The following is a 144,179-nucleotide window of genomic DNA, read 5'->3' on the forward strand; positions in this document are numbered from 1 at the left end:
GTTCACAAGGTTGTGGACATTGCACTTTAGTAATGTTATTATACCTCGTAAAGTGTGTATGGGGTATTGTTCAGTATGTGCAAACCTAAAGAGTGTGTGTAAAGGGGCAAAGACAGTGACAGAGAAGGAGCTAAATAAGAAATTGTTACAAGATCACCGAGACGCCCAAGCATTAGAGCGAAAAAGAGCTATGCACCATAGGGAAAAGTCGATAAACAATCCAACTAAGTACATGTGTTTAATGATAGATGGAATGGACCAAAAGAATACGTGTCTACCTCATCTTAAACGTCTTCCTAAAGATGTCAACGACGATTGTCTCGTGCAGACGCAATTGGTGGGCTTTTTAGCCTATAATGGAAGTGTGAAGCCTCATGTCTTCGTCACCTACCCAAATCTCCACAATGACCCTAATTTAATAGTCACTGTGATTCAAAAAGTATTGATGTCTTGGGGGCAGTCTTTGCCGCTTTATATATTCAACTAGACAATATTGCTCGGGAAAACAAAAATTCTAGGGTGTTTGGTTATCTAAGTATGTTGGTGAACCAAGGAAAGTTTAGGAAAGTGAAAGTTAACTTTCTATTGGTTGGTCACACACATGACCATATCGATCAGATGTTCAATAACTTCTCTAGGCAGTTATCACGATATGATGATTTTACGTTACCTAAGTTGTTCGACATCATTCGTGATGCATATACACCACGCCCAATCGTGGAACACTTGAAGGAAATATATGATTTCAAGAGATACATATTAGATGGTGGTGAGTGAAATGCCAAAGTGTTAGCGCCCTTAAATAATATAAGTTTCAACCACGTATTCTTAATAAATAAAAATGATCATAGTGGTTGTACATTATTATATGCAAAGCAGTATTCATCCTCCCCCCAATGGGAGCCTGAAGGCGGGTGTCAGTTTCTACTTCATATGCCTTCCACTTTTGTTTATGCTACAAGACAAATGCCGATTGAGACTAAGAAAGTTGTCACCAATGTACTAGTTGATAATCCAAAGGATGTTTGGATGCAAGCATTGCAAGACAAATGCAAGCACATTGACAATGCGAAGAAGTATGTTGGGGAACAAGACACATCATGGTGGGATGTGTTCTTTAAAGATCAAGAAAAAATTGTTGACAATTGTGTCCTTGGTACTTGGACCGTGCAAATACCCTTCACCTGGAATATACAACAATGTCATAATTCTCAAACTTCTCCTCTTGCACCTAATGCGATTAATGATAGCTTGCTCCATCCACCACAAAGGGACATATATGTTGGACCCAGGCTGACAAAAACAACGGAAGCAAGGTGGCAAGGGAACTTGCAAGAATTGAAGGTGGGTATGTTAATTGCTACACCTGCTGATGATAATGAGCTGGGACATCAATTTTGGATTGGTAAGGTTTTAGATGTGGTGACACATGAGAACCAAAGCCAAATCCAGTCTATAAAGGTGCATTGGTACAACACTAAAAGCAAAAATGCCTTTACCAGCAAGTATGATTTAGAGATGATGGAATGTCCACGGTCAAGGGGGAATAGAAAGAGGAAAAGAAATATTCGTAGCATTTCATGCCTAGACATTGGTGACGTAGATATTATTGTTTACGACTTCACACTAACAAAAGTTGAACGTCTCAGGAAGTCTACAATATATATTATCAAGGAGAAATTACCTATTCTACAAGGGGTCTCATGTCGAAGGTGAGGTTTTCCAACGACATTTTGAGAACATGTGATACTGGTATCATTACGTTTTGTGAATAGAGTATATAAACCCCAAAATTTGAGGGAATATTCCTTATCCTTCCATTTTTGCGCGATCCTTCCACTTCTGAACGCGAACGTGTTTACCACGTATTGTACACTACTAGAACTCTTTTAGCTTAAGTTCTATGTTTACTTTATTTTATTTTAGTTATGATGACTGGATAAATACTCATTTTGTTGTAAACCAATTGTCTCATGGGCCAAATTTAGCCTTAGAAGACGTTAATATATCTTTCTTTCTCTCTCTCTCTCTCTCCATGACTTGTACTAGTGCTCCTAAACCTAGTACTACAACATTTGGTACTCTTAGAATATTAAATATTAGAAATAATAGACATGAATTAAATAACAAATTTATCATAATTAAATGAAACGAGAATAAATAATGTAACAACGTATTCTTGTCTCTCTTGTTCAAAGTGACGGTCACAACACATTCATGTGAGATTTGCTCACAAGCAACATTCTCACTACAAATTTCCTTATGATCTCTTCTAGCTATAAAATGTAACCAGGATCATAATGTAGTCTCTCTTTTATCATCAAATTAAGTTACATATATACAATTGTTATACTTTGTTCGATAGTACTTTAAATTCCTACATGGTATCAGAGCATTATTACCCTAGGAATCTAAGCACAACCATCAAGAAGATCGATCTGGAAGATCTATGAAGATGGATTCCAGCACAAGGTCACAAACAAAACAACGTTGATGATAAGAAAGTACACCATGGAGAACACAATGACAAGAATGATATAGAATGTGGAAATTAGGGATGAGCCTAATCCTTGAAAGAGCACAATTAATCGACATTGCAAAAGAATTAACGATTTAGATGGATGCATGCAATTGGTATCCATTTAACAGATGAGCAAATAGCTTTAGTAAAAGAAGTATAAATATCAAAAGAAATATGGGATACAATGAGGGAACTCCACAAACCCTCAAACAGAGATCAACACTTTGAGACACCTTGTCACATTGATAATTCATGAGAAACTGCCTTCGAGCAAGCATTATCAATAGGTAATAAAATTGATGAAGATATGAAATTTTATTTAATATCGGGTGCCTTACCATATTCATGGGTCACTTCTGTCACCACACATGGAAATGATGACACTTTAAACATCGAGAACATGTTCCTAAAACTGAAAATACAAAAGATCCAAAGAATAAAGGGTAACATGAAACACAACGATTGATCAATGACAATGAGCACGATAATAAGATTTCAAATTTCCAACTTCTCAAAGCCAGTACTTCAAAAGCAATATGACCAAAGAAACAAAGGTAAAAGTTCAATGCCTAAGCACATTCTACATCAATATCTAATGAAGGTGAAGACACATCCTTCATACAAGCATTCATGTCAAAAGTACAAACAAACAAAATTTAATTGAAAGGTCAAAACAAACATATTTGAGCACGTCATCATCTTATTAGAGACTTGGTCGAAGCAAAGGAGATGTCACTCCAATACACTTCAACCACAACCATGTGGGCTGATTTTGTCACTAAACCTATACCCAACACAAGCGTTGGATATGTTATTCCAAGATATGACTCAAATATGAGAAACCAAACAAATAGGTTCTTGCATTAAAGGGGGTGTTACAATAGTAAATATTAGAAATATCAAATGTATCATAAATAAGTAAAATGAGAATAAATAATGTAATAACCTATTCTTGTGCCTCTTGTTCAGAATGACGGTTACAACCCATTCATGTGAGATTTTCTCACAATGAACATTCCCACTACAAACTTCCTTATGATCTCTTCTACCTATAAAATGTAACACCTACCATGATCATAATGTTATATCAATTTTATACAATTTCTATACGTGGTTAGATAGTACGTTAAATTCATAGAAATACAATTCAATGCACATAGACATCATCATACCTATAAGTATTACTTTAGCGGCCCATGGTACTTCTACAAATTCAGCTTCAATTGTAGATGAGAGTGTTAAGAATTCTCGTATTTGTATTGCCATGAGTGTTACGGGCATGACCATATAATATCCCGTGGTGAGAATTTACTATAGTATTCTATACATGTGGATAAGTGTGAGGGTTAAACAAGAGTGTAAAGAAGGGGAGGATTACTTTTAATCCTCGGGATTGAGGCAACCTATTAGGCCAAGTGTGAACTTGCCTCGGGGCCTTGGGTCTCGCTATAAATATGAGGCCTAACTACCCTCATTTCATCATCTCTTGACTACGTCGAGACTCTATTTTGTGGTGGGTCAACTCTTGTAGCGAGTGCGCCAACACCAGGTATGACTCGACGCCACAATGATGGTATGGGATGCTGCATATGCTTACATTAGATCAATACTATAACAATTGGTATCAGAGCTTATGTTTCTAATGTTTCTTTTGTTGGTTTTTGTTGTCTTCTTGATGGATGGCGTCATGAATCCGTGAACATTATGCTTACATTATGCTTCACCTGGACTTGAACCCAAGACTGTGTCATGAACACATGACCATTATGGTGTCACCCGGACTTAAACCTCAAATCTTGTAATCCATAGTTGAAAACCTCAACCATTAAGATAGCTTATTGTCATATGAGAAAATAAAAGCTACTTTCTATATTACATTGATTATTGTAAAAACTCTAGATCATTCTAGAATGTCCTAGAACATTCTAGGTCTAGAACATTCTAGAACATTATAGATATCTCTAAGCTATTCTATAGGAACCTATAAATAAGGGCATGCATGTATCCTCAAATCAATTCAAATCAACACCAGTCTTTAGCTCCAAGCCCACCTTGTATCCAACTCATCCTTGTAATCATTCTATTCTAATAAACCCACTCTTCTCTTATCAATCCATTCTCCTCTCTTCTATTCTCTTATACCTTCCTTCAATCATTCAATCTCTTACTTTGTTCTGACCAAGGTCGTTAGGTACGTTAGGTATGGTATGGATACCATACGTATATAATATATTAATACCCGTACAGTACCTCCCAATTTAAAAATACGTTTTCTTAATATGTTAAATACTTATAAAATACATATTTTACGTATAGTATGTTAAATACTTCTAGAATTTGAAAACTATTTACCTTTCTAAAAAATATCTATAATATTGTAAAAAACATCTATGTTTACACAATTTTGTGATGTACAATACAGTTCTACGTCCTAAAATGCATATAAGACATTTGAACATTTCACATCCTAAAATACTTGTAGTAATATGGATGTCGACATTCCCTTATTCTATAAATTAGTGTAAGTGTGTATCACGATGTTCTACTTCAAATTGTAATTATTTACAATTATGCCTTCATAGATTGAGGAATCGTCTATGATTATCACACTTAGAGTTAGGACAGGTTTATGTCTTCTTTTCTCTCTTCTTCTTCTTCTTCTTCTTCTTCTTCTTCTTCTTCTTCTTCTTCTTCATCATCATCATCATCTTCATCTTCTTCATCGTCATCTCTTCTATTGTTCTTTCTTCGTTCCTTTGGCTTCTTTTTCACTAAAAAAAAAATTCTTTTGCTTTTTGTTGGTGTTTTACTTACATTTTCTTTATAAATACATATTATACCTATTTTTTTATAAATACGTTAAATACCATATATGTACATGATATTTGACTGAACAAAATTGAGGTATAGTACGTACTATACAAATGATGAGGTACTATACGTATTTAAACGTTAAATACGGATATGTAAACAACCACGGTTCTGACAGTTTGATTCAAATTTTTCTCCTTTACCCTCTTGCACAAACACTAGTAAGTACCCATGGCTACTAACAACCCACAAGAATACCTCGCCCTTGTTGCAGAAATGGAGAATCTCAAAAGCAAGTTTGCATCACTAGAGCTAGAGAATCAACGATTTCTTGAATATTTACATAAGGTTTCTGTAGAGAAGCAACAAATACACAACGAGTCGACAATAGTAGCTTTACAACAACTAAAAGTCGACTGTCAAGGAGTTCTTAAGGAGTCCAAAATCAGCCTCCCAACTAAATTCGATGGTTCGAGAGCACATTTTCGGGGTTTTATAAATCAAGTGTGGTTGGTAATTCAGATGCATCCCACGCGTTATCCAATGGATTCATCTTGGGTCGGGTTAGTGGGAACTTTATTGATTGGCACGACATTGTCATGGTTTTCTCCATTGCTAGAAGCAAATTTTCCCGTACTCAACAACTTTGAAGAATTTATCAAAGAGTTTAAGGCTTGCGTCGGAGACACAGATAGTGTAAGAACGGCAATCAACAAGATTCACACACTGCGGCAAGGGGATCAACCAACATCAACGTATGCAACCAATTTTCATCTCATTGCAAGTGATATTCCTTGGGACAAACAAGCCCGAATGGCGCAGTTTCGTTCGGGCCTCCATGAAGATGTAAAAGATTTACTTCTTACCTTCGTTGAGGATCCAAAATCCCTTACAGTAGTTATTAGCCGAGCTGTACGGTGTGATAATCGGCTTTTTGAGCGTCGGTCTGAGCGACAACAGCAACAAACAAGATCAAGATTTACGCCAACTTATGCATCAATGACGGAACAATCTCCAAGGCAACAATATAGCCCCGTCCCAACTCCACGGCAAGTACGTAGCCCAACACCAATGGAGATTGATATGACCCGGCGACAAGGACCTCTATCGAATGAAGAGAAACAACATCGTCGAGCAAATTGACTATGCTTATATTGTGGAGGTCCAGGACATATTGCCATTTACTAGCCCAAGACGTCAGGTACATCACATTAACTATGATAATAGAAATGAGTCTAGCATTGTTGAAACTGTGCCAACTAGTGTTTCTAGTAATCCAACTCTATCCAATAAGTTTGAGGTCCTAAGCCAATTAGAGGAGGAGTCAAACGAATAAGTCCGCCCAAAATCGGAGCCGTTTGGTTGGATAGTCCTAGATTTGTACAGCCTAGTGTGGGTTCCATCTCTTCCAAGCATGTTAGTAGAGTTTTCTCAACGCAAGTACAAGTTAGGACACCAAGTTGTCAACTTCATGACCCAGCTCTCTTAGATACCGGAGCCAATTCTTGTTTCATGGATAGAGATTTTGCCCGAAAACATCAAATACCCTTGCATAAACTTCCTTGCCCAATTTCCGTAGTAGTGATTGATGGTCGTCCCATAGCTTCTGGAAAGATATTCGAGGAGTTTGAGCCGATACACATACTCTTAGGTGATTTAGGATGTGTAGTTTCCTTTAATATAATTCGTAGCCCTGAGCATCCAATAGTCCTTGATTTGCCATGGTTCGAGCTACACAACCCAATAATTGATTGGAGACGATGAGAAAGTAGGTGCCCTTCAAAAGGAAACATAGTAGTCAAGGGTCGAACCCAGGATCCTCCCCTTGAAAAACATAGTGTTACCAATTCACGTTCTACCAAACATGTTGTTCCTCTTCATCAGATTTTAACCATCACCCTACAACAATTATGCCAAGAAGGAGCAAAAGAAGATTTATTCTTATTTGCCATATCAGTTGAACCTTCTAGTGACACTCAAGGGAAGTCTGAGGGCTACATCCCTAAAAAGTATGAAGAATATGCTAATGTCTTCGACAAAGTCAAAGTTAGTGTACTTCCAAAGCATCGGCCATACGATTGTCCCCTTGATCTACAGCCAGGAAAAGAGCCACCATGGGGTCTGATCTAGAATCTGTCACCAACGGAGCTTGAGGTTCTTCGAGCATACATTGACAAGAATCTTGCAAGTGGATTTATTCGACATTCAAAGTCTCTAGTTGGTGCTCCTATCTTTTTCGTGACGAGTCACTTTGTTTGGTCGTGGATTATCGTGGATTAAATAAAGTCACAATAAGAAATAGGTATGCTCTACCTTTAATTTCCAGTCTTTTAGAGTGCATTGGTGGGGCAAAGCATTTTACCAAGATTGATCTAAGGGGTGAATATGATCTTGTTCGTATTCGATCGAGAGACGAGTGGAAGACTGCATTTCACACTTGGTATGGCCATTTTGAGTATACAGTCATGCCTTTTGGACTCACAAATGCTCTCGTCGTGTTTCAACATATGGCAAATGACATTTTATGAGATTTTCTAGATATCTTTCTCATTATCTATTTAGATGATCTATTGATTTATTCTAGAATACAGGAGGAGCATGATATGCATGTGCGGAAGGTACCATAACGCTTAAGAGAGTATGGTCTTTATGCCAAACTAGAGAAGTGCAGTTTTGATTGCAAAGAAGTTGAGTTCTTGGGTTATACCATTTCATCCAAAAGTATCTTCATGGATCCAGTGAAAGTTCAAACAATATTGGAATGACATACTCCAAGTTCCGTCCGCGATGTCTAGTGTTTCCTTGGATTTTCCAACTTCTACCGCAAATTCATATGGAATTATTTGAAGATTGTATTGCCACTCACTCAACTCACCAAGAAAAATCCAACATTTGTTTGGACTCCTGAAGCAAACAAAGCCTTTACTCAGTTGAAAGAGGCATTCACATCAGCTCCTGTCTTAGTTCATGTTGATCCAAAAAAGCCATTTATCATTGAGGTAGACGCATCCAACTTTGCATTGGGGAGCATCCTATCACAGCCAGGTGAAGATGGGGAAATGCATCCAGTCGCATTTCACTGAAGAAAATTTAATGTTGCGGAGATCAACTACGAGGTGCATGACAAAGAGTTACTAGTTGTGGTCGACTCTTTTGTGCAATGATGACATTTCTTGGAAGGTTCACTTCATCAAATCATCATTTATAGTGACCACAAAAATCTTACATATTTTCAGACGGCTCGAGTGCTAAATAGGTGACAAGCTCGGTGGGCGCAATTTTTAACTCGTTTTGATTTCAAGATCATTTTCCGCCCATGGAAACAACAAGGGCAAGTAGAAGCTCTATCTCGACGCTCATATTTGGCACTTCACCCTGGACATCCAGCTTTCGACAATCAAAGGCAAGTTCTCCTTGGTCCAGCAAAACTACAAGCAACCACAGTTTGTGCCACGCCACTGGATTCAAGTCTTCTTAATACTATTCGACAACAACTTCACTCTGATGATTTTGCTAAGGTTGCTCTACCTAATAAGAAATAGGTATGCTCTACCTTTAATTTCCAGTCTTTTAGAGCGCATTGGTGGGGCAAAGCATTTTACCAAGATTGATCTAAGGGGTGAATATAATCTTGTTCGTATTCGACCGGGAAACGAGTGGAAGACTGCATTTCACACTCGATATGGCCATTTCAAGTATACAATCATGCCTTTTGGGCTCACAAATGCTCCCGCCGTGTTTCAACATATGGCAAATGACATTTTCTGAGATTTTCTAGATATCTTTCTCATCATCTATTTAGATTATCTATTGATTTATTCTAGAACACAGGAGGAGCATGATATACATGTGCGAAAGGTACTCCAACACTTAAGAGAGTATGGTCTTTATGCCAAACTAGAGAAGTGCAGTTTTGATTGCAAAGAAGTTGAGTTCTTGGGTTATACCATTTCATCCAAAAGTATCTTCATGGATCCAGCGAAAGTTCAAACAATATTGGAATGGCATACTCCAAGTTCTGTCCGCGATGTCTAGTGTTTCCTTGGATTTTCCAACTTCTACCGCAAATTCATATGGAATTATTTGAAGATTGTGTTGCCACTCACTCAACTCACCAAGAGAAATCCAGCATTTGTTTGGACTCCTAAAGCAGACAAAGCCTTTACTCAGTTGAAAGAGGCATTCACATCAGCTCTTGTCTTAGTTCATGTTGATCCAAAAAAGCCATTTATCATTGAGGCAGACGCATCCAACTTTGCATTGGGGAGCATCCTATCACAGCCAGGTGAAGATGGGCAAATGCATCCAGTCGCGTTTCACTGAAAAAAATTTAATGTTGCGGAGATCAACTACGAGGTGCATGACAAAGAGTTACTAGCTTTGGTCGACTCTTTTGTGCAATGATGACATTTCTTGGAAGGTTCACTTCACCAAATCATCATTTATAGTGACCACAAAAATCTTACATATTTTTAGACGGCCCGAGTGCTAAATAGGTGACAAGCTCGGTGGGCGCAATTTTTAACTCATTTTGATTTCAAGATCATTTTTCGCCCAGGGAAACAACAAGGGCAAGCTGAAGCTCTATCTCGACGCTCATATTTGGCACTTCTCCTTGGACATCCAACTTTCGACAATCAAAGGCAAGTTCTCCTTGGTCCAGCAAAACTACAAGCAACCACGGTTTGTGCCACGCCATTAGATTCAAGTCTTCTTGATACTATTCGACAACAACTTCTCTCTGATGATTTTGCTAAGGATGTCTTCGCCCACCTTGGTCCAAATCATGCATTTTGCTCCACATTGACAGGGACATCTCGATGCTATAAGGAGTTCAAGTGGCAAGATAACTTACTTTTCTACAAGAATCTCCTTTATGTCCCTGATGGATCACCACGCCTTCGAGTGTTGGAGCACTGTCATGATGCCCATATGGCCGAACACTTTGTTATTGCTAAGACCATGGAGCTAGTGAAGCGATCATTTTGGTGGCCTCATTTACAACAATTTGTTGAAGATTACGTTTGCACATGTGACACATGTTGTCGAGCTAAAATGCCTAGGCATCATCCTTATGGGTTGTTACAACCATTGCCAACTCCAAGCAAGCCATGGTAGTCAATTTCTATAGATTTCATTACAGATCTGCCAGCTTCACAGGGTTTTGATGCTATTTTAACCGTAGTGGAAAGTGAAAATACAAAACGACACCAAAATGAGAGGGAAAAATGTATATTTATTACATGCCCATAAGGGGTTTATATAATACATCCAATGTAACAGTTACGTGACCGTTATAAATAAGACCGTTACGCATTCTTGTACACATGCACATAATTGTGCATGTGTCCATACACATACACATCCTCACACACTCATTTACTTTACACATACACATCAACCACATCATTACACCTACCCTTATGTCTCCCCGTATATTCTTACGGGTAACACATGGCACGCCTGTGGGACAGTGCATTGCACGATGAACCCACTCGCCATGGCAACTCTTCTCGACTAGAACTCCATCGGTCGTCTTCACGGTCGGAAATCCCTCGACCAGATCACTGCTCTACGATTGATAACTTCGATCGGAGCTTTGCTTGACTCGAACCCTCTCGTTCGGTCAGCACAAGTCACGATTGGATCATACACCAATCGGCTAGTTCAATGTGGCATGGGTCGTGAAATCGTGTTGTGCATTTGTGTATTCTTTCTTTCATCATGTGAGTTGTGTTTTTGAAATTTCATGATTTGTACCACTTATTTTTTGAAATTCTGGTTTTTACCCTCATGTTTTTTTTATTTTCTGCCCTTGAGTTTTTGAAATTTTCTCTTCTGCACTCGAGCTTCTGAAATTCGACGGTATGCCCTCGAATTATTGAAATTTTACTCTCTGCCCTTACGTTTCTGAAATTTTGTGGAATGCCCTTGAGCTTGTGAAATTCTCCTCCGCTGCCAGGTTCTTGAAATTCGGTTGCGTGCCTCGTATTATTGTAATTTTTATCCAGCCCTCAAGCTTTTCTTTTACTTCTTTGTCTTTTTCTTCCTTTCTGTTTTCTTCTCTGTCTCTGACTTCTTCCTGCATTCTTCTCCTTCCTTTGTCCCGTTTCTTCTTCACCTTCATCCGTTTCTCCTTCTTTAGCCATGGCAGAGCTCGGTGGAGCTCTCTCTCTACTCTGTCTTGGTATATGTCTGTGTCTATGTCAGTCTACGTCGTTTCTGTTCGTCGGTCGTCGGTCGTGCCTGTCCGTTGGCCATTTGTCGATCGTCATCGTCGCCGACTGTCCGACGACCATCTCTCAGTTCGGCCGGTTGAGTCGTCAGTGGTCGTGTCTGTTCGGCCAGTGTCTTTTTGGTCGTCTGGCCTGTTGGTTGTCTCTCTTGGCTGGCTGTTTGCCCATACTCTCGGCCGCAAGTCTCGGCCATATTCTCGTTTGTGCGTCTCGACCGTGCTCTTGGTCGCATGTCTCGGCCACGCGTCTCGGCCGTCGTTTCTCGGCCATCACTTGGCCGTACTCTCGGGCGCGCGTCTCGGCCGTACTCTCGCTCGTGCCTCTTGGCCCTACTCTAGGCCGTGCATCTCGGCCTTCCTCTCGACCGCACTCTCGACCGCACATCTCGGCCATGTGTCTCAGTCATCTTCTTGACCGCGCGTCTCGGCCGTAGTCTCGGCCACGCATCTCAGTCGTCTTCTCGACCGCGCTTCTTCGTCGTACTCTCGACCATGCATCTCGGCCACGAGTACGACCATGCATCTCGGCCACGCATCTCGGTCGTGCTCTCGGCCACGCCTCTCGACCGTCTACTGCTGCTATCTGGGCTTGTCCATTCGGCCATTGTTCGATCACTATCTGACTACTGTTTAGCCACCGCTATCTGGCTACTATCCGGCCGTTATCCGGTCGTCACTCGGATGCTTGTAGCGGCTTCAACTCTTGCATCTTGCCATTATGCTTCCTGAACTTCTTCTATGACAAATCAAACTTTGAAGGTCCACTAATAGTGCAAACCATACTTCGCCTTAACTGTATCTATGCTGATGGAGAGGGTAGTGGCATTGTATTCATTGATTTGATGGGATCAGCAGTGAGTATCTCCCTAAAACGTATCTTCCTTTCTTTCCCTTGAAATTTGCTTCGTCTTCATCGAGAAGGATCATATTCACCACAAACAACAGAGTCATATTCATGTGTACTCGTAATTCCATCTATGCTTCGAGAAAGACATGCTCCCATTTCTATTCCACTTTTGGATGATCAGATCAGGCTGTGGAAGATTAATGTAGGACAAACCCCTCACGGAGAAATCGTAACTTATATTCCCACCATAGCCAAAAAATTTGAGAGTTTGAAGCTATGGTGGCTTCAAGTTCAAGCGCTAGTACTCCTTAATGGCAACTTCAAACTATTAGATGATCGAATCGATGTCGAAGCAAACAACGGCAAACAACGGCTCCTTGGAATGTAGACAAGTAAACTTCCTTCTAGTCCCACCTTATGCCTGAAGAGAAACATCATGCAGGACAACAGAGACATGGTGCAGAGATCTGCGATACATACTAGTGGCGATGGTGAAGCCTGACTTCTGCCTCTCTCTGTTCTCCTTGATGCACAAAGACACACAACTGATTACAGACACAACTAGGAACACTATCGTAAGGAAGAGAAGGAAAAGAAGATGAAATGGAAGAGGAAGATGAAGCATTAGTATTAGAACTTTTATCGTCCGTAAAGAGGCCAATTTTGACCTATGGGACTAGAGTATACATGTGTTCTTGATATGTCTCCTTCCTAGAAGGGGTATTCATACGTTGAAGCACAAAGTCTCTATGTGTTAGTAAAGCATACACATATGAGCTCAACCTTCTAGGTGGTGTCTTAAGTATGACACTTAAGTTATCACTCCCTCATACGTCAGCATATCTTGAACGAATTGCACTATATGTCGAGCATGTGAAGAGCAAGTGACATTCATCCTCTACCATGCCTTCTTTGCATACTTTACATGTCTTCAAATTCGTTACATTTTGATACCATGATACAACTTCAATACCTAACTTGTGAGATCGAGTGCAAAGTAGTGTAAGGGCTCTACGAGCATTACTACTCATATTGGTAATGAGATAAGGTTGGATACGATCAATAAACATTCTTGCTTTATATTGAGACCAACATTCAGGGTTGACATTTGCAATGTAGTATTCTAGCTTTTTCCTCTTAACATCCTCCCACTTCATCCTTAATGATTCCACCAACCTTTCCTCAATCATTACATATTGCATAACATTGCTCGAAAGCTCTAAAAGATCATCCACGCCCCATTTTCTAAACCATTTCCTTATGTCAACAACCCAACAGGATGAGAGAATCTTACTTTTATGATTCTTTTGTAGCTTACATCCAACATTCCAAGCAAGATGTGGTAATCGATGATTCGGCATATTGTTGACTTTTGTAATGTATTTATATACTCTTTGGAGTGCCAATAGTTCTACGGGTCGAACACTCGTTTCCAAGAGCATAACCTGGTAAGAGGTAGTGTATTTAACTCCTAATTGCCTCCTTAAAAACATCTTTTGAATTTTCTCAATCTCGTTCCATGCATTAAGAGAGATGGTGCCACCCCATACGTCTACTCCATAAAGCAATACTTGAGTTACCATGGCATTGAACAACATTAGTTTTACTTCCCATCCATAAGTATCACTTTGGTTGCATTGGTTCTCCAAAAGGTAATATGATTTCCAACTGGCTTGGAGTCTAGAATCAAAGCATGCACTCCATTTATTTGTGGTGGCTACATCAATACCAAGATATTTATGTCATGGACACACCAAGCACGGATGGTGAGGCTATGACGGAGCGATGATGCGAGGAACAAGAGCATAAAGATAGAGATGAAGATCAAGGAGAGAGGATGGATATTGTAATAACATATGTAAACCAAGAGGTTATGGGTTCGATTCCTGGTTCGCCAAGATGAATGTCATGAAGACATACATCTTGGCTTATCATGACATTCATCTTGAGTGGCATGCATACCTGTTGCACGCATGTGATACAATAGAGCATGTAGGTAGTAGGTACACATGCATGTGCCAAGTGTTAATAATACAAGGGAGAAATTATACACATGATGCTAGCTAAAACCTACAATGAGGAAATATATACATGATTATATGTTAGATGTGTGGTTAGCACATAACACTCGATTACAACATGGTTACATTCTCTATGGGTGCTGGGAGTTCGACGCCTCTGCTTCGTGGGTAGCCCATGCGCTGCCAGCAGAGGCTTTTCCTTCTGCGTTTCTCTGGGTTCACTGTTTTCCGTCCGTGTGCGAGAGTAGGGTCCCCGTGTCGAGCCTATCGCCGCCTTGCCGGTTGTAACCGTCGGAGTTTGTTCACCTTCCAACTAGAAGCATCACCCGTCTCCGTCATCGCCTTTGCTTCTAGAGTTACCATCGTCACCATACCATCATCAACATCGCTTCATTTCCTATCTTCCTCGCCAGTCATGGACATATCAATCTAGTATTTTCGTTTCGCCCAATCTTGTCTCCATGATCTTCATATCTATCTTTATGCTCTTGTGTCATTCCATCATCGCTCCGTCGTAGTCTCATCATCTGTGCTCCGTCTTAGTCCGCATTGGGTGTGTCCGTGACAGTTTGTTCACCTTCCAACTAGAAGCATCACCCGTCTCCGTCATCGCCTTTGCTTCTAGAGTTACCATCGTCACCATACCATCATCAACATCGCTTCATTTCCTATCTTCCTCGCCAGTCATGGACATATCAATCTAGTATTTTCGTTTCGCCCAATCTTGTCTCCATGATCTTCATATCTATCTTTATGCTCTTGTGTCATTCCATCATCGCTCCGTCGTAGTCTCATCATCTGTGCTCCGTCTTAGTCCGCATTGGGTGTGTCCGTGACAATTTAAAGCTTTGAACGAATTGCATATGTTCACCTTTATATGTGAGCATAGGGTAATGATGAGGTTGGATCGTTTGCACTACCATCATTTTTGTTTTCTCTACATTCACTGCTAGTCCACTACTATGGCAAAATTCTTCTAATACCCCAAGTAAATGTTGCATATTATCAACATCATATGAGAAGAGTACCACATCATCTACATATAGAAGCAATAAGATAACATGTTGCATCAAATTGGGGCCATTCAATCCTTCTTCTCTTGCAACCTTATTCACCACTTCTTCTAATTTATCAATACATAAGCCAAAGAGTGTGGGTGATAATGGACATCCTTGCTTGACCCCCATGTTACTTAAGAAGTACTTTGAGAATCCACTATCCATTTTTAGTTGGCATTTAACTTGTTCATATAGGCGTGCAACCGCAACTCGGTACGCTAATGGCATGTCAATGTCTACCATTCTATTCCAAAGCTCACTTCGTGGTATAGTATAAAAAGCTTTCTTGAAATCAACAAAACAACAATAAAGTGTTTTTCCTTATAGTCGACTCTCTTCCATGATTACTCTTAATGTGACCAAATGATCCACGGTGGACTGTTTTGGTCTAAATCTGGCTTGCCCATGTGCTTATCTTTTGTTCCATAATAGTGCTATATATAATTTAGCAATAGTTGAGCTCACCATTATTGTACGATAATTTGATACTTGATTCCTATCTCCGGCTTTAAATATTGGTTTAATCCAATTCATAAGCCAATCATTTGGAAATCCTTGTTTTATAGCTTGCTCTAAAATTGTCATTATCCAATGACGAGTGTGTGGCATTGTCCATTTTAAAAGCTCACTTGAGACGTAGGTTGAATCTGTTGCTTTCCCACTTGTCATCTTCTTTATTCCCTTATTGATATCATCAATATCAATACATGTAGTGCATGGAGTTTCAATTTTCTCAACCATAGGAGCCACGCCTTCATGCATATATAAGCTTTGTACATAGTCTAGCATCTCTTCATTTGTAAAGTGACCTTTCACATCTTCTTTCTTACCCTTGAGTTGTCCCCATGCTAATGTTGGTTTGAGCTTAAACAAGTTTTTCTTTTTCATCTCTTGCATTTGGAAATATCTTCTTTTCTTTCTCCTCACTACTTTCTAGTATATGTGCCATGCAACAATCTTTTCATTTCCCCCTTCTATGGACTTGAACCATTTGAGATATATCTTACATTCATCGTCGAACCAAGAATTACATGGAAAACTACACACCTTATGCCCACCCACATGTCTCTTAAAGCATTGATATCCAACCTTAAGGATTACCTTCAAATATTGCCAATTTTCTTTAACATCGTTGCTTAGAGAAAAATTTAACAAATGGTTCTCCACTTCCTGTGCATACATCTTAGCTTTTTCGTAGCAAGGTCGGATGATACATCTCTTTTCGTCTTTCACTCTACGGCATCTAATGGAATGTGGAATTGCAAGCTCTAAGTACAATGGCTTGTGGTCTGAGTCCGGAGATAGAGAACCAACTTTAAACACATTCACCAATGATAGATCACATGCCAACATTGATGCATAATCAACCACACTTCCTCCACCGGAGCATGGTAAACATGTGAGCACATTTGTCAATGGGAATGCCTTTATACCATCAAGTTTGTGCAATTTAGCATATGTATCAAAAGTTTTCCATAATCTAACATGACACAATCCTCTAAGTCATGCACTACACAATGTTCTACTACATTTTCTTCAAATGTCACCACATTTTGGAAATTTCCAACTCTTGCATTGAAGTCTCCCATAATTAAAACTTTACCAAGCTTCTCAAATGAAAGTATATCATGGCATAATTCTGTAAAAGGATCATCACAATCTAACCCAAACCTACTATACTAGTTTGAGTCTTTGTGAGGAATGTAACATGCAACTATATACAACTTCTCTTTCCCCAAATTAACCTCTATCCATATGTATCTCTTATAGTCATCATATTTGCCTACTTTGATAGAATTATCTAAGCTCTCATGGCAGATACATGCTATCCCGGCACGCCCAATATTCCCTTTGGAGTGAGGCCATATCGATTTTATGAGGGATTAAAGCTTCGTCCTCCCATGAATCGTGTTTTGCCAAACCCTTAGCCTTGCTTAGCTTTGCATTATTGTAGGTTCTCCTGGAAAACATATCTTGCTTGAAGTAGATCCATCACCATATTGAAGTTCTCTATCTAGATGAAGGCAGAAATGAGGCATTATATTGTGGTCGAAATTGAATCTCCTCTAATGGAACACCCACCATTCCTTCACCTACACCAACATACACACACACACACAACACAAACACGAACACAAGTATGTGGAGAGAGAGAGACACTTCTTCTCAAGGGAGCTCGCACATGGAGAGAGATATACTTCCTCTCAAGGGAGGGCCGTCCCATCCGGCGTGCCAAAAGTGTTGTCGGGGTGGGGGGTCAAGCCTAGAATGGCTTCAACCCCCTCTCAAGGGGGTTACGATAGGGAGAGAGCTAGAGAGAGAGACAAATAGGAAATGACACAAATGTGAGAGGGAAAAATGTATATTCATTACATGCCCATAAGGGGTTTATATAATACATCCAATGTAACAGTTACATGACCGTTATAAATAAGACCGTTCCGCATTCTTGAACACATTGCCCCATATCTTTTCCACCATGAGATAGGTTTACATTTTGCAATGTGTGATTTTGATAGTTCATTGCTAAATCGGCCCACGCCATTCCTATACATGTCAAATTGATCTTGCAAGATTTCACATTCATCTATAGAATATACCTTTTGAATATATGCAAGCCATCCATCCGTCATCTCTGCATTCATAACTATTGGTTGATCTTGGGCTTCCATAAAGTATGCAAAATATGAATTGGCTTTTTGAACCACGACCAACGACAATCAAAACATTCCAAAACCTCTTTATATCTGCATTAACATTTGAATTTGAATCAAAACTCGAATACAATGGATGCATAATCGAAATTACAATCATAATTGAAGGCAAAGTAGAGTTATATTGCACAATGGACTTCACCTTGACAACATCTGGCCTTTTGGAGTCACTCCAATCCTCCCAATAGTTACTAACCACAGTTTGTTCAAGGGCTCTCCAAACTCTTGCCAGCCTCTCAAGGACAATAAGAATGTAGCCAAATCGAGTGGCACTTGGCCTAAGGAGCACAAGAGATGAATAGTTACTTAAAAGTTTTCGTGCATTCCTTTTCTTGGTGAATAGTCTACCCACACAATTTGCTCTCTTGTGCTATCGACGAACCCAACTCAACTTCCCAATATCCTCTAGCAATACATCTAAACAATGTGATGCACGAGTCCATACAAGGCTTGGGAATTCAGTCTCTAGAATGTGACCCATGCTAACACAATTTGATGCATTATCAGTGACAATTTGCACCACATTTTCTACTTTTACTTCCTTTATCACAGTTGACAGCATTTCAGCCAACCATGGACATTGAACCCTTGTAGAAACAATACTATAATCAATAGTGTTAAGGTACATAGTGCCATAACAACATGAGACCAAAATATTCACAAGTGCTCACTTGCTAGTGTCAATCCATCCATTTGAAAGTATGGTAAATCCATATTTTGGCCAAAGGGCTTTCACATTTTTCACTTTGTGTTGTACATTCAAATGCTCTTTCTTTAAATATTTAACTCTTAAATCATTGTAGGTAATACCACTATACTTTTCCCTAGTATCAGAGAAAGCTAACAACATGTTCCTCCAACATGAAATTTTCAAAAGATTAAAAGATAGATTACCTTCCACAATGCATCTAACCAACATTGTGTTTGCATGGTCTTTCTAAGTTGATCAACATAGTCGCACTTGATCCTCATCGTACTTTGAGTGAGGCTTTTTCTTCTTGAACCTTCTATAACTTCAATATCAATAGGAATTTGGTCTGTTGAATCCTTCTTAGATGAGGCACATATGCTATCAATTGAAGGTTGTGATTGGAATATTGAATCAACCATTGAATCCACCATGCCTTCTTGAAGCTCAATTTGTTTTTCCACGACTGAATCTACTTCTTTAATGCATTTTAGCTTTTTGCGAGTCAATTCACTTGCTTGTTTTATTGCTATAGCATCTTGATATGCCTCTAGAGTTACTTGCACACACTTGTCTATACCTTCACCTTTAATTCCAACAAGGTGAGCAACTAAACGTTTTAGTGTCCCAGACCCATGAAAACCACATAATCTACAATCCCAATAATAGTTCCTAGATGAGTTCCCAACTTGTTTGTTCAAACAATATTGATCCCATAAGGGAGATTCCTTGTGTGGCATAGTTGATTGAGGATGAGAAGTTCTAGAGACTCAAAGTTGTCTTTTTTGTTGTCCTAAATTCATGAATCCACAATGTTAAATGTGTGAATAAGGAAATCATGTGATGTAACAATGAAGGAAGAAATTGTTTGAATGATAGGCATAAGCAAATGGCAAATCTGAATGGAAGATAGTTTGCCTACGCAAATGGCATTCCATCCCCATCAAGAGGAAAAAATTGTTATTCATTAGAAATGAATTATAAAACAACACATAATCACGGAACTTTTACCTGTGATGCCAACGTGCTCCTGTATGAAGACACTATTCTTTGATAAGTCACCACAAGCTATCAATGTCTCTATCTGCCACAACATTGTTGTATTAATGAAGGGATAGACACACATATACCCAAACCACATTATACTATAGTCTATTATGCATATAAGTTGATGGAATCTGTGTTTTGATGAATTGAATGGGAAAAAGTCCAAGATACTTGTTCCAAAATCTCAAGAGTGACTGCGACAATTTAATGAGATATCATGACTAGGAAATAGATGTAAAGAGTGTCACAATTGTATGCATCAGGAATCATACATGCATACAATACAATACAAACACACACATACATACATACATACATATATACATACATACATACATACATACATACATACATACATACATACATACATACAATACAATACAATACATACATATATGTATGTATATGTATGTATATGTGCATATATAATGTATGTGGTACAAAATTTGCTCACTTATTCTCTTCCTTTCTTTTTTGTGTGGCCAAAGGAAGGCACAAGATAAAGAATGAGATAATGGCTTGCTGCTAAGAGCTGAGATTTAGCTCTTCCCCATCCCTCCGCTCTACCCCTCTCCATCTCACACAGAAGACATTCTCCAATGATGAGGTATTCCTTATCTCCCTCTTCTTTCTTCTCCAAATGGGGAGGCCTTTTAATGGTTGGTTATGATTGCATTAATCAGCCATTAAAAGGCCTAGATTAAGCTTGATTTGATGTGTATTCCATGACAATATGAATCATGATCAAGAATTAAAAATGTATCTATTGTATATAGTCTATGATTAGACAATCAAATTAACCCTAAAATATGAAACTACCTTTAATATGTTCTATAATTTTATGATCAAAATTGCCTTAAATAAAGCTCTAGTTTCAAATTTTATGAAATTCTGGTCAAATTAGGCCAAAAATAAAACTTTGGTTTATGCTCTCTCTGTGTGTACTTGATCAATTAACACTAAAATTTGAAAGCTTGAGTTTATTGTGTTATGTGATGATATTAGGCCTAAACGAAATATTTACTACTCCTAGATGCATGAAACCAAAGCTAAATTTTGAATGGTTAATATTTATTAGAGGTAGAAATTGAACTCCATTTTGTCTCTAGAGGTGGACCCATGTCCAGCCGCATGGCTTATTCCTCCCCCTAACTTATCATCACATTTCATCAATGTCAGAGCTCAACCATCTATTGTTTCTGGCCTGAAGAAAAGCATTTGTCCCAACCCTCAAAAGTTATCAAGGATAACAGCAAATCTAGTAATAAAAAAGCCAATCGATTTTTGTCGAAGATGCACGCCTCACTCATTCGTAGGATTTCTGATCTCACCAAACAACGTCAACTCAATACGGTAAAGTTATGCTTTAAAGGAAGTAATTGTTCATTAACGCGTGTTAAATTATCTAAAATTTGTTGGAATCATTCTCACTAATATGGTATGAATTAGGCTAGGATTCAGTATGCTTCACACACTGATACAACTTGTCATAATTACATAATTACACAAACTAAATAATTGTAATTCATCATAAATATAGTAGATATTGATAGTCTGTGTAACATCAAGATGATGGTAAATCACCAATTTAGCGAAATTTTCACCACTAAAAATTTCTCATAGAAATGAAGAAACACCTCAAAAGAATTTATGCTCACTGAGAGTTGATCCTATATAATACTATAATGATTAGCTTCAACTTGAAGCTAATCATGATGATATTTTACCATAGATAGGCTTTGAGCGGGGGGGAGCAAACTTCCTTACAAGAGGCAGTCAATCAACAGCCTAGAAGGTCAACTAGAGAACGAAAACCATCTATAAGGTATCCTCGTTTATATTATGTCTTTATCTCTGATGAGTTGGAGCATGAAAGTTATTATGATGTTTTAAACCATAAGGATAAGGATGATTAGATAAAAGCCATGCATGATGAAATGAACTTGTTAAAAAAAAAAAATACCTTAGATTTAGTTGAACTTCCCAAGGGAAGAAAAATCTTGAAAAATAAATGGTAACCTTGTAGAACATAAGGTTTGTTTAGTTGTAAAAGGTTTCGGCCAAAAGAAAGGTATTGATTTTGATAAAAACATATCACGAGTTGTGAAAATGAGTTCTATTTGAGTTGTTTTAGGTTTGGTAGCCACTTTAAATCTTGAGATTGAGCAACTTGATGTAAAGACTACTTTCTTGCATGTAGACTTGAAAGAAGAGATCTACATGGAACAATCGGAGGGGTTCAAAGAGAAAGGAAAGGAGCATATGGTATGTAAGCTAAGAAAAAGTCTTTACGGCCTAAAACAAGAACCAAGACAATGGTATAAAAGGTTTGATTCATTTATGGTGAGTCAAAACTACACCAAGACTAATGGAGATCATTGTGTGTATGTTAGGCACTTTTCTAAAGGTTATTTTATAATTCTCTTATTGTATGTTCATGATATGATAATTCAAGGACAAGATGTAGACAATATCCACAAGTTAAAGGTTGATCTATCTAAGTCCTTTGACATGAAAGATCTAGGCCATGCTAAACATATTTTAGGCATGAAAATTACTCACAATAGGGAATGTGGAAAGTTGTGGCTTTCTCAAGAAAAATACATAGAATGAGTATTTTTGTTTTTCTAAAAAAACACTACTTCACATTAGTTAGCAAACGAAGTACATCAAAGTTCAACCATATTCAGCAAAACTCACACTTCTCCACACAAAACTAAACATAATCCTCACCCCGTCATTTTCAACAAAAGTATCCCCTCGACCGGATATGGATAACAGGTATTAGAGAGGTTTAATATGGATAATGCAAAACCGGTAAGTACCCCACTTGCTAACCATTTTAAATTATGTAGAAAAGATTGTCCACGTACCGAGCAAGAGAAAGAAGAGATGTCTTCAATTCGTTACTCTTCAGCGATTGGCTCGTTGATGTATATTATGGTTAGCACAAGGCCAGATATTGGTCATGTTGTTAGTGTTGTAAGTAGATATCTCTCCAATACGGGTAAGTCTCATTGGAATGTCGTAAAATGGATCTTTCGATATTTAAGAGGTACATTGAAATTATGCTTATGTTTCGGAGATTCTAAACAAACTCTTGAAGGTTTTTTAGATGCGGATATAGCAGGGGATCTTGATGGGAGAAAATCTACTTTGACTTACTTATTTACATTTGCAAGGGGAGCCGTATCATGGCAATCTAAGTTGTAAAAGTGTGTTGCTTTGTCTACAACAGAAGCGGAATATACTGCAACCACTAAAGCTACCAAAGAGATGTTATGATTGAAAAGGTTTGTTTCATATTTGGGTTTAAGTAAACTAACTTATGTGATCTTCTGTGACAGTCAAAGTGCAATAGATTTGAGCAAGAGCTCGATGTACCATTCGCACACGAAACATATTGATGTAAGGTATCATTGGTTGCACTCGACAATTGAAGATCAACTTCTACAACTCAAGAAAATTCACACGGATGAGAATGTTGTTGACATGTTGATGAAGGTAGTCTCAAAAGAAAAGCTTGAGCTATGTGTCAAGCTTGCTGGAATGAACACAAACTAAGTGGCTCAATGGAATCTTCTCATATGTGGCTAGAGAGGGATATTGTTAGGTTTTCTATCCACATTTTTCGAGTGTAAATGGGCCTAGGACACCCAAAAACTTGTATGTTAAATTATAGTGTGAAAAGGGGTCAAACTAAGATGGAGTTACACATCTATACTCACTTTTTGAGAGTGAGTTAAGAAGAAGAAAACAAGCATTTTTTTGCAAGACGAAAAACAGATTTTTGAGACCTCATACTCTCAGTCTTGGCTTGCTCCTTCAGCGATCTTGAGTACACCGTTAAACGCCAATGTCTCATACATCACCGCCTCCATTATCAACCATGTGTTGTGAGTTTTTTGTGATTGTTTTGGCTCCTTTAGTTGTTGAGGAAATCTCATATTCCTTTCTTTCTCATAGTACTGTAACTTTTTTAGAGTAGAACTTTGGTCTATAAGATTTACATTGATAGTGAATTATTTCTGGACTAGGTCCTATGGTTTTTACCTCTTTGAGGTTTTTCCACATTAAAAATTTGTGTTGTATTTTGCATTGTGTTTGTTGTGTATCATTCTTGTTTCCTTTGAATAATCTCACATAAGTGATTAACTGCTATTAAGTTTTCGATCATTCTTATTATACTACTAGCTCCAAGCCCAACAATGGCAGCTAGGCGGCCATCGTCACCTTGGCCTCTATGGCCAACTCCCTGGGCTCAATATGCAGGGCATGTCCATCACTCGCATCGACTTCCCGCCCAATGGCGGACTCAACCCTCCCCACGTTTGCACGCATGCCATGGAGGTGCTCTTCCTAGCACAAGGCACACTCAATCTGAAGTGGACGCGCTCACTGCCAGCGTGAAGAAGGTCAACGTATCTTGAACATACAATAGCAAGCGGCACATGCATGAAGCTCATCATCTCTGTACCATCCATCTATCCACTCATTGTTAAATCGATTCAATGATAGATTTTGGGCATCAATAAATAATCACATGCATCATTGGGCCACCTTTGTAATCCTCCTTCATAAATGGTCAAATTAGTCATTCCAATCTATCTTTCTCGTTTTTTTGTGAAAACAAACAATTATAGTAAAAATGAGTGTAAAAAACACTCCAATTCCACGGTAAATAGTTCTGCCCCAAATGTTGTGTCACCAAGCGAACCATTTGTACTACTATTATCACACCTGTACACCCTCTTGTAAGTATACATATATGTACTAGAAGATGCCCTAATTTTAGCATTATCACCATTCGAGAGCACTCTTCGCATGATTCTTGGAGTGGAGTGTATGAATAAAGTATATAACAGATTTTGTATAAACATTGGGTGTTGATTCAACAAATGTGTAGTGGTACAACAAGTATGTCAATTCCATTCTAGTAGTCTTTCTTTCTAATGAGATACAATGTCTCTTCTTCAATCAAGTCTATAGTTATTTAATTCTTTTATTATTGTAATATTATTGTTTATTTCAACATTATGTCGTTTTTATGCATCCCACATACCAAGGCAACATGACACCGGGGCTATAAATTGAAGCCAGAAGCCAAATTGTACCTTCATTAGGATGGCGTGGGTTCAGCACAAAGTGAATTATTCTTTCGCCTTTTACTAAAGAATAACGTGTGCTCCTCCTACCTCAAACGCCCTCACCCTAATTTTTGGTAGGGAGGCTCTCAATAGAGCTTCCCACTATCAGATGTTAAGTAAACAAATTAAAATCCCTACCATTGCCACCTCTTTGCACTTGAGCCATTCTCACTTCAAGTAAGTGGTGTGCTTGTCCAAACCTTGTGAATCTTGGTAACGAACCACACAACAGTTTATATAGGTATAATTTATAAACATTGGCTTGCTTTGACTATTTTCTTGTTAGTTTGCCTCAATAGGGGTTCTTTTCCCTTCTTAAACTTTCATTAACACTTTTCCTTCTCTTGTTAGATTGCTTGCTATCCATATTACAATGATGGCTCAATGGAAACTTCACATCGACTTATGGTCAACAACACAACCACAATGAATTGCTAGTCATCAAAATGTATCCATATTTTAGCCAACATCTTTGTCCAATTGATAAGACAAACCAAATGATAAGGCAAGCTTGTAATATTGAAGTGATGAAAGAGAAACCAAAAGGGAAGAGAGGTCTAACAAAGTTCTATGCATAGTTTATTTGAAGCATTTTTTTTAGATTCTCCAAATGGAAACGCATGGATGTCTCTATATGGACATAGATGGATGTAGATTGCAAACATGATTTTGTCTAATGGTCCCAAAAGAAAAGTGTCATATTTTTCAAATGTTGTTTCTATACAAAGCCATGATATGTATTTTGAGCTTTAGTTTGATTGCTTTAGTTTTAAAAACTTTGATATTGACACTTGAAACATCCTTCATTGGTATGCATGATGTATGATCTCCACGTGATGGTATTGATACCTCAATTGTTTTCCATAATGTATGATAACAATAATTCAGTTTTAAATGAAAGTTATAGGCCACTTAGGCTTTACTAATTCTTGCTTTACATGAAGTTTTTCATCCTTCATTAACTTATATTGTATATAGACCAATGCCATGGGCGTTGTTTTGGTTAAGGGGTTCACAAGTAAATAATTGAAGAGTTTGCTCTTGATGTATTTGGTAGATGAAAACACATCATTGTCTTGTGTACATGATGTTCTCATTGTTTTTGTGAAAGAACTCTCGATTGGTTATTTTTTAACTCATTCTCTTGTGAGCTCTTTTTAATTGGCCTCAACACATGAAATTTATGGACTCAATTCGCTAATGTGTCATACATCAATGTTACTTATTAGGGGCATGGATATCAACCATGGGTGTAGTGTCGTATGCCCCCTCACATGCCACCAGTGATTCCATTACATATACACAATGCACTAATAGTTCTACATCTCACAAAATTACAAATGATGTACTTTGTCATTGTAACACCCTCAAGTTCACATCAAAGGATAATATGAAGAAAACAAATTGCCTTGTAAGCCAATGGTTTGTGTTATCATAGTAAGTAATCATCAAGATATGTCATCTCGTTGTAAGGTGACAATCCTTGTTGCAAAATGGAGTGTGCTTGAAGACAAAAACATTTAGTGATATAACTACAATTGCTTACTTTGTTTGAGTATCTACATATGTTTGTGCCATCCAAATTGGATCAACAAATTAATAAAATCAAAAACCTAGTAGCATCACCTCACATTCCTCAGAAAACTAAGAATATATTGTATCATCCATTGTCTTATCCTAGTAAACATATCTTGATAATTCGATTGCATTATGCATGAGCACATACTGAATGACTTGTTTAATCCATGGCTTTATCCATATACTACTAAACTACTTGTTTAATCCTTATGTCATAATATATAAAAGTTGCTAATTGAGATTTAGATGAATCCTCATTGTTTCATCAAGGATTGTTCTATAGATTTTACAATCTCACTCCTTAAAGACAATTCATCAATCAAATTTATTTTTGACACTTGTGGTACATGAAAACCAAATTGCCTTGTCGATTTAATTTTGAGATTTGGATGAATCCTCATTATTTCATCAAGGATTGTTCTACACATTCTACAATCTCCCTCCTTAAAGACAATCAATTTTATTTTTGAGACTTGTGGTACATGAAACCAAATTGTCTTGTCGTCATAAGCCAACAATCTGTGTTTTCATGGTAAGGAATCATCAAAATACGTCTTGTCATTATAAGTTGCCGATTCTATAAATGAATCATATACAAACTTTGCAAGATTTATTTTTAAGTTTGGGATGAATCCTCATCTCCAATCAATTTACATATCCATTATTTTAATAAACATTGTAATATATAAGTACAATTTATATATATATATATATATATCCATTTACATTCCTTAAAATGTAATATTATTCCTAAGAATGTTTTCTTCAAAACTAGGAAAGCAACAGTTTGGCATTCTTCTTTTACATTATTTAAAGCAGGAAGCTCTATTGAGAGCCTCCCTACCAAAAATTAGGGTTAAGGCGTTTGAGTTAGGAGGAACACACAGTATTCTTTAGTAAAAGGCGAAAGAATAGTTTGCTTTGCGCTCAACCCACGCCATCCCAATGAAGAGAGTTTGTCTCAAATGTCTTCAATTTATAGTTGCTGGAGTGAATTTGCCTTTCTATGTGGGATGTATAACACAACTTCAATTATTGCCTTCTTTCTTTATTCTCCATGACTGATTCTATTATTCCTTTCAATGCAAAAATCATGATCCTTTTCAACATTTTACTATTGGTTTTTATTATATTCGTTTTTGCCATTTGTATCCAAATTCATATTTGCAAGCTCTCATTCCCTAGAAAACAACAAATCAACAACATCAAAAATCTCACATTGCCCAATCCATGACTTTATCCACAGACTACTAAATTACCTAGTTTAATCCATCATACGTTATTTCATATACAGAATCTAATTTTGAGATTGGGATAAATCCCCATTCAATTTAAATATCTATGATTTCACTAAGCATTGTTCTATGCATTCCACTATCTCACTCCTTTAAAAGAAATATAATAGCTAATATCAATTGCTTCAAATCAAATCATCTAGTAGTAGTTCAATGTTCATGATATACTTCTTTTATTTTATTTTATGATGGGAAGCTTTGATGAGAGCCTCCCTCCCAAAAATTAGGGTTAGGGCGTTTATGGATGGAAGAGCACACGGTATTCTTTAGTAAAAGGCGAAAGAATAGTTCGCTTTGTGCTCAACCCACGCCATCCCAATGAAGTCAACCACTATCAAATATCTTGATTTATAGCTCTTGGAGCGACATTGCCTTTCTATGTGGGATGTATACCACAACTTCAATTACTGCCTTGTTATTTTATTCTTCATGATCCGATTGTATTATCTCTTTCACTACAAAATCATGATCCGATTGTATTATCTCTTTTACGGAATAACCACATGTGTAGGGATTTTTTTACTGCGGGAAACATTGCATCTCTTATGGTAATTCATGTAACGTGGAGGCTTGAATTATGTGCTCAATGTCACAACATGCACATAATCTACGTACCATCCATCCATCCACCGATTTCGTAATATATACTATGGTCGCCATTTGAATGAATAATTACATGTGTCGTGGTTTTACTTAGATTCAATAAAACCAAGGGCCCTCATGCATGTTCCATACTTATTATTGTACTTTATGATATGTGCACACATTCATAGAGCAATCCATACAAACACAGTTTGTTATTCTGTGTCTTCAAAGGTCAAATCTCACCTATGGAACCGAAAGTGAATAATTCTGGGGAAGTGTATTTCGAACCAATTGAATAGATAGCGTGTCATGATGTTCACGAATTTTACATGTCAATGTTGCAATTGGGCTTGTACTCCGTGATTGTTATACAAAGGGGAATGTGTGTTGGAAGCGAGCAAGATTGATAATGTGCATTCGATAACATGAAAATCAAATGTGATTGAAAGGAGCACATTGTATCGAAGTGTGATACTCTTGAGTCGTGCACTTGGTTCATGTGAAAAAATGCATAGTTGATGATTCTCCTAGCCTATGCCTACAAGAAGAATCGTGCGCTGGCCATCGCGGTCCTGAACAAGCAGAATCTAGGGGTCTCTCAGCTTGTTGTGGCCCTCTTTGTTGCTAACCCACCACTGCCTGGCATATTGCTTCAGAATACGTTCAGCATCGGCTAGTCTGAAGTGGATGCCCTGACCGCCAGCGTGAAGAAGGCTACCGTAACTTGAATACCTATACTCTAGTATGAACGTACAATATAGCAAATAAACCTCATCATCCTTATACCATCGACCTTTGTAGCTATCCATCTGTCCGCTGGAATGAATTCGATTTAATAATATATATATATATATATATATATATATATTGTGCTCACAATAATCACTTCGTAATCTTCCGTTATAAATAGTCAAATTAGTCATTATGTGATGGGAATATGGAGCGGAATCGGGATGATTAAAATTTCAAACACAATTAACACTTGATAAACAATAGATGAAACCACAAGACGAAAATGAGAGAGTACACTGAGATTTAATGTGGAAAACCCAAAATCGGGAAAAACCACGAGAACCTTAGGTTCCGAAACAAATTCACTATTTTTTGAGTATACAAGGTGTTGACATCCTCTAGAGCTTACTCTAGAGATATGCACATATATTTCAAGGCTACCGCCTTGGATACAATATTCACCCTACCAGATAGGATAAACAACTGAAAAAAAAACCAAAAACACAGAACAAATAAACCTGTTGCAAGTGGACAGAAGAGTTGTTGTGACTCTTTTGGGTAGTCCAAATAGCACCTCGCTAGATCTCCGGCTTTACACTTGCAACAAGTTTTCGTTCTCCATCACCCTGTTCTCGAGCTCTCACACTTGTTTATGTTTTCTTGCAGAAGCTTTGTTGTGTTTTTCTCACACACCTCTTCTTCTCGAATCTCTATTTTTCCAGCCTTAGTTTTGTTCACTCCTGTGCAGTTTTTCTCTGTAACGCGCTCTGTTTTCTCTGTCTTTCTCTCAATTTTTCCCTGTATGCATTTTTCTGTCTATGGCTTCTTTTTATTAGCCTTTTTGGAGTAAGGTCTCCTCTTTTCATATCTGCATTCACACAGACATACAAAAACACACACACACACACACAAGAAGAAGAAAGGACACATAAAAAACGTACATATATATATATATATATTAATAAACATATAACCTTTTCCTTTCTTTAGCTCTAAGTCGATTCGACATCCAGCCGAATCAACGCTCAGCCTGAATTGACGCCCAGCCGATTCAACACTCAACCCAAATTAGTACCCAACCGATTCGACACTAAGTTGGTAGCTGGCTCTCAGCCAACTCCATGTCATGGGCTCCACTTGAGTGGATAGACCCAACATTATGTATGTTCTCTCTCTCTCTCTCTCTCTCTCTCTCTCTCTCTCTCTCTCTCTCTCTCTGTGTTGAAAATAAACAAAGTACATATGGTGACGGGAACCCAACGTTCCTTATGCGCAATGCTCGGCCACAACCGAGCTTAGAATGATACACAGAAAACGGGAAATAAAACGCGACACAAAGAAGGAGAGAATATGCAGGAGGTTTACGTGGAAAACCCCAAACTAGGGGAAAAACCACGGCAGCCCACAGGCTGCAAACTGTCACTATGTAGGAATATACAACAGTGAGTTCACTGAGGCACCGACCTCGTGCTCACAAATATTCGCCACAAGCGGTGGTTACAACAGAGGCAACGACCTCTTTCTCTCTCTCTCTCTCTCTCTCTCTCTCTCTCTCTCTCTCTCTCTCTCTCTCTGTACAGTTACGCACACCAATCTCGTGCAAAACAGAAAATGACAACCACACCAACAAAAGTTTGCCCTAAGTCATATTTATACTAATATGACTTTTTGGCTATTTACAAATATATCCTCGATGGGCTCTCAGAAACATATTTACGAATATGTCTCTTCCTCCGGTTCTCACCGGGTCTGCGTCATCCGGCTCTCCGTAGCCGGGTGCTCCTCATCCGGTTCTCACCGAGCCTGTATCATTCGGCTCTCCGTAGCCGGGTACTCCTCTTCCGGTTCTCACCGGGCCTGTATCATCCGGCTCTCCATAGCCGGGTACTCCTCATCTGGTTCATACCGGGTCTGCGCCATCTGGCTCTCCGTAGCCGGGTTCTCCTCTTCCGGTTCTCACCGGGCCTGTATCATCCGGCTCTCCGTAGCCGGGTACTCCTCATCCGGTTCATACCGGGTCTGCGCCATCCGGCTCTCCGTAGCCGGGTACTCCTTTTCCGGTTCTCACCGGGCTTGTATCATCCGGCTCTCCGTAGCCGGGTACTCCTCATCCGGATTCGGCCTCGGCCGAGTTTGTTCGTCGGCACTGTTCTTCTCCCTTCCCATCCGGAGGGACCTGTCTCCCAACATATGGTAACAAGTGTATGCCAAAAACACTACAATGACTAGTATATATAGGAACATGGATTCATATATATATGGAAAGTTGGGCTACTATATATATAGACATAGTGGAATTAGTTGGCTATGTATGTGTGATAAATCACTAAGAGTTAAAATAGTGAGAAAAGTGTGTGAAGGGATATATATAGTGAACCCTAGAGAGAAAGGGGATATTATTGAGAGGGTGAGCACGCGAGAGAGTGGAATCGTTCCAACATGAAGGACTCAAACTTCTATACCATGGAAGTTTGAAACATGGATTCCACAAAACACAAGCCGATTTCGGCTCTTCAACTCTTCGGTGGATTTCGGCTAGTCGTGTCACAGTTTGGCCTTTCGGCCGATTTTCCCGTAAGGAGGGACAATCTTACATAACAAACTCCCCCTTCACTCTTGTAGAGGGAGAGTCAACCAAACCAGTCCTTCGCCGGCATGCAACAAGTTTTTCCATAGATAAGACTTTGGTAAGCATGTCTGATCCATTTTCATCAGTATGTATCTTCGCTAGGATGAACTCATTCTCTTCCACACTCTCACGCAACCAATGATACCTTCTTTGAATGTGCTTCATACAAGAGTGATAGGAAGAATTCTTAACAAGATGGATAGCACTTTGATTATCACAATGAAGTAAGAACTTTTCTTGCTTCATTCGTAGTTCGCTTAAAAAATCTTTGCCTTATCCTTCTTAGTTTTTAGACATTGTCCTAAATTTAACTTACAATTCACCAACAATGGAGATCCAATAGATTTTGCATTGTACATGTTAAATCTTTGCAAAAATTTCGTCACATATTTCTCTTCTGACAACCATAGCATGTTTTTAGTCCTGTCCTAGACTATATGCATTCCCAAAATCTGTTTTGCCAGTCCTAAGTTTTTCATGGCAAAGGCTTTGCTCAAAGCTTTCTTCAAGCTTGCAATCTTTTTAATATTTTGTCCAACAACCAACATATCATCCGCATACAACAAAAGAATCAGAAAATCACCTTCATCATATCTCTTCACAAATACACAATGATTGTCTTGTGTTTTGTGGAATCCATGTTCCAACATGAAGGACTCAAACTTCTTATACCATTGTTGAGGAGCTTGTTTCAGTCCATACAAGCTCTTCCTCAACCTACATACAATATTTTCTTTTCCTTTCACCTCAAAGCCCTCCGGCTGCTACATATAGATTTCCTCTTCCAACTCACCGTGCAAGAATGGTGTTTTAACATCCAACTATTAAATTTCTAGATTCACACTGGTAGCCATACTCAAAATAGTCCGGGTGGAGGTCATCTTCACTACTGGAGCAAAAATAGTCCGTTGTCGCTGCCTCTCGCCAACAGAACATCGCTATTACTGACGATCGCCGCCTCCCAACCAACAAAACATCGTTGTTGCTGACGATTGCCGCCTCCCACACAACACCGCCACCGATGCCGCCTTTTGCTACCAACACAACAACATTGATGATGATAATCGTCGACAAAAGAATGTTGATGTCGTTGCTATCACCGCCAACAATCAATAGAAAAAAGCCGCCAATATCATCGCCGCCTCTCACTTTGATGAAGTCCCCGATGTTGTCGATCGTTATGTGGTAATCCCTCGCCCTTTTATTCACACTAATCAGCCCCTTGCACCTCCTCCGATCTCTCATGCACATCAACCCCTTGCATACATTTATCACTCTCTTTATCAAATTTCTCGACCTCTAATCAACATGCACTTGAAAGCCCTTGAACCCATCAAATCATTCCGCCATTTAATCTTGAATCACCCAACATCACATGTGATTTTTCAATCAACTCAAAATCACAATCCTCACAAGACTATCCAAACCCATATGATAATGACTCACCACGTCGTCGTACGAGCTCCTTGTCTGATATCTATAAGGAACTCGACCAATTCATGGCACACTTTGTGGACCTCGATATGGACGCTCTCATAGTTGAAGAAGAGTCGGATACCACAAATGAATTGATTATTAACGTTAGAGAAGCATTGCCTGGTACCGATGGCCCTAAATGGAGAGCAACCATGGAAGAAGAGATGACAACCTTATTAAAGAACAAAATTTAGAGCCTTGTCGATCCACCACCTGATCGACAAATTGTTAGTTGTAAGTGGGTTCTTCGGAAGAAGACCAACGCTAATGGAAATATTATAAGCTCATCTCGTAGCTCGTGGTTTTTCGCAAATACATGGATTCAACTTCAAATATACATTTAGCCCTATATTGCGAAGTATCACATTTCGCATATTTGTCTCCCTCGCGGTCGAACTTGATTTGGAACTCCATCACTTAGATGTTCAAACCACTTTCCTTCACGGAGAACTTGAAGAAGAGATCTATATGCAACAACCACCACATTTTGAAGATTCAACTCGACCAAATGATGTATGTTACCTACATCGATCCTTATACGGTTTGCGACAATCTCCACGAGTTTGTGTATCTACAACTTGCGAAGAAGGAACTTCAACAAGCTTTTCCAATAACTGACCTTGGTCCGATGAAGTATTTCCTTGGAATGAAATTACAAAGAGATCGTGCCAAAGGAACCATTTCTCTTTTCCAAACTCAATACATTGAAAGTGTATTAAAACGTTTTGACATGCTACATTGCAAGCCTATCTCTACACCCATGTCAACTCCATGCAAATTATCAATCGAAGATGCTCCAATAACTATTAAAGAATGAGATGAAATGCTCAATGTTCCTTACAAGCAAATTCTTGGATGTATACGCGACCTTGTTAGTTGTACACGTCCCGATTTATGTTTCACCACTAGAATTCTTTCAAGATTTATGCAAGATCCCGGATTGAAACATTGGCAAGCTTTAAAACAACTAATACGTTACTTAAAACGAACAAAAGATATGGTGTTAACTTACTCTAGATCACAATCAGAGTCTGTCAACATGAATCTTGAAGGATGGACCAATCCATCACAATTGTCTGGTTGGATGGATTCAGATTGGGGAGGGGATATTGATGGTCGTAAGTCAACAAGTGGCTTCGTATATTGTCTCACCAGAGCCGCTATAGCATGGAGGTGTAAGAAGTAAACAACAGTCGCTCTATCTTCAATGGAAGTTGAATATGTAGTTGTCGCACTCGCTGCTAAAGAAGGAATATGGATTCATTCTATACTTGAAGAACTTAACTTGTTTAAGACTTCAAAGCTAATCCTTCATTGTGATAATCAATCATGTGTAAAGTTAGCTTGTAATCAGAAAATGAGTGATAATATTCGACATGTCTCTTTCAAGCATCATTTTCTACGAGACTTAATCTAAGAGAAGAAGCTAGATTTGAAGTATGCGTCTACAACACTAATGTGGGCCGATTTTCTAACAAGGCCAGTACCTCAAACAAAGCATGTTGTTTGCTGCCGAAAGATTGGTCTAACAATGCCAAACTATTCTTCGAACGATACTTTTGAATAAATTAATATTTAGCTGAAGGGGGGATTGGAAATATTTAACGTAAATATTATATTATTATTAATTAGAAAAATAAGTAATTACGAAAAGTTATTTATTATTAGACTTTAGAGAAAACTCTTCATTGAAGAGACATAACTTTTTGTCCATCACCTCTACAAACAAGCCATTTTGACTAATGTAATATTACACAATCAATATAGAACAAATTCTATGTATGTGTGATCTCTCTCTTGTAATCATTCTCTATTTGTATAATTGCTGAATTCTACACTGGAGCTGTGACACATAAAGCTACAAATAGAAGCCTAAGGGCGAGCAATACAGAATTGGGGAGGGACAGCATATCCTCACTTTCTCGGATAATGGGAACGATGTGTAGTATATGCACTAAGTTATGTTATGGCAGAGATGGAGAGCGAGGCTTGGAAGGGCGATAGAGAGAGATGATGGATGAGGATACCTGAATTCTACACATGTGTGTGTGTATATATATATATATACGTATTTAGACATACTCTGTGTTTCTTGAGTGCCGTATACTCTTGTGTTTCTTGAGTGTCTATGTTTCTGTAGCGATGGGGGTGGGTGAATACGTACTTGTTTGCTTCCTTCGTCCGGAAGCTAAAGAGAGGGAGGGAGAGAGAGAGAGAGAGAGAGAGAGAGAGATGTGTGGCCGAACTTCTAAGTGTGTGTCTTCGTCTCCGTCTATTGAGATGCTTCTTATGAATGGAGGACCAAACTTAATGTTTTTTCAGATATTCTACCATATTTTGGGAACCTCTCTTAACAACATTCAAGAGGAGCCCTTCGTGGTGTATCAGATGCCTTACATGTAACGCTTGTGAATTTGTAAGCTTAAGGCATCTGTAGTGTTTGTGAGTTTGCCTTGTAAGTTTTTCACCTCGCCCCTTCCTAATACACACCTCACCCACACACCCACTTGTCGACATTACCAATACAACATACCCACGTGTCCATGAAAGAACTATGTGTACTTGCTTGCTGGCTTGCTAACCTCTGTACATTGATTCCTAATGCATTCCACTACCAAGAATACACATTCTCACCCTCATCATTTTATAGATCCTATCCGACTATGTATGGAGCATGTAACTTGTTTTTCTGACTTTTTTGTTAGGAATCAACCGACCACAACCGGTTTCACGTTCGTATTCGTGTGCAGAAACCAAGAACTAGTACACAGACAATAAAAATGTGAAGACACAGAGACACTGATATTTTTCGTGGAAAACCCGAAATGGGAAAAAACCACGGGGGTCCACAAACCCCGAGAAAACAGATCACTATAGTAGAGAGGAAGTACAAATACGGAACTCGGAGGCAGCGACCTCGAGTTCTCTTTCGTCTGGCAGACGGCTACAGAGTTACACTCTCACTCTCTCACTCACAGTTACAGAGGTAACTACCTCGTTCTCACCTTTTAATAAGGATCACTAGCTCATAACTATAAGATTTGCCCTAGTTGCTTATAAACCAAAGCGATTTTCTGGCTATTTACAAGTATAGCCCCTAGGAGGCATTTTTTACTATTTACAATTATAGTCTTCTGAAACGATTTCCGATTTCGGTTTCTTCTCTTCCCATCTGGAGGGACATGTTTCCCAACATTTTCACATGATAAGATAGAACCTGAACGTCCTCTTCAATTATAGTAAATACATCTAACATGCATGGCTCTCGCCTATAATTGCATTCAATGTCTCAAACGCAGGCAATATCTTTCAACATATAGGTGGCCTCTACAAATTACCTAGATGCATATGTTCAACTATCATGATGTCTATCAAATTTGGGTTGTCTTCCTACCACCTATTGGAAATTTCAATGGGCACCATCAATATTGTTCCATCAAGGTTGTGGTAAATGACGTTATCATTTGACCTCCTAATCACCATATCTAAAGCAAACCACCGGTTTGTAAACTTTAGTATGAGTCGTGTTGGTTGTCGAAGCTCTTATAGTAAACACACACAAACTCTTCTTCGTTAAATTTTCTCAATTGAAGGCAACTTGTTTGATGAACCCATGTATAAGATCCTAATTGCCATCAAGTTTATCATTAAATCCTACATTTAGGTCCAAACGGGAGGCCAGACTAAATTGTGCCTTTGGGTGTGTGCAACAGAAGGGCAATGTTCTTATCGGAAGGAGTCACAAAGCACAACACTTTCCAATTGTAATTGATTAGTCTGCCATAATGTCAATAAGGTTCGTAATAGGGATCATGATGCGAGAAGAAGGATTTCTCCCTCCCCTCTCTCGTGTCTTCAATTCAACAACGCGTTGCCTCCTCTCCTCTCCTCTCCTCTCCTCTCTTCTCCTTTCCTTTCCTTTCCTTTCCTTTCCTCTGCACACACAACACACACACACTCTCTCTCTATATATATATATATAAATACATTCTCATTCTCATCATCCTACCCCATCCCTATCCTTCCCTACTGTCTCTCATTCACGCACATTCAGTAAACAACAACAAACTCTTCCAGCCTCACATATAAGAAACACCAACACTCTACTCCTATTCATTAACAGACATGCCTTCTTCTTCTTCTTCTTCTTCTTCTTCTTCTTCTTCTTCTTCTTCTTCTATATTACTAACCCTCCTCAGCCTTGTTGTCTCTTTATATGTCACAACTCCTCCTGCCCTACTTGTTGGCGCAGCGGACGAGGACCCGCTCCAAGATTTCTGTGTGGCCGATGCCAATGCAGCTGCACCCATCACCATTCATTGTAGCATTATCACCATTTGAGAGCACTCTACACATACATATATATAGCTAGTTAAACAAATACATATGGTCCATCATTTTGTGAACCCATCAAGTCCTTTGAGTCTCCTTGTTGCCGACATATTCCCTAGTGGACGGATTAGCTATCAAGAAACCTACATTATTTCTGGAGTTGATATGTATAGGAGTATACGAATAGAATATATAACAACTTTTGTATAAACTTGGTGTGTCGATTCAACAAATGTGTAGTGGTACAACAAGTATGTCAATTCAATTTAACTGGTCTTTCTGTCCGATGAGATACAATGTCTCTTCAATCAAGTCTATAGTTATTTATTTATTTATTTATTTTATTATTGTATGTATTATTATTTATTTCAACATTATGTCATTTTTTATGCATCCCACATACAAAGGCAAGGTGACGTTGGGGCTATAAACTGAGGCCTCAAGCCCACTTGTACCTTCATTGGGATGGCGTGGGTTGAGCACAGAGCGAACTATTCTTTCGCCTTTTACTAAAGAATACCGTGTGCTCCTCCTACATCAAACGCCCTAACCCTAATTTTTGGGAGGGAGGCTCTCAATAGAGCTTCCCATTGTAAAATGTTAAGAAAACCAATTAAAATTTGTATCCTTGTCCAAAACCTTGTCAACCTTGGTAACGAACCACACAATGGTTTATATAGGAATAAACATTGGCTTGTTATGACTATTTGCTTGTTGGTTTGCCTTAATAGGGGTTCCTTTCCCTTCTCAAAGTTTCATTAACACTTTCCCTTTTCTTGTTTAGATTGCTTGCTATCCATATTACAACGATGGCCTCTTGGTCATTGCACATCGACTAATGGTCAACAACCCAACCACAAGTACACATTTTAGCCAATATCTTTGCCCACTTAAGTTTTTTGTGAAGTAGTATAGGTTACAATTTATTCCTAAAAGTCTTTGTCCACGGAAGTATTTTGTGTAGTATAGGTTGCAATTGGTTTCTAAAAATAGCAAACAAGAGTTAGTTGAGCATTCACATATGTGGAAATGTGGTTGATACTAATAAAGATTTTCATGTTTTCAAAGCAATGGGTAAAAAACTCATATGGAACGACCATCCTCATAAGAGAACGTGAACAGGAAACAAATGATATGGCCAGAAGATCATGTTCTTTACCAAACTCAAGTAAGTATGAATAAAGATGTCAATAGAATACCATATAATATAGTTCATACATTGATGAAATAGAAGTGGTACTAAAATAATGACTAGATGAAAGAAGCATAAATTTGTGAGGCAACATTTGAGTAGGAGAACATGTGCAAAGTAGTGATGGATTGCTTAGATTCTTGTCACTTGGCTAAGTATTATTGTAGAACATAAGGATGGGTTTGTTTTCCATGGTAATTTTAAAAGTATTTATTTGGTTCATGAGTTGTCAAGAACTCTCCTTCCAACTCAACACTATCAAACTACAGAAAATGGGCGTTTGAGCGACAGTTGGACATGAGGGAAATATCTTGGAGGTTTCGAGTTCGAGTTTCTCCCATGGCACGCTGAGTGAAATATAATTCATGGAAACAGTCAATAAGAACGTTTAGGGTTTAGGTATTTTAAGTATCCCACATACAAAGGCAAGGTAAGTCTGGGGATATAAATTGAAGGCAGCAGCAATGCAAGGCTTCATTGGGATGGCGTGGGCTGAGCACAGAGCGAACTATTCTTTCGCCTTTTACTAAAGAATACCGTGTGCTCTTCCCATCTCAAACGTCCTAACCCTAATTTTTGGGAGGGAGGCTCTCTATAGAGCTTCCCACTATAAGTGATGTAGATAAGACCAATCAAATCTGTATATGAGAATGTGATGGATTAAACATGTAGTTCAAGTTATCATATAGATAATGTGGACTAAACTTGAGGTTCAAGTCTCACATAGATAATGTGGATTAAACTTGGAGTCCAGGTTTCACATACATAATGTGGATTAAACAAGTGGTTTAGTAGTATTTGGATAATGATGATAGCATGTAGTAGTAGCAGTAGAATTGTGTGACTTGGATGTATAAGGTAAGTTAATATTTGGGTTAATGATGAAGTGAGCCTTGGGGTTTGAAAGATTGCAATATGGCATGCAAAATTCATATCTATATAGTCCACTATTGGAATGTTGAACAAAGTGCAAAGGAGGTTGTACTAGAAATGGTGATTCTCCCCTTGTAGTCTATATAGTTGTCATGATGTTGGCATTACCTTGAGATTGTTTTTTTATCCAATCAAACCTTCATGAGCAATAAAGGTCGAACACCACACACTAATGTGATGAATGGGCAAAAACTCATGGACATATGTTCAACATTGTTATACTCCAAAGTCTTAAATGATTAAATAACCCTTCTGGCTCATTTGTTGGCATTTATATATATTCGGGAAATAGATGCGCCGATATTTGAACCTAGTGTTGTTGGTGGTAATTCCTTGCTTGATATGGATGCTAAATATGGCTAGATTGTTGAAGCTACATCAGTGTTCAATAGATTTCTAGTTAAATATGTTGCAATATTCTTTGTAATAGTGAATTGTTTGGTATATTGCCTTTCGCCACGTTATGTTAATACCAATGGAGGATATTTTTATGGGTAAAAAAAAAAGATGCGCCAATATTCGATTCAAATGTTTAGTCAGATCATCCGTTTGAGGATGACAACTTTTTTGAATGAAAGCAGATGTTGTCAAAGTGCATAAATAACCATGAGAACATGTGGCTAGTATATCCTATACTCATACACAATCTATTCTATGCAACGTAAACAAATTATCCATGAAAATACATGTTGACTCTCGAGTCAACATGTATTTGCATAGTCAACTACACTAATTTTCATAAGTTTATCCGTTGTGCCCAAACTATGCTTTAGGTATTAAATTACAAATCATAACGTTGATGGAGGTTTGTATAGACTTTTTTTACTACAACGAATTGATTGAGAGAACTAAGCTTAGATTACATCCATATTCCATTGGTGCACATAATTTTCAACAACAAAAATTACAACCCTCAACTTACTATTACCCACATGCATGATGACGCAAAAGGAAACACACTTATGTCTTCATTCGACCCATATGTGCCTTTTAGCATTAAACATCAAACCTTGTCTCTAAGTGACATCCATTCAATGGTATCATGTGATTATACAATCATTAACTCCCTTTTAGCAATAAAATGAGACTAGGTTGTTACCAATACCCATTCAATGGTACCATGTGATTATACCATCATTAACTCCCTTTTCAACCATCCAAAGTCTATTATATACACCATAGAATAAAATGAGACGAAGTGGTTAATAATAAGATGTGAGCGTTTTTAAAATTGTGATGTTAGATGTGTCATCGTTTGTTCATCCTACATACAGAGGCAAGGTGACTTCATGGGTTATAAAGTGAAGAAATTTATGAATGATAACACGGGATGGTGTGCAAAAATGTTTGATACTAATCAATGTGTTCCTATTTTAGAAGTTAGTAAAAAAACCCCAGATGGAACCACCATTCTTAACACATGAGAACGTGAAAAGGAAACAACCAGAAGATCATGTGCTTTACCAAACTTTGTTTTTCTACAAAGCCATGATGTGTATTTTGAGTTCATGTATGGCACATAATCTTTACTTTGATTGCTCTCTTTATAATTCTTGGATATTAGCACTTGAACATCTTTCTTTGGTATGTATGATGTGTCATCTACACATGATGTTATTGACAACTCGATTGTTTTTTTCTGTAATGTATGATAACAATACTTATGTTTTAAATGAAAGTTTTAAGCTACTTCGGCTTTAGTAATTCTTGTTTTACATGACGTTTTTCATTCTTCATTAATTTATTTTGTATATAGACAAATGCAATGGGTGTTGCTTCAGTTGGGGGGTTTGTGTATAAATGAGAATTGTGTTCTTGTATTTTGCATATGAAAACGTCAATGTCTTGTGTACTTGATGTTCTCGTTGTTTTTGTGAATGACCTCTAGATTGGACATTTTTGAACTCATGAGCTCGTTCTAACTAGCCTCAACACATGATCATTGGGAGAACATTGTGGACATCAATTCTCTTATGTGTGATGCAACAATGTTATTTATTAGAGGCATGGATATCAACCATGGGTGTAGCATTGGATTCCCCCTCACATGCCACCTATCACTTTGTAACACAAACACAATGCACTAATAGTTCTAGATCTCAAAGAACCACAAAATTGCAAACAATCTACTTTGTCATTGTAACACCTCAAGTTGATGTAAAAACGAGAAAACAACTTTCGAGATTTGTGGTGCATTATAACCAAATAGCCTTGTCGTAAGCCAGCGGTATGTGTTATCAGAGTAAGTAATCATCAAGATATGTCTTGTCATTGTAAGGTGGCCTTCTTGTTAGAAGTAGAGTGTGCTCAAACACACAAAAAATTAGTTATATTGCCTCAATTGCCTATTGTCTCTAAACATCTAGTTATGATTGTGTGCTATCCAACTTAGATCAACATCAAACACCAAGTAGCATCACCTCACATCCTTGAGAAAAATAATAATATATTGTACCATCCATGGTGTTATCCTAAATAAATCTTGATAAAAACGATCGCATTTTGCATGAGCACATCCTAAATGACATGTTTAATCCATAGCTTTATCCACACTACTTAATTTAATCCATACATTGTATAATATATCTATGAATTTGCTAGATTTATTTTTTAGATTGGGTAATCGCTCTATTCAATTAACATATCCATAGTTTCAATAAGCATAGGTCTATAAATACCACAATATCACCCTTTAAACACCATTCCCAAGCGTTTAAATATGTTGACCATACATATACTTCTTTAACTTTACTTTATGATGGGAAGCTCAAAGAAGAGCCCCCCTCCCAAAAATTAGGGTTAGGGCGTTTGAATTAGGAGGAGCACACGGTATTCTTTAGTAAAAGGCGAAAGAATAGTTCGCTCTGTGCTCAACCCACGCCATCCCAATGAAATCTAGGCAACACATATCTTCAATTTATAGCTCCTGGAGTCATCTTTCCTTTCTATGTGGGATGTATATACCATTACTTCAGTTAGTTTCTGCTTGCTTTATTCTTCTTGATCCAATTGTATCATATCTCTTTCCATGCAAAATCATGATCCTTTCTAACGTTTTACTATTTAGCAATTGTGTTGGTTTTTATTATGTTGCGTCCCGTCATTTGGCTGTCCAAAATTATCTTTGCAAGCTTTCGTATCAATATTCAAATGTAAATATAGATGAATGTGTGTACATCATGTATGTGCAAATCATAGATCAATAACACCAAAAACCTCACATTCCCGAGGAAAATAATAATATCTTCTATCATCCTTTGTGTTATTCTAAATATATTTTGATAATTCGATCGCAATATATATGCATGATCACATACTAAATGACTTGTTAATCCATGGCTTTATCCACATACTACTCAATTAACTAGTTTAATCCATCATACATTATATCATATGCAGAATTTATTTTTGAGATTGGGATAAATCCCCATTCAATTTACATATACATGATTTCATTTCACTAAACATTGTGCTATACATCCCACAATCTCACTCCTTAAAAATGATTCCTAAGAAGGGTTTCTTTTAATCCTCAAGTAGCATTTAAACGTTGATGATATACTTCTATAATTTTACTTTATTGTGGGACGCTCATAGGAGAGCCTCCCTCCCAAAAATTAGGGTTTGGGCGTTTAAGGTAGGAGGAGCACACGGTATTCTTTAGTAAAAGGCGAAAGAATAGTTCGCTCTGTGCTCAACCCACGCCATCCCAATGAAGGTAACCAAAATCAAATGTCTTAATTTATAGGTCTTAGAGTCACCTTGCCTTTCTATGTGGGATGTATACCACACAACTTCAATTACTGCCTTGTTGCTTTATTCTTCATGATCCGATTGTATTGTCTCTTTCAATGCAAAATCATGATCCTTTCTAAGTTTTACCATTCTACAATTGTGTTGGCTTTTATTATGTTGCTTTTCGTAATTTGTCTGTACAAAATTATCTTTGCAAGCTCTCGTATCAACATTCAAATGTAAATATAGATGAGTGTGTGTAAATGTATGTGCAAACAATCTTCAAAATCCATAGTTTGTTGGCTTATCTTCACAATATGTATTTGTCTATGACACTTCATTACTTAAGGAATGAGGTTCATTACAACTTACAAGCAAAATATCATTGATCTACTAGATAGGCTTCATCATGAAGGATGAATTTTATGGAACCCAACTAGTAAGCTTAATCTCTTTGTGAAGGCACAAAAAAGAAGTTGTTTGGAAATAATCCAACGAAAAGACATTTGGGATGTTTGGAAATAAACCAATGAAAAGACATTTGGGATGAACATCCATTGAAAAAGAGAGCAGCCAACCAAGCTTTCCATAAAAGCAATTGTAACTCTCCAACTTTTTTTCTATGATGAGAAAATTCTAATGTACTAAGAGCATCCATGCATTCCTATATAGTGATCCTTGCTTTTACATCCTAATCTTGCCCTTATGTGTTTACTTCGCGCTTCGTCCCACACATTCCATGTAAAACTATATAATGGGGCGGGTAACGCAACAATAAGTATTTAGCTCCTACAGGCCATTATCTAGGTTATGGACCACTGCCTTCGCAAACAACCACGACCCCATCACGAGGGTGAGAAATGTCTTGCGTCCTTATCCTTGCAATCAAATGGGATAATGTTGATCCTCTAGAGTGGGCGATCTTTTCGAGGATCAAAATTTGAATTGCTTTAGTGTGCTTCACGATTCAAATTGGTAATAATTGCATGTGTATGGAGTTTTTGAGTGAAGAAAACATTGCATCTCTTATGGTAATCCATGTAACTTTTTTGTGTGGATGATGTTAGCCCTTAAGCAAGTTAGTTTCCAACAAATTGATGGTATTCTTTGGACTCAATTGCTACAACGACTATTGCTAGCAGTCTACGATGTCGATCATACAACTTGGCAACACTAGGCCCAATCCCCAAGCTTAGCTTCCAAACACAAGAATTCGATAGGAATCGACAACAATTCAGTTTTGGCTTAATCGAGTTGGCATTGTCCATCCCAAACCGGTTAAACCTACCAAATTGGTGGAGTTCAAACCTAAACCAAACCAAACCTTAGATTGATTAAGCCTTTAACCAATTTGGGTTAAACCAGTTACTAAAACTTACCAACTGAGCTATATCCATAGGGGTTCTCTCTCTCTCTCTCTCTCAAGATGTTATCTCTTTCTTTCTTTCTCTCTTCTTCTTAAAAAATGTTATATCTTTATTTCTCTCTATCAGTTGAAATATATATATATATATGGCTTAATTGGTTTGTGCCGGTTAGGCAAGCTAAACTAAATCTAGCTCAAACTTGAAAAGAGTCAAACTGAATCGTCAAACCGCCAAACTGTTTAACGATTTAAGGCTTGCTTTGGGCTTGAGCTAAATCGTTGCCGACTCCTAGAATTCAATACACTTTCCGCTTATTTCCTTCCCTTCACACTTATTGTGTCCCAACGGGGCGCTAATCTCAACTTAGGAAAGGGAGGGGAATTTTTTGTTCCCAAAATACCCCTCCATTCGAATAAAAATAATATTGTCAATACATGTACTAAACGTACCTTACCCCACGGGATTTATAGACATACACATACCAAATTTAGCAATCACATACACATACACATGGATCCTATATTTTAGGTATTGTTGTAGAATACTTAGAATACAATACACGTAGAATATGTATGCAAAGTATTCTAACTTTTTAAAAAAAATACTTTGAATACGTGTATATTAGTTTAAATACATAGAATACCTATAAAATACGTTAAATACTTCTTAAAATTCAAAGTTTTTTTAAAATTGTAAATTTTTTAAAACTTTTTTGAAATGTTAAATACTTGTTAAATACATAGAATACTTGAAATTTTGAGAAATGGCAGTTCTAAAACATAGAATATGTGTAGAACATGTTCTAAATGTAGAGTACACGTTTTTTTAACAACTATGGTTTTAGGTAAATATGGCGCCTATGTTTCAGGATTTACCATTAAGCATTCCAACATTGTTATTCTCTACACATAAATTCATGATGATGTTGGGGTATACAAAGGAAGAAATTCAAACAAATGGCCCTCTTACGAACATTGGAGTAGGACAACCTTCAAAAATGTGTCAACCAGTAGTTACAACTTAACATTTCTTCAATGTTACTACCAACATTAATGAAGATGACAAGTCAAGTACAACCACTAGAACCATCATCATCACCAAGAACTCGTATGGACCTTGGCATGCCATTCCATGAGACCATGATCCCATGTCCACAAAATTGAGATAGGTGCATTGTTTATTACATTCTTTCTTTACATGAGTTCTTAATTTCTAATTGCTCCATGTAATAGGTGTTGATGTAAATGACACCATATTGACGCCAAAAAACGAGGGTGGTGAAAGGTTTGTATTTTGATGTAGAGTTTGGTGTCATTTTAGTGGTCCCTAATTTATTGAAGTATCTTGTCTTTGTTGGTTAGGAGAAACTAAAAGCATCTCAAATGTCGTAACTAATCAACAGTTGGCACGACCTCAAATCGACACGGTGCAAGATCAAAGTACACACCCACATTTTCTAGATGATCATGTGTTGGTTTTGTCGAGGTTGAATGTAATTTTGATGAAAACCTTGGCGTGATTTGTCTAGAAGGTGGGGTTGCGTTCGAAAAGAGGTAAAATGACCTTGTGGAGTAATACCTCCCTCAAATGGAGACCCTTTGAAAGTAAGTGTAGATATTTGCGACTCTCATCACTTGTGCCCCAACGCCCTGTCTCACATCACAATGCATGTGAGCTAAGTCACATGGAAGCAAAAGACCTAACTCTAATATTATAAAGTAAAGAAGAAGAAGAAGTAAAAGGTTTATAATTCCACCTTTTTACTTCTGAACATTTAAGATAATTACATATATGTCTTTTCTTTTGTTTCTAGGGCTATTTCCATATAGTTCAAAGTAAATCAACATATAGTTTTGTTTCAATCATAACATTGTGCAATATAAGCATAATATGCATACCATGATATTATGGTGATTTCTTATATTACTGATATAATACACACTATTGAGATACCCAAAATTGCTTGTGAGGTGCTACGACTATCTATCACCTATTTGCAATTTATTTGGAAATTTTGAGAAGTATTAATACTTATGATTGAGTAAATTCTTGTTGAGTTTTTATATTATTTCGATGAAATGATTAAATGTTTAATCTTCTTTGATTTTCCATACTTGTTATACACACCTTTAATGTTGCTTGTTTTGGCATATTTGCTACGGGTGAATTCCTAGTTTAATGTTGCTTGGCCAATCTCCTACAACATGCTCACACCCAAAAATAAAAGTAAACTAAAAAGAAAAATCGAGTTGGGTATGGAATGATGGGCGAGAATAACCAACTTTGTTAAACATTTCAAGATTTTTATTTTATTTTTGTTTTAACTCGGTTTTTGAAGAGAGAGTTGGATCGATTGAATTCTCAAAACCACCATGAATGCACTGGATCCAACTAAAGATCAATCCCTTGGCATATTGATGACAAATTGAAATAAATGATGGTTGATCATTCCCATATAAATGAATCATGAATGCCAAATGTTAAAGAGCAAATGTAAGAGCAAACATGTCACACATAAAACGTACATATATGTACATACGTTGGGGTTGATAAACGAACATGAATGCTCGAGAGCCACATAGGTGGATGATAGATAGAGAAACACTTATTATAAGGAACAAGGGAATTGGGGATGGTAATTTATAATTCAACACTCATGTACCATGAAACGAACGTTCTCACATGGTATTCACCATATGAACCATACGTGCATGCGCATTCGCGAATGTTTCAATCATTCGCATAAGAAAAACACCCTCAAAGAATGATAAATACCATACTTTTGGATTAACTATTTGTTATGAGGTAAATAAGCCTAAAAAATGGAAAAAAAACAAAAAAAAACATTAAAAAAATGGGAAAAAAACAAAACAAAAACACAAGAATGTTTGAATAACATTCGCATTTGTTTTCCAATGTAGGAAAACGAATGCTATGCTAGACGAACACGAATTTTACGTACTAACTATTCACACACACACACACTTGTAGATGAGAAAGAATTATAGAAAAAGGAGGGGGGCATTTATAACTCTAGAAACACCACCAAAGAAAAGGTTTTTTTACCTCACCCATATAAAATTCTAGTTCTACACACATGTATATGTATAATGTGTTACATTATATAGTATATGTGTGTAAAATGTAAAATGTATTACATTTTAATGTATATGTATGTGTATATGTATATGTTTATGTATAATGTATTATAATGTATATGTATATGTAGATGTAGTACAATCTATCTTTTATAATGTATAATGTATAGATGTGGATATGTATATGTAGTAAAATCTATGTTTTATAATGTATAATGTATAGATGTGGATATGTATATGTATGTATAATCTATCTTTTATAATGTATAATGTATAATGTATAGATGTGGATATGTATATGTATGTATAATGTATCTGAATCTGTATCTGTATCTGTGTGTATCTGGTATGTGGGCGAATACATATGTAGATGAGAAACAATGGGTAAAAAGCATTCATGAATTCATGGATTCTTCTGCTCCATGAAAAAGCTTGGAGTGGAAAAAGGAAAAGGCATGTTGGTGTAACCATGGTGGATGCAGGGTTTGGTGGTGGTGGTAGATACTCAGAGGAACAGAGATGGTGATGGTGATAGTGATAGTTATGAGCTAGCAGTGATTGTGACAGTGAAATTAATGAGATGGTGATAGTTCTGAGTTACTACCACTGTCTCTTTCTCTGCTGCTCTTTTCTGATTGCTCGCTCTATAAGTAAGCTCCCCTGTCTCCTGTTCACAAACATCAGAAGACAGAGAGAAACTCAGATTGATCGGTATATATCTTTTAAACGTCTACTAGAGAGAGAGAAAGAGATGGCCCTCCAACTCTCCATCTTCTTTTCTATGCTTTTGTTGACTATAAGTTTTCAACATTGTTATGTCTATGGAGCTGGAGATGGAGATGAAGCTTCTTCTTCTTTGCTCTGCTCTTCCATTGCTCGTCCACTGGGTTACCCTTGCATCGATTACACGGTATAAACTCTCTCTCTCTCTCTCTCTCTCTCCATGTGAATCACTGACTACCCTCCATGTACTAAATGAAGACCACAATCTACAGAAAACACATTTGAAATGACTTTGAAAAATGATGTAAAGCTATTTTTGCAATAGAGTGAAAACATGATGGAAATTTCTGAGGCAAGCCAGGAAATCTAAGGCTTCGCTTCATCAATGTTTAGGAATAAGAGAAGTGAAGTGGAGAATAGGATGTGTTTGCTTCCCTTCTTGAACAAATTACCTTGTCAAGGATGGTATTGTTTATCTATCCTTAATGCAGTGGGACCAATTGTTATTGCTTGGAAGGATTTCATCTGAACTTGTTATATTAACTTTGCACACTTCTGTTTGTGGATGATTTTGAAACGTAAAGATCAGAAATGAAAGCTATGTTGATGTTAGCTCAGCTCATTCTCTTTCCATGTGAATCCTTTCAATGTCAGTGATTCATGGTATTGCATCTGTGTGCATGCAGACTGTTACAAATGATGGCTTCATTCTTGGAGTTCAAAGAATCCCATATGGTCGAGAAAATAGAGATATGAATATCGTGAGGCCACCAGTGTTTCTGCAACATGGTTTGTTCATGGTTAGTAAAGTTGTTTCATCTTGTCGGTATGCAGTAGGACCAAAGGATGTCCGTAGGCTTACGTGACAGACACTAATCAATTAAAACTCTTATTGTCCATGTTTTGATAGGGTGGAGAATCATGGTTTTTGAATGAACCAGATCAATCATTAGGCTTCATACTTGCGGATGCAGGTTTTGATGTGTGGGTTGGTAATGTTCGTGGGACACAAAGTAGTCAAGGACACGTGTCTTTACCAACGGATTCGAAGGTCTATCTCTTGCTCCCATCACATATTTGAACGACACTTTGCTTCAAATTATATCGAAATACGAACGCAGACACTCAAATATGCATTCACCAAACCGAATATTCATCGTTTTCTTGGTTGCAGGAAATGTGGGATTGGAGTTTGGATGAGTTGGCAGCTAATGACTTGCCCTCTATGGTGGAATTAGTTTATAGTGTAACCAAAACTCAAATGTTTTATATCGGCCACTCGCAGGTAAAGTTTATTTTCTCATTTGAACGACACAATGAGTATATTAAATGCATAATACACTAGGCATTGATGTGTATACAAAGAATCATGCAGCCTCTTGTCTATGTTGCATGGATTACAGCATGCATAACTTTCTTGTTGCTATTTTAATGTACAAGAATAAAGTGTTAACGACGACATAACAAGTTGGTTGCCCATTTTCAGGGAACTTCAATTGCTTTTGCAGCATTCAGTGAAGGAAGAGTGGTGAATAGGATTGTTGCAGCTGTCTTGTTAAGCCCCATTGCCTATCTTGATAGGGCATCTGCCCCCATTGTGCAGCTAGCAAAGGATTTAAAGATAGATAAAGTGAGTAAGCTGGTCTTGAAATGTATTGTCATGAGAACCAAAATTTGGAACCATCAGTAAAAATTGTCATACTTTTATCATAGTTGCATTACACCATAGAATGCATTCATCCATATATTAGTTACATCTTTTGCTCTCTCTCATTTTTTATGAATATTACAAACGCAGGTTCTTGAACGCCTGGGAATATACGAACTAAATTTAGAACGGTGAGACTTCTTATATTTTGGGTCATGCTTTCTTTTGGTTTTTTAAGTTATATATGAAATAAAACCAATCAATGTAGAGAATACTTTATATATAGCTCTGAGTTTGGCAATTTTTACCCTATGCATTTTGGAATTTGAACAATGTTTTATTATGCACCCCAAATCTAGTTGTTTAGTGTTCACATGTTTGCCCTTATTTTTTCTAATATACTCTAGTTAATATTTTCTCATTAAACCTATAATTTTCAAGTGCCAAATTTGGTCTTAGAAGACGTTAATATATCTTTCTTTCTTCCTTTCTAGCCTAAACCAGTAATCTGTTGTATAAAGAAAGGGCTGTTAATCATAACAATAAATTTCATGGCATTAGCAAAAGCTTTAGATTTATTGAAATGTTTTATGATTGAGTTTGCACAAAAAGCTTTGAAAGAAAAAGATTATTTGAATGGGAAATAACTATGAAGTCTCGGAACAGGAAGCCTGTCATAAAGCTTGTTGATCAGATATGTGCTTCAAAGAAGATGATATGTGCGGACTTGATAAAAACAGCTGGAGGTTAGTAGCAGGGAATGAATGCATTCATAGTCTAGGAAGAATTGCATAGTATCCAAAGCAACTAAAATTAATTTTGCAATATTTTGTAGGAGTCAGTTGTTGTTTAAATAATTCTCGGTTACCGTATTATGTAAACTATGCGCCACAACCATCAAGTGCGAAGAATGTCGAGCAATATCTTCAAAGTAAGGGTGCAACTGTTCTTTTCTTGATATTAGAATGTCCATCTCTTAGAGAAAATCAAGCCTGTGATTCCCAATGTAGGAATGTGAACAGAGGATTTATACATCGAACAAAGTGGACATATAGCTAATCAATGTTTGATTTCTTGTTTGCAGTGATAAGGAAGGGAACATTTAGCAAATTTGACTATGGCTCTTTAGGTAATGAAGAGAAATATGGTACCAGCGTTGCACCTCTATATAATGTTACGAATATTCCAAAAGATTTTTTGATGTTGCTAGCCCATGGGGGAAAAGATACAATATCTGTCCCAATTGATGTTCAGAGGTTGCTCACGAAGCTATCTTGTAGAACACAGCTTGTGTATATTGAACCATACTCTCATTTTGATTTTGTTATCGGCACAAAAGCAAAGATCGATTTATACGACAATTTGATAGCTTTTTTCAATTCAGGAAGGTTATAGCATTATTCCTATCATGCTGCACATACGTTTCCTTGAATCTCCTCATACCCCCAAATTTCAAATACACCAAATACTAACAAAGTGTGGATTTGGAATCATAAGCTCCATAACTGTATGTAGAATATATTTTTATAAGCAATGAAGCAAAAAAAAATCTATATTTAAATCCTTCATGTGAAGACGACAATTTGATAGCTTTTTTCAATTCAGGAAGGTTATAGCATTATTCCTATCATGCTGCACATACGTTTCCTTGAATCTCCTCATACCCCCAAATTTCAAATACACCAAATACTAACAAAGTGTGGATTTGGAATCATAAGCTCCATAACTGTATGTAGAATATATTTTTATAAGCAATGAAGCAAAAAAAAATCTATATTTAAATCCTTCATGTGAAGATTCTTTTGTCACACAATTAAAAATGTAACATAATGCACCATTGTCAAAACTAAAGATTCAAAAGCAATATGATCAATAAACAGTGTATGAGAATACTAAAGTTAGTTAATCTTTGAGGGATTCACAACATTGTGATGATGGGTTAAATAATTTAAAATCATGTACATCAAATTACATAAATAAAAAGCACCAAGCAATAAACCTGGAGATGCCAATCAACCTTGTCAGAGTTCATCCCTTTGATCAAGAGCATAAAATGAGATTTGATGAAATATACACTAGTAATCCCAATAAGAGATTGTCATTGCTTGATACATCAAGCAAACAATATAAAGGCACTACATCCTTCTATTTGTACATTTTTCACATGGTAGAAACACACAAGCATAGGTCAGAAGCTCAACAAATTTCATCTATGGTCTAAAGGATGGGTTTTCGATTTGAAGAACTCAATGACGATGCTATATAGATCAGCATTGGCCTTAGTACTGAGGACAAAGTCAAGATGAGCGTAGTTTTCCAGGTACAAGATTTGTGCATCACAAGGTAATTTTCCAAAGAGCTTAAGTACATCAGTAAAATCTGCCAATGTATCTTTGCCACCAAATGCCATGAACAAAGGAAGCTCTTTTGGTATCCTTGAGATATCGTATGCAGGTGCCAAATTGCTACCATAGTGCACCAAGTTTCCTATCACCCCATAATCAAACTTGCTAAATGTTCCCTTCCTTATCACTGCAAATATGAAAAACAAAAGTTGTATAAACATAGCTAGCATACCACATCAATACACCTGTGGAACTCAACAAGAAATTACACCTGAAAATATCAATACATATATATATCCTTGATAAACAAAATATCAATACATATATATATCCTTGATAAACATTGCACATAAATGAAAAAGCCCTCAAATAATGCCCTTTAATTCTGAAGTAAAAGGTTAGTAAAATAAAACTCCGCACTTTCACAAGAGTTATCTATACAGAAAGAATCACAATGTGCATAGAATGAGGTATGTCTCTTTTCCATGCATAAGGGCATTGGATGATAAATCTTACTCTGAAAATAATGTTCGAGGTTCTTTGTCGAAGATGGATGTGGCTCAAATTTGAGGTAATAAGGAAGCCTTGATTCATTGAAACAGCAATTAGGACCTAGGAACATATCAACATGAGAATTTTGAATAATGAGTCTTATGAGTGATTGGCTTTATGTGTTCATCATGAATTTAATGGTATTTTTACTGAACTCTTTTTTCTTTGCAATCACCTGTAATAGATGATAGTAGATCACCACACATCCCCTCTTTAGAAGCACAAATCCGGTCGACAAGTGTTACCGCAAAGTCACTGACACCCAAAGGTAGCAAAAAGAATTGAAGATGTGCCCAAAACACTATTAAAATTTTATTGGATTCCACACCCTCAATAAGATATGTCTGGAAGAAACATTTCTAATCATATCCATGGCCCCTCTTCCCTCCATTGATACATATGTTTACAAACAGCATGAAGGATCCCAGAAACATAAAATTGAAGATAAACATTTTCTCCAAATACAAATTGTAACTTATTTTTCTTAGGGGAGGATTAGCATTTGCCTCACCTTCGTAAATTCAGCTGATGAACCCCCACACTTTTGACAAACTGCCCATATGAATACAAATAAAAATCATGAGATCTAAAGATCTATCTAGCAATATAGTTACATTAAATTTGTTAAAAAAATAAAGTGTGGATCCCTATAGACGTTTATAACTTTTCACTACTTCACCTACTTTCACACAACACAATGCCTTCATCTCCCCAAAATGATATGAGCAACTTCTTGTTGTGAATTGATGCATCAAGAAATTGTGGGTTGATAAGAAAATGGTGAAATGAGATGCAATATATATAAAGTTAGGGCATACCTTCTCAATTTGCAAGTTAACAGCAGTACGAATAAATTGAGAAGACATATTGGAAAGATAGGTTATAGGGCTCAGTAAAGCGGCGGCTGAGATCATTTTCACCACCCTTTCTTCAGTTAAAGATGCAAGTGCAATTAAAGTTCCCTGGAAATAGAAACCTAGATAAGAATTAACTAAAAGGTTTGAATTGAGAATGTAACAAGTAAATTTCTGTAACATAAATGCAAATTAGTTTGACATTACTGAGGATGAGACAACATCCGATTCAAAGAGTATTGAGAAGTTTTAAGTCCCTTAAAATATGGTGCATTCCTGGGAAAGTAGCATCATTGCAATAAAGTATAGAGGCCAATAAAAATTAATATCATTTTCATGGGCGTATACATAACTATGTGATTTAAGGCTGATGGGTAAGCTAATGTCAAATTTCCCAGGACCCATGTAATGTCAATATCCTGTAATGGATGATAATGTGAATCTTTTGGGGAAAATATAATGTGAAATCTCCTAAAACCAATATAGCATAATCAAACCTAGTATACCAATAAGAACCTAATGGGGGAAAGAAAAATGAACTTAAGAATGGGAAGTAGCTTAAATTAGAGAAAGTAACGAGAATGTAAATATAAATTTACCTGAGAATGGCCAACATAATATATCTGAGATTGTGTAACGTTATAAACTAGCTCAAGCATTGCTGGAAGATCATGTCCTGCAAGCTCATCCCAACTCCAATTCCAAAATTCCTGGGGGATAAAAAATTATGATATCTTAAATAAGAGATTACTCAAGCAAAACATCTGAATGGTAAAATAGACAGAAATGAGGAACCCTTTTTCAATAGTTGGAATACATTTTATGATAAAATAGGATGGATGTGCATCACAAAAAGGCACATAAGAATGAACAAGACCTTTGAATGCTTGGACATTGACATGTGGCCATGACTCCACCTTGTACCACGAACATTACCAACCCATACATCAAAACCTGCATCAGCAAGTAGAAATCCCAAAGATTGTTCTGCTGTGTTCTCAAACCATGTGTCACCAGCCTATTAAGATATATATCAACAGAAACACATTCTTTAGTAACAGATTTGGAGTGCTTCAGTATGCATAAACTGTGTAATAAGTACACACAAACCATGATATAAGTAAGTATGCAGAAATCACATGGTAAATATGTGTAAACCATGCACTGAGCATGCATCCATCATGCATTAAGCATGTATACACCCTCTAATAAGTATGCATAATCATGGTAATGCTTTGAGCCCTTATCTTCTAACCTGGAACAAACCATGTTGTAAAAACACAGGTGGTCGTGGTAAAACCATGTTTCCATCACTCCCGTATGGGATCCTCTGTACCCCAAGCACATACCCATCATCTGTAGTGGTCTGGAAGTATACAATTAAAAACATATTGAGTTAAAACCATACACAAAATCACTAAAGATTTACATATATTCACAATATTTACTGTGTTGAAACACAAATGCTCCATATACATATTCATTTATGGAAAAACGTGAAGAATACCAATTTTGGCTCTTTCTCAGAGGAAAATACCGAATTTTAAGTTATGTTTGCAAAAAAATGATCTTCCTGTTGTCTAATGGAGAGACTTAACTCCTAATTTCTTATTTACTTTTAGGGCTTTATACCTTAACCAAAATTCTCAAACCATTTATATTTAAGTATAAAAGTCTATGGAATTCTCCCTCACTTGCTCTTGGTACTCAATACTAACGATAACGATATAGTCATTTGGGTCTATTTAGTGCTCATATTCATGATGCCATATTATATGATAGATCGTGGTGCTTTTTTTACATGATGTGCCCGTATTCTTCTTCTTCTTCGACACTTCATTTTACTAAACACATCAAAATATGTACAGAATTGTCTTCTTATTTATCAAAAGTAACTAAAGAAAGGGTATCAGTTGTATTCCATTAGAGAGAAGAAAAAATGAGAATATCATTGATGTATTCATCCATTCATTGTGCACAATATATATACGTGTATGATAGAGCCATGCATCAGAGCGCTATTTAATGAGACAAAGAAAGAAATTCAGGCGTTACAGATGCATAATGCAAAAAAGAAGATGAAAGATGAAGAAGAAGAAGAAGAAGATGATGATGATGATGATGATGAATGGATGGATGTATGGAAAAAGAACAAGAAAAAGAAGAAAATGGGGAGACTGATCTTACTCTGTATTCGATGCAGGGGTAACCTAATGGATGGATAAGTGCGGAGCAGAGGCTATCATCGACATCTTCATTAGCAGAAGATGAAGAAGAAAAAGAAGAAGAAGCTCCATGGAAGAGGGAGAAGAAGAGGAGGAACAGAGTAAATCGCATGGTATCTCTATTACCTCTCTGTGTGCTTGTGACTGGTTTTTTTTTCTCAGAAGAAATCAAACCATATATTTATAACCTCCTATTTCCTTGTTATTACAATTGTAGCCCCCCCCCTCTATTATTCTCTCCATGAATATAAATAAAACAAGCCAAAATACTTTCCCTTTGTTCTCTTTTCATGTACTTTTCATTCATGATTGCTGTAAAGAAAGCCAAAAAGCCTTGCAGAATGCAATACAGGAAATATAAGCAAAAAGCAAAAAAACAATCAATCCGGATTGTTTATGTATGTGCCTCTCGTTGCCCATAACATAGCAACGTGACACAACCTGAAGTCTCTAAGTACATATGAGTTACTCCTGAACATTTGTAATGCCAAGCTTGACCTGACCTGGATTGACTTGACTTGACATGACCTAGCTTGACTTGACTTGACATGACCTTACTTGATGTACCTAACTAGACTCGATGTAACCTTCCTTTCGTGACTCCTTACATAAATCACTAGCACACTATTGGTGCAGTTTGTTGTTTGAATAGGCCTGTGTTTGGAGACTTTACCATTAGTTGTTGTAACAAGCGAGCAATTCTCGAACAGAACAAGTGTATGGGAATGTAGTCGTGCTTTCAGGCAATTGTTGCATTAAATAGGCTAGCAAGGGCAACGTATAGTTTCAAGAGGCGTGAGTTCAAATATGTTGGTGTCGTCGTCATTTTTGTAATGCTTAAATATTGGTGTTGTCATTCATAAAGGCCCTAAAGTCTAGGATCAAGAAGCCTTGATTTTCTTAAATAGTTACAGCTTGGTTTTGTTATTCTTGGGTTGTCAAACACTTACTAAACCCTTGACTTTAACCAGTTAGTTCAAACCCTTTAATATAGACAAGATCACCTTGTGCCTCGTAGATAATGGCTTATTAGTGAGCACTTGGTTTGTTTAAAGATGTGAAGAAGGAATTTCATGTCTAGTTTTAAGAGTGTCACTAATACCCATAGTAAAAAAGTAAAGAATTTCATATACATAGGTGTAGGTAATAAATGATTTCTCTTGTGAATTAGTTTGAGAATTGAGGCATCGAAATCGCTTTAAATGCATCATGTTTGCTCTAGATGTACGTTGTTCGGTGGGCATATGAAAAAGGTACATGGGTTCCTCGTTCATGTCTTCAATGCTCTTCCTTCGGAAATTATGATTGAGATGGTCCTAGCTTTCGTACAATTGGGCATTAGAATGTTTTTTATTTTTCTTTACGCAACGTTTAAGGTTTGAAAGAATTAGTTTTACTACGACTAGATCATCACTTTATACATTTTATCCATAATGCTTTTTCACATGGTGCTTTAACGAGAGATGTTGGGGTAAATACTATACCCTCTTTGATATTGTTCACCCATATTCCATGATGTGTAAGTTGTGCGCCTTGTTACAGCAACCCTTCTGGATACCCATGGCCCCCCAACTTGTGCAAAACGTCATAAAACTGAAAGATGCCAAGCTATAAATATAGTTGGCCAAGTTGCAAGAAAGAATTGACGCAAATCCAAGTGGAGAGCATGAGAAGCCAAAGTATTAATTCACTAGCTATTGTTGCACTCAACATACATGAAGCTAGGGCATTAATTCACAAGCTAGTATACATCATTCAATGCACAAAATGGTATAGAAGAAACAACCTAAGATTATGTATATATTCATGAAACAATGGGACAGTACATTTTCGTGCCTCAAGTTTACTTTTTTGAGACATCTTCAAAACGCAAATGAACAACAAATTTATCTTACCTTGAGATTATTTTTTTGAGACATCATCCAAAATATAAATGGATGGCAGGAACTGCCACTATGTAGTAGTGACAAGAACATACCCATACGCCCATGAAAACATTGACAAACCCCAAGTATTCTCTTAGTTAGTAATGACAACGTTGACTTTATTTAGTGTTCCTTATAATAAGGTAAGTTCATCCAATAGGGAAAACATACATACATATATTTACTTGTTTATAAATTTATAAGCATATATACACATGCATATGCATTTGGTACATGTGTGTATGTGTTAAACAAATATCTACATACACATACATGTTGTGGGTAACGTATTTGCTTTTGGAAACTTGCTACATCATAAAGGAGGTATTGGGATGCGTGAGAGGCTACCTTGGTGTTCACATTGGTAAACGACTGAGGCAGGTTCCATAGTGCTTGTACCCCTTTGGAAGTACCAGTCACTGTCACCTACCTCATAGCATGCACCTTGGGCCCTCTAATGAGCATTCCCTCTAATGAGTTGGCAAATGCATAATCTTAATGATTAATATGAAAAAGTAATATTTGTCGACTTGGGGGACTTTGGACACGACAAAAATCGCGGTCAAGGTTGAAAAGCCAAGTGCTAGGTGGTCAAACTACTCTCCATAACGAGACATATACCCCCCTTGATCCAAACTAAAAAAAATGACACATACTTGCCATGCACTTCGATTTCCAAAGTAAGGGCATTCAATTCAAGTTTCAAGACATTGTGGTTTGAAAAAAGGACATCATATCATTTAACAAAGATTTGCATGCTTCATGTTGTGAACCGTGCTTGGATACTCTATATCTAGTTTATGGTATTTACGAAACAAGATGAACAGATTATGATAAGCCACATTCGATAACGCTACTACTCCAACATAGTTATTGTGAGGAAACATGATATGGCATGGGTTTCCATTACTATACATTATGCGTATATCATTCAGTACTCAACAACACATTGGGATCACTATCCTTGTAAAGTTGTCAATTAGCATGTGCAACTATGGACACATTTAAGTTGTGAAAATGGATAGGACAAACAACAATAGAGCAACTAAAACCAAATTAGGCAAAGTAAACCAAATTATGATCTGAATGTACCGAGTGCCATATGATCCATAAACTAAATTCAGTAAAATGATGATAAGATGCCATTGCTAATCATTTTAGAGGAAATGCAATACACTACTCGCATATGTGAAAGAAATTCAACAATGCAAGTGGCATTAGTTAACTTCGAACAAATATCAAGAGCAATGACATACATGATGGCATGACAACATATATTGGCTCATGCACCCGATTCTTCAATTGTCCATCCCTACAAAATGCAACAAGGATAATAAGGTTGGGACTTCATCTTTACATTCGTATTACTGTTGGGCCCAACTCAAGAATGGGAAACTAATGTGATTATTCATCATTATCATTCATGTTGTCAACGAGACAATGACATTCCAATGCAGTAAACCATTCTATTGTCAATTACGCAAGTTAATCCAAGAACACCAAAGATAATGCCGAAGATATAATGACCATGTCTTGATGACCAACTTAAACGTACCATAGCAGAATAATTTAAGCCTTTTTGACACTCAAAATCCAGAAATTTTAATACACATCATCAAAATCCAAATCACACTACACATCAATACCATTACATGACCAGCTAACTGGTCCTGAAAGAGATTAAATGACATTGGAAATCAAGCCTTCCTGAAAATCGAGATTGGTAGTCTCTATATAATCAACAAATTTGAGTATGAAAAATAATGGCCGAAACATTGATGTAAGTTCCAGAAATGTAATGATATGGCGAAATTTCAAACTCTTCTCTCGAGTAGATTGTATAAATAAAAAACTTATTACAATAAAAGAAAATCCTAACAATTTTTTTATTTAATGGAATGAGAACCCATAAAGATAAATGTCTTCTTATAAGAATGTTTAACCTTCCCCAAAGGCAAAAGAAACATCCCAGTAGATCATTCGATACTCAAGTAAGGATCCATCAAGAGAAAGATGCAACAAAATTATTTCTCTCCATAGATGCCGATAAACAATTCTCTTAATGAAAGGCCTAATATGTATAGAAATAAGTACATTCTCTGGGGACTTTGGATCGTGTAGTTCCTATCACAAAAGATAAACTAGATACAAAGAAGTTGTTTGTCCGTCTAAAGAGACTTGCACTATAAAGATCTATCCAAACTCCCCAGAAGGAAAAGGCTGAAGAATTAGTTACAAATTACATTATGAACTAAATCTAGCTATTGATTTGATAATTACAAAGATTTATCGAATATGTGTCCGCCCCAGAGACCAGACTCCATTCTCACGTGAATCATTCTGCTGAGGACAATAAATTGCAACAAGATAAATAAACAAATCACCCGATGTTCTGGTGACAAGAAAACAAGATGACATTTACCTTACACACACATGTTAATAGACAGGACAACATAAGAGGAATAAATGTGTTATGTGCATGCATATACGGTAAGTACATGTATAAGAATACGTGTATGTGTGTGCATATATCTATATACACACATATATGCAATGCTTCGCTGGCGTAGGAGAATAATCCAATATCTGACAGTGTAATATAAAGGGAAATGGTGATAGATCACCCCTATGCTATTGAACACAAGATAAGGATCATCGGATATGCCGACAGTAAATGGTATATTGATCCAATGATAGAGGAAATAAGACCACATTGGAAGTTGGGGGTGTTAGCTAAAAACCGCTATTCAGATTAGATTGGGACCCAATTGATTATCAATGGACAGATCCTTACACAGGTAACAAGTTCAATTTCTTCCAATATTCTGTACAGTTAGGACGGCGTACTTTCAGATACATGTGATGTGTTGCCAGCTGCATATCAATATTGGAATCAACAAGGTATTACTCCCCAATTTCTTGCAAAATTCTGGGATATCTTATGGGCAAGAAAACAGCCACACAAAATATTGCATGTACAATGGTTAGTTGTACACTGGGCATTGCCGGTTGGCACATGGTTGCATAGGATGGGAGTATCTTCTGGTTGTACTCGATGTCATTTACAAACGGAAACTCAAAAACATTGTTTATGGGAATGCATTGAGTCTCAACTGATACGGCAATGTCTCCTTAGAATTTTTGCTAATTAGTTTTCACTTGGGGCATGGTGGTTTGGACATCACTTGTCCGTGATGCATTCCATTATGACACCAAATCTATGGACCATGGGTTCTACACTAAAGATGGAAGTGTTCATACATTACCACTGCTGTCATTACAGTTTTCAGGAGTACGGAAGGAAGTTCAGTTAGTACGGGAGATACTGAGTAGTACCATTGTATATCACATCTGGAAGACTCGGTGCTTTCTCGTTTTCCATCAACTTAAAACACCACCAGCTAAAGTGGTTTCAAATATTTGGTTAGACATAGTTCATACTTTGAAGGGTCAATGGGATGGTATAGCTGGACATTCTGAGGCTAAAATTGCTCGACGGCATGAGTTTCTTATTAGCTGGACAGCTACTCCATTCATGACTTCCAATTACGGCACACCTTATTGGCATTTTCAGCCTCCAAAATGGTTGTTTTCCCCACCGATCACATAGAGATTTAAAATATTGTAAAACGTTTTATGCTAATGTCAAGATATCTTCTTTAAAAAATATATATATAAAGGGAAACTTCTGCAGTAGCAAAATTTGATCTCTACAGTGGGGTATTCTGGTTAAGTTTTCAACACCTAAGGGATTCCAATGAACACCCAAAACAAGGCATCCGAGAAAGATAGTGACAAGAGAGAAATCAGTAATCAATCCTCTGATCTTGTTTTCATGAGATTCAAGGACAACACTTTTTGAACCAATATAACAATATATGATTTTTAAGAAAGATCAAACAGATCTTTTTAATTTCTGAGAAGCAATACCATTATATTTATATGCATCACATATGCAAATAAATTTTACCTGTGATTTTGGTGAAGGAAAAACGGTCCAAAACCTAAGGGTTTCATCACCAGCACCAGTCACAATTGTCTGTATAGAAAGAGGTAAAGAAAAATGCACAAGAGAATCAACAACAAGCTTGTTGGCAGTAGATATGGTTGAGCTAGGAGAAATGGAGAATGTGAGACATGAACCCATCACCTGACCATCTGGTGATATTGCAAGATATAGTACTCTAAATGTATGCCCAGTTAAGGTTGCAAGCTGCACAATTCATAAAGGTGACAAAAAGTTACAAAGAGCTTCTCATCAGTGCTCAGAAAAAATCGCCTTGAGAAATAGAAACACAGATTAGAATCGTTGAGCTTGACAAATCGAATATTTATAAAAAGTGCAAATGTCTATTTACAGATTTTCTACTAGATTTCTTATAAACTTTTTGAGATTGTGGTCAAAATAATTAGTTACCCATTGGAAATGTATTTCGAAAGGAAAGAAATCCATGATTTTCTACGAGGATTCTTATACGTTTGCGAGCTCTTATAAATACTCCTATTGTTTCATACATGAGAAAAAAAAACTATATCTTTGTGGATCAATGATGCAAAGTTTAACTTTCCAAACATCCCAAGTTATCACTAAGAAGCCATGAAATTGACATGAATTTGGAGTTCTTTTTCCCAGTTTTTTGATGGCTTACCTTGGACATAGTTGGGTAGCGCCAAACGATAATTTGATTTTGCGAGTAACCATGGGTGCTCACAAGCTCATTGACATTTTTGGACCACACAAGATTACAGACCTGAAATAGACCCTCAAACGTAAGTATCTCTCAAAAATCAAATTAGACTCAGCATTACAATTTAGCAAAGCCTAATCCACAATCTTAGATAACACCAGACCTTAAATGTGAAACCAGTGGAAATGTTTCACACTATTCAAATGTGATACAGATTCTTATATAAAACTTTCACAATAATACACATTTCTTCTACAGATATGTTTTTGAAAAGCATTTAGGCTCATTTCAATCAGTTTAACAGCACATAATATAAACTATAATCATGTTTAAATGTGACTAGGACCTAAATAACTTCAAAGCCCAAAATGCTCCAAAATAGGTTTCTGTGGTCCTATATCCCAATCAATTTAGCAGTAAAAAGAAAAAACTGTAGTTTTCCATCAATATGCAAGGGAATACATCATGTTTTAAAGAAAAACTATATATACCTGGCTTCCTGTGTCAACACAGTTCAAGTTTGAATTGGTTGCAGTGTTCCAAAATCTTATGCATCTGTCAGCAGTACCACCACCAGATGCTAGAAGTCCATGCTGATGAGGAGACCATGCAATTGCTTTCACAGCAGCTGTATGTTCAGTGAATTTCAGCATGGGTTGTGTCCCTTGTTGACCCCAAACAAAGAGCTGAAAACAACTATTTTGTCAGTTGAAAAACTTGATCAAACTATGCATGACATAAGCAACAAAAATATTAAGTCAATAACTCATTGAAGGTACTGATTGCATGATATAATCTATAAGAATATAGCTTTTGGATTCACTATCTAATGTAAGTCACTCAAAACAATCTGTTGACATAAGCAAAGTTCTTTGGTAAGATCAATCAAAATTGAGCACCAACCTGATTATCATTTCCTCCTGATGCTAGCTCCCGATCATCATATGACCATTTCAATCCACAAACCTAATGTGTTAAAACAAATTTTTGACTTAGGATTTGAAGAAGAAATTCATTAAGTAATCATAAATATGTCAAATCTTATTTTTACCCACTTCAGACTTGTGTCCAATTAATTTTCCGACAAAATCATCCCGTACACGAATGTCACGTTGCAAAATACTCCGATCCCGACTGCCTGAAGACAAAATGTTTGAACTCCATGCTAATGTACCAACCCTAGTGCGATGCCCTTCCATAATCCTTATTCTTTTACATCGCGCAGCATCCCAGATCTACAAATATAAATGGGTGAAGTTGCATTAAGCTAACAATGGCTATGGCAATGTATACATGGTCAATAAGAAAAATACTATATCACAAGAGCAGTAAATAAAGACTAGTTTGCAGACATAAAAAATAGATTGAATAGATAGTGAACTACAGCATACCTGCACCTCGCCAAGATTTGTGCCGACTGCTAAGTATGTGCCTCTCTGGGTCCATCCAACTGAACAAACAGAGTCGCTTGGACCTAGGTCACACAGCCTTGTTACCTAAACAGAAACCAATAATGAAATATGACTTTTGGCAGTTCAAACCAGCAACACGCTCATTAGACTTCATTAGAGAATTCAAAAGAACCTTGCTAGTACATGCACTCCATAGATAGACACACGTTCCTAGGCCAACTGACAGCACATTATGTGATGACCAATCCACTAAATTGAGGTAGAAATCATCCTGCAAGGCAGGTGCATCAAGTACCTATAAGAAGAAAAACACCATGTGAATAACTGTGAAATATCATCCCGTATATGGAAGAGCACTTGCAAACATTGAACACAATTCTTGTATGTAAAGAAATCGCACATAAAGGATAATGAATTGGTTTTAGATTGAACAGAGATAGTTCATTAGAAGAGAAACCTATTGCAAACGCTGAATGCATGCTTATATGTTAAGATATTTTGTGTTAAATAATAGGAGGTAAGGACTTTAGAATTGTTTTCGAAACAAATTATGAACCCAAAGAGCAGGGAGTTCTTTCCAGCATTGAATGCATGCTTATATTTAAGAAATGGCATATATAGGAACTACATAACCATTTTTACATCATAAAAATATACTTGTAGTTGAGAGCCCATTTAACATTGAGGAGCATGCCTGTATGTCAGAAGAAAAAGAACAAAATATAGGTGAATGGAATTTAGGGCTTGAATTTAAATCACTTGGGTAGTTCAGTAGAACATGGAATGCCTGATATATGTTATAATATAGCATATACAAGAACTTAACTTAGGTATTGGCTTTGAATCAAATGAGAGAGAATTTAAATACTGATCGTGTGTTATGAAATATCATTTACGGAATCAAGTATTGGTTTTAAGCATTAAATGCATTCTTATGTGCTGAGAAAATAGCATAGAACAACTTCAGAATTTGCCATCAAGCATGCATAATTCTGCAGTATGAGAGCCTGAATCTCCTCTTGCATTAGAGCCTGAATGTAAGAGTTATTGTACTCATTCTAATATTCACAAAGCTCCCAATTGGGACCAACAAGAGAAATCACTGTGTGCTTTTAGGTTCACATAATAGAAGCAGGGAGTGAGCCAAACTATTAGCTGGAGTAGAGCCCAAAGTTACAGCTTCCAGCTAAGAACCAGCTAATCCATGCGTATACTGTGAGGTGACAAAGGTTGTGTGCATGAATATGCAGAGAGAAACAGCATTTCCTCCCCACATTCTGCATCTTTTCAAATTAAGCGTTCATTCAAAATATTTGCATATGGAAATGCAAAGAGATGCAGCACCTTCATTCCCATTACATTGTGCATGTCTTCCATGACAGGCATTAATTCAAAAGATTCCATTCATAGAAATTTTACACACATCCCTTCAAGATACGCATTGCGAGGATTCCTACATAGAATCACATAAAGCAAAGGTACATCTCTAAAGCAGATTGTGCAATGAAAAGATACATAAGAATCAATTCAAAAGACTCTTATATAAGAGACGAAGAATCAATTCAAAAGACTCCTATATAAGAGACGAATTATGCAATGAAAAGAAACATAGGAATAAATCCAAAAGATTCAAATATAGGAGATGCAAGAGAGGAAAGTCCCACGTCGTGCATGCCTCTTAGAGATAAGAAATTCATTTTGTTCAAAAGTTTGCTATCAAGCAAAAGAACCTTCCCACATTGTGGGAAATTCTCCAATATAGACAATTCACTCAAAAGATGTCTATACAGAAATGTACATAGAGGAAAAAACTGCCAAGCACCTTCCTTCCCACATTGTGCATTGCTTCTGGAATATCATCCATTCAAATTAATTTTTCATATAGAAAAGCTTAGAGCAAGAAAAGGAAAGATATATAACCTCTTTTAAGAGGTTGAAATGGCCTATAAGACAGAAGTCTTTTAAGAGGCTGAAATGTCTTATTATGAGACTGAACAAGAGATTACATCTTATTATGTTATCCTATCTTCAAGAAGGTCAACCCAAATTAAATATAGCTAAATTAGAGAGAGAGAGAGAGAGAGAGAGAGAGAGAGAGAGAGAAAGAAACTTCCTTCTTATACTATGCAATTAGCTTAAGCATACTTCGATGTACAAATTCACAGCTAGAAGGCAGAAAAAGAGAGAATAAGGTATCTACCTTGTATGGAGATCGTGGAATCTTCCTTGGAGCTTTCCGTGGGCTCGAGACGCTTCCAGATAGTGCACCATCCAACCCAACTGGAGAGAGAGAATAAGGAGACTCAGGCTTCGAATTCGACCCACTCTTGAACCTAAATATGTTTTTGCTAGTAGGACTCAAAGGTGAGTAGAATTTAGTGTCTTTCGAAGAAGAATTCAATTTCTCGGGTGTGGATGGGGACAAAGGACCAGCCATTTCTTCGCCGAAAAGCTCTGTTCTGAGAAGCATGGAATAGGCTGCAGCGCCATCATCACGGCCATCAGATGAGAGACCACAGAAGGTCGTTCCTGAAGAAGAAGCGGGTGACTTGTCCAATAAGGAGAACGTGCTAAGGTTCGAACCTGATCGGCTTGGGATGAATCGATCACTATATGAGGTTCTAGATGGAGATGGCGTGTGGAAACTAGGGTTGGGATTAGGGTTAGGTTTTGGTGAGTTGGGATTAGGGTGTGGATTTAGGTTAGAACTAGGGTTTTGGTTTAGGTTAGAATAATCAGGGATTGGGTTTAGGTTAGGGTTAGGGTTAGGGTTAGGATTCGGGTTAAGGTTTAAATTAGGAATTGGATGCAGCGAGAGTGCGCCTGGTTGTGTGAAATTGGGATTGGGGGCATTTGCAAAATTGGCATCCGTGCCCTGTTCTTCCATGGATTGATTGCAGGTGCAGGAAACATGAGAATGGCAATGGAATTGAAAGGTAAGCTAACAGGAAAGCGTCATGTTGGCGATTTGGGGGGGAAGGGGGGGTGATGATGAATCAACACGTGAAGGATCGATCGGTGGTGGCGAATGGCGATGATGAAAGAAAGATGCAGAAATGCAGAGAGAGAGAGAGAGAGAGAGAGAGATCTGCAAGAAGAAGGGGAGACCCTCGACCTTTCGCCTCTGAATCCGGACTTTCCTTCTTCTTCTTCTCTTTCTCTTCTCTCCAGCCCAATTCATCACATTTATTCTATGTACAATACATATATACTGTTATACATATGCATACATACATACATACAATAATGTACATTATGTAATGTATGTATGTATTGTATGATTATATGATTATATGATTGTATGTATGTACATATTGTATGTATTGTATGATTGTATGTATGTATGTATGTATGTATGTATGTATGTATGCATGTATGTATGTATGTATGTATGTATTGTACGATTGTATGTATGCATGCATTCTATGATTGTATGTTATGTATGTATTGTATGATTATATGATTGTATGTATGTATTGTATGATTATATGATTGTATGTATGTGTTGTATGATTGTATGTATGTGAACTTCCTTGCTTGTCATCAAGGTGTCATCATCTGACATCAATGTCGAGGTTGGCGTCCCGAGAGTGTCAAATTTAGGGTTTCCTTCATCAAAGTGTCGATGTATGGGTTGCCATCACCGAGGTGTGTGTCTGTGTAAGCTTCCATCTCCATCTCCTTGTATTTGTCCATTTATGACCATGCATGTGTTTGTGTCCGCATTCGTGTTCATTATGCTCGTGCTAACCTCCGTCATGAGAGCGCATTGATCGAGTTGGCTCGTCTCTCTCAAACCATCCATCTTGAATTAGGGTGACCATATGCATGTGTGTTTTCGAGTGGTTGCAATCCGTATGATATGACCTCTCATCTTAAAATGCTTCGTCATTTAATGCTTGTTGGACATGCAACATAAGGAGGAACTTAGCCTCTCCCCTTCGATGAAGTTGTGTTGATGTCCATTGTGAGTGTGCATTGGCCAAGTTGGCTTAGCTTTGGAACCACTAATCTCAAGATAGTGGTAGACCTACATGTTTTGAAGTCACTAAAATGAATTCAATGAAGTGTTCTTTGATCCCGACTTAATGTTCAATGTGCATACAATGTTTAAAGGAACTCAATTATGTTAATTATGCATGCGCCTTGAAAGAACCTATGCTCTATCAACTCAAAACGTAGATGAACATCACATTCATCACCAGTTAGAAAAGAGATGGATGTAGAAGGTTGTAACTTGTATTATGTGAGTCATCTAGCTAAATAGGAAAGTTGGGTTGTGTTTCAATTCCAAGCCTACAAACATGCCCCCACTACTAGACCAAGGCTCTCCAAATAGAGGATTTTAATTGTCCTCAAAGGTAAAATATAAACAATCAAACCAGAGTGAAACATTTTCATTATACTATGTTGAGCTAGTAAGTGACTCCTAACGCTCAAGAATTTTGCTAACGATGTTGCAATTGAGTGTCCACATCTTCAATCATAGAGAAATGTGTATAGGGATAGGCCAAAGTTGAATATCCAGAGAAAGCAAAGGTGGAGCACTACTAAAGAGTATGGTACTAAACTTGATGAGTCTCCTCGTTGATGCCATAATCCCCCCCCATCTCACATGAAAGAGAATGTGAACTAAGTCATTTGGAAGCAATGGTGTGGATGACATACAAAGAAATGGTTTGTAGCATGTATAGGTCAACATGGTTGTGCTTTCCAAGGAGGAGAAAATATACACTATTCTGGTTTGGTGTAAGATATGTAATATAATATGCGAAGAGTAAGCCTCCACATCTTTCCTAACATGATACATGAGCATTGTAAAAAACATTAATTGAAGATTCCATTGAGGCCATCACTAAGCAATTATAATTCATACCATCTTCCAAACCATTTCTTCATATCATGTATTTATCCTGAATTCAATATTTTCTTTTATATATATCTTATTCGTAATTTTTTACTTGCTTCCCAAACAAATTAATGTTGACATGATGTTTGATTAAAGAACCCTTAAGAATGTACTCTACCATTCTCTCCATTTCCCATGACCTCAATGAGAATTGATATGGTCTTAAGATCAAGAAGTAAGAGCATGTATAACATGTTTAACTAAACTTGAAGAAACTACATTAGAAAGTGATTTTATAGATTGTCAAAACTCACCCTAAGCAGTTTTACTGATGCCACAACCCCATACTTTGAACCCATAAGGAAGCATTCGTGTTGCCAGAGTGTGAGATAGACTTTTCTTGTAATCCTAACATTTGATTTCTCCTTCATTACATATGTTCTCAAATGCACAATAAGCCCTTATTGCTTCTTGCAAGTGGCAAATGGCGCATTTATTCCATCAATGACTAGAGGTAAGTATTTGAAGCTTTGTATTGGTTTAGAGTGTCATATTAGATTGTGTGTGTGTGATAGAGAGTGATCCTCAATTCTAGTTAGATTTGTTTTGTTAATGATACTACAATATTGGGCTTTTTGAGCTCCCACTTGGAATCTAAGAGCATGAAGTGCTTGTGTGTAGGAACTTTTCATAGTTCTAGGGTACAATGAGAAACATTTATTTGGTGTTTGACATTTGGCTCAACTTAGACATTACTTGATGCCCAAGTCAGTCGAGTCAAGGAGGTGAATAGAGGAAAGATTGGAGTTAGGTCATCATGAGCACTTCAACCATAAGGCTTCATTGTGATCTGCATTATATTGCCAACAAACTCATTTGAATTTTTGTTTGAGGAAACTTGATGGAGACTTTTGCAACACAGAGTTGTATGCATTTTCCACATTGCACCCCCAATGAGAAAAGTTTTGATAAAATTTAAGTGCCTACATATATTATCCATTTCGAAACGTTTCCTATCTTTATCTTTACTGAAATGCATTTTCAAGGTTTTAAACACAACAAATATATTTAGCATAGAACTATATTTTGCCACTTACCCCTCCTTTTGCGTACTAGAGCCTAGTTCCTTTTTAAGCTCTGTCACTATTCATTGTCATCTTACACGTTTTCAAACTTGATGATTCCTTATTCCTTCACACGTTTAAATACCTAACTATTCCTTATCACATTGTACACTCTTGCTCACATGTAGATTCATACTTTTGAACAATGAAAATTCCTTGTCAATTTACATACACTTTTTCACATTGGACAATTCCTTGTCACCCTACAGACTTATTCCTTTTTAAGACACCACCGAGAAGGTTGAGCTCATATGTGTATGCTTTATTCACACATAAAGACTTTGTGCTTCAATGTATGAATACCCCTTCTTAGGAAGGAGACATATATTAAGAACACATGTATACTCTAGTCCCATAGGTCAAAATTAGCCTCTTTATGGACGATAAAAACTCTAATTCTAATTCTAATTCCTAACATACCTCCCACCCCTCATGTTTTGTTTCATTCATTCTTCACCTCCAAGTTATCTGGGCTTCGAAGATCAAGAATACATTTTTTTCTTCCAATAGCGAATGCTACCAACATAAGGTTAGAGAGAGATAAAGATGATGTGTACGTGGATTTTCCACATAGAGAGATACATCATTAATTGTTAAAACATTAAAAGATTTTAGATTCTTTCACATTGGGTGACCATTTATAAAATAAGCTTAGTAGTTGTGAGTGATTGTTCCACCCAATTTTGCGGTTTTCTTCTCCTTCCTCCTTCCTTCCTCCTTTTTCACATTGGACAATTCCTTGTCACCCTACAAACATTCCTAACATACCTCCCACTCATGTTTTCTTTCATTCTTTCTTCTCCTCCAGGTTATCTGGGCTTAGAAGATCACGAATACATTTGTTTCTTCCAACAACAAATGCTACCAACATAAGGTTAGAGAGAGATGGAGATAATGTGTACGTGGATTTCCCACATAGAGAGATATATCATTAATTGTTAAAACATTAAAACATTTTAGATTCTTTGAAGGGGCTAACATTTATAAACTAAGCTTAATAGTTGTGAGTGATTGTTCCCCTATGCTCACATATAGAGGTGAAAATATACAATTTTTTCAAAGCTTTAAATATCTTGGTATTTATGTACGTGCCACAAATAAATGGAGTGCATGCTTTGATTCTAGGCTCCAAGCCGGTTGGAGATCGTATTACCTTTTGGAGAACCAATGCAACCAAAGTGATACTTGTGGATGGGAAGTAAAACTAATGTTGTTCAATGCCATGGTAACTCAAGTATTGCTTTATGGAGTAGAAGTATGGGGTGACACCATCTCTCTTAATGCATGGAATGAGATTGAGAAAATTCAAAAGATGTTTTTAAGGAGGCAATTAGGAGTTAAATGCACTACCTCTTACCAGGTTATGCTCTTGGAAATAGGTGTTTGGCCCATAGAGATATTGACACTCCAAAGCGTATACAGATACATTACAAAAGTCAAGAATATGTCGAATCATCGATTACCACATCTTGCTTGGAATGTTGGATGTAAACTACAAAAGAATCATAAGAGTAAAATTCTCTCATCTGGTTGGGTTGTTAACATAAGAAAATGGTTCAAAAGATGGGATGTGGATGATCTTTTAGAGCTTTTGGGCGATGCTATGCATTATGTAATGATTGAGGAAAGGTTGGTGGAATCATTAAGGATGAAACGGGATGATGCTAAGAGGAAAAAGCTAGAATATTACATTGCGAATGTCAACCCTGAATGTTGGTCTCAATATAAGGCTAGAATGCCTATTGATCGTATCCAACCTTATCTCATTACCAATATGAGTACTAATGCTCATAGAGCCCTCACACTACTTTGCACTCAATATCACAAGTTAGGTATTGAAGTTGCATCATGGTATCAAAATGTAACAAATTTGAGGACATGTAAAGTATGCAATGAAGGCATACTAGATGACGAATGTCACTTGCTCTTCAAGTGCTCGGCATATAGAGAAATTCATTCAAGATATGATGACATATTAAGAGGGAGTGATAACTAAAGTGCCATACTTAACACACTGCCTAGAAGGTTGAGCTCATATGTGCATGCCTTATTCACACATAGAGACATTGTGCTTCAATGTATGAATACCCCTTTTTAGGAATGAGACATGTTGGATGAGCAACAGGAAGCAGACGAGTTGCTGTTTTCCTGCACAGAAAATGGTGAACAACACAGAAAGCAAGAGAGCACAAAGAAAGACACAAAAGAAAATGTTTTGGCGTACACAACAAACCCTCGTTTTTTATTAACTTATATACCTAGTGATAAATGGTGAGAAATACCTTTTTGGCCTTTCTCACTATCTATCAATCTCCCACTAAAGGCCAAACAAGGGATCAACAAAGCTGATGGGAGGATTGTACAAGACCTACACATCCTACTTGATGAGTATGTTACACAATATACAAAAACAATGTGTAACCTGAACACCTAAGTAATTCCCATCAAGTGACAATAATGCTCTAGCGCATCACGGGATAGAGCTTTGGTCAATGCATCTGCGACATTTTCTTGAGGGAAAACTTTCTCAAGACTGATGTAGCCAACAACTATGCATTCTCGGATGAAGTGATATCGCCCTCCAATGTGCTTGGTCTTTTCTTGGTATACTGAAATTTTCGCCAATGCAATGGCACTCTAACTATCACAAAACAGTATGGGTACAAGTTTAGGTATGCCCATGCCACAAGCTAATTTGGACAGCCATACAGTTTCCTTGGATGCTTCGTTAATTGCAACATACTTTCCTTCTGTAGTGGACAAAGCAGTACATTCTTGGAGACGAGATCTCCAAGATATGGCACCTCCCATAAACTGAAAAATATACTCCGAAGTGGATTTTTTGCTTTCAAAACAACCAACATAACCAGAGTTTGTATATCCAATAATGGATACATTTCCACGACCTAAACATAAACACTTTGTTGAGCGAGCAAGATCAACCGGATCTAGATCGACTGAATAAGGCAAAGCCGGATCGGTGTTTGGATGATATCCGGAACCAGGAGCTGGATCGGAAACCCGGATCAGATTGTAACCGGTAGGCCGTTAGAGGCCTACGGATCCGGCCTAGTACGAAGGCATATTTTTGGGAGTCAGTGATAGTCGCTCATGTGAGCATTGAAGTACCTGTCAGTACTTCTGTCAGTCCTTTATGGACTTGTATAAAAGTGCTCTCTGAGCACATTCTATGTACAGAATATTGAGAGTATTATTTTGGAATAGAGTTTATGTTCTGCTCTCTCTCTCTCTCTCTCTCTCTCATACGTACACGTACTCTTTGTGTTGAGCCTTTCTTTCATCTTCTGTTGCTATCCGGTTGAGCCGGTTTGTCAAACGCTTCTGCACGCTTACTTTGACATGGTATCAGAGAGTGAGGGTTGAGAACCTCTGCAACTGACAAACGCTTTCGAAGACAAACCCTAATACCCGGTAAGGACAGACAAAGAAAGATATGGACAGAGGTATGGCGCGTTCACTTCCCATAGAGAAGCTCGACCGGAGCAACTACGTGTCCTGGTCATATAAAATGCACCAATACTTGTTGGGGCATGGATATTGGAGCTACGTGGAAAGAACCAACGAGGTAGTGTCGGAGTTGGCACACAAGGACTTCCTGGCATGGGAGCAAGGAGCGAGCCGAGTTTTGTACTGCCTAGCCTCATGTGTGCACGATCAGATGCTCGGCTACATCAAGGATGCAAAAACGCCAAAGGAGGCCTGGGAAAATATTTGGAAGATTTTCGCTGCGAGTACCATAACCCGTAAGTTGTAGCTCCAGCAAGAGCTAAACAACATCCGACAAAGAGATATGTCGATTACGGACTACACCACCAAGATAAAGGAGATTTGCAACGTGCTCGGGGTCCATCAACATGACGGTGGACGAAGATGAGATGGTTCAAATTCGCCTCGGTGGTCTAGCACAACGGTAAGGACCAATCCGGATGACAATTTGCACCAGGGAGAAGCCACTGTCCTTCTTCGACTTACAATCAATGTTGATGGTCGAAGAAAACCATGCGAGTGGGTTGAGGATCACTCAATTGGAAAGCCGAATGCTATACACAGAGGCGGATCGGTCCTGTGGGCGTGGAGGTCGAGGTGGGTTGGCACGCAATGGAGGCGGCCGACAAGAGCAGAACCAAAGGCACAGAGACAGTGCCAACAGTAGTTCCGGACCCTCCACAAGCAGGGGGAGTCAAGTTGGAGTCGGAAACCGGCAGTCGAAAACCGACACAGAATGTTGGTACTGTGGCAAAAAAGGCCACAGGGAAAGCGAGGGCTGGATGAAGCGCGCCGATTCGGACAAATCCAGATCCAGCAAAGCCGGTCGGGAAAACCAGCAAAGCTCGCACTACATGGCAGGATTAGAAGGATCTGGAATCGGGAATACCGGAAAAGGGCCAACCTTCGTGATGAAGCACAAGGCTAACTCGATGAAGAAGACTACTTCCAAATCGGAGGAAGTATGGTACGTTGATTCCGGAGCGTCCAACCACATGACGAGCCATGAAGAGTGGTTTTCTTTTTTGGAGAAACTGGAACAACCGGGGATCGTCAAAACCGGAGATGACACCCCTCACCCGATTGTGAATGTCGGAGAAGTCCCTTTGAGCCATATCGGACAAAAGGGGAAACTGATGAACGTACTACACGTTCCAACTATCACAAAGAACCTTGGTGTCGGTTGGACAAATCGTCGACCAAGGAATGCAAGTGCGGTTTACGCACCTCGGGTGCTTCATCGAGGAAGAAGGCTGGATAATTGCGCAAGGGCGCAGGGAAGGGAGGATGTTCATCCTCAACACTAATGACGTCGGCACCGCCATGTTTGCCAAAGGACAGAAGATTGAATCGGACATCGATCTCTGCATAAGTGGATCAGCCACGTCAACTACCGGAGGCTTCAAGATCTGCAATCGAAACAAATTGTGTTCGGATTGCCGAAATTTAGTGGCCAGAAGGCCCAAATATGTGAAGCCTACCAACACGGGAAGCAACACCGGCTTCCATTCCCCACCAAACGAAACCGGAGCCGTAACAAACTCGACTTAATCCATTCGGATGTATGGGGCTCGACACAAAACGTTAGTCTTGGCGGGAGTCGGTATTTCATCTCTTTCATCGACGACTACAACCTGCACATGTGGATCTACCTCATCGAGAAGTAAAGCGAAGTCTTCGACTGTTTCCGGAACCTTCAAAGTTTAGTCGAAAGGCAAACAGAGAGGAAGATCAAGTGCCTGCAATCGGATGGCGGAAAAGAATATTTTTCCAGCCAATTCAACAGTTATTTGCAACAGAACGGAATTCGGAGAGAATTCAGCTGCAGATACACACCAAACCAAAACGGTGTGGCCAAAAGGAAGAACCGGTTGATTGTCGATGCGGCAAGGGCGATTCTGGAGGAGAAGAGCATGTCCCAATTCTACTGGGATGAGGCGGTCCGGACGGCCGTCTACATCCAAAACCGGATCGGAGGCAAGGCGTCAGCACATGAGGTGTATTTCGGGTGGAAGCCAAATTTGAGGCACCTTCGGATATTCGGTAGCATAGCATATGTGCATGTACCGGATGAGAAGCGGAAGAAGCTAGATCCGAAGTCAGAGAAGTGCATCCTAGTTGGTTACTCACATGAGCAAAAGGGGTATAAGTGCTATAACCCCCGGACTAAACAAGTACGAGTAAGTCAAGATGTCAAGTTTGATGAGTAGGCATCATGGTACACCCTACTGACTCGAACTCCCATCGAAAACCTGATTTTGGAAGATGAGGCTAGTGAGACCGAGGAGGTCCAGGAAGAAGATGAAGACTTCGGCACTCTAGACGAGAGTCCGATCTCATTCCGGCTATGTGGACCGAATGAATGGCTGAGTCGGAATGACCAGTCGGATATAGAACCGGCGAGTAGTGGAGACTCTGCCATGCTCTCCCCGCGCAAGGAACCAAGGAGACGGTTCACGCGCAAGGAGAAGGGGAAGAAGAAGATGCTGGAATATGAAACCGACAATGATGAGTCGGATCGGAGCGAATGCAACTCCGGAAAGGAAGAAGGCAGACCTTCAGAAAGGAATTCCGAACCGGCCAAGAAGGGTCCTAAACCGGATAACAACAAGTTACGCCGGTCATCCCGCCAGAAGAAAACTGTCATGAGGTACGGGTACAATGAATACATGGTGCATCACTATGCGTACATGACTAAGGTGGTGGAAGTGCGTGAGCCGGAGAGCTACGCAGAAGCGGCAAAGGACGCAAATTGGCGTGCCGCTATGGAAGAAGAAATGCGGGCATTCGATGCCAACGACACATGGGACCTGGTTGACCCACCCCTACAGTGCAAACCGATTGGTTGCAAATGGGTGTACAAGGTAAAGTACAACGCCGACGGTTTGGTTAACCGGTACAAAGCCCAGTTAGTGGCGAAAGGATACACACAGACCCACAGAATCGACTATGATGAGACCATCGCTTTGGTAGCGAAGATGACGATGGTTCATGTGGTACTGGCGGTTGCTGCGGCAAAGGGATGACATCTTCACCAAATGGACGTGAAGAATGCGTTTCTTCAAGGTGACCTTGAAGAACGGGTCTATATGATCCAACCCCCTAGTTTCCAATCTGAGATGAACAAGTTGGTAGTGTGCCGACTCAAAAAGTCGCTTTACGGTATGAAGCAAGCACCTCGAGCTTGGAATGTGAAGATCACGCACCGGCTGCGTAAGATGGGGTTTGTGGCCTCAAAGTCCGACTCTTCGTTGTTCATTCGGAACGGTCCGGTTTGCATTTTTCTTTATGTAGATGATTTAGTCATCACCGGACCCAGACTCGTTGAAATCAGCCGAGTGAAGTCCCAACTGTCGGACGCATTTGAAATGAAGGACATGGGGGACCTTCATTATTTTATTGGGATCGAGGTGATCCGAACCCCCAATGGCATATTGCTCTCACAACGCCATTATGTCTTGAATATGCTGTACAAGTTCGGCATGACTGAATGCCGACCAATCTCCACACCCCTGGACTTGAACTTGAAGCTATGTCCCGACTACGGACCGACCTGCGATGAGAAACGGTTCCGACAAATTGTCGGAAGCCTTATCTACTTTACAATCACCCGACCCGACGTCAGTTATCCAGTCGGAGTGATCAACCAGTTCATGCAAAAGTCGACTGTTGAGCACCTTCAGTGCGCACACCGGATACTCCAGTATGTTAGCAGCACGAAGGACTGGGAACTTTTATACCGACACGGTATAGCTAGGAAGCTAGTTGGAGATACCGATGTTGACTAGGCTGGTGATGCATCGGATCGCTGATCCACCTCTAGTTACATGTTTTCTCTTGGTAGCGCGGTTGTTGTATGGAGCAGCAAAAAGCAACCAACAGTGGCTCTGTCGACCATCGAGGTTGAATACCGGGGCGCTACCATTGCCACCTGTGAAGCCATCTGGCGTCAACGACTACTGCGTGACCTCCAAATGGAGGTGCCGACCCTGATCTCGATCCACTGTGACAACATGAGCAGCATACAGCTCGCCAAGAACCTAGTGTTCCATGCTCGGACAAAGCACATAGAAGTGCATTATCACTTTGTTCGTGAGCTGGTCCTGAGTAGTGAAGTTGAACTTCGGTATGTTCACACGGATCGGCAGGTTGCCGACATCTTCACCAAGCCGCTCAAGTCGGACAAGTTGCAACACTTTTTGGTGAGGCTCGGCCTACAACATCTCAACATGCCACACTTGAGGGGGAAAATAGGAATGGGAACGAATGGCACCGGACAAGGAGCCGGAGAGGAAGAAAGAACCAAGGGGGGAGGTAAGCAGAAAAAGGAAGCCGAGCCGACCGAAGGAGTCGGCACATCTGAACAGGTCGGAGCAAGCAGGAGTGGCGACAGAGTCAAGAAGGATAGAGCCGATCGGAAGAAGGTCAAGACCCGGACGTGGTCCGATGTGGTGAAGGGCCTAAAAACGAAAGACGAGTTGGAGACTACCAACTCTGACAAGAGCTGGAACGAATTGGAGGAAACCGAATCGGTTCAAGATTCAGTGAAGCCGGATCAACTAAAGGCCAAGCGGACGAGAAGGGAGCGGAAGTCGACACCGACATGGAGGAACCAATGGATCGACAAGCGCCAGAGTCATAACAACGAAGGAGCTGAAATGGGCCTATTGAGCAAACAAGCCGACCAAGGAGGTCGAGGTGCACAGTACCGGACGGGTCGCGGGAAGCGGAACTGGACCGGATGTCAGAAGGAGCCAGAGGAAAGGACCGGCTACTGCAGACACTAACACCACGATCCGACCTCAAGTTGAGCTTGAGGGGGTGTGTTGAGCGAGCAAGCTCAACCGGATCCGGATCGGTTGAATAAGCCAAAGCCGGATCGGTGTCCGGATGATATCCAGAACCAGGAGCCGGATCGGATTGAAACCGGTAGGCTGTTAGAGGACTACGGATCCAACCTAGTACGAAGGCATATTTTTGGGAGTTAATGATAGTCTCTCATGTGAGCATTGAAGTACTTGTCAGTCCTTTATGGACTTGTATAAAAGTGCTCTCTGAGCACATTCTATGTACAGAATATTGAGAGTATTATTTTGGAATAGAGTTTATGTTCTGCTCTCTCTCTCTTGCATATGCGTACTCTTTGTGTTGAGCCTTTCTTTCATCTTCTATTGCTATCTGGCTAAGCCGGTTTGTCAAACGCTTCCGCACGCTTACTTTGACACACTTATTCTTGGTGCCACGTAGATATCTCAATATCATTTTAATTGCCTCCCAATGTTTCTTACCAAGGTTTGACAAAAATATGCTCACAACTACCATTGCAAATGCAATTTCTAGCCTAGTCACTATTATCGCGTACATAAGGCTACCAACAATAGACTGGTAAGGAATTTTACTCATGAACTCCTTTTCATGATCAGATTTGGGGCATTCATCTTCACTCAATTTAACCTGCATAGATAATAGAGTGCTCAAAGGCTTTACATTCTCCATATTAAACCTCTTGAGTATTTTGCATACATACTCCGATTGAGACAAGTAAATACATCCATTACTCCTATCCCGAGTAATACGCATTCCAAGCATGTGTTTAGCATCTCCCATATCTTTCACGACGAAGGTTTGACTCAAATTTTTCTTTAGTTTGGACAATTCATCCTTGTTTTTACCGGCGATGAGCATGTCATCGACATAGAGTATCAAAATCACATATGAGTCATCTATACATTTCTTCATATATAAGCATGAGTCTTCATTACTCCTAACATAATTTTGGGACCTCATAAAAGCATCAAATTTTTGATACCATTTTTGAGGTGATTGCTTAAGACCATATAAAATTTTCTTAAGTTTACATACCAAAGGCATTTTCCCATAAACTTCAAAGCCCTTTGGTTGCTCCATATAGATCTCTTCATCGATATCTCCATGCAAAAAAGAGGAACCACATCCATTTGAAATAAATCAAGATCATGTTTTGCAACCAACGCAAGCATCATGCGTAACATAGTCATCTTGACTACCAAGGAGAAGATTTCATCAAAATTGACTCCTTGTTCTTGTTTAAAACCTTTTGCCACAATGCGAGCTTTATACTTGGGAAGAACACTATCGGATGTGTATTTGTACTTATACACCCATTTACATGGTAGTGATTTCCTACCTTTTGGCAAAGGCACTAAATCCCAAGTTCCATTCTTATGGATACTATCCAACTCATTTTGCATTGCTTGTTTCCATTTAGCATGACCGTGAACAAATATGGCTTCATTGTAACATGAAGACTCACTGGCATCTGATAACATTACATAATCAACAAATTTACTAGGTGCTTTAGAGACACGTGTTGTCGTAGTGTAGTCCGCACACTATGTGAAAAATGTAAAAATAATATATCCGATTTAAGTACATATATATAAATAAAAGAAAATATTAAAATATTTATTACATACATAGGGCAAGATTTGAACCCTATACCTCCATGTAAATAAACCAAAACTTTACCATTGCATTAACTTATCATAAGTATTATAAATATAGATTTAATAGGTATAACAATTTTATTTATGCCTACCTTTATTAAAAGGTAAACCATGCATTTTTTAGTGTGTGAATACTTTATTTACAAGAAAAATATAAATCAATAATAAATAAATAAATAATAATACTCGTGCACATCTAGCGTGCATGAGCACTATATTTTGGAAATAAAAGCATAGTGGGAAAAGGCAACTCATGGACATTTAGTGTGCATGAACACTTTAGAAAAGGAGGAAGCTATGCTTAGTCTCTCCCATCCTTATATAAGGAGGAGAGAAAGATGGGGGTTGATTATTTTGTAAGGATTGACCAATATAATATATTCGTGGGATTCACGAATTTGTCAACTAAATTGTCTCTTACTATCTAAATACTGATTAAATACACTAAACTCGTGGGATTCACGAAATTCATAACTTACCTCCCTTTCTACCTATTCATTACTAGCCTTATCTCATATTCTTCTTTCTCCTGGACTTCCAAACCCTCAATGGTTCCCACCCGACTCACGCAACAATCCGGAGCCAAAAGGCACGTCAGCGTGGATCTCCTTAATGATTCCTAAACTTGGATACCATCAGGTTGTGCATGAGAAACATCATTGTAAGCAAATTCTTGCTGAAAATCATCATTTTGCACATCATTGTGTTGAGCATCATCATACTGACCAATAACAGTTTTGCATGACTGACCACATGTAGAAGCATCTACATCAATAAGATTTTTATGTTTTACATCAACAGAAGGCACAATATCTTTAAACACAATCTTTCTCACTTCTACCTCCTTTACAGATTGTTTATGCATTTTGTTCTCATAAAAAACAACATCGCTACTTCTGACCACAATACGTGTGTCAGGGTCCCATAAGAGATGTCCAAACTGCCCATCAATTCTGTAACCAAGGAATATACATTTTTTGCATTTATAGTCCAATTTCTTTCTTAGAGTTTTTGGAATGTGTACATATGCTTTGCATCCAAAAACTCTAAGATGAGGATAATGAGGTGTCTTGCTTGTCCACAACTCTTGTGCCACTTTTAGACCTATGGCTGTGTTCGATGATAGATTAATCACATGGATTGTTGTTAAAACAACTTTTGCCCAAAAACCTTGTGAGAGTTTTGCATGGTGTAACATAGAGACAACTTTGTCTTGAATGGTTCTATTCATCCTCTCAGCCACACCATTTTGGACAAGGGTGTAAGGAGCTATAAACTCTCTCCGAATGCCTCCAGACTTACAAAAGTCACCAAATGCGTGAGAGGTATACTCACCTCCATTGTTCGAACGTAAAGCCTTAAGCTTTATGTCCTTTTCCAACTCAACCGAACTAAGTAATTTTCTGAAAGTAGGGTATACATCATCCTTTCACTTAATCGAATAAACACAAACTTTCCTAGTGGCATCATCAATAAAAGTAACAAAGTACAATACACCACCCAAAGATCTTGTGGGCATAAGTCCACAAACATCCGTGTGGACAAGGTCCAATGGTTTAGTGGATGAGTTAACACTGGTCTTATGTGCACTTTTGGTTTGTTTACCATGTTGGCAATGTTCACATAAGGCAAAATCAGAGAATGACAACTTAGGTAAGTGGCCATAATGAGATAGAATTTCCATGCCATTTCTTAACATGTGGCCTAAACAGCCATGCCAAATGCTCGTCATTGGTTGGTCTGTGATAGCCAACAAATGTTCTTTTTGATGAAGAAATAGGGTAGAGGGAACCTACTTTGTTCCCTTTTGCAACAATCATATTTCCTTTCGTTATACGAAAGGATTGGGAAGCAAATATCACTTTATATCCGTTGTCATCAAGTTGACCAATGAGCATTAGACCTCGAGTTAGTTGAGGAACATGGCGTACATCTTTAATGGTAAGATGAGAACCATCACTAAAGTGCATTGAGATATCTCCAATGCCAATCGCATCACATTGATGTGAGTCTCCAAGTCTAACTTTCCCAAGTGACTTGGCTTCATAACATGTGAACCACTCTCTATGTGGAGTCACATGGAATGATGCACCAGAGTCCAACAACCACATATGTGATGGAGAAAAAACCATATTCACCCCAACATGTGTGATAATATCACCTAAGACCAAGGTGTCCGTTTCATCACATGTTGCATTTACTTCCTCTATTTCCACCGAGGAAGAGGGACCACGTGATTGTCTTCCATGCCCATCACCTTTGAATTTAGCATTACCTTTTTCCTTTTTTTTAGGGCATAACAATCTTTCTTGAGGTGTCCCTTTTTATGACAATAATGACACTCCATATTTTTCTTCCTAGATTTGCTTCTACCTCTATCATTTCCACTACTATTTCTCATTTGGCTCCTACCACGATGTTGGTTCTTGCAAGAACCAACGTCATAAACATTATATGCATCTCCATTATGTTACATGTTGGTGAATATTAAAATGATTATGGTTAACATTTTGTAGTTTTTCCTCCCTATGTTGTTTTAGCTCTAAGATATACCTACCTAGTTGAAGAGAATAGCGCGGAATATTGCTCGGGCACAATGAGTCTTGAATCACAGAAATGGGAAGTAGAGAGTACACAGAATATTTATGTGGAAAACCCTAATGGGAAAAACCACGGGAGCCCACAGGCTCCAAGCTATCACTATATATAGGAAAGATACAATCAGTGACTCGGAGGCAACGACCTCGTGCTCTGTATCTTTGCCAACAGGCGATTACAACAGAGTATAACTCTATATCTCCTCTCTCTCTATACAACAGTTATACATACAACAATATGACAACAACTCATATAAAGTGATTGCCCTAAGTCATATTTATACTTATATGAACTTAGGTCTATTTACAAATGTAGCCTCAATAGGCTTACTCAGAACATATTTACAAATATGTTTTCTCTTCTGGTTCTCACCGGGTCCTCTTCGTTCATAACCGGATCCCATCTGGAGGGACCGTCTTCCCAACACTACTCTCTTTATATCTGGGGTATCTAATAGTTTGGAGAGGGTCCTAATATGTCTTGGTATTTCACCCTTATCTCGGCATAAGTTGGACACTTGCATGTAAAATGATACTCGTTCTCTATCTCTATGTGACATAACCTACATAGCCTTTCCTCTCTAGGGACTCCATTAGTATGACCATTCTCAATCTCAAGTTTGTGAGATGATATCCTAAGTTGTCCAATGGCCACCCGTAGTGCATTTGTCAAGAATGTATCTAGATATTTTGGTCGTGTAATAAAACCTACCTTAGAGAAGTGCATGAAGTGTTCCTTATAGTACAACATTTTAGATGGGAGTGGCTCTCGTGGGGTGATCCATTTATATCGTGTATAAATTTGCCATATTTCTTGGCGTATTACTTTATTATGGCCCTCATGAGAGATTAAAGTTTGATCAGTCCCATGGTTGTACTTAAGGGGAGGTAGGTTATTAATGTTTATGCCATTTGCAAGTAACCAACACACTACAATGCTATACCAAGAGCTACTATCTCAGGACTCATATGTTAGGAAACAGGTCCCTCCGGATGGGAAGTGAGAAAAACAGTACGGATGAGCAAACTCGGTCGAGGCCAAAACTGGATGTGGAGTACCCGGCGACGGAAGACCTGGTGAGAACCGGATGACAAGTACCCGGAAACGGAAGACCCGGTGAGAACCGGATGATGACTGCCTGGCAAGCGCTGGATGATGCAGGCCCGACGAGGAGTGCTCACCGGATGAAGGGACATATTAGTAAATATGTTTCTGAGAGTCCATCGGGACTATATTTGTAAATAGCCGAAAAGTCATTTTTTAGTATAAATATGACTTAGGGCAAACTTAGGATGTTGATGTTGTCATTCTTGTTGGTGCAAGATTAGAGTGTAACTGTGTACAGAGGAGAGAGAGAGGAAGAGGTCGTTGCCTCTGTTGTAACCGCCGCCTGTGGCGAAGAAAGCAAGCTCGAGGTTGTTGCCTCGGTGCTTTACTATTGTACGTTGTGATATAGTGATAGTTTGCAGTTTGTGGGCTGTCGTGGTTTTTCCCTAGTTTGGGTTTTCCACGTTAACATCCTGTGTACTCTTCTCTCTATTGTGTCGTGCCTTAACTCCCGTTTTTTGTGTTTGATTCTAAGCTTGGTTGTGGCCGAGCGTTGTTCATCGAGAGCGTGTAGTTCCTGTCATCATATAGGGATCGGAATGCCTCAAAAGCTCGACGGGATATCCTATCTTGTGGTTGGCTATGTATCCTATGAATAAAAACTACCTATTGGAATAGTGCGTTGTCGTGGAGAAAACCGTCCCTGGGTGGAAACCGGGTATAACGTGTGTAAACCAACCCTTACACGTGGGCACAAGTTTTGTTGTATAGTACGTAGGTAGGTACAAGTCGCTTGAGGCGAAATCCTAGGTAGTCCACATCCGGTAGGGGGGAAATCGAGGTGTATCCCTGTCCGAAAGGACAGGGAATAAACATGATGTAACGGGTGGTAACGGCCTCCCTCCTTGGGCTATAAAAGAGAGGGAGAAGTGAGGTAAAAATATATCGACGTTTTGGGGGGAGAGAGGAAGAAGTGATGTCAGACTGGGACCGAGCTCTCTCCTCCATCATTTGTCCTTCTCTGCAGGATTTTGGACTGTGTTGCCTCTGCTTCGTGGACAGCCTGTGTGCTTCCGGCAGAGGCTCCACAGTGCAGTCGGGGTTGTGTGCGAGTTCGCTTGGGTTGGGTCCGTCGCCGACTTGCCGGTTGTAATTGTTATTGATTTATAATTAAGACGTTGTTCTCTCTCTTTCGCCCTCTGTGTTTCTGCAAGCTGCTCTCTCCCCCTCTCTTCTTTCTCACGCTCCTTGGTTCAAGGCCCCCGTGGTCCCACCTCTTTCCACACGCAAAGAGCATAACAACTCAACATATTTGGTGAGCCCGACGTGAACAGGCGGCAAAGGAGTGAAGGATGAGGGGATCTGAGCTTGCTGAAGCTATGGCCGTAGCCGTCGACTGGTTAGTGAGCGCTCGCGAGGGAATGGGTGCCCTCGACAGGGCCATTGAGTCGATCGTTGGCACCATAGGTCGATTCGGTGGGAAGAATGCCATGAGCTACTTGGAGGCCGACTGAGCCGAAATGATCATGAGGGATATCTCGGTGGACAGGCAACTGTCTGGATTCCCTGGGGTAGTGACGCCGAGCATCCACACAGAGGTGCTCGAGGTGCTGGCCGGATGCCGGAGGAGTTCGAGCTGCGGTAGTGACGCCGAGCATCCACGCTGGACCGGACCGTGCTCGACACAAGCCAAGTACTACTGTTCGTCAAGGCGGTGGACGCCATGGACCGGGAGAAGGTGGGTCTCCTGTTGGAAATGGACGAAGGGCTCACGACAGACTGGGCCATGGTAAGGAGGGTGTCTACGGTCGTTTCGACAAGCGGCGCGAGTGGAGCGATGAGGGCTCGTCGACGGCAAGGCTGGTCCCAGCAAGGGAGCTCGAGGAGCCGGTCTTGGTACCGGCTAGGAAGGAAGAAACGCGCAGTTGGCTTGAGACGTGCTCAGCCCCGAGCGGAGTGGTCAAAGGTCCCTCCGGAGGCGCGGCTCTAGAAGAGTTGTCGCAGATGGTGCGAGATCTCCAAATCGCACAGGCCAGGAGGGACAACGGCAAACAGTCTCGTGACCGAAGGCCGCCGGCAGGGCAACGATGCATGTGGTGCGACGCGGTCGGCCACATACGGAAAGAATGGGCGGATTTCGCAGAGGCACTCAGGACCAACGTGGTTTACCTCTGGAACGGGCAGGTGCATGTGAGCGAGACCCGGAAAACCCTAGAGTTGAATTCGGGGCGCGATGGAATGAAGCGGTTGATGGAAGAGGCCGCGACACGACATGCAAAGTCCGTTAACTACTCGGCGTCGACGGGAATCCGGGTTGGGGGTGATGAGGCCCGGAAAGCGAAGGACTCCGGATTCTGGCCGCTGGTGCTAGAGGGTCTCCCTGGAATACGGCTGAAGAAGGAAGAGGAAGATCGCGCGGAACAACAGATCTGGGAGGTCACCGGATGGGACGACATGGTGGAAGAGAAGACTGGCTTCGTGGCAGCCGCATGCTAGAACTACGAGATTCTAGTAGAAGACAAGCGCGCGGGAAAGGCCCCTCGCAGTGGTACGAGACCCGGTTCGGACCGAAGCCGAATGAGACTGTCAACGCCGGCGCACCGGAAAAGAAGAAGCAGGCCGGTTTCCGGCTGAGCACCGAAATCGAACGAATGACGGACCTGGGGGAGGTCCTGGAAGAGAGAATTCTCGACAGCAAGGTCAAGCTGTCGTTACGGGAGGTGTTGGGGATCGCCAAGAAGGAGTTCCATGACTCCATCGTGGACTTGGTGAAGCGGAAGAGGCTCTTGACGGAACCGGAACCGGAGAGGCCGGTGGAAGTGCGGACGACGCACTTAGAAGACACGGCCCTAGAGGATGAGTTGGCAAAAAGCCACTATGCGAAACCGCATTGGGCTAGGGCCACTACGGAAACCCTTGTTCGGATCGGCGACGTCCAGGAGCCGATGGTGGCATTGGTAGACCACGGTTCGGAGATCAACCTGATGTCCATGGACTTCTATAAAAAGGGGAAATGGCCGATCAACACCAAGCACGGGTGGAAGATACACATGGCGACGCGCTACAGAGGAGCTGCATGGTGCGTGCCCGAACGTACGCGTGAAGATCGGCGACGTAGAGATAGATCAACATTTCTTCATTCAACCTGATGTCCATGGACTTCTATAAAAAGGGGAAATGGCCGATCAACACCAAGCACGGGTGGAAGATACACATGGCGACGCGCTACAGAGGAGCTGCATGGTGCGTGCCCGAACGTACGCGTGAAGATCGGCGACGTAGAGATAGATCAACATTTCTTCGTGCAGGAGACTTCCTCGCACCCGGTAATTCTTGGCGAACCGTACATCACGACAGCACGCATGGAGACGAAAGTACTGGACAACGGTTCGGCGTATGCGCGCGTCAAGAGCCTAGATGGTTGGCATTCCGTCCAATTCATGACAGTGCGACCCAACCACGAGCGAAACCGCGAGACCCTCGCGGCGACAACTGAGGGGATTTTTAGAGAAGGCTATCAAGGCGTGGGGCCGCGATAGTCTGGACGCCCCGGTAGAACCCCACACATGTATTATAGGTAGGAAATTTTGGCTCTCCGAAAGCGGAGGTTATACGTTAACCGACATCAGTAGCCAGGAGAGGAAGCGAGCAGAGAAGCGACTTAGGGTGTGTGGAGTCCTCTCCCCGACGAAGAAATTAGCGGCGCCGTGGAGGCGGTCTCTTTTGACGACACCTTGGGCGAATTACGAAAGGTGGTCGGTGAAGGCCTTAGCGAAGACTGGACCGTTCCGGTTAGCTCGATGGGAATGTACGAAGTCATCGTGGACTTCGGGGAGGGGATTGGGTCAGATCGAACGGCCCGCGTGGATACGAAGTATAAGACTGTGGACCGGAAGGTGAGGCCAGTTGCGGCACCCTTGCCAAAGGGCAGTGGAGAGCGGATAAAGGGGGTCGCGTCGGACCAAGTTTACGGAATCTAGCTGGCATAGGGCACTGGTTCACCGACATAACGCTATGGGAGCTTAAGGTTGGTGGTGGCTTTTTACTGCCGGAGGATGAGGACCGGTTTTGAAGGATGCTCGGAAGGCATGGGAAGGCCTTCGCGTTCTCGCCAGAGGAGATCGGATGTGTAGACCCGACAATCGTCGAGCCAATGGTGATCTTCACGGTACCGCATGTGCTGTGGAATCTCAAACCGATTCCGGTACCCAGAGCTCACATCCCGATGTTGATGGAGCCATTGAAGCAGAAGGTGGAAATGGGCATCCTCTAACCGTCGAGTGCCCCATACTCGAATCGGTGGTTCACGGTGCCAAAGAAGAACGCCACGTTGCGATTCATACAGGACCTGCAATCGGTCAACAAGGTGACCATCCGTAACGCAGGAATCGGGCCGACCATAGACGAGTTCACGGAGGCCTTCGCCGGAAGGTCGATCTATTCGGTCAGTGACTTATACTTAGGGTACGACCAGTTCCAACTAGCCGTAGAGAGCAGGGACATCACGACAATGCGGACTTCTCTCGGCTTGCTGCGGATGTGTACCCTACCGCAAGGAGGAACGAAATTCGGTGGTGCACATGGTGAACGCAATGAACAAGGTGCTGAGGGACTGCATCCCAGACATCACTATGCCATTCCTAGACAACGTACCGATAAAAGGGTGTCCGGTGGAGGATGCAGACGAAATGGTCGGGCCGAACGGATGCCGGAGATTCGTCGTGAACCACATCAACGACTGTGATAAGGTGCTGCAAAGGCTCGAGAGCGCGTGGCTCACCTTCTCCGGAGAGAAATCAGCGTTCGGGCAGACAGAGATCCTGGTAGTCGGACACCTGTGCGGGCCCTATGGCCGGAAACCGTCCCCGACAAAGGTAGAAGCCATCTCCGTGATGAAGGACGATTGCGGGTCGGTTACGGAGGTCCGCAGATTCTTGGTTGCGTGCGCGTTCTACCACATCTGGATTCCGCACTACGCACATGTCGCGGAACCACTCTACGGGCTATTGAAGAAAGGGCGTAGGTTCGAGTGGAGGACGGAGCACACAGAGTCGGTCCGGAGACTGAAAGAGGCGCTTGCTGTGGCACCAACTCTCCGGAAAGCGGTTTACGGCAAGGAAGTCCCCATCTATGTGACGGTGGACACGAGCCCGACCGGGATCGAGTGGGTGGTCACTCAGGAGGAAAAGGACGGCGTACGGTTCCTGATCCGGTTCGGAGCGAAGGTATTGAGCGAGCGGCAACGAGGATACACCCAAGTTAAGTGCGAGTTGTGGGGTATCGTTTCGGCAATCAAGGCTGACAAGGACTATCTGATCGGGACGGAAGTGATCATCGAGACGGACTGCCTACCGATTCTGGGTATGGTCTCCGCATGCGCGACTCTGGACCTGGCGATGCTCAGGTGGATCGCGTACATCAAGTCCCTGAACCCGGAGATACGACACATCTCCAGGAAGGATAATGCCATGGCCGATATGCTTTCGAGGGCTCGGTTCAACGACGAGGACATCATGATTTCGGATAACGAGGAAGTCGGCGAGGATTTCTTCGGGTCAGCCAACGTAACAACAAGAAAGGGGAGCAGTCTGGCGCTTAACGAATTCGACGAAAGTAAGTACGACGGGGAGTGGCTCTAGATCGGCGGGTTCCTGAAGATAATGACACCGGACGCGGCATGGACGAAGGAAGAGACAAACCGGATTCGGAAGAAAGCGTACCGATTCTTCCTACGGGACGGGAGCATATGGAAGCACCCGAAGAAGAGAGATGGCATCCCGCTCTGAGTGGTGGCAAAGAAAGAGGAACAGGAAGAATTGCTAATGGCGTACCACGAGAGTCCCTGGGCCAGACACCGCGAGACGTGGGCCACATTCGAGAAGCTAAAGGGGAAGTAATGGTGGCCGGGACTATACCAGGACGTGCATTGGTTCGTGACGACTTGGGAAAGTTGTCAGGTGCACTCCATAGTCCGACATCGGGACGAGCTTCACCCGACCTACCCTCCGACCATCCACTTCAAGTGGATGGTGGATTTGGTGATGATGTTGATGGGGGTAGGGCAGATGCGGTATCTGGTACTAGCTCGGGAGGACTTGACGAACCAAGTGGAAGGTCGAGCATTGCAGACCAAAATGACCGCGGCCGTGTGCTGATTTCTGATCGAAGAAGTGTATGCCAGTACGGGTGCGTAGGTAAGACCAAAATGACCGCGGGGAATTGGACGCGCAAGAGGCGGAAGAGCTGTTTGACCGGCTAAGAATTAAACTCTCGCTCACCACGACGTACAATCCGGAGGCTAACGAGAAGGTGGAGCACGGACACGGGCCGATCGTCAAAGAGTTAGTACGGGCGTGTGGAGGCCATGTCGGGAACTGGTCGTGGCTCTTACCCTATGCGTTGTGGGCGGATCGAACTACGCACAACTCGGTAACCAGGTTCATGCCGGCAGAACTAATGTACGGGCAGAAGCCGATCATGCCAACGGAGCAGACAATCTCCTCATGGGCCACGGTGGACTGGAACAACGAGATGAGCCGGGAGGAGCTGTTAGCGGCACGGATTCGGCAGCTGGAACAAAGACCGGAAGACATGAACCGAGCCGCGGTGAAGCTATGGGCGGCGAGGGTAAAGAACAAAGGACAATTCGATTGGACTCACCGACTGAGACCGAAGAAGATCGAGGAAGGCGACTAGGTTCTAGTGTATGACAACAGCCTCGACAACTAGCACCGGGCAACGCGGAAGTTACGGCAACCGGATTAGACTTCAACGCTTAATCCTACTTGGTTAAGTTACTTATTATGATCGTCTTTCATAACACACACGTAAGATATAACAATTAAGACAGAACGGCAATTAACACAGAGAGATAACAACGCTTAAGCTTTCATTAATTAACCGCTAACTATTACATTGTATCCGGGCCTTTAAATAGGTTTCCGGTCTGTATTACAAAACGGTGCCATCCGCACCTGTTCGGGATCGGTCCAGATCCGGAACGGCATATCGTTCCGGTCCGTCCGTCCACACTCATAGCTTAATTACAACCACATTCCCACTACTTAAATAACTCTCCGTTTCCCACTCTGGACTCCTTTGCCGGCCGGTAACACTAGGCGAATACAATGCTCTTCGATATTACAACCGCCAAGCCAGTGAGCGACCACGCGCAAATACCCACACAGAGAGAGCACGCAGTGGAGCCTTTGCCGAAGCGCACGGGCTTCTCCCTCGAGCAGAGGCAACTGACCAAAACGTGCAGAGCTCAGTGAAGAAAAATGAGAAGAGTACTCGGTTCCCAGTCCGACCGCACTTCGTTCTCCCCCAAAACGCGATCCCCGTTTCAGCCTTCTCCCCTCTCTTTTATAGGCCGTCGGGGAGGGCTGTCACATCCTGATTACATCATCTTTATTCTTTGTCCCTTCGGACAGAGATATGCATCGATTTCCTAGCTAACAAATGTGTACTACCTAGTATATTTACATCAGCCGACCTATCCCTAATTATGTACAACTTATCAATACTTGTGCCCGCGCGTAACGGCCGGTTCATGCCTTTTACATTGATTCCGCCTAAGGCCGGTTTTCTCCACGACACCATCCTTCATCGTTTTGACCACAACCACCTCTTGGGCAAGTGTCATAGAAATGTGTCATGCCTTTTGGCACTAGGTCATTGCGTGAGTCGGGTGGAAACCACTGAGGTTTTAGACTAGGAGGAGGAGGAATTTAAGACGAATTTCGTTATGAATAGTTTGTAAGAGAGAGAGATAGAAAACTTGTGAATCCCATGAGTATAATGTATGTATTTTATTACTATCTAGAAACCCTAATAATTTTCCCAAGAAGCAACCCAAATTTTCAAACCCCCATATTGCATTTTACTCCCATCCTTATATAGTGATGGGAGAGGCTAAGTATAGCTTACCACATGGCAATCATCATGTTTTTCTTTCTCCTCTAACTAAAGTGTTCATGCACACTAGATGTGCATGAGTAGCTTTTTCTATCATGCTTTTTCTTCTAATTTGCACACTAGGTGTGCATGAGTAGCTTTTTGTATCATGCTTTTTCTTCTAAAGTGTTTATATACACTAAATGTGCATGAGTAGGTACAATGGTAAGACTTCAAATTATTAACATGGAGGTACATGGTTTAAATCTTGCCCTATGCATGTAACAACATTTTCACATTTTTCTCTCTTTTTTTCTTCATAGTTATTCAATCTAGTACTCCGTACGTTTTTCACATAGTGTACGAAGTACACTACGACACTCACCCCATCCAAACCTGCACATCCTCTGTTATGTGCCGAAGTTGCTGGTTCTCGTTATTCTCCTTCATCCGTAGTACCCTTCGTTTCTCCCACTATGTCAACTTTGTCTCTCCATTTTGAGCACGTCCATTCCTTCCACCCGAACCATTGTCGCCATCCGATCCACCATATTCTTCGTTCACTCTTTGAATTGCCATGACCAGTTGGCATGGCTCCTTGTGCTCCCCTTTCATGTCTCGTGCATGTGCCACCTTCGTCTCAACCGACCAACCCATCATTTATTCTTGTTTTGTGCCTTCCTCCCCAAGGCCTTGTCTGAGAACCAATCTTGACTACCCTATGTAGTCCTTTTAAGTGCATATCCACCTCTAGATCCTTATGCAACCATACTTCATGCTTCCCACTTCATCCACCATCGTCATACAATCTCGTGTTAGAGTTGACGATCTTCATGTCAGAGCCCTCCTTCTTTCTTGAGATCTCGCCCTGGGTAACACCCTTCAAATCCTCTTGGCCCGTTTGGCCCTTGTCGTCTGTGGTAGTGCGCTTGCTTGGCCTCTTCCTCGTGTTCACCGGCCTATGGAACAACTACCGCAGCTAGAGGAAAATCAATTACATGGCCTATGGAACAACTACCGCAGCTAGAGGAAAATCAATTACATGGCCTATGGAACTTAGAGCAAGATCAAAGACGCCAGAAAGCGTTTGTCGACCGACATCGGCTAGAGAAAAAAAAGTTGTTCGAAATCTGTCAGCTGGTGCTTGCCTTTCATACCAAAATGGGGTCAATGCCAGGGAAATTACTGTTCCGATGGACAGGGCCTTATTGGATCACCAATGCAAACAATGGAACGTATCAACTCGGCACACTGGCAGGAGAAATAGTGTTGAAATGGGTAAACGGATTTCGACTTAAACCCTACATAGGACCAACCCCACTGAATCCATTTTCGACCAATGGTCCGGATGAACAAGCTGAACATTCTGGAATTCTGGAAGAAAACATTTTGTGGGGTCAATCATGCAAGGCACTGTCCCATGGGCGTGCCATGTAACCAAGCGACTCGACATAGGAAGGGGCCGTATGGTATGTATAGTCGAAAGTATACTAGGAGAGTAGTCAAAAGAGTAGCCGAACAAGTGTGGAACCGAACAAATATAGTCGAATGAAGATAATAGCCGAGTATAAATATTAGGTAGTTTTAACTGTTAGAGTTTTTTGTTCTTGCCGAATGGCATATTGCATTTTCTTGATGTAAGCTTCCAAGACACCCTATAAAAAAGGGGCATAGGGCATTGTAAAAAGATTATCGGTCTATAAGTGTATTAAGGTTTAAAATATCTAGTTATTTTTATTGAGGAACTTTGTGTCCAACAATGTATTTCATCTAATTGTGTAAGGTGATCGGTTTTGGCCGATTCAAACATCAGATAGTTATCTAAATGCAGCCGATCAAAATAGATTAATTCATATAATTAAGTTATATATCAGTGTAAGTGGTAAATCATAAAACCATCCCTCCAAAACACGATCTTCCTTGATAGGATACTTACTGATTAAGTATTTGCATTAACATTAATTCCTCGAAGTAGCACCTTCGAACATTTAAAGCTCAAAGGAATATTTTCCTCAAGCCAAGGAAAATTGGTTTAAGTTTTACCTTGGTTCAAGGAAAGCTCTAGTTTTAGCATTTAAATCTTGAAGGAAAGCTTTCCTCAAACCAAGAAAAGCTTGTTTGAGCTCAATTCCCCCAGTTTGAGGAAAGCTTCGATGTAAGCTTCCTTGAGGGATATGCTTGAAGTCGATGTTGTTGCCACATCAAGATGCCACACAAGGCTTCCACGTTAGCTGCCATGTCACCCTACCTTGTCATTTGCCACATCATCTTACACACACAATTTACTTTTAACTTTAATTAAAACCTTTAAGATCCCCCCATTAAAACAATTAGCCCTTTCTAGTTTTCCAAAATACCCCTCATTTACCAAACAAATACATACTTAAACCCTATTTCCTTAAACTCACCTTACCCTCTTATAACAATTCAATATACCTGTTGTTGAGAGATCAAGCTCAACTTAGTTTAGTTATTTAGTCAACCATGTAACTTCGTAGTTACCTAGATAGAATCTAGTTAGGAGTGTTGACTATAACGCCTTAAATAGGACCTTGTACTTAAGTGGGATATTCTAGATCCTCCACTCCTAAGCAGATTTAATATAGGACTTACACCTTAGTACGTATATTCTACTCACACATGTGCACCTTTGCACATGATACATCATTGTGGGTAGTTTTGTATTTGATGATGATAATGCTAATTTAATATAGAGTTAATGATCCCCCATCTTGTGTTGTTCATAAGTGTTAACTTCCTCTCTCTCTCTCTCTCTCTCTCTCTCTCTCTCTCTTCCTCTCACACACATATCACTTAATCTTCTGCTTATCAACTAATCACATAATTAGGTACTTATTAACCCATACTTAATTACCTAATTCTTAACTTGGTATCAAAGCGTGTGGTTTAGAAAATCCACTAAGCCCACTCGACTCCGTGATTGTATGTTCGAGACGCCGACGACAAAATCCGGCTATCCGCTACCGTAGTGCCACTACGTAGCATGTGTACGCGACTGAAGGAAGGAAAGCAAAAACGAAAGACACTACAATCAACATGAACACACAAATGGGTAGTTCGCTCCCTAGTGAAAAGCTAGACCAAAGCAATTATTCATCTTGGGAGTACCAGATGAACCAATACCTTGTCGGCCAAGGGTATTGGAGCTACATCAACGGCACTCAAGAAAATCGACCTGACCCAAAGAACGTATTGCTTGGCAACATGTGTCCACCACCACATGCTTAGCCACATTCGAGACGCCAAGACGCTTAAAGAGGCGTGGGAGAACTTGAAGAAGATGTTCACCACCAACACGACCGCCCGAAAGCTTCAACTCCGACAAGAGTTGAACAACATTTGGCAAAAAGACATGTCCATGTCGGACTACACCGCCAAGATCAAGAACATTTGCGACTCGCTTGACTCCATCAAAATAAACGTCGACGAAGACGAGATGGTTCAAGTATGCTTGGGCAGCCTCACACAACGATTCGACTCATTGAGGACGACAATCTTGGTGAAGGAAAACCCTCCTTCGTTCTTCGACCTTCAATCAATGCTAATGGTTGAAAAGAACCACGTCCAAACCAAAACCAAGACATCGAAAGGATAAATGTTCTTCTTGAATTCGAATAGTGGCCGAGGATGAGGTCGAGGTGGTAGAAGAGGTCGATTCGACCCATCACACGAAGGGAACTCAAACATTTAACAACAAGACAAAAGCCATCAAGGAACCTTCGGAAGAAGGGGGAGCTTCCATGCCGAATAAGGTCGGCAAACGAGGCCCGCAACTTGCAACTATTGTAGAAAAATCGGCCACCGCGAGGAGTGCCGAAAAAGAAGAAGTCGACAACTCACGAATTACGCCATCAACTCTGAATAAGACGACTACGGTGAACTATTCATAATGAGGCATAGAGCGAACTCTATGTTGGCCTCCGACTCCGCTAGCACCTCCAATTCGGAAGATGTGTGGTTCGTCGATTCCGGCACCTCACATCACATGACATCCCACAAAGAGTGGTTCAATGACTTGCGTACACCGGATCGACCCGGCTTCATAGAGACAGGAGACGACACCACACATCCCATTCGGCACATCGGCAATGTCCCATTCGGGAAAGAAGGCGAGCAAACTTGCACCAAGAATGTCTTGCATGTGCCCACAATAACGAAGAATTTGGTCTCCATCGGCCAAATCGTGGAGCAAGGCATGCAAGTACGCTTCAACAATGAAGGTTGTTTCATGAATAAGTCGAAAAACAAACCGGTCGGCACATTTGATGCCTACGATCGGACGGAGGAAAGGAGTACTTCTCCGATGAATTCACCTCCTACCTCCAAAGTGAAGGCATTCGGAGAGAATTATCGTGCCAACACACACCCCAACAAAATGGAGTAGCCGAAAGGAAGAATCGGCAAATACTCGAGGTAGCACTCGCCATGATGCATGAGAAGCACATGTTGAACTTCTATTGGGCCAATGCGGCATCCACGGACGTTTTTCTCATGAATCGGTGCACCACTAATGGAGTGCATGAGGTAACTCCATACAAGCTCCTCGTCGGAAGGAAGCCGATCCTATCACACCTCAAGGTCTTCGGAAGCATTGCGAATGAACGCATGTCCCGAACGAAAACTGACAGAAGCCCGGCGCGAAGTCTGAGAAATGTATCCTCATACGATAATCGTCCGAGAAGAAGGCATACAAGTGCTACAACCCTTCTACCTGAGCGGTTCGGGTAAGTCGAGACGTAGTCTTCGACGAGTCCGCATCCTAGTACGTGTTACGAATCCACTCTCAGATTCGCCTTCACCGTTTGGCCACAACCGAGAAATCACGAATCATTGCAGCAGAAAATAGGAAACACAGAGAAAGACACGATAACACAGGGATTAACGTGGAAAACCCTATACGGGAAAAACCACGGGAGTGCAAGACTCCAAACCAAAACTATGCACAGAGAAATATACAATGGCGAGCTGCAAGGCGACGACCTTGAGCTCGCTGTCCTCGCCACAGGCGGCGGTATTACACAGAGGCGTCGACCTCTTCGTCTCTCACGCTCTATCTCTCTCACGGCTGCTCTCTCTTCACTCCTCTAGAGTGGAAAAACAGAAAAATGAGTAGCAACATAAAACTGTTTGCCCTAAGTCATATTTATACACATATGACTTTAGGGCTATTTACAAATATAGCCTCCAGGGCCCTTGGCAAAACATATTCACAAATATGTCCCCGCATCCGGATCTCTCTCCGGGTACATTCATCATCCGGCTCCGTAGCCGGGTCTTCATCATCCGGCTCCGTAGCCGGGGTCTTCATCATCCGGTTCCGTAACCACAACCGGGCTTGCCGTCATTCATCTCCGGACATCCCATCCGGAGGGACCGAAAAAACCCAACAAACTCCCCCTTCACTTCGGCATGGGATGTCTCTCCAATCCGATCTTCTTCCGGCATGCTTCCAGCTTGTCGGGTGTGAGCACCTTGGTCAGCATATCCGACCCGTTCTCGTCCGTGTGGATCTTCGTCAGCACGAACTCCTTGTCTTCTATCCTTTCCCGGATCCAGTGGTATCTACGCTGGATGTGTTTCGTCCGGGAATGGTAGGCCGCGTTCTTCGCAAGGTGGATGGCACTCTGACTATCGCAGTAGAGCCGGTACTCCTCCTGCCGGATACCGAGCTCTCTAATGAATTCCTTCATCCATATTATTTCCTTGCCGGCTTCAACAGCCGCCATGTACTCCGCCTCCGTGGTTGACAACGCAACCGTCTTCTGCAGCCTCGACTGCCACGAAACAGCTCCCCCTGCATACGTCATCACATACCCTGATGTGGACCGGCTGGTATCCGCATCAGCCGACATGTCCGAATCGGTAAATCCATCGAGTTCGGGCTTACCGGAGCCGAATCGGAGGCACATGTTCGAAGTGGCCTTTAGGTATCGGAGTATCCATTTGACCGCGTTCCAGTGCTCTTTGCCGGGATTGCTCATGTACCGGCTCACCACTCCGACTGCATATCCTATGTCCGGTCGGGTACACACCATTGCGTACATCAAGCTCCCGACGGCAGAGGCATATGGTACTTTCATCATGACCTCCTTCTCAGCCTTTGTCTTGGGGCTTTGCTTCCTGGACAGCTTGCAGTTTGCCGGGAGTGTTGACCCGACCGGTCTTGCTTCCGACATGTTGAACCGGTGAAGCACCTTTGTCACGTACTTCTCCTGTGACAACCACAACTGCTTCTTCTTCCGGTCCCGGATGATGTGCATCCCTAGTATTTGCCTCGCCGGACCCAGGTCCTTCATTGAGAAGGTTCGGTGAAGAGCCTTCTTCAGCATCCGTATCTTGACCTGGTCTCGTCCGACGATCAACATGTCGTCCACGTACAGGAGGAGTATTAGAAAGTCTCCTCCTTCGAACTTCTTCACAAACACGCAGTGATCGGTCTGCGTTTTGTGGTACCCTTCGTCTGTCATGAAGGAGTCGAACTTCCGGTACCATTGCCGGGGAGCCTGCTTCAGACCGTAGAGGCTCTTCTTCAACCGGCATACCAGGTGCTCCTTTCCTTTCTTCTCGAATCCTTCCGGTTGCTGCATGTAGATCTCTTCTTCGAGGTCACCGTGAAGGAATGCCGTCTTCACGTCCATCTGTTCTACCTCGAGGTCCATGCTTGCCGCTATGCTCAACACCGTCCGGATGGAGGTCATCTTCACTACCGGGGCAAATATCTCGTCGAAGTCGACGCCCTTCTTCTGCTGGAACCCCTTCACCACGATCCTGGCTTTGTATCTCGGGGGGTTTCCGGCATCTCCCGGTTTCAGCTTGAACACCCACTTGTTTCGAAGTGCCCGTTTTCCTTTCGGCAACTCCACAAGTTCATATGTGTGGTTCTCATGCAGGGAATCCATCTCCTCCTGCATGGCACTTAACCACCTGCGGCTATGTGTGTCAAGCTCTGCTTCTTCAAAATTCTCCGGCTCCCCCTCGTCGGTTAGCAGCACGTGCTCTGGTTCCGGAAATCTCCGGGGGGCCCTTCTCTCTCTTAGAGGATATCTCCGTTCCGGGGCTTCGGTAACCGGCTCCTCCGTTTCCTCTTCATCCGAATCCATTTCGGGATCGGGGCCGGTTCCGGTATCAGTTTCATCTTCCTCGGCCGGTTCTGTTTATTCACCGTCTTCGGCCGGATCCTCGAGTGCTAACCGGTCCCTTGCCGGTCGGGACTGCTCTTCGTAGAGTTGATTCTCACCGGTCGACTTTGAGCTCTTCATCTTCTTCTCCGACTCCCAGTCGGCGAGTGTCTTGTCCTCCATGAAGATGATATCACGACTCCTGAATATCTTCTTGTCGACCGGGTCCCATACTCGGTAGCCGAACTCGTCGTTGCCGTAACCGAGGAATATGCATGGCCGGGTCTTTGGATCTAGCTTTCCTCTCCGGTCCTTTGCCACATGCACATATGCGAGACACCCGAACACCTTCAGATGCCGGTAGGATACTTCCCTACCGGTCCACACTCTCTGCGGCGTGTCTCCATCCAAAGGTACTGAGGGTGATCTGTTTATCACGTATGTCGCCGTCGACATTGCCTCAGCCCAAAACCCCTTGGGTAATTTCGCATGCGCTAGCATACTCCGGACCCTCTCCATTATGGTCCGGTTCATCCTCTCGGCCAGCCCGTTCAGTTCCGGCGTCTTCGGCACAGTAAACTCGAGCCGGATTCCCTTCGAGCGACAGTACTCCTCGAACTGCCCCCGGTATTCCCCTCCGTTATCCGCTCGTATCGCTTTCAGCTCCTTGCCGGATTCCCTTTCCACTCTCGCGTGGAGTTCTTTGAAGACGGACAATACTTGGTCCTTTGTCTTCAACGGTGCCGTCCACAGCTTCCGGCTGTGATCATCTATGAATGTTACGAAGTACTGGGCTCCGCCATGTGACTTCGTTTCTACCTGACACACATCAGTGTGCACCAACTCCAATGGTGCGCTACGTCTCGTCGGTGGCCTTGAGTGGAAGGAGGCTCGGTTCTGCTTACCGGCCAGGCAATCGGTGCACTTCTCCAGATGCACATGCTTCACTGGGATAAGGTTGTCTTCTGCAAGCCTCTTCATCCCCTTCTCACTCATGTGGCACAGTCTCTTGTGCCACAGCTCACCGGCAGTGTCGGCTGCCACGTTCAACTCTTCTGGACACAACCGGGCATTCATAAGGTACAGTGTGTTGACTTTCTGGGCCCGAGCCACTATCAGGCTCCCTTTGCTGAACTTCATGACACCGTTCCGGATGCTACCCGTGTAGCCTTCATCGTCTAGCCTCCCGGCCGAAATCAGGTTCAATCGAACCTCCGGAACGTGTCGAACATCCTTCAGCAGCATTTTGCATCCGGTCGAGGTTGTCAACCACACGTCTCCTATGCCGGCAATCCGGCACGTACCTTCATTTCCCATCCGGACACAGCCGTGCTCACCGGCTGTGTATGATGAGAAGTATTTCTCCTCCGGGGTCAGGTGGAACGACGCTCCGGAATCGACCACCCAGGTCATCTCTACACCGGCAAGATTTAGCTCCCTCTCTTCGGTAATGAGCATTATCTCTTCTTCACTTGCCGCGAGTGCCGTCGTTCCTTTCCGGTCCTGCCCTCGCCGATCCGGACCTCTCCGGTCCGTGGATCCCCGGTATGCACTGTTTCGCTCCGGTGACTTCTTCGAATCGGTGTCATCGGCTCCGTTGTCTTTTCGGTAATGCCGACAATTCTTCCGGAAGTGCCCCGGCTTCCCACAGTGGAAGCATGTGGGTCTTCCTCTTGACTGCGACCGGGTCCCCGACTTCTCCCGTCTTTGCGGACTCCGGTTCCATTGTCTTCCCCGATCCGATTCGGTAAGCAGCGCCTTCGGGTCGGAGGCCGGTTCTTTATCTCTCCGACGCGCTTCTTCGTTCAAAATACTTGTCTTTACCGTTTGTAGAGACAAGTTATCTTCGGTGCAGGAGGTGCTGAGAGTCACCACCAAGTTCTCCCAGCTTTCCGGCAATGTACACATCAGAATGATGGCTTGCATTGCATCCTCCAGCGGGAACTTGATCGCCGCAAGCTGGTTCACGAATCCCATGAACGTGCTTACGTGTTCCACCATACTCTCGCCGTCCCGGTACTTGAGGTTCACTATCTTCCTCATCAGGGAGGTCCGGTTCAACGCATTCTTCCTCTCGTAGAGGCCCGACAGCTTCCGCCACATCTCGTATGCGTTGGTGTCGTTCGCCACATGTTGTAGAACGCTCACGTCGACGTATTGCCGAATGGTTGCAACGGCTTTCCGGTTCAGAAGCCTCCATTCCGTCTCAAGTACCCCCTTTGGTATTTCCGACCTGTCAATCGGTTCGTACAGGTCCCGAACAATCAGAAGATCCTCCATCTTGATCTTCCAGTCGGCGTAGTTCTGCGCATTCAGCACCATCATCCCCGGCTGCCCGCTGCTGCCGCCTTCCATTTTCTGCACTGCCGTCGCTCTGATACCACTTGTTACGAATCCACTCTCCGATTCGCCTTCACCGTTCGGCCACAACCGAGAAATCACGAATCATTGCAGCAGAAAATAGGAAACACAGAGAAAGACACGATAACACAGGGATTAACGTGGAAAACCCTATACGGGAAAAACCACGGGAGTGCAAGACTCCAAACCAAAACTATGCACAGAGAAATATACAATGGCGAGCTGCAAGGCGACGACCTTGAGCTCGCTGTCCTCGCCACAGGCGGCGGTATTACACAGAGGCGTCGACCTCTTCGTCTCTCACGCTCTATCTCTCTCACGGCTGCTCTCTCTTCACTCCTCTAGAGTGGAAAAACAGAAAAATGAGTAGCAACATAAAACTGTTTGCCCTAAGTCATATTTATACACATATGACTTTAGGGCTATTTACAAATATAGCCTCCAGGGCCCTTGGCAAAACATATTCACAAATATGTCCCCGCATCCGGATCTCTCTCCGGGTACATTCATCATCCGGCTCCGTAGCCGGGTCTTCATCATCCGGCTCCGTAGCCGGGGTCTTCATCATCCGGCTCCGTAGCCGGGGTCTTCATCATCCGGTTCCGTAACCGCAACCGGGCTTGCCGTCATTCATCTCCGGACATCCCATCCGGAGGGACCGAAAAAACCCAACAGTACGCACCAACGACAACTTCGACACCGACTCCGCTCGACCCGGAATCCGCCAGAATAGAGATAGAAGCCGAAGATTGGCTCACGTGCATGTTTGCAAAAAGCCCGATTACAACAAGGCTTAGTGGGCCACAAGAGCCCCCGAACGACCGAAGCACGTCACAGCCAAGTACGACCTTCAACAAAGGCAAAGGTAAGATGCCCGAATACAAAGTCGACCACCCCAACAACAGCAATTCGGATGTGTCGGCTCGCTCACTAGACAGTGAGTTTGGTGTACCCATCATGCGGACACCCGGAGCAAAGAAGGCGCTCACATCTGTGAGGGAAAAACTTCGATGTTGAACTAGAGCTAAGAACCCCGTCACTCGGCTTGGCTACAACGAGTACATGGCCCATCACTATGCCTTCGCGATGAAGGTAGTGACCGAACAAGAGCCCAAGAGCTCTACCGAAGCGGCTCGTAACCCACGATGGGTGGAAGTAGTCGACCTTCGCCCACACACTACAAGTCTTCGTCAAGCTTGAGGGGGAGGAACCGAGATTGCCTTGGAAAGGCCGAAGAAAGCCGAAGGCCGGATGGAAGCACACGAGCCAACGAAAGCCAACACGGATGTCGAACGCCTCACACTTGAGCTTGAGGGGGCGTGTTGAGAGATCAAACTCAACTTAGTTTAGTTATTTAGTCAACCATGTAACTTCGTAGTTACCTAGATAGAATCTAATTAGGAGTGTTGACTATAACGCCTTAAATAGGACCTTGTACTTAAGTGGGATATTCTAGATCCTCCACTCCTAAGTAGATTTAATATAGGACTTACACCTTAGTACCTATATTCTATTCACACATGTGCACCTTTGCGCATGAGATGTATATATACATACCTCATTGTGGGTAGTTTTGTATTTGATGATGATAATGCTAATTTAATATAGAGTTAATCATCCCCCATCTTGTGTTGTTCATAAGTGTTAACTTCCTCTCTCTCTCTCTCTCTCTCACACACACACATACATATCACTTAATCTTCTGCTTATCAACTAATCACATAATTAGGTACTTATTAACCCATACTTAACTACCTAATTCTTAACTCCTACGATCATATCTATTGTTCATGTCATTGTCATCACTTCTATAATTTGATCCTAGCGAGGTTCAAACTCTTAAACATGTCACTCGCATACACTTCCAATTGCGTCAGACATGCCCATACCTCAATGTAGAATCTCTACACCACTTCAATAACCATTGAAGAAAGATGCATCCAATAACTAAGATGACATTATTGAGATCCCTCGGTCAAGGTCACTTGTAAAAACGTCCTTTAGTGATCAGCCACCATTGAAAAACAAAGGTATCATATACAAACCCTCAAAAGCTCAATGTACCACATTAGAAGAACAACTACTCAATGAACAATCCACCCATGCCAAATTGGTGCCCACTAGAACGAAACAATAACCTAACTCAAATGGCTAACCTTTGGTTCTCATTGTTCCCTCTCTCTACATCCAATAAGAGACACTTTCCTTTATGTAGCTTTTCCACTCTAATTTATTGAAATGCATGGTTTTTACTTAGAAATTATCTATTTAATCGAAACACCTCTTATGTTTCTCATGTAACAATGATCTATTTAATTAAATGTAGCATATATTCGTAATTAGTGTAGTGACTAGGTGTGTGTTAATTTCAAATTAACTTTGGAAGCTTGAGGCTTCCACGATTGCATGGAGTGGAGAGTAAGTGCTTTTATGTGTTGATGTATGACTTGGTCTTTGCCATTGGGGAGCGGCATTCCCAAATCCTTTGACTAACACATTGTGAGGAAGGCGACCCCTCAGGACTGGGTAGTGACCCTTGGAAGTCCAATGATCCAAGTCATGAGTTGTGTTGGCCCCTTCGAGGAAACACGATGCAATGGCCATTTCGCACTATGGTGATTACAATGTTAGTTGGGTGGCCAACAACAATGGTCCATGATTTGTCCCTTTCACCCTCCGCCTACATGAATGGGGAGAGCTCTTTGTAATGATCATTGGACTCACATCACTCCCCCCCCTACCCATGTGGATGTCTCTCTCCCATAATCTTACAACAATTTCACATTTTTACTAGGATGTCTCCTTGATCCCACAATGTTAAGGAACACATAACCGATGGTAAGGAAGTTCTAAGGCCATGCAAGTGATGAATAAGGTTATATTCATGAGGGAGGGGAGTGAGTGTCAACGTTGAGTTGGTATGAATGAATAAGAACATGCAAACAAAGAAAGGCAGAACGTTTACAAACGTACACGTATGATACGCGATATTCGTTTGGCTTTTATTTATAAGAGAGGGAGAGAGAGAGCTTAGAACAAGAAGCTATATTAGAGAAAAATAAAATTACATCCAACAATAACTAAGTTACAAAAGCTTGGTTTAAATACCAACTAGTTTAGGGCAACTGTCCTTTCTACTATTTACAAAACTAGCCTAGTATGTCCTCTGGTTATTGTGAAAACCATTTCATTGGGGAAGTTGAGTTCGTTTCTCAACATTGTCTCGTATTCGCTTAACTCATTAGGGAACATCCCTGAAATCCCGTTTCCTTGACATTCCCTAAGGGAAAACATACTGAATTGCTTTTAGGACCCGTTGAGTGCCCGAAGGAACTATCTTATCCTCTGCACCCACTGAGCTGTGTTTAGGACCCATTGATCGCCCAAAGGATCTATCTTACCATGCGCACTCAATGAACTGCTCTTAGGACCTGTTGAGCGCCCGAAGGAACTATTCTTACCCACACTAAGATCTCAATCACTCCATATATATGTAGAGGGAGAAGAGTCTTGGCCCACATAATCAAAACACTCTCTATATTATGTATGCATATGCATATCTGTGTAAGAGAACTCTGTTTCCATATACTTGGGAATTCTTCAACATGATCGAAAGCATCGAAAACAGAGAGACAAAGAGCATATCGTAAAGGTAAGGTGTCTCAAACTCGTTTTTTCTTAAATTCGATGATGTCTGCCATGTCTCCAGCTCAAGGTTAGACAGGCAATGTTCTCCTCTTGATTTCTTCCAAATGTTGCTGATTTAAATATGTAAACAGGTATATACATGTATGCATACTTAATGTGTATGTACACATATGTATATGTCAACATATACATATGTATATAGATGCACACACACACATATACTTTTGTATGTATGGATGTATGCATGCATGCATCTATATATATAGTATAATGCATATAGAGGATTTCCTATGGTCCTTTGAAGACTAATAACATGTGCTATGCCACCCGAAACGAAAAAAGCCTTACACGGTAGCAGCAGGAGCTTCTTATTGCTCATGTATCCTTCATGAGTGATTTTCTACGCCAAAAAAATGGGTTTCTAGGATGTGAGTTTCCTAGAAGACACGATCTTCTCTTCTCGAACCGTAGACGTTCTTGGATATTTCTCCATTATTGGGAATCATATATTTTACTTCATCGGCGTATGTTGTATGTTTAAACCTGAAATATTTTTCATTCTCTATCTCTCTTGCATGCCATAATGTCACATGCATGTAGATAAAAGCAAAGCGGAAAAGCTGAGAAGCTGTTGGAGAGAGGGAGCTTTTTTTATTTGTCATGTACATTATTGTTCTCATTGGAATGAAAGGATGTGCATGAAAAATGTTTGTGCCTTCCATCCACTTACTTATTTTTGCAGCTAAAATCCCTCTTGACACGTGGATTAGGAGAGAGGAACATTTGAAAGGACTATGTTCATCACAATTACCTCCTAATTTTCTATATTCCAAATGATATGGCTTAATGAAATGTTATCTTCAAATTAGTTTACATATTTGAAGAAGCTCATCATGGTATTATTGATATTCATCTAGCTAATCTTGGGGAATTCCCAAAAGTATGTAAACTGAGAATTTATCTACTGGATTGATCACAAACATAATTTTCTCATCATATTTCTGAACGTGATAGGAAATGCATTCATATAGAAGGAGATTGGAAAAAATCTCCACAAGGTAGGAATTTGTGTACGCAATGAAAGAAATGAGGGAAGAACTGCAGATTGTGAAGGCTATTTGGTAGCATTCTTTTTGTTACCTCACATAGCTGGATACTTTTTTCGGAGTCAAATCAAGCTGGGAATGGGAACCAGACATTTATATTTTAGGTGCAACCTAGGATTTTGGCATACATAGGGTGAGCTACCTTTGTGCACTTTGTCCTCCTGCTTCTTGATCCAGCCTCATTTTAAAGGTTGCAGTGGATGCCTGTCCTGAAGTGCATGATTAATGTTATGTATTATGAAATACAAGATTCACCTTATGTAGTATGGGATGCATACAATGCTTTAGTGGGATCATTGGGCCTCAGTTTGGTAGATTTTCAGTTGGGTGAAGTGCTCTCAGACATTGGGAAATTCAAAGAAAAACTTCTATACAGATTTTCTGGAAGAGATTAAAATTCAGTTACTATGAGCCACTTTAAGGTTTTGATACTATTTTTCATGCATCATGCTGATAGGTTGATTGATGACTGTCACCTTGCCAACCTCAAGCATACTTACTTACACACAAAGATACCTACATGCACAACAGTCTCTGCATCGTTATGTCCAAGTATGCATCCTACCTACCTTTTAAACAGTTTTTTGGAAACCCAATGTCCTTTGGATGTGCTCTTTTTTAATTTATTCTTAGTTCACCGTGATTTTGTAATTAGGAAATGGAGCTTATAGATACCTTTTATTTCTTCTCAGACTTTCAAGAAGGTAGCATTGATATCAACATTCAAAGGTTGCTCTATGACAGCAGAAAATAAAGGCAGCAATATGACCACTGGCTTAGACAAAAATGATGGTACTGGAGTTTTCGTTTTTCCTTGTCAAATGAAGGCATCTTATGTTGGTTTTGTTCTCTACATGCATGTAAGAATGGTCTGGTTTTATTCTTTACATTATTGTTTAGAACAAGAAAAAGCGATCTATATTTTCTTTCTAGCCAATGTATGGGAGGTAATCAAATTCTTTAAAATAGACTACCATTTTAAATTCCGATAAAGGGAACCATTTAAATATTACGTACATTAGTGAATGAACATTTAGCCGCATTATATATTTTTAGAACAATCAGAGAAACCTGGAAGCCATCATATGTATGTGAAACTCAGATCTTATTAGTTACAAAATGCAATGCTAATAATTTGGGCAACCATATATTTTGGCTTATGTTTACAGGTGATGCTAAGTTTCCTATATTTCTATGTGGGGAGTTTGTTGATGAAACTGCAAAAAACATCATCAATAATAAAGAAATTATCCTTCCTGAAGGAGCTATTTTGTTGCATGAAAGGGAAAAATGCACTGATAGCAGTAGAAGTGACTTGTTCAAAAGTGATGTCTATATAAAAAGGCTTTATACATTAGAATTTGGAAAGCATCTACTATGGTCACCATGTTTACCATCAACACATACCTTATTGTCTCAGTAAGTATGATCTTTTTGTGTCAATTTTAAATCCTAAGAGATGCTCACGATTTTAATTCTGTGCTTTTCTTAATTCAGAAACTTCCATATCTTCCCTCTTGGCACTGTCTGTGTTGCAGATGCACAACTGTCTGGTAAAGGTAATGTAAATGTTCTGACTGAATTCAATAATGTTTATTGGTGATGTAAGTTGAGGTATGTTAAAGCTTCTTCTTGTTGGATGTAAGGGACACTAACATTGGATACCATGTTCAGTTACCATCAACTCATCCCATACATAGTGATTATGCACTTCGTGCTTCTAAAACCATCTCAAGAATCATTTCTAATTGTAAAGCCACCCCATGCATATCATTTCTAATCATTTCTAATAGACACAAATGAGAATGGCCATTGTACAAGAGAACAGAACATCATGACAGAATGTCTTAATACATTACATTGCTGGTTCATTACCTTACAAGGTAAAATACAAACGGTATGGAAAGGTAAATGTAACAAGAATAGAGAGAGAAGACCACTAATTTGAAATACATGTAATTTTATTAGATTGGGCATGGAATTATAAACTATCTCCATTTGAGATGGCCAATCATTTTTATAAATCCTAAGTACTAGTCTCAGAGGAGATTCTGAAGTATATTGTTTTTATTCACAGGAAGGGGTGGAAATGTATGGGAATCACCTAATGGTTGCTTGATGTTTTCATTTACTCTTGCAATGGATAATGGGCGATTGCTACCATTCTTACAGTATGTGGTATCAATTGCACTACTTGATACAATTCAGCAACTTGCTTTAGAAAAGGTGAGAACATTTACTAGATAATACTGAATAATTATATAAATCCATGAATTACAAACACTTCTGTTTTGCCATTAATCTGTATCTATGTTCATAATCAATGTATCTTGTTATTACCTTCAATACATTGTTATTTGCTGGTGATATGAGATTTCTTGCTTACTTACAATTTTGTTTCGAAACCATTTGCTCTTTCTATCCAATCCATTATTCACTGATAAAATGATGTCCTTTGCGGTCTGTTTCTGTTATTATTGGGCAGTGCCTCCCAAAACTTCCCATAAAAATAAAGTGGCCTAATGACATTTATGCAAATGGTATTAAAATTGGAGGTGTACTGTCTACATCAACTTACCGAGACCGAAAATTTAATGTTGTGATTGGTGAGTTATTATATGATTTAAGTTGATTGTCTTCTTTATTACGATGTTTTAATTGATAATGAGTCAATGTCTTCCTTATTACAAGGTTAAAGAGATTTTTTCTATTTGAGAATGCAGGCATTGGACTGAACGTAGGAAACTGGGAACCAACAACATGTTTGGATGCTCTTATGCAAGATATGGTACCTGGGGCCCCACCTTTTGAAAGAGAAGAATTTCTTGCTCTCTTCTTTGGAAAGTTTGAACAACTCTTCAGCACATTTGTTAAGGAAGGTAAGCTGCAATATTTACATCCCATTGGTTGCCGCATCTCATGCAACTACTTATTACCACCGTGGTATGTTATAGGTAGTTCATCTCATGTATATGTGTTTTGTCTGGTTCTTCGTTTAAAAATCTGCTGCGGTGATTCTGATGGACCTCTGTAATACGTGCATAGAAGAAGGATGTAGTAGGTATGCGTCAGTATATGTATATGCATGCATATATGTATGTAGTATATACATGTCTATATGAATGTAATCTTTATCTATAATGTTGGTATGTGTCGGTATATGTATATGCATGCATATATGTATGTAGTATATACATGTCTATATGAATGTAATCTTTATCTATAATGTTGGTATGTGTCAGTATATGTATATGCATGCATGTATGTATGTAGTATATGGGTATCTTGCAATCAACTCATTATGATCAACCTATTTCTGACACATATCAGTCCCAAGTTTTCACACTCGCAATCTTTATATTTGGGATGTCTCGTAAAGCAAATAGAAGAGCATATATATGGCCTCTGCTTTTAAGATTTCTAGTCTGAAGATAGTTTTAGTGGCCTGCTACTGGTGATGATGTCATAATCACTTTTTGCAGGGTTTCACATCTCATTGAGATTTCTAACCGCAAAAAGGTGTATATGTACTTCTATGAATGTTTCTTATCTGTAGACAGATACAGCAATTTTGTGGTCTTTTTTTCTGTAATCAGTTTTTTGAGTTTTTACTGCTCATTGGGGATTCCCGCCAGTAATATAATGCAATAAAAAAGTGTGTAAAGTACATATATAAATATATGTAGGTATAATGTCTTCATATAGCTGCATCTTTTTACATTCACTATCGCACAATCATGTACTTTCATTAATGTTGAGTTTTTGGTTTTTATTGTTCTTCTTGACTCTAGGTTTTGCACCCTTGGAAGACAGTTACTACAGAAAATGGCTACATAGGTGAATGCTTGTAGCAGCTTGGTTTCTAATATGCCTTCTTGTTTGCATTATTTGGGAGTTCAGCATGTGTAATCATTTATGGTACAAAGCAGTGGACAGGTTGTAACATTAGAAGAGACACAAGCTGGCACAACGAAAAAAGTTCCATTGGTTATCCAAGTAAGTGTTCGAGTTTCTATTCTTGATGTTGTAGGCTATTTTCTTGTTTCATATGATTCAATACATTAACTCTGATGTCTAAAAAAGGACACTGTGATTAGGGCTTAAGCCCTACAGGTTATCTCCTTGGAGTTGATGATAAAAAAAACATGTATGAGCTACATCCCGATGGCAATAGGTAGTGAGTGAGATTCAGAATTATATTCTTCCATTACATTTTACAAACTTTCATAAAGATTCATGACTTCTTCGTGGGGATTTATGCTCTTTTTTAAGGTTCCTAATCATTTTTGTTTGGCAGTTTGGACTTTTTCAAAGGTCTTCTACGAACTAAGCTACAATCTTAGGATGTGAAGAGGAGGAATAACAAATATATTGAATAAACCTTTCAAAAGGATGTACTTAATAGAAACAGTTGTATTTATTTGAGCCAAGTTTTATTTGTAATTGAAACTACCAGCAAACTACTAAAAAATAAACCTCATCAAGCAAATCTATGCTGTTCTCTTGCAAAATACCATCACATGTGTTTACAATGGCAAACTAATTTGTTAAAACTCTTTTAGTTCTGGGTATGTAGTCAGCTATCTTGTCTCAATGGATATGATGTCTATTTTAAGAGTTTTCACTTCTTTGCGATGCAAGGATTATGGTGAAAATCATTGGAGGACATGATTTAAAAATTGATATTTGGAAAAATGAAAAGCTTCACTTGAGCATCCCCATCATATGCGGATTTAATGGACCTTGTGGATTTAATGAGGTCCATGAACTGAAAAAATAACCTTTTGTTGCTATACCAAGCATCTATTTAGGGTTATAATACAATTGTGTTGTCTTTCAGGATCATAATATCTTTTTTAGCCTTTGGTAATTAAGAATAGCTTACCATTTGCTTTATTTATTTATGAATAATCATAGAATATGTTTAATATTGATGATGATCCCGATCCCAATTTGATATTGAACAATGTTCATCTTCCAATGTTTATGATGCTTCATCAATACAAAGAATATTGGATTTATGACCTTAGTGACAAAGAGTTTTTAACGTACCATACCATGAATAATCCCACTCCTAAATTTCATGATAATATATTTGTATTTATAATAATTATATTGAATTTAAGTCTTCTAATTACACACTGGCATATTCCATTACATGTTCCAGGACTTAGGAATAGATTGGCTTATTCCATTACATGTTCAAGGACTTGGGAACGTTCATGAATATTGTTCTTGTTGGAATCTTAGTTTCCTTATGTTTCTTGAAACCCTCTTTTCATAGCTCTATGATTTAACTCACTTAAATAATGTAATGCAGCAATCTTAAGCTTATTCCACATTGTTCACTTTTGGATCATGAAGAATAACATACACCCTACACCAAACAAGGGGACTACATCCAAAAGCCAAATTGAGCTTATTCAATGGGCCAACACAGTCTTAGCGAGTGTTTGGAAAGAGGAGGTGATCTCGTGCGATGAAAATTTCAGTCTATTGGTTGAATTGATGCAGATGAAAATTTCGATGTACTGGTTGAATTGATGCAGCAGGAACACACTTACAATTGGACATAATAGAAGCCGAGGACACCAACTAAAAGAAGATTCTACTTGATTCTGATAAGTTAGGGATATATTCTCTGCAAATATTTGGGAACCAATCAACAAGAAGAACAACAGTTTCCCCAACTCTAGGAAACTCTTAGTAATATATATATATATATATATATATATATATATATATATATCATTCTTACCGTCACTCTGTTTCTATTTCTCCTCTGAACTGGTACCGGACCACCCACATGTTAGAATCACTGTAAATTGATGAGAGCAAGCGCAGTCAGGAGACACATAGACTTGGCCATGGCAGAACTTTCCCCAGGATAACTGCCCACTAGGTTCTACCGCTATACTTGCATTTTTGGGGTCATTTTTGTGACGTAATCCATGGAAACTGCATTATGTTTTCTCTTCGTCGATTCTTTTTGGGGAATTTTTGTATTCACATTGGAATGTGGTTTTTTTTGTTTTTCTTAGGTTTTCTTCTTAATGTAGTTCATTGTGGAAACTGCGCATCATGTTTGGTACTTAAGATTTTATTTTCACCCTAAATAAAGACAGAAAGAGATGTAATTTGTCAATGCTGTGAAATGAAGCCTCTTCATGAAATGGTTCTTACTATGATTTCCATGCATCAGCGAGGAATGCATGTGACAAGAGAGATGGTTTATAGTCTTATACAATCATGTATAAAAAAGAAAGATGTAGACTCTGCAAAATTCTTCCTTACCACTTTTGTGTTGAAGTATAAGATCAATTTGGCATCATCGATCGGGGATATTTTTATTCGTTTTTTTGCCTCTTGTGGATGTTTGCTTGAAGCAAATAGAGTCTTTGAGATCATTTCATCTCCTAGTGTACATACGTGGCATGCCATAATCTATGCACATTCCCTTAATGGGCAGAGAAAAGGCGCCATTGATCTTTACAATAAGATGCTAGAAAGAAGGGAAACAATTCCGAACAAATATATATTATCATGCATTTTGAAAGCATGTAGTGACATGCAAGATCTACACCAAGGTGCTTTGATATATACTGATGTTATCAAAATGGGTTTAGAATCGGATGTTGTGGTCGGGAGTGCAATCATTCATATGTATTCGAAATGCAAACGAATGGAGGACACATCAAGTATATTTGAGAAGATACAAGGCCAGAATGTGGTTTCCTGGAATACTATGATGACTGGCTTTATCGACCAAGGAATGTATCTTTCTGCCATTCAACTTTTTGAGAAAATGATCAAAGATGGAGTGAATCCTGATAAAGCTACATTTCTATGTGCTATTAAAGCATATGGTAACCAAAGCTCTGCCTTAGATGCAAAAGTGCTTTGTGAACTTATAGCACAAAGCCAGTTTACTGAAAATAATGCTATTGGAAATGCTCTCATTGACATGTATGCAAAATGTGGAGACCTTGAAAAAGCTTATGGAGTCTTTAAAAGTTTGGCGAGCAGAGACATAATCTCATGGAGCACCATGATTTCTGGCTATGTAAGAAATGGCCATGGTGTTGCTGCATTAGAGTTATTTGAAAAGATGCAGGAAGAGGAGGGTATAAGACCTGACAAAATTTCTATTTTGTATGTTCTAAAAGCATGTAGCATCATCAGGGCCAGTGGCTTGTGCAGGCTTTTACATGATCAATTGATTAGGAATGGACTTGTATTTGATTTAATGGTTGGAAACACCCTAATCGATACATACTCTAAATGTGGTGACATTGAACAAGCAGAAAGAACCTTTGGTGCTTTGCCAGATAGAAGTGTAGTATCATGGAATGCCATGCTATCAGCATATACCCAGCATGGATTTGATCTTCCTGCTCTTCAGCTTTTCAATATGATGCAAGAAGAGGCTATACAGCCAAGTATTGCAACATTTTCATGCATCACGAAGGCATGTGGAAATTTGAGAGACCTGAAGTTGGGTCAAATCATACATGACCAAATTCTGAAAGATCAATTGAAAATGGATGTAGTAGTTGGAAACACACTCATTGACATGTATATGAAATGTGGCTGCTTGGATGATGCACGTAAGGTTTTCACTGATTTGCCGAATCGCAATGTTGTATCATGGGCTGCTATCATTACAGGATACCTAGAACATGAAGATGATATTATGGCCTCTTTGATTCTATTTCAGATGATGCGAGAAGAAAATGTGGAGCCTGACCTGGTCATAACTTTGTCTATTCTGAAATCATGTGGTAGTATAGGTGCATTAAATTGGGGTAGACTATTACATGATCATGTCATAAGAAATGGGCTAGAGTTGGATTTCGGGGTTGGGAATACACTCATTGATATGTATGCAAAATGTGGAAGCCTTAAAGAGGCTGAGACGATATTTGATCAGTTACTGAGCCGAAATGTGGTATCATGGAACGCAATGATTGCTGGTTATGCACAGCATGGCTATGGAAAGTTAGCCTTTCATTGGTTTGATACCATGCAATTACAATGCATAGCGCCAACACATTACACATTTATCAGCATCCTGGCTGCATGTAGTCATTCAGGTCAGGTTGGCGAAGGGTATGCATACTTTAGGTCTATGTCTAATAGTTATAAAATTACTCCAGGTGATGAACATTTCAATTGTATGGTAGATCTTCTCGGACATGCAGGGTGCTTGAATGAAGCTGAAGAACTGTTGAATAGCATGCATTTCTTGCCAGATATAAATGCGTGGATGTCGTTACTCACCTCGTGCTCATTGTTTGGCAATAAGGAACTTGGAAGAAGATGTCTTGGGGAAGTCCTAAGGTTGAGCCCTGATACATCTGCTGGACATGTGCTTATGTTTAACATATATGCTGATTCGCAAATGTGGGAGGAGGATGCCCACAAAGGATTCAAGAAACAATTAGTATGTGAATAAAAATGACTAGGAGTGTATGTATATTTTGCACAATGGCATTGGCTCACCAGGAAGGAAAATTATCCATCCAAATCAATTGACACGAGATGTCAGATACCCACAGGTTTGAATCTTCTCTGAAGGTGGAAAAGATTCAAGAGGAATTTATAATATGAGAAAGATTTATCCACATGCTTGTTGCATGTGTAATGGAGGATAGTACAACCTGTACTCATTGTTTACATTCAATTCTTTTGTCACTGGAGCGGCAAGCCCATCGACAGCTTTATATTTCAAAATTGAGTGAATTTAAAGAACTTAATTTAATAGAAAAGATCTTTTTGGTTATCCCAGAACATAATTTTAGGTAACATGTGTGAATGTGGTCAATACCAAAAATGGACATGGTATACAGATTTTTACCATTACGTACCCATATTAAAGGAGAAGTTTCATTTGTGGATCTGCTTTTCACGCACCTGAATGATAAGGTGTTAGAAGAAAGATTTAAAACAATGTATAAAGAGGTCTAGTAATGTAAGCAAATTCAATGAGACAAGCATTTGATGGACAGCAAGCAATAATATTTCAGGAACCACACTCCAAATTGTGGAATATAGGAACTTCTTTTGATCAATAAAAGCATATTTACAATTCAAAATGTGATCAAAGCTTATGGAAATAAGGATTTCTGTTTGTTTCAACGATCCAGAAATCAACAAATTTTCTATTTTTTGACAATACATGATGTATACTGATGAGATATAGTGGAAGTCTATCCATGGATTTGATGTCTATCCATGACATCAAGAGAGAACTCAAGTTGTTCTTTAGAGTATGAAAAAGATGGGGGTTTACTACCATCCAGGTAAATGTGATTGGATTATATTCATCGGATTGAAGAAGAACAAGGGGGGCCACCTGAACACAAAGCTGAAACAACTTCATCACTGCCAAAGTCTTGCTTTCAATACCCCAATTTTTAAACATAATATCAGGTGCTGAAAACTATGGTATCATTTGATGATGATATAAACATTGGATTAAAACTCAAATGTCTCATTGCTTTCAAAAACAATGCCAAGCTCTTTTTTTTAGGCTTGGTAGGCTAGATTGTCCACTCTTTGAATTCCCGACGAAGATTGCCTCATTCTTCGGTGAATAAGTTAATGCAGACATTTGGCTTTCACATAGTTGGATTTTATATCCACATGCCCTACTACACACAATAGAGCACAATCAAAAATATTGTTTATACCCCCAAATGCCTATCTATATTCCAGCAAGAAGTCCATAAAAACGCATCAGCACCATGGCAGTAGTATAATGTCCCTTGACACTCTGAGCTTGAGATTATAGTCTTATATCCACTTGTTGATTGATAAATGACAGAGTAAAACCCAAATATGTGAAAATCATGCATGTGAAATCTACATCTGTTTGTGTCTTGAAAACTTTGATCATGTGGCTTAAACACCATGGGCTACGTTTGCAGCTTGTTTTAGATTTTCTTCAATGGTTCTTTGATAGGGCACGTTCCAAAAGTCAATGCAACGTACGCTTATTTGTCATAACAAATCAAACTAATGATATTAAGTATTAAGGAAAAGAATGGAGTAAGTGTGCTCTAACCACATTAATCACGCTTGAGCGAAGGGCATGAGACAAACATAAAATGCCATCAGTGTCCCATATCACCGAACATTATCTGGCATTATACCTTAGTAGTTGAATAGTGGATGCAAATGAGGGAGCTACACATCACCAATAGAGTCTTGATAACGTCTCAAGATGTCATAATGAAGATGGTAGTTAGTCCCCTTTATATGGCACAACACCTAACCCCAGATCTCCACATTTTCCCACGTGTCATAGGTCCTAACAAGTTTGTTACAAATCCTAGGATAATTAATTTCCTGCTTATCTTACCCTTAAACCATTAAAGTTAGCTTTAGGATTGGTCCTTAAGGTTATGCCTACAACACATGACATGGATACCCAGAGTACCCATGTATAATATTAGTTTGGTTTAATGTCATCCAAAATCGGTAGATGCCATGGGAAGAAATTTTCATTTTGAATATGATGGTATGTTAAAAGTAAATAACTTATCGAGGTGGTTCAAAATGAAATGGCAAAAGGACTAAAAAGTTAAATTGGAATATTGCATAGCAAACATCAACCTCAAATGTTAGATCCTATACAAGGGTGTTAAAATGTATCCAACAACACTGTACCACCCTGTTGAGCCTTAGCTCATATAGTGTCCTTCACTTCTTCAAACTCATTTGCACAACTTAGGCATTGAAGTAAAATATCGTGGCATCAAAAAAAGGTAGGAGATGTACAAGGGATTGATGACGACTTAATGAACAACAAGTCTCATTCCTCATATGCTCAACATATAATGTGTTTACGAAAATTATGAAATCTTAATTAAGTGTGTGTGTGATAGCTTGGATTTCATACTCAAAGCACCATTGATTGAGCATATGTGCCTCACTTAGGAGATTTTTTGCTAGAAAGTAGCAATCCCCTTTCTTGAGAAGGAGATGCATACAATATGTATGTGCTTTTTCTAGTCCCACTAGTCAATTTGGCCTCCTCGTGGACATAAATTCAAAAAACATGTCAATAATGTACCAAATTTTTTGAAAAGGAAAGATTCCAAATACCTTGTAAGTATGGGGTGATGTCAACGATATTGCTTGTACTCTAAGGAGGAACTAACTTTATGGACCACAAATTGAGCAAAGGTGATATTATGGAAAACACAAGGGGTATTCTTATTATTACTTTCCCTAAACCAAATTGCCCAACATAAACTTAGGAAAACTAAACTTATGTGAAAATCAAGTGATCTTTCTTTGACAAACATATCTTTTCATGGTATCGTTAACTGTTGCCAAGGTCTCAATGACCAAGATGGAACGTGAGTTCTCAAAAGACCAACTCTTGAGTTCAAGAACTCAACAAGAGGGATTGTTCTGATGCAACAATTCCTTTTTTAAGACAAGCGAGCTTCAAGCCATCTTTCTTTAATGAACCCAACAAACAGTGTATCATGCCATGGTATTGTGAGAGCACCGATGAGGCGATGGAATTCGAGTTCCCGAAAAAGCAAACTCTTTTTTAAGTTCGGGGTCTTAACAAGAGGGATGGTTCTCATTGCGACGATTTTCTATCATTCTTGTATGTTGAGAGAGCACCGATGAGGCGATGGAATTCAAGTTCCCAAAAAAGTAAACTCTTTTTAAGTTCGGGGTCTTAACAAGAGGGATGGTTCTCATTGCGACGATTTTCTATCATTCTCGTATGTTGAGAGAGCACCGATGAGGCAATGGAATTCGAGTTCCCAAAAAAGCAAACTCTTTTTAAGTTCGGGGTCTTAACGAGAGGGATGGTTCTCATTGCGACGATTTTCTGTCATTCATGTATGTTGAACCGTAATGCGAGTTCATGGGGCAGACAAGTAGGCAGGTGGGCAAGGGAGTCGAGGAGCCGAAGCCGAATGTATGATGCATCATCCATCATGTATCATGCATCATGTATGTATCATGTATCATGTATCATGTATCATGTATCATGTATCATGTATCATGTATCATGTATCATGTATCATGTATCATGTGTCATGTATCATGTATCATGTATCATGTATCATGTATCATGTATCATGTATCATGTATCATGTATGGTGATGGTGAGAAGTCATGATAGATATACATGGATATGTATTAAGGATTGTGATGACGACAGTGATGAGTCTTAAAGAAAGAAACTGTCTGCACGCTGTTTTCTATCCATCCACGTGTTTATTTCGCTTTACCGGCAACAAAACCACGGTTTTCTTCTCTCTCCTCCTTTGTTAAGAAGAAAACCATGGTTTTCCTCTGTCTCTCTCCTCCCCTGTTACCTCAAAACAATGGTTTCTTCTTCTTCTTCCTTTTCTTTTCTCTATATATAAGAAGCTAAATTTCCTGTTCCGTTCAAAGGTTCAAATATCTTCTCTGTCTTTTTTTGCTTTTCTGGTATTCCTTCTCCTCCTCCTCCTATTCTCTGCAATCCGTCACAGGTTAGAAAAAAACCCTAAAATTCCCAATCCATGGATCGATTGAGCACTGTCATTCCCAACCTTCTGAAAGCCCTCTCAAAGAAGAAGAAAGATGCCCTGCTCCACCACCATCTCCACCCTCGCACTGTTTCTTCATCGACGTTAGCATCGACCAACCCTAACCCTAAATCTGCATCTGTTTCTTCGTCGTCATCTTCTTCTCTGCAGAGGAGTGCCTCTGACACGATTGAGCATGATGATGCTCTCCAAGCTCTCATGTTTCAAGTCCTCATCCAGCTTGACTAGCCATATGGCGTATAGGTCCTCCAAACTCTGGTGTTGCAAATCTTTAACCAGCTTGGCTGGCTATATGCCTGTGCCTTCTTCCTCCATCTGTTATTATATTTCATATATGATTTGAAATGTATAGAGATAGAACTTCAATTGCTTCAAATTGAAGATTTTGGTCTAATTTTCAGTGTATGATGCATCATCATCTCAAATATACAGTTTGACATTGTCTGTCACGGAAAAGAAAAGCCTCTTTTAGTTTGTACATTCCAGTTGATTTGCATTAATAAATATTACTGATGTTTAATTAATCGTGAGATCAGATATGACATGTCCTATCGCAAATCTGTGGATTCCAATTGATTTGTTTTAATAAACACCCTGGTGTTGCATCATTGTGAGATTAGAGATGACATTTGTAACATCAATCCGTGAGTTGCAATTGGTTTGCTTCAAAAACATGCCAGACAATTTACCTGACTCAAGGACAATACATGTATGGATTCGTTGATATAGAAAGCCTTGTTACATTTATACAATTTGACTGACACAAGATTGAAATATGTATCGATCAATTGATTTAGAAGGCTATGGTTACATCTGTACAATTTAATTGACACGAGCTTACAATATATATCGATCCATTGATTTAGAAGGCTTGATTTGGCGCAAGGCTATATGCATTGATCAATTGATTTAGAAGGCTCTGGTTATATTCACACCAGTATAAATTATACAAGTATGATGTAACGAAATGCAAGATCAATACAGAGTGGATAGATACACAATTGTATCCATGTCAAAAGGACTTGAGAGGGGAACCCATTTGACTATCAGAGGATTCACCTGTCATTCCATAGGGATATATAAAGCAAAAACATACGAAAATGATTAAAAACTTAAGCTCAATGCTTCCATCTGCAGACAAGATTTGCATGATTTTCCTACCTACCATGCTTTGGCCCTTAAAGTCTCCCCTAGATAACTAGTCTATATATATTTATGAAAGCTAAACAATATGCTATGGGCCCTAGAACACTGGAGATTAAACCCCTTTCACACGTACTCTACTCCTATAACTCAAAAACCCTACATTATTATGAATCATCACAAAATTAACTTCTAACATTGAGAAGGCAAGATAAAAGATACAAGTGAACAAACAAATGGATGGGTACAACAGTAAGTATCAATGCAGAGAGCAATCCTTTGGACAAACGTGAGAGATTGTTAAAAAGCCCTTTAAAAACCTGAAAGAATGTTACATTCACGTACAAGCAATATTGAGTATGTATAAATAAGGAATCCACACAATCAACAGGTAACCTCCAATGTCATAAGCAACTGAAGCTTAAAAATAAATGTAGGTTCTACCTCCCGTGAGATAAATATTTTACAGTTTGTTTGGCCTTGGACATCATAAACAAAGGCGCCATCTCTTTCTGTTTGTGGTGACTTTTTTCAAACTTTTGCATACTCTGTCATAAACTTGCCATAGGATCTTGCTTCTTTTGTAAGTCAGTGATTGGATTACTAAATCACAACAAAATACCAGGAAACAAACAGCCCCACTAGAGTGTTGCTTCTGGTTGCAAACAAACTAGTCAAACGCGGTGATAATAATACCTAATAGAACTCTGAGACATTATTTCTTTCTCCTTTGTGAGTTATAAGCCAATCTTAAACTAGCAAAAGAAAATTTGAGCTCGCTTCCACCAATGACGGTAACATTTTGCAGATGTGAGATTATTTATATGTTCCAGAGAATCTTCGTGCAAATAAGTAGTTTGTCTTCACCATAAGGCCCATTCTCTGTCTCCATGATTCGGGTTTTCCATCGTGCTGACTTAGCAATAGTTTCTATATCTTGTACGACATCAGTGAAATCTCGAATCAAAGCAGTCCCACCCGGACGCAATATGCGATCCATCTCCAAAACAATGTGAGTCATATCACATCTGTAAGAATGAATACTTGTATTCAATGATGATAATTGATTACTATTCCACTTTTTCATTTATTAAAGAACCCTAAACCCTAAGCCAAATTAATTGAACAAAAAGGAAACATAAGATTGTTACGCTCAGAAACAAATTTACCTTTTCTTTTCTATGCTAAACAGCCTTGTTACATGTAAAAGATCATAGGTCCGAGGATACGTATCAAAAGATTCACACCTAAATTTTAGTTTAGAAAAAGAAATCATGTTAACTTTCACATGATTATGTCATCTCATTGAAGATGGAAAACAACAAAGTTGAACCATATTTTTATACATACCAATCATGAGCCACACCTATGAGTCCACGATCATATATAACAGGTAAAGTGTTTGGACCATTTATCGGTACCACATTCATCACCCACCAATCAAGTTCAGATAAATCTGCTATAGCTGCTGCAAAACTGCATAGAAAAATGTTTTAACCATAATTATTTCTTTGAACTAATTAAACTTTCTTGATTTGATCAAGTGTTTTATTTAATATCCTAGTTTTTTGGCGACACTAATCTAAACGCTTTCTTTCTTTCAGCTATAATATCTTAGTACCAGGAAGCACCAAATTTGAAGTCATTTAAACCAAAATTTTGCAGGATGAATTGAAAGATATAGCAACAAATAATAATAAATAGTATTGCAACAAAGATCTATCACACTTTTATGAGTAAAGAAATTGTAGGATTCTTATATCTTAACTTAAAATCCTTTCAAGCATGTCAATAAAATTTTGTAATGAATGAAACTGAATCACCTAACTAGAACAAGAAAAAAACAGACAAAGAATATGCTGCCCTACCCTCCATAGCCAGCATTCATATCCATAACATTTCGTATTTCCTGTGGGCGTAAATCAAGAACATCGAGGTACCCTCTCACAATCTCTTTCATGTATCGTTCTTCTGCGACAAAAGCTTCTTCTTTAGCCTCCTTTGCATCATCAATATCCAATTGAAAGAGTCTTTTTGGTGGAATATGCAACCTATCTGGCCAATCAGATGTATTATGCTGCAATGTAACTGAAGGCAATGGCGTTATACATGCTGACATGTTAACATACCTGCAAAAAGAAACAAAAAACATTACAGTTTACTTCATCTTGTTCTTGCATTCATTCATCAACATAAACAGTTACATAAGTTATGACGCTCAATTTACCAGACATTATCTGGATTATCATCTGAATCACATAGAGGTGGATCATTCCCTAGTGTTCGATTCTCATAGCAAACATTATCAAATGGTTTTCTCCAAATAGCAAGATACCCTTCCTTTGCAACCAAGGTCCAACATAAGCTCTCTGTAAGATTCACCATTGCTATGAAAAATACAAATAATCAAATTAGTTGGCATGAAAGATTTAAAAGGAACGTTTTCCAATCTGAACACAAAAGGTTTTAATAAGATTACAGAACCCACCATGCCACTCCTCGGGAAGGTTTCCCTCATGTTTGTAAACTGGTTGTGCAGCCCAAGCAAAGTATCCACCAGATCTTAAAACACGGTTTACTTCAACCAAAAGAACCCCACCTGAAAGACCATTTGAATCAGTAAGAATCAAAATGAAAAATCCTGAATAAGAAGGAAATCCTTATGATTGTTAAGACTCTGAAATTTTGGGCTTTGTTTCTCTTGAATAAAAGGGTTGCTGGCAGAGTCAAGATTCTCATGAAACTTCCGGCAAATCAAGTTGGTATAAAATATCTAGTTCTTGTTGTAAACTAATGAATATGGTGAAGTTCTCCTCTTGCCCAAACATCAAGAAAAAACATACAAGATCCTTCCAGAATAGGTTATTGTGATATGCTGCTTATTATTTCATTCAGTGGTTCCATCAGATTTATTTTATCATGACATCTCTGGGGATCATAATAACTAGAAGAAACACGAAAATTCAGGCCCCAAAATATAAATATAAATTTATGATCATACATGTACAAAATATTAGAGTTATGACTATGAGAAAAAAGTCTTACGAAATGTGAAGGCATGAGAACAAAAAAACCCTAAAAACAAATTCGGTGAATTTCTTCTATTGAAACAAGTTCATGAAGAAAAGGTGAGAAACATGCATTATCCACTCAATAGAACGTATTGATCAACAAATAGGAAAACCTGCTCTATAATGTTACCATCGCGTGTCCATTCAATACGGCATCTTGAGCAATGTATAATATCAAAGGCTTGGCTGGGATACAAGAGCCGGTGTGTGGCTAAAGCAGCCACCATAGCTGGGACACCGCGTTCGAGTGCAAACTGGATCTGATTTTCATGCACATCCTTGGGGGCAATTGAAAGTGTCAAGACATTACGAGACATGAGATACGCTCCCCAGCTAGCAACTCCACATCCAATGTCTAATGCAACACGGGTGTGTCGTCCAAAAGCGATCTCCGGAACCATCTGAAGAAAAAATAAGACATATATGAGCAAAGTACAACATCATGCATTGCATTTTTTTTAAAACATGGTGGTGATGAATCAATCAAAAAAATGTGTAATTAAGATATAGATATTAATAGCAATGACAGATATGATTGAGAATGTGAAATACTAATAATAATATTTCCTTAATATTTTCCTAGCTTTTGAGGGCTTTCCGACAATGGCCTTCCAGTTACTCATATTGCATCTGGAGTAAATCAAGAAAGGCTAGGCAAGTGACCTTTTCCATTTGATCCAGATACTGGTCTGCCCCATGTGCAAACTGTGTTCCACCTCCTGGAAATGTGAACTTGTCTTCCTTTATCGCAATCCAATTTTGTCCACCTTTATCTTCGACCAACCGTGTGTGAGGAACATTGCTATACCAGACCTGGAAGTTTCAAATGGTTGTCAAACATCTTTTGAACCCATGAGTTTTCCGTGAATTACAATCATAGATTGACATATTCGCATTCAAGGGGTTTCCCATTCAAATGCAAACGAATACGGATATGAATGCATGGTCAAGTATTCGTTTAAAAAAAAAAGAGTACATGTGTCATGAACTCCCTCCTTTTTAGTTTCCTAAGATATAGAAAAGGAGACTCAACAATAAAAGAGGGACTTGACACTTATCAATTTTTATAGTAAATGTAAAAGTATTCGTTTTATTTTTAATAAATAAATAAAATAAAATAAATGTTCATTAATTCCTCACTTTTTATTCTCCCAAAATTTATGGATATTTTTATTTGACATTAAATCATATTTTTATAATAAATATAAAAATACTCGTTTTTTTAATTAATTAATTAATTAATTTAATTAAATAATGGTTCATAAACTCCCCCCTTTTTATTTGACACTATAAAGGACAGTTAATACTAATCATATTTTTATAATTTACTAATGAATGATTGTTCCTTTTTAGTTTTTTTTTAATTTAAAAAAATGAATTAATAAATTTTTTGTATATCTATATAATGCAAAACGAATGGTTTTTTTAATAAATTAATTAAATTAAATAAAGGTTCATAAACTCCCCTCTTTTTTATTTGACACTATAAAGGAGAGTTAATACTAATCATATTTTTATAATCTACTAATGAATGATTGTTTTTTTTTGTATTTTTAAAAAATTACTTAATTAATTTTTTGTATATTATATAATGCAAAACAAATGGTTTATAATGTTCTTGGGGCCATTTCGTATTCTCGAATATTGCGAATATCGCACATGGAGAATATCACGAATGTGTCATCTATGATTACAATACAGCCTTCTCTAAAGTTAGGAATATGTATTTTCTACGGAAATTTAAACAATTACTTCCTTCATGCATGAATCCATGATGGCTTTTTGTCCATGATTTAGTAATAAACCTTATATTAGAAAAAGGGGCAACAATTAATTCATTATCTAGAGAAATAGCATGAATCTATCCACATTATATGTCTAATGGTCCTATCTCTAGAATTCAATGAATGCTATTGACACTAGTTACATTTTCACACAACAAATCACTTCACGAATTGGTGAGGAAAAACCGAGTACAGCGGAGTAGCTTCCCCTTTATAGATCCATTAGAAGGTCATTGTGTTCAGATCAGCACAAAATGGATCTGATCTTAAATAAATTATGCATATTTATAAAAGGAAATGGTCGAACTAACTGAATAGTCAGCCATACTAACCTCGTCTCGACTTTTTGGCCACCGGATAGGGTACTTATACCCAGGAGGTGGAGGGATAAGACAATTCAAAACATCTTCATTGTTAGGGCAATGCCTCTCCCATTTCTCTCCTTTATTAAACGACCTTAGCCTTGCGATGGCTGCTACATTGTCCAGGCATGGAATATACTCCTTCATGCTAGAAGGGCATACTTCAAATTTACTATAGCTAACCTTGCTTGATGCATCAGGTGAATCTAAACCATCATGAGACATAACAACTTCACTAGGGTTGAGATCATCTTCCTTTCCCTTTTCTTCTTCTTCTTCTTCATCTTTTCCACTGGCATTTCCATTCCCCTGTTCTTTCTCATCCATTGGAAACTCCGTAGTGATGATGGAGCCATCTTCTTGCAAGACCCCTGTTTCTGAGACAACTACATGAGGAGGTGAACTGGGTCTTCTTTTGTCTTCCTTATTTCCTTGTTGAGTATCATCTTCTCCATTGTAGGGTGTGATGACCAAGGAGACGTGGTGCTGGGATGGGGATGAAGAAGATATACTGTATGAAGATTCATATACGACGGTTTCTTCATTTCCCATTGCCCATCTCTTGCCCAAGTAGAAGCACAGAGAGGAAATGGTGAAGAGGAAGAAGGCTCTGAAGAGAAGGGGTCTCCTTGTAACCTCTTCACAAATCCTCTTCAATGGAAGGGATACATTACTCATCATTTTCTCATGAATGAAGAAGGAAGATCTCTGCAGAGGGAGGAGCTCCCCTGTTTTGCTGGGCAAATCTAATACAAATCCTTCCTTTCTTGAGAAGTGATGGATCTTTTGTTTTGTTGGATCAAAAAATTGCAAAGCTACTATGTACACTCTCACTCACCCCCCCAACATACATTGTTTCTCTCTTGATTGGTTTCACACTTGGGAGCCAGATATCGTCTTCCATAAAGAAAGCAAATGATTGCTAGTTATCGCCTTCTGTAAAACACGCATGTTTGTTGTAGGGACAAACCCCGGCGTCAGAGTCATTGAGTTGGACAAAACTTGATCGAGTTCTCGAGGTACATTGTGAGCAGTTTCAACATTGCTCTGCTAGGGGCATTCTCTCGTGTGAGTTCACATAGCATGACTAGATATCACCTTTAGCAAAATTTGTGATCAATGGAGGAAAAAAGCCCAAATTTGGCGCCATCAAATTGGCCAAAATCTGATAGGGTTCGTAAGCTACATAGTGAGTGACCAACATAAACTATGTTAGAGTAAACTTGTGTGCAAGGTCGTTAAGCATAGGCATAGTTCTTTAACCTATTTGAGGTTCATGAGGAGTTCGGCTAGGTTAGCATATCTATTAATTTCTAACATATGACTCCTCTATCCGTTTGCATTCAAACTAAGTGTTTAAATATTAATTTCTAAATATATGGCACATGTTCAATATGTCTGCGAAAAAAAAGAGGTGGACAAGTTTTTTGTATGGCTCATCCAATTGGACAAGCTCAATTAGGGCAACATATAAAAAGGTCACTAACACATGCCTCCTCTATTAAGATTGTAATCAAGCCAAGTGTTCAAAAGTGATCTTTAGCATATATAACACGTTCAATGTTTTTAGGGTCATCAAATTGAACAAGATCTCAATGTATTTTGTGGGTTTTAAAGTGAATTGTGGAACCTCATCACAACTCATCATGTATAGTTGAAAGAGGCTTGAGAACTTGGGGTTGAGTGCTTATCACAAACCTTTGGTAAATTCAATTAGGTTATTTCTAGGGGTCAAAGGTTTATGATAAGCTCTCCTAAATATTTCATGGGGATAGATTCATATTACAAGACACATAATTTATTATCTTTTTATCTCCTCGCACACCTCTGAGGCCACACTCAAAAGAGCCAACCGTACGGTGAACAGGGATAGGATGGGAAAATAAGCAAGGGCCTGCCTTTTTATGATGATATCATAAACATATACATATACATACATACATACACACACACACACACACACACACACATATATATATAGAGAGAGAGAGACCCTTCGGGGACATATGATAAAATTGGAATGATACAGAGAAGATTAGCATGGCCCTTGCACAAGGATGACACGCACAAATCTAGAGAGAGAGAGAGAGAATTGATAAGGTTGTAGCTCAGTTGGTAAGATTGCCCAATGGAGACCAGGTGGTCATGGGTTCAACCCCTACATTCCACATTGGCATCTAGTGAAATAAGAGATATCTATAGTGTAATATAGAGGTGAGAAATTTGGGTTTCAAACCCAAGATGCAGTGTTAGTAGTGTAAACAACTTACCAATAGGATAAGCTAATTACGATAAAAGAAAAGAGAGAGAGTGGATTGATGCCATTTTATGTTTTGTTCATTCAAATTATTTTCTTCGTTGAAACTATAACTTAAGTTTTCTTATGAATCACACTTTTAGGTGTTTTGATTTGTTTATGAAACTTATGAATGTATAAGGTTTTGCATGTATGCAAAAGTTGGTATTAAAGAGGTAATTTAGATCAGCATCATACACCATTACACTTGTAGCTCGTAAAATTATCTAGATTTTTGAAAAGGAAAATCACCAAAATACCAATACGATTATGGGAAGCTACTAGTATTCAACTTCATCTCTAGTTGTTTATTAGTCATTTTCCCATTTATAACCATAAAAAAGGTATACCATAATTTGTGTTCACTAATTCATAATATGGTTTTTTTCACGAAAACTAATTCAACACATTTATTGACTTCAATTTTCACATTGTCCATTGTGTTCAAAGATGAGGGGCAACTACAAAAGCCCATTTATAGACCAAGGTTGATAACAATTTTATTTACATATTACAGATGACAATATGATATAAAAGACGCTAAGTTAATACTACCAAATTCCATTTATGTAAACGATATGCATTGATGATATTACAAACACCTCGTACCTCCATATTCTTCCATATGGAATCATGATTCATCATTCTTGTTGGGATCAATAAGATTGATGTAGTTTTGAAAGTTGTCATGCACAGGAACCGCCTTTTAACTCCTTTACTAATCTCTAATTATGTTGTATCACGTAATGTCACCAAATGATACAAATGTCACCACAAAATGTCATGCATTGTTGCTTATAGGGGGATTCCACAAAATGTCATGGAAACGGGCCACCAAGTGCAGAGTAAGTTCAAGTACAAGTGGATAATGATCGAACAAGACTTGCCCATCATAAATTGTGATATCCATTAACTCTAGTGAGAAATTAGAAGTATACATATTACAGACATTATGTATATTCAATCCAACCTACATTATGTACGTAGACTTATATTGCACAAATTGAATTGTGATCTAAGAATCATCCCATGAATCCACTTCTATATATCACCTCAGAGATTTCGACCTCAAATTGTTCCCATGATTGTAATTTTGGGTCATCCATCAAAGAGTATGGAGATGTGGATTGGTCTACCTCGTAACATACATTAAAATCCTCCATGAGAATCCCTAATCATCCATCCCTATTTCACTCCTATATATCACCTTGGAGATTTCGACCTCAAATTGTTCCATGCCTGTAATTTGGATCATCCATCAAAGAGTATGGAGATGTGGATTGGTCTACCTTGTAACAAACATTTAAATCCTCCATAAGCATCCCTAATCATCCATTCCTAATGAAAAGAGTCAAATGAGTACCATAATAACCTCCACTTTTGAGATATATTCAATGCATATATTCCAACTAACCATATTAACTCTCCCTCGTATAAAAATTCTACCACAATGTATCTACCATGGACATCACTTGCTACAACCCATGGTTGGAATTGATATTGTCGAAGCATCGAAATGGTTGAAAGAATAATCACCTATCTTTATCCCACCATAACATGCCTTATATAACTATGTAACAAAATAGAGGGCCTTGCTTTTTTACAGTCTTTATGCTCCACTGCACACACAATACACCATTAACTCTGTAGCAAAGTGTGCCATAACTCATGCTTGTCTCAAACACATATTCGATATTCACATGACATAATTATGAGAATTTGTGCGAAGCTACAAGGCACATTACAAATTGCCACCTAACAAAGAAACCGGTAGATGTGGAGGCTCCTCGATCTATCCTTCATGATATCGTGTTTGATGCAGTCGTTAAGGATTCCCTATTATACATACACACACACACACACACACACACATACATACATACATACATACATACATACATACATACATACATACATACATACATACATACATACATACATACATACATACATACATACATACATATGTATGTATATATATATATATATCTCTTAAATTGGGAGTATGTGCCTGAACATTCCATGTCGTTACATTCATTCGTTAATGTTTCCTTTTAACATATCCATTCTCTTTGCTTCATTACTAAAGTTTCTACCAAATATTGAAAGAATTTATCACGAATGAAGCTTCGAAGAGGTCAATTTCAAAGAAGAGGACATAATAACAAAAGAAGAATTTGTATTACCAAGAGATCAAGATGACAAGGGTGCTGAAGACTGACTTTGAACCAGAATGGTTTGACACTAAGTAGATATTCCACTTATATAGCATACATGGGATCCCCTCATTTGATGACGAGTTCTACGAGTCACAATGCATGACCTAGGATTTCATTTATTGTGGTAACGAAGATAAAACTCTTGTATAAGTTCAGGGGCATTAACGATGTTCGTTGCAGGTTCCCATGTTCAATCATTAGGCATGCATCTAAGCCAACCTACAAGGTAATGTAACTTGTTACCAATGATCTTGGAATCCAAAAGAGTGTATACGTCATATTATAGTCCTTCTGCAAGTTGAACTACAAGTGGTGATGGAACAACTCGGTTCAAGATAGAACTTGATGTTCATGGCTCTAACAATGAAACAAGAAATATTGGATGAAGATGCATATGTAAATGCAGGTCCAAATGAAACGCAACATCGTTGACTTGATAAATGTTTACAAATGGACCTAGATGTTAGAAATAAAATGTCTTGCATGGTTTAATAGTCTTCACATTACATCATAGTAGCCATACACAATCACCAATTTGAAACTTATGTTCCTTGGGTGCAGAGTCTAAGCGATGCCAATCTGCTGCTTTTCTTGTACTTGTCTTGAGCATGAAGCAAATGTTCTAAAGTCTTGGTTTGAATGTCTTTGAGTTGTTCTAGGTGGTCCTCAATAATGGGATTTTTTGAGACTTTTGGATATTCAAGCATCATCTAATGAGGATGATATCATGTGTTTGCAAAGAATGGAGTGTATCCCATAAAAGAATGAATTGAATTATTGTAAGAAAACTATGCCATATGTAAGAAATCAACTTAAGCAACAAAGATATTGCTCTAATGTTTGACTTATGCATTCGGTTGGACCATCGGTTTGAAGATGATAACTGGATGTTGAATAAAACCGTTTGTAAGATTCTCATAAATATATTCTAGAAGAACTTTCAATTTTGATGGCGAAAGGTTATTAAAGGTTGGAACCGCTTCAATTTTAAATTATCAATAACCGATTTAAACTAAACACATCGGGCATTATCAATAAGCTTAGTTTAAATTACGTTTTCTTATCTTAAATTCACTTATTGCATGCATGTGTGGTGTTCCTCATAACATTTTGCCTTCACCATCTACCAATACTAATAGAGATTTGTAACTTGCAACTAATGTACTTTGAAGTATTCTACACGTATTCTATGTTTTAGAATTGCCGTTTTTCAAAATTTCCTACATTCTACATATATCCAAAAATTTGACGTATTCTACGTATTTAACAAGTATTTATCATTTCAAAAAAGTTTAAAAAAAATTCTTAAAAAAAAACTTTTAATTTTAAGAAGTATTTAACATATTTTACAAGTATTCTTCGTATTTAACGTATTTTATCTATAAAATACGTATTCTAAGTTTTTTTTTAAAAGTTAGAATACTTAGCATATGTATTCCACAAGTATTGTATGCTAAGTATTCTACAACAATGCGCCAATTTGATGTATGAAAATAGGTAAATCGAGAGTTGATCATAATGGTGTAAATGTTGATACGATAGCAAGCAAGATGAATGCTTACGTTCCCTAGACTCTCGAAACTAGTGAGAATGTTCTTCCCACCTGCCAAATGTAACTTGCCATTCTTTATTACATCTTACTTGTTAGTCACCAATTATCATGGATTGGTAACTTGTACCTTTGGTTGTGAGTTCATTGTTGTGGTAATGACAGCAATTGTGGTTGTTACTTAGTTCCATCTAAGGAAAGGTGACGGTAATTTCTCATACAACATATTCTAGAAAGATTGGGAGAACGTTTTGACCACATAACATAAAAACTTAATTGCAAATAGGAATTGGATAGATGAAAAGATGTGAAATAAGAATGGATCATAAGATTATAAATGTTGATATGATAACAAACATATGACTTTCCAAGTTCCTTAGCCTCTAGAGGTACTCAAATATTCTAAATGTCCCTGAGTCCACAACTCCAAACCACAACTCCACATTGAGGAATCAATAGAGCATTGGGATCATGTCACGAAGACCTCTGTATCATCATGATATTGGCATGTTACTTATACAAAAAAAACATTTGCTCCATGACACAATTATAGAATATGAATACATATCTTGATGTATTATGCTCATTTTCATCTGACAACTTGAATGGCTACTCTTGCCTATATAAATAAGTTTATAGAAACAAAAAATTCCCAAAGCACACATGTCCTTGCATATCATATTCAATTTCTAGTTGTGACCAAAAGTGTCATGGGGACATTTAAAGATGTCCTTGGGTGTGGGCATACAACCTTAATGTTGTGAGGGCAACAGGGTAGACATGCACCATAATCTGAATCCATGGTTTTCAGGATGCAAGTTTGTTTTGTGCTTAAGGTTCTGATCAGTCTATTTCCCTACAATTTACTTGTTAAATCCAAAGTTGGGCAGTTTTTATGGTCATATAGCCTTAGCCATCTATGCTTTCTGTATTCTAATGGTAGGATAAATATTAAACTGGCTAATCATTAAGATCTGCAACACGGGGCAACACATGTAGGTCTTGAAGCTTATAGAGTTTTGCTAATTAGAGAGTATTAGCTACTTCCTTTGACATGGCATCTCATAGATGCCTGCCTGGTAAGACATTATCGTTGAGGCAAAGCTCTTATATTTTTGATTCTGTCAATCGGCTGGCTTCCACAACATAATGCCATATTTGGTGGTTTGGATGCTGATCGGGTTTGTTATCTTCTCCTATCCTCTTCTTGGGGGTGGTTAGTGTGGTTAAGTGCCCTTAATCCATTATTTTCTTTATTTTGTTTATCTAATTGTTTATCATTAATATATATGCATATACAATCAAGGTTATATACTCAATTGGTGGGAGAACATCCATATTCATGCACTTCGTTATATTTAATTTGCTTAAATGAGCGATTTTGCAATTTTTTTTTGATGTCTAATAGCTGTTATAAATGATACATAGACATTTGGGCGTGTAGAGAGTCTTCATTTCCTTACCACTTGCAAGATAAGTTTTCAAGGTTCATAAATGGAGATGTAAATCCTGCCATTGCCACCCTGTCCACCTTCACTTGAAATTTGTTGTGTTTGCCTAAGTAAAAAAACAACACTTGCCAAGAAATAAACACCAAATAATCATAGTTTATCTACACACACATATGTATATACATGTATCTAAAGTCAAGCACACCCCAATTATCCGAATAAATATGTTGGTGATAGTTTAGAACATTCTACCAGACATGCATGTCCATATGACTAATTGGAGGATATTTGCATGGCAGGTGGCATTTTTGAATATTACAGGTTTCTGAGATTTTCCATAGCAGATATGCCAATGCTTGAGGTGAGTGTTATGCACTAAAATTTTCAAGCAAGTGACAGTTTGTTGACCTTCCAATTGAAATTTGTTTTTTCAACCTTTTGTAGGTGGTTTAACGTACATCAGAGAATGTTTTTGTTCCATAACTGTAAGAGGAGGTATTTGCAACTTTAAAGATAAGGATGGGAGGTGTGTATTTGCAAAGTTTCGCACACATGTTTATCAAGGACATTATGGTATTTTGAGATATCGAAAGTTCTCTAATAGGATGGCTAATCTTGATAATTTCCCTTTATAATGTTATTTCTGCATGGAGATAAGCAGAGCTTCAAGCATGTGTCTCAATGTCATTGATTATAGATTTGTCAATGAGAATAGGGAATGTACTTTAGTATTGGCGATTTTCTTTATTTTAGTGTATTGATGTTGGTTCTATGACAAAAGGCTTGGGAACTCCTAACATGTTAACACGCTTTGTTGCTATAGAATTGGATTAAAAAATGGAAGGTTTGTATTGATTGTACGGAGCTATAAAGAATTTCAGGTATATATTTTCTGAGGATATGAGGTGATAAGTTTAGAAATACAAAGGTAATCTTGATATTTTCCCTTTATAATGCTATTCTTGTATTGGCCTATGCAGAATTTCTACTATATTTTCCAATAATTTTACAAGAATGGTTATGGCACTTTAGACTTTCTGTATTCTATTGTTTTTGGCAAAGGTTCTACAACAAGAGCTTTAGAGTCTCCTAACCTGTTAGGTCATGCTCCGTCCCATAGAATTATCCTAAAAAATTGATGTTCTTCTAAGCCAGAGCAGTTGTTTAAAAATAGAATTATATTGAGAAGTTGACAAAGCAAAAACCAAAGCTGAAATTAACCCTGAAAAAGATAGGTATAAGTAAGGCAAGTCATTTGACTAAGATTAGTACTTTTTTCTTTTTGCTTATTAAGATATTTTGAAAACATGCCTTCTTCTACATACAACATCAACAATAAACAAGGATGGTGAACTCATAAATATAGGATGCGAACCCAACTATATGGTTTCTAGTCTCCTCACTGCAATTTCAGTAGTTTAATCAATTTTGTCTACAAAATTTTAATTTGTTGCATGCACATTGAATCTCCATTATCTAATACTTTTATTTGTTTATTTGTCTATGTTCAATTTGCACTTTTCATGACTCATAGGCTATACTTTAGCCTTGAAGTTGTGGTTGAGTACGTCAGATCTGGTGCAGACAAGATATATATTGGAAGGGATGCAGTTTATGTTGCAGAAGAATACCTAAAGATTGATGTATGTATTCATGAATCTCTTAAATGGTACCTAGTTGTGTCAATATGTCAATAAAGAATTATGGTATAATGCAATTATTTAGATGAAGGATGCATGTTTTGCTTTTGTTGATTTTGCTACGCTAAACATTCTCTAATGAGTCCCGCTGGAAACTGGCAGCAAATTCAAGGCTTCGGATTTGTGTTTTACCTAGGTCGTCAAATACCTACCCTGACAAAAGATCAAAATTTATTTTCTTAGAAAATATCTGAATTTAGTTTCTGTAAAATACATTTATTTTCATATAAACACTACCTGCCTGTAGGATCCTCATTCATCCTTTATGAGATAAAGAGGAGATCACGCATCACGGATACTTACAGAGGTAGAACAACAAATCCACTACATTCCTAATAATCCACCTAAAGGTAGATTATGCAGAACAGTGCAATGGACAATGGCAATGGTGATAATCGAGCTTTAGGTAGGTTATCCAAGGTAACTAGGGGTCCCAATTGAAGAGACTAGAGCTATGGTGGTGGTAGAATGTTGGGCTCACCACTTTTGATCATTACAAAGATGGATGTTATGATATCAATACATCATGTAAGTAGTTTACCCCTTAGATTTATTTGAAAAAGACTTGTTACCATCATGTTCACCATTGTCATAGGTAGTATTTTCGGATTTATGGTTCTTTAGCCATTTATCTACTACTCTGTACGGTGAAAATTGTTGAGAATCAAGCTCAACTCGTGTGAACATGTGCTTGTGAAGAAAAGCACAATGTGTGAAAAAGTGCCTGAGCACACTTTATTGTAATATGTTGTCGTGAAGAAAACCGTACACAAGCAGAATCGGTGCGCCCGAGCATAGGAACCGGCTCTTCATGCACGTATGCCTTGTGTTGTACATAGGAGAGAATTAGGGACATGGAAGATCCTAGGTAGGTAGATTCGGTAGGTAGGAAGTTAATAGGAAACGGCTCCCTTCTTGCCTATAAAAGGAGGGAGACGAGGAGGAGGAAGGGATCGCGAAGTAAGAGAAGACGAAGTGTTGTCGGATTGCGGGCCGAAGGCTTCTCTCTCTTCCAAACTCCATTGCTTCTTTCTGTGCAGGTTTTGGGAGGCTTGCGCTGCTCTGAGGAAAGCCCGAGTGCTTCCGGCAGCACCTCCAACCTACTCCTTTCTTCCTGTGCGTTTACGAACAGGCATCGGCATCTGTTCGCCGGCCTGTTCGGTTGTAACCGACTTCATGTTCTTGTTGTTTGTCTTTGTTAATACATACATACATACATTCGTGTCTCTCTGTGTCGCTGTCCCACTTGCGTCTTTGTGTCGAAGGGCCGTGTCCCTGTGGATCTACGCTCGCACCCAATGGGTCTCTTCCCTTCTCCTTTCTCCCTTGCTCTTCGGTACAAGACCCACGAGGTCCCGCCTCATTCCACGCATCCGCGAGGAGTACCTCGACATCTTGGTGAACCCGACGTGAAAGAGGCGGCAGAAGAGCAGAGGATGAAAGGGTCGGATCTTGCGGAGGCCATGGCTTCGGCCGTGGATCGGATACTGAGCGCACGCGAGGGCTCTGGCGCCCTCGACAGAGCCATTGAGGCGGTCGTCGGTACGATCGGCCGGTTCAGCGGAAAGGATGCCACGAAGTATTTGGCGTCCTACGGGGCAGAAATGCTGATGCGGGACATTCCGGAAGAGAGGCGTCTTGCCGGGTTCCCTCGAGTGGCGATGCCGAGCATCCATGCGGAGGTGCTCGAGGTGCGGGCGGAGAGCCGTACCTGGGAGGAGTTCGAAGGTCGACTCCTAGAAAAATACGGGCTGGACGACACGCTCCGGCTTTCGAAACGGGACTTCATGGAGTGGGTGGAGTCCCCCGGCAAGGGAAGAAATGCGTCGGCACTCTCCGGGAGTTCGAAGAACGCTTTGCGTGCCTTTCAGCGCTTGACCGAACCGTTCTGGATACGAGCCGTGTCCTACTGTTCGTCAAGTCGGTGGACGAGCGGGACCGGGATCAAGTCGGCTCCTTGCTGGAAACCGAAGACGGGCTGACGACCGATTGGGCTGCGGTTAAGAGAGTTTGTGGCCGTTTCGACAAACGGCGAGAATGGGCTGACAACGGGGCGGCTGGTGTGGGCTCTATCACGGCAAGGAGGCTTGAACCGGCACCGCAAGAGCAAAGGGCAGAAGCCCGGGAGTGGCTCGAAACCGGTTCGGCTTCGACCGGCATGGTCAATGGCTCATCCGGAGGAGCAGCGCTGGAGGAGTTGACGCGGGCGATAAAGGATCTCCAGATCGCCGAGGCTCAAAGGGAAGGCGGCGAACCGGCTCGTGACCGACGGCCGACAGCAGGGAACAGGTGCATGTGGTGCGACGAGGTCGGCCACATCCGGAAGGACTGCGGCGATTTCGCAGAAGCGTTGAGGAACCGGGTGGTGTACCTGTGGGAAGGCCGGGTGCACGCCGGCGACACCAGAAGGGCCCTAAACCGAAACGACGGGCGAGGAGGTATGAAGAGACTGGTGGAAGAGGCAGCGGCCGGACACGTGGAGGCCATCCACTACTCGGCGTTGGCCGGTATTCGGGTCGGGGGCAGCGAGGCCCGAAAGGAGAGAAAAGACGGATTCTGGTCGGCAATGCTGGAAGGCCTCGCCGGCGCACGACTGAGGAAAGATGAAACGGACCGCGCTGAGAGATGGGTCCGGGAAATAACCGGGTGGAGCGACCCGGTCGAGGAGAAGACGGGCTTCGTAGAAGCCGCCTGCCGGAACTACGAGGCTCTGGTAAAAGACAAACGAGTGGGGAAAGCCGGAGCGGCCGGGCCCTCACAACGGTACGAGACCCGATTCGGGCAACGACGGAACGATGCCGGTGGGTCCAGCTCGCAAGATAACCCCAGGAAGGGCGGATACCGACTGGGGACGGAAATAGAAAGGACTACGGACCTACGAAAGGTCCTAGAAGAATGGATCCTCGACAACAAAGTGGAGCTGTCATTGCGAGAGGTGCTAGGGATCACCAAGAAGGAGTTCCACGACTCCATTGTGGACCTGGTGAAACAGAAGAGGCTGTCGACGAAGACGGAACCGGAAAGACCGGTGTAGGTGCGGACGACGCACATCGACGACATGGCGCTGGAAGATGAGTGGGCGGAGAGCCACTATTCAAGGCCGCACTGGGCCCGAGCGACCACGGAGACCCCGGTAAAGATCGGAGATGTTCAGGAACCGGTGGTGGCATTGGTGGACCACGGTTCGGAAATAAACTTGATGTCCATGGACTTCTATAAGAAGGGAAAGTGGCTGATCAACACCAAGCACGGGTGGAAGATACGGGCGGCGACGCGCGCCACCGAGGAACTGCACGGGGCCTGCCCGAACGTGCGAGTCAAGATTGGTGACGTCGAGATTGACCAGCACTTCTTCGTACAGGAGACGTCCTCGCACCCGGTCATATTAGGGGAACCATACATCACGGCGGCGCGAATGGAGACCAAGGTGCTAGACAACGGTTCGGCCTACGCAAGGGTCAAAAGCCAGGACGGGCGCCATTCGGTCCAATTTGTGACGGTGCGACCGAACCACGAGCGAAACCGCGAATCCCTCGATGGCGAGAACTGGGAGGATTTTTAGAGAGGGCTGCCAAGGCGTGGGGCCGAGACAGTCCGGACACTCGGGAAAGACCCCACAGCTGTACGATAGAACCGAAACCGAAGAGACCCTGTACGATAGGTAGGAAGTTTTGCTTCTCCAACAACGGAGGGTGTATGATAGTCGGCATCGTTGGCCGAGAAAAGACAAGGGCGGAAGTACGACTTCGAGCGTGCGGAGTTCTCGGCTCGGACGAGGAAATCAGCGGAGCCGTGGAGGCGGTCTCCTTCGACGACACCTTGGGAATGCTGAGGGAGGTAACCGGAGAAGACCTTAACGAAGACCGGACGATACCGGTATGTTCCGAAGAGATGTACGAAGTCATCGCGAACTTCAGTCGGGGGCTCGGGTCGGAGTACAAGACTGTGGACCGGAAGGTAAGGCCAGTCGTGGCACCCTTACCGGAGGGCAGCGAGTCCCAAATCAGAGGGGTTGCGTCGGACCCCAGTTTACGAGATCCGGCCTGCATAGGACACACCTTCACCGACGGGACACTCCGGGAGCTCAAGATTGGTGGGGGCGGGTTCCTACTGCCGGCGGAGGAAGACCGGTTTTGGAGAATGCTCGGAAGGCACGGGAAAGCCTTCGCATTCTCACCGGAAGAGATCGGGTGCGTAGACCCGACGATCGTGGAGCCGATGGTGATATTCACGGTACCGCATGTGCCGTGGAATCTCAAGCCGATTCCAGTACCGAGAGCTCACATCCCGAAGTTGATGGAGCTATTGAGGCAGAAAGTCGATATGGGCATTCTCGAACCATCAAGTGCCCCATACTCGAACCGATGGTTTACCGTACCAAAGAAAAACGGAACATTGCGCTTCATTCAAGACCTGCAGCCGGTCAATAGAGTGACCATTCGGAACGCAGGAATCGGACCGACCATAGACGAGTTCGCGGAGGCCTTCGCCGGAAGGTCGATTTACTCGGTCGGTGATCTGTACTCGGGGTACGACCAGTTCCAGCTAGCCGTGGAGAGCAGAGACATTACGACGATGCGAACCCCCCTCGGCCTAGTGCGAATGTGTACCCTGCCACAAGGAGGGACCAACTCGGTGGCCCACATGGTGAATGCAATGAACAAGGTACTGAGGGATTGCATCCCGGACATCACCATGCCATTTCTAGACGACATTCCGATCAAGGGGTGCCCGGTAGAAGAGAAGGACGCAACACTCGGACCGGACGGATGCCTGCGATTCGTGGCAACACACATCGACGACTGTGAGAAGGTGCTACAAAGGCTAGAGGATGCGAGGCTCACCTTCTCCAGGGAGAAATCGGCCTTCGGGCAATCAGAAATCTTGGTGGTCGGACACCTATGTGGACCATATGGCCGGAAGCCGTCTCCGGCAAAGGTAGAAGCCATCTCCGCGATGAAGACCGACTGTAGCTCGGTTACGGAAGTTCGGAGGTTCCTGGGGGCATGCGCATTCTACCACATATGGATCCCGCATTACGCCCACGTTGCGGAGCCGCTATACGGGTTGCGGAAAAAGGAGCGAAAATTCGAGTGGCGAGACGAGCACACGGAGTCGGTCTGGAAGCTAAAGGAAGCTCTTGCGGCAGCACCGGCGCTCCGGAAGGCTGTCTACGAGAAAGGCACCCCGGTATACATAACGGGGGATACGAGCCCGACCGGGGTCGGATGGGTCGTCAACCAAGAAGACGAGGACGGCACCCGGTTCCCGATCTGATTCGGCGCAAAGGTCCTCAGTGAGCGACAGTGAGGGTATGCCCAGGTTAAACGCGAACTCTAGGGTATCGTTTCGGCAGTAAAGGCCGACAAGGACTACCTAATCGGGACGGAAGTGATTATCGAGACGGATTGCCTGCCAATTCTCGGCATGGTTTCCGAATGCGCGACACCGGACTTGGCGATGCTCAGGTGGATAGCGTACATCAAGTCCCTGGACCCGGAAATACGACACATTTCCGGAAAGGACAACGCCATGGCCGACATGCTTTCGAGGGCGAGGTTTGATGACAAGGGCGGCATGGTTTCGGAGGACGAAGAAGTCGGCGTGGACTTCTTCGAGACGACATACGTGACGACTGATGGGATGAGCACTCTGGCACTTAACGACTTCGACGAGAGCAAGTACGACGGCAAGTGGCTCCAGATCGGTGGATTTTTGAGGACAATGACGCCGGATGCGTCATGGACGAAGGACGAGGCCAACCGGATCCGGAAGAAAGCTTACCGATTCTTTCTCCGGGACGGATACTTATGGAAGCACCCGAAGAAGAGGAACGGCGTCCCGCTCCGGGTGGTGACGATGAAGGAAGAACAGGAGGAGCTGCTGACGGCCTACCACGACAACCCTTGGACTGGACACCGTGGAACGTGCGCCACGTTCGAGAAGATAAAGGGGAAGTACTGGTGGCCGGGACTGTACCGGGACGTGCATCGGTTCGTGACAACTTGCGAGAGCTGCCAGATGCACTCCATAGTCCGGCATCGGGACGAGCTTCACCCTACGTACCCTCCGACCATCCACTTCAAATGGATGGTAGATCTGGTGACGATGCCGATGGGCGTAGGACAGATGCGGTATCTGGTCCTGGCTCGGGAAGATCTGACGAACCAGGTGGAAGGCCGAGCCCTTCAGAACAAAACGACCGCGGTTGTATGTCGGTTCCTGATCGAGCACGTGATATGCCGGTATGGGTGCATCGGGAAGATCGTGGCTGATCGCGGGGAGTTGGACGCCGAAGAAGCCGAGGAGCTGTTCGACCGGTTAGGAGTCAAGCTCTCGCTTACCACTGCGTAAAATCCGGAGGCGAATGGAAAGGTGGAGCGCGGACACGGACCGATCGTCAAGGCGTTAGTTCGGGCATGCGGAGGTCAAGTCGGGAACTGGCCGCGGCTACTGCCTTACGCGTTGTGGGCGGACTGAACTACGCACAGTTCGGTAACCGGATTCATGCCGGCAGAGCTCATGTTTGGGTAGAAGCCGATCATGCCGATGGAACGTACAATCTTCTCATGGGCAACTGTGGACTGGAGAGACGAGATGAGCCGGGAGGAACTGTTGGCGGCGCGCATACGGCAGCTCGAGCGAAGACCGGAGGACGTGGAGCACGCTGCGGAAAAGCTTCGGGTGGCAAGGACGAGGAACAAAGCCCAGTTCGACCGGACGCACCGGCTCCGACCGAAGAAGATCGAGGAAGGCTACTGGGTGCTAGTCTACGACAACGGCCTCGACAACTAGCACCGAGCGACACGGAAGTTCGCAAGAAGGTGGTTCGGGCCTTACGTGGTACAAAGCGCCAACGACAACGGGACGTACCATCTGGCGGAACTCGACGGCACGAGAATGGCGATACCGGTAGCTGGGAAGCGGATCAAAGCGTTCAAGAAGCATCACGACGACGAGCCGGATCCGGATAACCTGGACCGGGACGACGAACGATCCGAAACCGATGAAGAACCGACGGGCGGGGAATAAAGGCTGGACCGGTTTTCTCCGTCCCAACTCAATTTGGCGCATGCCGGTGGATGCGCGGTTAGGTGGGGGCGGATGTCGTGAAGAAAACCGTCCACAAGCGGAATCGGTGCGCCGGAGCATAGGAACCGGCTCTTCATGCACGTACGCCTTGTGTTGTACATAGGAGAGAATTAGGGACATGGAAGATCCTAGGTAGGTAGATTCGGTAGGTAGGAAGTTAATAGGAAACGGCTCCCTTCTGGCCTATAAAAGGAGGGAGACGAGGAGGAGGAAGGGATCGCGAAGTAAGAGACAACAAAGTGCTGTCGGATTGCGGGCCGAAGGCTTCTCTCTCTTCCAAACTCCAATGCTTCTTTCTGTGCAGGTTTTGGGAGGCTTGCGCTGCTCTGAGGAAAGCCCGAGTGCTTCCGGCAGCACCTCCAACCTACTCCTTTCTTCCTGTGCGTTTACGAACAGGCATCGGCATCTGTTCGCCGGCCTGTTCGGTTGTAACCGACTTCGTGTTCTTGTTGTTTGTCTTTGTTAATACATACATACATTCGTGTCTCTCTGTGTCGCTGTCCCACTCGCGTCTTTGTGTCGAAGGGCTGTGTCCCTGTGGATCTACGCTCGCACCCAGTGGGTCTCTTCCCTTCTCCTTTCTCTCTTGCTCTTCGGTACAAGACCCCCGAGGTCCCGCCTCATTCCACGCATCCGTGAGGAGTACCTCGACAACGTGTGAACTCGAAGAACTAGATTGTGATAGCTAATTGTTTGTCAAGTGTAAATGTGGTCAAGGATTAAAAGATATTCTTATGACAAAATGGTACTTGAGTAGATATCTATGAGTAGTGTTACCCGTTCCTTTGGGTGAACACCTTTGATAGAGCTGCGGCTATCGGTATTCAAGGGCGTGGTACGTGAAGGCTCGTAACAGAGGCGTCGAGAGAGAGACAGGGCTCAGAGAGAAAACACTAGCGAGGTCTTGATAGGCGTGGGCGGCTTGGAACTCATAGGTATGGATCAAAACACAGACTCATGGAGCAAAATGGGCACAAATAAGATATATTACTATGACAGAAAAGATTACAGAACACGGCCTATGGCCGGTGATCTTACAAGTTTATCTAGTTACGATGGACTAAGCTAGTGCTTCCGCCTATATTTTTCTTCTCTCCCTCTCTGAGGTACTGGTCCTCGTTTAAATAACTTTTCCCCTAATACACAGCCGAGCCGTCGGTGGCCCGTAATACTCGGACTCGGCGTTTGCTAATTCCCTCATTTTACATTTCTGTCCTTTGGACAACACCTGGCACGCCCGTGGGACAGGACCTTGTCCGTCGGACCCACGACCTACAAAATACTAACACTATTACAAAAATTGCCTTTTAGGCGTGATCCTCGTTTCATTCCTCCTTTAAGATGTCGAGGATGTTTTCAAGGTCCGGGGTGGTGGCAGGGTGGTCTGGTTGGACTATCGGTGCAGGGGGTTGAGTTTGGTTCGGGGGTGTCATATCTTCTCGGGCGTCCGCCTCAGGTGCGACCGATTCTTCTGGTGGGGGTGTGGGTTCGAGATCGCTGACCCCTACTTCGACTGGATCTGGTAACGTGTGGGCGTCCATGGGATGTCTGTTGGCCGGGGCAAGTTCCTCATGTGCCGTGTCCGTGATCTCCTTGCTGGAAGGTTCTTCCTTCTGCTCTATGGCCGTTGGAGGGCTGGTGGGGATGGCTGCGAGTCGTTCTCGTTCGAAGGCTTCTGCTTCCAGGCGAAACAACATTTGACCGTCATTGAAGTTCTCCATTATTTGCTCGATTGCCGCGGTGTGAGATTTTGCCAAGGACTGGTAATCCTCAGTTAAATCTGCACAGAGGTTTTGTATGCTGGCTTCGTCCATTTTGTAGAAGCCGCGGCCCTCCTTCCGTCGGTTCTCGGCGTCGGCGCGTAAAATATGCAATTCGGCAGCTTGGGCTACCCATTCGTCTCCTGCGCGACTTAATGTTTCCTCGACCTTTTTGGTAAGGTGTTGGCGCTGTTTCTCGATCAGTATTCTGATGCGTGTCTCATCCATGCCGGGCTATGCTCGGATGGCTACTAATTCCTGTTTTAAGTTGTCGACCTCGGCCTAAATCTTCTGTGCTCTTAGCTCATAGATGGCTTGAGTGTTCTTTGCATCCGCGGTTACGAGCTGGAGAGCCTGCTCGTAACGATTGGTGAGCTCTTCGGTGGCTTGCTCCCGTTCTTTTTGACACGTGGCCCGGATTTGTTCCCGTTCGACGATTCTCTCTTCTTGTAGGGCGAAGTAGGAATCCGATAATTCGTCTTTTTGCTCCGAAAGTAGCTTGCATTTGATGAAAAACTCGTCAACCATTTCTTTAAGGGTCGTACGCTGACTTTGCAGCTCGGCATTCTCCGCGATCATCCTCTCCTCCCGTTGGCGATTTCTTTCCTCCTGCCGATGGTTCCAGTCTTTCGCATTGTCAAGCGCGGCCTGTAGGTCTAGAACCTCCTTCTCTTTCTTCACCACTGTGGCTGCGTATTCCTCCAGCTTGCTTTTGAGTTCGGCTTCTTTGCCCGCGGCTTGCGCTTGTACCCGGCCCAGTGCTTCGTTCTACTCGTGTATCCTTTGGTCGACCTGGGCTCTAATCTCGGCCATCTGCTTGGAAGCTTCTTCTTTTAGGCGAGCCATCGCCTCTGGATACCGTTGTTCGTGTCTCTCGGTTTGCCGTTGTTCTTCTTTAAGCTCCGCGTGGTAATCTCGGAGCGGGGGTTCTGTCTGGGTTGCCACCTCCTTGGGTGCACGAGGGGGTGGTATCTCGGTCGTTTCCATGGGCGTGGCCGCCTCGGTTGTTGTGC

The 144,179-nt window shown here is 40.3% G+C and overlaps 7 protein-coding genes and 8 non-coding genes across 17 annotated transcripts; 8 read left to right on the plus strand and 7 right to left on the minus strand.

Moving 5' to 3' along the window:
- The first annotated feature begins 25,066 nt into the window (after positions 1-25,066).
- Positions 25,067-25,187, plus strand: LOC147861159 (U5 spliceosomal RNA). The gene has a single exon (XR_015530182.1). It is a non-coding gene; the product is annotated as a U5 spliceosomal RNA (small nuclear RNA).
- A 2,300-nt stretch (positions 25,188-27,487) lies between these two features.
- On the minus strand, positions 27,488-27,608 carry LOC147861160 (U5 spliceosomal RNA). Its single transcript, XR_015530181.1, has one exon. It is a non-coding gene; the product is annotated as a U5 spliceosomal RNA (small nuclear RNA).
- Positions 27,609-28,153: 545 nt separating this feature from the next.
- On the minus strand, positions 28,154-28,276 carry LOC147861161 (U5 spliceosomal RNA). Its single transcript, XR_015530193.1, has one exon. It is a non-coding gene; the product is annotated as a U5 spliceosomal RNA (small nuclear RNA).
- A 9,905-nt stretch (positions 28,277-38,181) lies between these two features.
- LOC147861162 (U5 spliceosomal RNA) lies at positions 38,182-38,303 on the plus strand. Its single transcript, XR_015530195.1, has one exon. It is a non-coding gene; the product is annotated as a U5 spliceosomal RNA (small nuclear RNA).
- Positions 38,304-39,390: 1,087 nt separating this feature from the next.
- LOC147861163 (U5 spliceosomal RNA) lies at positions 39,391-39,512 on the plus strand. Its single transcript, XR_015530169.1, has one exon. It is a non-coding gene; the product is annotated as a U5 spliceosomal RNA (small nuclear RNA).
- A 3,091-nt stretch (positions 39,513-42,603) lies between these two features.
- Positions 42,604-42,725, minus strand: LOC147861164 (U5 spliceosomal RNA). The gene has a single exon (XR_015530170.1). It is a non-coding gene; the product is annotated as a U5 spliceosomal RNA (small nuclear RNA).
- Positions 42,726-43,427: 702 nt separating this feature from the next.
- Positions 43,428-43,549, minus strand: LOC147861165 (U5 spliceosomal RNA). The gene has a single exon (XR_015530173.1). It is a non-coding gene; the product is annotated as a U5 spliceosomal RNA (small nuclear RNA).
- A 4,860-nt stretch (positions 43,550-48,409) lies between these two features.
- Positions 48,410-51,818, plus strand: LOC147861166 (triacylglycerol lipase 1-like). Its single transcript, XM_087323159.1, has 9 exons — positions 48,410-48,951; positions 49,451-49,564; positions 49,675-49,815; positions 49,939-50,049; positions 50,251-50,394; positions 50,563-50,603; positions 51,079-51,158; positions 51,248-51,343; positions 51,497-51,818. Exons 1-9 carry the CDS (start codon positions 48,622-48,624, stop codon positions 51,805-51,807), a joined length of 1,368 nt encoding a protein of 455 aa, XP_087179285.1. The 5' UTR covers positions 48,410-48,621; the 3' UTR covers positions 51,808-51,818.
- A 538-nt stretch (positions 51,819-52,356) lies between these two features.
- LOC147861167 (triacylglycerol lipase 1-like) lies at positions 52,357-56,559 on the minus strand. The gene is made up of 9 exons (XM_087323846.1): positions 56,351-56,559; positions 55,419-55,529; positions 55,041-55,181; positions 54,763-54,873; positions 54,128-54,271; positions 53,821-53,861; positions 53,485-53,564; positions 53,274-53,369; positions 52,357-52,944 (listed from the first exon to the last, which is right to left on the minus strand). Exons 1-9 carry the CDS (start codon positions 56,498-56,500, stop codon positions 52,619-52,621), a joined length of 1,200 nt encoding a protein of 399 aa, XP_087179972.1. The 5' UTR covers positions 56,501-56,559; the 3' UTR covers positions 52,357-52,618.
- Positions 56,560-60,175: 3,616 nt separating this feature from the next.
- Positions 60,176-67,407, minus strand: LOC147861168 (B-type cell cycle switch protein ccs52A-like). 2 transcript variants are annotated; one of them, XM_087323489.1, is made up of 10 exons: positions 66,614-67,407; positions 64,586-64,708; positions 64,393-64,497; positions 64,057-64,236; positions 63,905-63,967; positions 63,493-63,687; positions 62,963-63,064; positions 62,464-62,526; positions 62,284-62,352; positions 60,176-60,656 (listed from the first exon to the last, which is right to left on the minus strand). In XM_087323489.1, exons 1-10 carry the CDS (start codon positions 67,298-67,300, stop codon positions 60,600-60,602), a joined length of 1,644 nt encoding a protein of 547 aa, XP_087179615.1. In that variant the 5' UTR covers positions 67,301-67,407; the 3' UTR covers positions 60,176-60,599. The 2 variants fall into 2 exon arrangements, with proteins under 2 accessions (XP_087179615.1, XP_087179616.1); XM_087323490.1 differs by having other exon boundaries at positions 60,176-60,653; positions 66,614-67,406.
- Positions 67,408-104,938: 37,531 nt separating this feature from the next.
- On the plus strand, positions 104,939-110,797 carry LOC147861169 (biotin--protein ligase 2-like). 2 transcript variants are annotated; one of them, XM_087323842.1, is made up of 13 exons: positions 104,939-105,071; positions 106,631-106,725; positions 106,866-106,965; positions 107,343-107,592; positions 107,671-107,732; positions 108,251-108,399; positions 108,659-108,779; positions 108,897-109,052; positions 109,965-110,010; positions 110,103-110,169; positions 110,271-110,347; positions 110,471-110,622; positions 110,704-110,797. In XM_087323842.1, exons 2-12 carry the CDS (start codon positions 106,639-106,641, stop codon positions 110,514-110,516), a joined length of 1,161 nt encoding a protein of 386 aa, XP_087179968.1. In that variant the 5' UTR covers positions 104,939-105,071; positions 106,631-106,638; the 3' UTR covers positions 110,517-110,622; positions 110,704-110,797. The 2 variants fall into 2 exon arrangements, with proteins under 2 accessions (XP_087179968.1, XP_087179970.1); XM_087323844.1 differs by lacking the exon at positions 106,631-106,725.
- Positions 110,798-111,922: 1,125 nt separating this feature from the next.
- Positions 111,923-115,526, plus strand: LOC147861170 (pentatricopeptide repeat-containing protein At3g09040, mitochondrial-like). Its single transcript, XM_087323888.1, has one exon. The coding sequence runs from the start codon at positions 112,328-112,330 to the stop codon at positions 114,626-114,628; it is 2,301 nt and encodes a 766-aa protein (XP_087180014.1). The 5' UTR covers positions 111,923-112,327; the 3' UTR covers positions 114,629-115,526.
- Positions 115,527-118,606: 3,080 nt separating this feature from the next.
- LOC147861171 (uncharacterized) lies at positions 118,607-119,259 on the plus strand. Its single transcript, XM_087323228.1, has one exon. It carries the CDS (start codon positions 118,713-118,715, stop codon positions 118,965-118,967), a length of 255 nt encoding a protein of 84 aa, XP_087179354.1. The 5' UTR covers positions 118,607-118,712; the 3' UTR covers positions 118,968-119,259.
- Positions 119,260-120,176: 917 nt separating this feature from the next.
- Positions 120,177-125,895, minus strand: LOC147861172 (putative methyltransferase PMT12). The gene is made up of 9 exons (XM_087323411.1): positions 125,070-125,895; positions 123,617-123,766; positions 123,084-123,354; positions 122,371-122,481; positions 122,110-122,269; positions 121,751-122,011; positions 121,233-121,358; positions 121,052-121,129; positions 120,177-120,910 (listed from the first exon to the last, which is right to left on the minus strand). Exons 1-9 carry the CDS (start codon positions 125,778-125,780, stop codon positions 120,703-120,705), a joined length of 2,076 nt encoding a protein of 691 aa, XP_087179537.1. The 5' UTR covers positions 125,781-125,895; the 3' UTR covers positions 120,177-120,702.
- Positions 125,896-127,089: 1,194 nt separating this feature from the next.
- On the plus strand, positions 127,090-127,192 carry LOC147861173 (U6 spliceosomal RNA). The gene has a single exon (XR_015530168.1). It is a non-coding gene; the product is annotated as a U6 spliceosomal RNA (small nuclear RNA).
- The last annotated feature ends 16,987 nt before the right edge of the window (positions 127,193-144,179 follow it).

Source organism: Azolla caroliniana, unplaced genomic scaffold (assembly GCF_043228905.1).
Source record: "Azolla caroliniana isolate FFs.n. ecotype wild unplaced genomic scaffold, voAzoCaro1.0.p SCAF_8, whole genome shotgun sequence".
Taxonomy (NCBI): Eukaryota; Viridiplantae; Streptophyta; class Polypodiopsida; order Salviniales; family Salviniaceae; genus Azolla; species Azolla caroliniana.

Bases quoted from the DNA above. Each gene is read 5' to 3' on its own strand.
- LOC147861171 (XM_087323228.1), top strand. From the start codon at position 118,713: ATGGATCGATTGAGCACTGTCATTCCCAACCTTCTGAAAGCCCTCTCA.
- LOC147861170 (XM_087323888.1), top strand. From the start codon at position 112,328: ATGAAGCCTCTTCATGAAATGGTTCTTACTATGATTTCCATGCATCAG.
- LOC147861169 (XM_087323842.1), top strand. From the start codon at position 106,639: ATGACTGTCACCTTGCCAACCTCAAGCATACTTACTTACACACAAAGA. The intron at 107,593-107,670 runs GTAAGTATGATC...TTCTTAATTCAG, and splicing joins ACACATACCTTATTGTCTCA to AAACTTCCATATCTTCCCTC. The intron at 110,348-110,470 runs GTAGTGAGTGAG...TTTGTTTGGCAG, and splicing joins CTACATCCCGATGGCAATAG to TTTGGACTTTTTCAAAGGTC.
- LOC147861167 (XM_087323846.1), bottom strand. From the start codon at position 56,500: ATGCGATTTACTCTGTTCCTCCTCTTCTTCTCCCTCTTCCATGGAGCT. The intron at 55,530-56,350 runs GTAAGATCAGTC...GTATACTTCCAG, and splicing joins ACCCCTGCATCGAATACAGA to ACCACTACAGATGATGGGTA. The intron at 52,945-53,273 runs GTAAGATTTATC...TCATATTTGCAG, and splicing joins CCTCGAACATTATTTTCAGA to TGATAAGGAAGGGAACATTT.
- LOC147861166 (XM_087323159.1), top strand. From the start codon at position 48,622: ATGGTGATAGTTCTGAGTTACTACCACTGTCTCTTTCTCTGCTGCTCT. The intron at 50,050-50,250 runs GTAAAGTTTATT...GCCCATTTTCAG, and splicing joins TTTATATCGGCCACTCGCAG to GGAACTTCAATTGCTTTTGC. The intron at 51,344-51,496 runs GTAAGGGTGCAA...TCTTGTTTGCAG, and splicing joins TGTCGAGCAATATCTTCAAA to TGATAAGGAAGGGAACATTT.
- LOC147861172 (XM_087323411.1), bottom strand. From the start codon at position 125,780: ATGATGAGTAATGTATCCCTTCCATTGAAGAGGATTTGTGAAGAGGTT. The intron at 123,355-123,616 runs GTCACTTGCCTA...TTTTTTCTTCAG, and splicing joins ATCTGGATCAAATGGAAAAG to ATGGTTCCGGAGATCGCTTT. The intron at 121,359-121,750 runs GTAGGGCAGCAT...TTTTCTATGCAG, and splicing joins ATGAATGCTGGCTATGGAGG to TTTTGCAGCAGCTATAGCAG.
- LOC147861168 (XM_087323489.1), bottom strand. From the start codon at position 67,300: ATGGAAGAACAGGGCACGGATGCCAATTTTGCAAATGCCCCCAATCCC. The intron at 64,709-66,613 runs GTAGATACCTTA...TTCTTCTTATAG, and splicing joins TTCCACGATCTCCATACAAG to GTACTTGATGCACCTGCCTT. The intron at 63,688-63,904 runs GTTGGTGCTCAA...AGTTGTTTTCAG, and splicing joins CAGGAGGAAATGATAATCAG to CTCTTTGTTTGGGGTCAACA.